We start from the raw sequence: 144,179 nt of genomic DNA, 5'->3' as shown, positions 1-144,179 counted from the left end.
GTATATTGCTAAATAAAGTATGTTCGAGGTGATAGATTCAGAGAACAAATGTAACCAAAATAAAAATAATAAAGTGATAATATGAATGAATGAAATAAATGGTAGGCTAAAGATTGAATTAAGAAATTGGAAATGACTAGATTAAGCATTAAAATGATAAAACAGGTATGAGAATCAATATTAAAAAATTAACTCCTAAAAATATCATGGTATTAATTACGAGTATAATATACCGATGATGGGATATTCGTACGGAACGAGAGAAATCGTAATTTCGAAAGAATTTCCTTAGGTTAGGAATTTCGATTAGGACTCCACCAGTATAATGGGAGGGTCCTAATTCGGAATTCTAATGTTTCCAATTTTAAATAAATGAGAATTATATATACTTAATCACCAATTAATAAAAATATATAAAAAATGAGAAATCAATGATAACAATAAAATTGTTAATCATAATAATAAAAAATGAATAAAATACATATGTATAAATAATAATAACTATGTATAGTCAAAATACGCGATTTAAAATATAAATAAACAAAGTATAGAAATGGTTGTATAAAAACAATAAATAAATGTGAAATATTTTGTTCATGATAAGTAAGCTCAAGGAAAAGTATTAAATAAGAAACGAACATCGAATTTACGAGTATGTCGTGTATCATTGTTACATTGTTAAATGTCTTGGCATATAGACATATTCTGTATACGGGTAGAATCCCGAGGATGGGACTTTTCGAAAAAGCTTGCGAATGTGAGTTTTTTCGGTAAATTCCCTAGGTGAAAAGGTATCCCCGAATCCCACCAGTACGATGGGAGGGTTCGGAGAGATATCTTTGATAAAAAGCTTTTGTCCACATTAAGATTTGCATTTATGAAAACACTGTTTTTTTTTTTACTCGCAAACGATTATCCCGATGATGGGATTTACCTTGTAAGCTTGCGAAGGCGAGTTTCTAAGGTATTTCTCTAGGTGGGAGAATACTCTCGGATCCCACCAGTATGATGGGCGGATTCGGAAAGTACGCTCAATAAAAGGTTTTCGTTTGGCATTATCTTGATTTTATGCCATACATTTCACGATTGCATCATGTATGCGCCAAACCCGTAAAATATTTTGACTTGATTAATGGAATAAAAGATAAATTAAATAAATAACAATTAAGGAAACATAAGAATAAAATTAATGTGTTAGGATAATATATGATTGAATGGTACCATTTGTGGAACTGGCGTCATGGGGGTGCTAACCCTTCCCTGTGCATAACCGTACTTCCAAACCCAACTCTAAGAGATACGTAGACCAATTTATCGTTCTTTCTACAAATCTAAAATTAATTTAGAATTTTATTGAGTAGAACAAAATAGGGTGGCCAATCACACCTAGAGAAAAAAGATTGGTGGCAACTCCCAATCCCTCCACGTCTAGCGGTCGGGTTCCTGAACCCGCACGTTACGATAGGAGCACAAATTCTTGTGGGATTTTGTTGAAAAGCACCTTCTTAAATCGTTCCAGTCTTGTGATTGTTAACATCTCAAATTCTGTGGACTAATTCAAACAAGAATGGCATGAAAAACCTTTATTCTTCTTATCATGCCTACAAAAGAAATATTGTATTTTAATACTACCATAAACATATATTGCACGTTCTGTAGTATTATGTCTACCTTTAATGGTATAATATCATTTTTGAAGCATTCTACCTTTAATTCAAAAGTCTTGATATATGCTGAGGGTTGAGATTAATGGTTAGTTTGATGTCCGAAATTGAATTGTAGATTTAAAGCTTCGTTAATTAAAGAGGAACATAATTTTACACTCTATCTACAATCCAACTTCTGATGGAGATGCGAGTGTGTACATTATTTTTCGTTTGTTTCAAAATCCAGCATACGATGCAATATCCAAGACCCACCGACAGGCAAACTAAAATTAAGATTACGTTTAGGCACATATAATTCTTGCATCAAGCTGAATTAAATCCTTGCAAAATCAAGAGACTTTTTGCCATCATGTGGATTTCCAAAAAAAGTTGTTCATGTAATCTGCAAGCAGAAATTCTCTATAATGAGCAATTCCATCTTTCTCGACCACTTGAGGAAGCGGTGCAATCTTTTCTGTTGGTTTTGGAATTGTAAATATTGGTATTGACACCCTTGATTTTGCACTTGTTGTACGAACTCTATGTTCTGCGCTTTTATACCTTCCATTGCTCAATATCTGTAAACAAAAAACTCACTGAATTAAAAACATGGTAACTATATTATATTTTGGTTTTGTTTTCTGATTTTTTTTCCTCATGATTTTTTCGTTCAAAGAAAAGGACTCTTAGTCAAAAATTTGATATGAACCTGTAACATATCGCCAACATTGATGACCAAAGCACCAGGAATAGGAGGGATCTCTACCCATTCTCCCTTCTTACCAATATCTGTATCTTCTGGAACATTTACATACAAACCACCTATCCCATCATGTAACAAGACAGTGAGAGTGCCCATATCAGAATGACGTCCTACACCAACTGTAAGCTCAGGATTAGGACATGTGGGATAGTAGTTCATATGGACAGTCTTCCTCCCAATAAGTGAATCAATTTTTGAGTCATCTAGTTCGACTCCGAGGTTTCGCATCAAAACATGAAGTAATTTCTTCACCATCTCAAGTGATGTCTTCAAATACTCAATTGCCACTTCCCTGAAAGGAGAATGAGGGTAAAATAATCAATTAATTGATTGTATAAACAAAAGAGTGGATTGGCTTTTGTCAACTATGTTATTTCCATGAATCTTTAATTAACGTTGGTTTATAAATGCAAAATGGAAAAAAATAATAATAAACAAAACAAAAGCCCAACGCATATATCACCTGCACTCTATGGGCCAATGTTCGAGAACTTCGGCGTCATTGGTGTATACCATGCTGATATAGTCTTTCCACTCCAATGCTTTCTCTTTCTCTGGCACAAAACTGGTCCCATACTTCACTAAGGAGGTTGGACTCACTTCTGTACGATAAACAGCCTTCCTTTCTGGGGGCAGTCCGAAGAATTTATGTGCGGTATCCTTAAGGGACTCTAGTAGATCAACAGGCACTCCATGGTTCACAACTTGGAAGAAGCCCAGAGTCTCAGCTGCTCTAACAATTTCCTTGGCCACTTCATCATGGTAAGGGCCATCTAGCCTCGACAAATCAATCGGCGGCTGCTCATGTTTGCTCGCGTTTTGCTTGTCTATTCGCTCTTTTGGTGGTTGCATGTAAGCCTGTGGCACCTTCGATAAGCCTAAGTCCACCATTCCTTTGACACCATTTCCATCTCGGACAACAAAGTTGAAAAGCGAGCTGCTATCATCAAAGCTAGGAGCCATTTGTGAGTAGAAAAGGCTATGCTTGTTGAATGTAGAGAGGGTTTCTTTAATGAAAACTGATGGGTGAATATACCAAATAAGAAGGGCGCAATATAAATAGTAGGGAAACGGTTGAGATCTCCTGATGATCTTAATTAATAATTACATGGTGATGACGTTGAGGAATTGATCTGAAATTTTTTCAGCAAGACAAGAAGCAGGGCGTTTGAACAAGGGAAGGCAAAACTTTTGCCTTTGATTATCTTTTATGCAAACATTACGAGAGATTGAACAACATTATAAAATCAAAGAATTGGACCTTCAGCTACCACAATCTAGAATGGTAACAGTAAATATTTTATATATTCACCAACCCTCATGACCAAGAGATCTTCAAGAAATAGAGAAGTATTGAAGTTATGTTCCGTTGATGCTTTTGCGACTAATTGTTTGTTATGTTCTTTTTGCCCCTTGAAGAATTTTTATATAAAGTAAAAATGAAACGTAAAGAGTAATATCATAATTCATTAAAATGTACCAAGAATTAAAATTTAATGCTAATTATAACTTTAATATTCTATAAAGAAATAGCATGGTGCATTTTGAAATCTTAAAAAGTTACATATTTTGTATGTAATATCAAAGAAGTAAGAATTTCTGGAATGCATATAAAAATAAATAAAAGATTTTTAGGATTATGCACAAACTATATAATATTTTATATGAAAATCACGTATCGAAGTCGAATTAAGGCCAAGAGCAAAAAGGTGAACAAAGCAAGAGCATATCTTTTGAGCATACAATAAAACGACACAAGATAAAACGTTTAAGACACCAAAGGCTAAAACAACACTCAGCACTGACGTACAGCCTAGGCTTAGATACAAAGCACACTAAACGACATTTGAAGCCTGCATTTTACTAAATTGAATTTAGTGAAGTTGAAACGGCATAGTTTTGCATCTTTTGGAAGTCTTCTTCCTGTTTCAAATGTTTGTTATTTCCTGCCATAGCTTTGTTTCTCTTGTTTTAACAAAGCTAATAATCATTCTTCAATACACCCATAATCATTTGCCTGGAAAACACCTAAACACAATCTCCAAAATGCAAACTTATCTTTATTTAATCCTTTAGCAAGGATATCAACTAATTGCTCATTTGTTGGACAATATTGCAACTCAACTTCCTTCTTTTTAACAGCATCTCTTGAGGCATGGTATTTAACCTTAATGTGCTTAGTTCGACCATGTTGCACAAGATTTTTTGCAATTGCAATGGCAGACTTGTTATCTATATTTAAAACTGTACTTTTCACTTGTTTGGATCCCAAGTCAAACAAAATCTTCCTTAGCCACTGAATGAGATTTGAAGCAGCAACAATGGCTACATATTCAACCTATATTGATAATTGAGCTACTACTACTTGCCTTTTTGAGTTCCAGGAGAAAACTCCACTCCCAAAATGAGAAGCAAAAACCTCCAATACTCTTTGAATATTCAATTGACCCTGCCCAGTCACTATCAGAATAATCTTGAAGATCCCAACTCTATGATTTGTAATATCTGAGACCAAACTTCAAAGTGCCTTTGATATATCTCAACACTCTTTTAGCAGCTTTAAAGTGCATTTTAGTAGGTGACTCCATGAATCTTGATAGTAAGCTAGTGGAGAACATTATATCTGGTCTTGTAGCAAACAAATATAATAAAGAGCCAATCATTCTCTTGTAGACAGAACCATTAGCCTTAATTGAACCATCACTTTTCCTAAGCTTATCTCTAGTAGATAGTGAAGTATGCATAGGCTTGCAAAGACTCCATTTTAAACTTCTTTAGAAATCCTTTGCATATTTTGACTAATGAATAAAAATCTAATCTGAACTTTGTTAAACTTCCATTCCAAGAGAGTATGTCATTAAGCCAAGATCAATCATCTCAAATACTTTCATCATCTGAGCCTTGAATTCCTCTAGATATTCAATATCAAGACCAATAATCAATAGGTCATCTACATATAAAGCAACAATCAACATTACTAAGTCATTAGAGCTTTTAACATATAAGGGAAGCTTAGTCAAGCTTCTATTAAACCCATGATTTCTAAAATCCTCATCAATCTTGTTATACTAAGCCCTTAGAGTCTGTTTGAGACCATATAAGGCTTTGATGAGTTTGCATACTTTGTTTTAAAAACCCTTTACTTCATATCCGTCAAGTTGTATGTAAATGTCCTCTGTTAAAACTCCATTTAAAAAATCTAACTTAACATCCAAATGAAATATCTTCTAGATTTCCCTAACTGACAAAACAACAAGTAATCTTATCATGTCATGCCTTGCTATAGGTACAAAGGTCTCTAAACAATCAATCCTATAACTCTGTGCATATCCCTTCACAATTAATCTGGCCTTATACTTGTTGATAGTGCCATCTAAATTTAACTTGGTCTTGTAAATCCATTTAACCCTAATGACATGTTGGTTGCTTAGTTTGTCAATTAAAGTAAAGGTTCCATTCTTCAACATCATGTTCATCTTAGCATCCATTGCAGCCTTCCAATTTGCATCTGCATTAGCATCAGTATAGTTGATTGGATCTGCAACAACAACATTGCATCTATTGTATATGTCATGAAGTGTCTTGGTGCCTTTAACTACTAAGTTTTCATTTTCAATATCAATAGATTCATTTTCATCAATTTGTAGTAGATTGTCACTAACATAAACCCTGTTTGTAGAACCATCAACTACATTACTTTTCTAATTCCATTTGTACCCCTCATCAAATTTAACATCCCTTCTTATGAAGAACTTCTTGGAGTCAATTTCATAAAGTCTGTAACCTTTGGAATGCTCACTATAACCAAGATGTATAGTCATAACTGACTTAGGATCAAGTTTGGTCCTTGTTTCATTAGGAACTTTGGCATTGCAAATGCAACTAAAGGTTTTCAAATGACTTACTAATGGTTTACGCTTGTACCAAAGTTCATAAGGTGTTTTAAAGGCTAAAGATCTGGTATAGGTCAAGTTCAATAGGTAGTTTGTAGTATTAACTACTTTTTCTTAAAATACCCTTGGTAGGTCATTTTCAAACAACAAGCACGTAGCCATCTCAACCAAGGTTCTGTTCTTCCTTTTTTAGACATCATTTTGTTGGGATGAGAAAGTCATGTAAGTTAATGTTTGACACCCAACTTTGTTCAAAATTCTTCAAATTCAACTGATATAAATTCTATGCCATTGTCACTTTTTAAAGTTTTTATACTCAACTCAACTTGATTTCTTGCTAAGGCTTTGAATTTTCTAAAATTATGCAAAGCTTTTGATTTTTGTTTTATAAAGAATGTCCAACAGTATCTTGTCAAATCAGCAATGAACAAGATGTAATACCTGTTATTATTCAATTATAGTGTTTTTATTATACCACAAATGTCAATGTGAGCAAGCACAAGTTTCTGAAAAGCCTTCGACTCTCTTTCTTTTAGAAATGATTTCCTACTTTGCTTACCATATTGACATACTTCACACAACTCATCAAGTTTCGTGATGGTAGGGAGTCCTTCTACAAACTTACCAGAAGACATTTTACTCGTCGAAGTATAGTTAACATGCCCCAACCTCGTACGCTAGATCTCATCTAAGTCATTTGCACTATAGTATGCATTCAACTCAACTTCCATCAAGTTCATAGGGTAGCATTTGTTTCTCCTTTTGACAGTTAACAATTCTACACCAGCAAGATCAAAAATAGTGCATTGTTTATCCTTAAACAATAGTGCATAATGATTATCATCAAGTTGGCCTACTCTAAGCAAATTCTGAGCAACATCAGGTACATAATGCCCATCGTTTATGAACTTGATACCAACAGTATCTACACTTACAATACCAATAACAAGTATCTTAAGGTAAATTCCATTTCCTATTTTTACTTTAGCTTTATAGTTTCTATCAAGTTTAGTAAATAAACTTTCATTACTTGTAAAGTGATTTGAGCACCCATTGTCTATCAGCCAAGTGTTCTTAGTTGTTGTATCACTCTCTATTGAGCCATGAACAACAATTATGCATATTCACTAACTTTTTCAACTACTACAACCTTACCTTCTACATCAGACTTCTTAACTTTACGTACCTTCTCCACATGGCCTAACTAGTTGCAGGCCTACACTTCACATTTGGCCTATACCAACTGTACTTGGAAGTATGGTTTTTCTTCTTCCAGCAAGGGCATGAAAGGTACTTTTCATTTTACTTCCCCCACTTTCGACCGCCAGATTTACTTCTTTTACCTTCAAGCTTCTTTAACCTTCCACCTTTAACTCCTAAGCCTTTGGTTTTGGCAACCAAAGCATTCTCCATAAAGTCTTCACACTTAAAGGCCTTTCTCTACTCTTGAACAAGCAGTACACTAATCAATTCATTCATAGAAATTCATGTTAAGCCCTTTAAATCTTTCAGAGATGAGATTTTAGCTTCAAATCTCTTTAGTAAACACACCAAGATCTTGTTGACCACTTTTCTTTCAGTCACTTCCTCTCCCAAGAGCCTTAGCTAATTCACCAACTTCATAACTTTGTCTATGTAGTCCTGGATACCTTTTTATTCTTCTTTCATCTTCAAGATTTCAAATTGCCTTGAGAGATTCAGTGCTTGCATTTGCCTAATCCGAACACTTCCTTCATATTCTTTTTGCAAACTGTCCCAAACTTGTTTAGAGTCATCATAATTCATAATCTTAGCAAAAATAGTATTTCAAACAACAAAATGCAGGGATGAAAGTGCCTTGTAGCATTTTGCTATTTCCTCACTATGCTATTTGATTTAAGCCAATGTGGGATTAGCATCCCTTTGCACATGAGGGTCCCCACCTACTCCAACTACATCCTAGAGATCGAAAGCCTTCAAATAGGCTCTCAACTACACTGCCTAGAACTGATAATTAGTACCTGAGAAAATCAGAAGTGCAAAAGTGTTGAAGCTTGCTTTTGCCATTGAAGCTAAGATCGATCCACAATTTGAAGAAGATTCAAGGTGAGAATCGAATCATAAGTCCCTCAAGAAGCTTTAGCTCTAATACCATGTTGTGATTTTGAAGAAATGATTTCCAAAAATCTTAAGAACTTGAATAACAAAGGAATTTTTGAAAGAGAGAAAAATGATGAATTAGTAAAAGAACTTAAAGGCTCAATCATCTCCGTTTCATATTCAGCTATTTTTTTTTTTTTTGCTCTGCCAAAGAAATTCATTAATAATATAAGAGTTACAAAAGGTTGGCATAAAGACATAGATACAACAACTGCAGCAATAGATGACAGAATCTGTTATTGGAATACGAAGGAAAAAAATAGACAGCACCTGTAAACATAAACTTAAGGCAGAAGAACAAAGTGCTAACAAGGAGTACAAAAATTTTTTTTTTTGAAACCCAAGTGAAACGCCTCAATGCAGTTTCCAAAAAATCAAACCTGATCAGCAAAGTGTGAAGTGGAATGGCAAAATAAGGGATAAACTGTCTGACAAGATCACCACCAAGTTGAGAATGAAGTGTCTTTGTCAGCTCCATGCCTTGCCAGAGAGTCAACAAAAGTATTACCTTCTCTAAAGATGTGTTTGAAGGACACTGTACCAAGTGAGACACATAAAGAATCGATCTCATTGAAAATGCTCCATTTATCCCATGGTCGGTGTTCGACAGAATTGACCCATGTGAGAGTGAGTCTTGAATCAGATTCAATAATAAGTGGGGAGGTCACATAGGGGGAGGCAGCGTAGAGGCGCAAAGCCTTTAAAATAGCCATCAACTCTACATAGTTGGAATTGCACAGTCCAAGGGACTGAAAAATAAACCCATAACAAAGCCATCCGAATTTCGGAGAACTCCTCCACAACCAGCAGGTCCTGATTTACCTCTGGCTGACCCATCAACGTTAAATTTGAATTCTCTTATGGGAGGCGGAACCCAGGAAATACCCACACGTTAGTGGAGCGGTGTCCTCCTTGTTATAGAAATACGTAATTCAGATCATCAACCTAAATCATCAATGGCAACCATGTCTTTGAATCTAGGAGTTAAAACCCAACAATCAAGAAATCGAAAAGGTCTAGGACCCCAATCAACAGTTTTAAAAGATAAAAGAATGGGACAATGGTCTGAAAATGAGCGCTTGAGACCTTTTTGACTCAATTCACAAAAACAGAACAACCATTCAGATGAAAGCAAAAACTGATCGAGGCGACTGTCCCAGAAGTGGTGCATCCCTGCCTCTCTTCAAGACATCTAACAGTATTGAAATCACCAGCGACACACCATGAAGAGAGGAGTTTATCCCTAAACGAAAGAATTTCCTCCCATAAAACACGTTTGTCATCTTCAGTGCAGGGAGAGTAGACATTAATAATAGCACACTAGAGGTTGTGAAAGAGCCATGAGCCAATATGGATGATGAAGTTCCCTCTAATGATCAACGAAGATTGAGAAAAAGATTTGGTGTCCCAAATAGATAAAATGCCCCCTGATCTTCTTGAAGCTGGACTAAAGGACTAGCCTACGTCATCATTACCCCACACACGTTCAATAAGTTTGTTCGAGATATCTGAAAGTTTTGTCTCCTGGATAAAAAGAAATTCAACATTGTTGAAGCAAATCACCCTTTGTATGGTGTTTAGTTTATGGGCGCGACCAAGTCCACGTGTGTTCCAAGAAAACATGTGCATGATTAGATAAGTGAGATAATATGAGGAGAGGCAAAAAAAAGTAGAAAGAATTCTGGATATTGAAGAAGCATAAAATTTCATATAGCCCCATAGGTGCTAGAGAAAATGCCTGAAAGAGGAAACTGCATTGGATTGAGAATATTCACACAAAAAACCAAAATAGCAAAGCAGTTGCTTAACCACAGTAATGAGTATAGTTAGTAAGTGTGAGTCTGTGCAAAAAGGACAACAGAAAGAAGGAGAAGCTGAGCATAACAAAAATGAAATAACATTTACAAAAGAGATTAATGAATAAAGATCGGTCACTGCTCACTATCTTAATGTGTTGAGTTCCTCCATTCTCTCCAAATTTCCCAATATTTCCTAGTCAGCGCATCGTGATGAATAACCTAGTTGTTTGCCGATGTCCCAAGTTTTCTCTGGTTCAATCATGATACTCGCATTCATGTTCTTGAAGTCACCATTAGATAAGGAAGCATTTGCGAACGAGCTTTCAGAATCATGGATGACGACACGCCTTTACTGGGGAATGGTAAAATTTTTCCTCTACTTGCCAGATTTTTTACCCCCTTTTCTACCTCTTATAATGGCACCTTTGATAACTCTAGAGATATCTTCTAGAAAAGTGACTTTTTTTGCTATTTTACGCAATGGAAATATTGCTACATGATCTTTTTCCTCAGAGTCACAACTAGCAAGATTTGGATTATGATTTTCTTCATCAAAACCATTAGGGCAATGATTGGAAGGTGAAGGTATAATGGGGGCAGAGGAAAAGCTACCTGTTGGAATGTTTGTGGCGTGGGTCAAGAGATTGGGAGATATAAGTCCATCCATTGAGTTTGGGATGGGGCTGCTATTTACAGAAGTCTATTGTTTTGGGAAAGGAGCAATTTGGTTCAATGGCTCATCTTGAATGGTTCCTTGGTTTTCTGCTTGGGTCGTGTCCATTAGGGTAGAATATGAAGTCCCATTAAAATTTGGGTTAGAGGAATAAGGTTGTGGGTTTTCAAGCTAGTGTCTTAGAGAAATTTGTTGGGGAATGTAGTCCATAGACTTTAAAGGTGTGTCCTGTTGGTTTAGTGAGTGATAATGAAAGCTTGGGCTGGGTTCCGTTCTTGGCCCAATTTACAAATAAGAGGAGGAATGCTCAAGCCATGTTGTTGTCGACGGAGAAAGTTCTGGAGAGAGATGGGTGATGCCGCTAGGGGCGGTGGGGGGTGCTGCTTCAGCTGAGATGGAGATCGAGGAGAAGCTTATTAATTCATCATCTTGTTGCCAACCTGGCCAACCTAGATAATCCATAATGCAATCGGGTGTAAATTCTCAAACATAAAAGCAGTAGATCCGGTTCCCCGACAGCAAGATTGACATGTTCATCGATTCTTTCAAATAATCCGGTGGTTATAAGCATGCTAGTAGGTTCAAAAGAGTTTAAAGAGGAGGTTTCCTCACCAAGGCATAAAAAGGAACCCCACAACCTACCAATGTTATTAAAGGTGGTTCTGCTCCAAGCATGTATAGAAACTCCAGAGATCGAGAGCCAATAGCGTCGTTCTTTTGTGGTGAGGCTTTCTGACCATTCTTTAATTTCATCGAACCATTCAGTTAACCAATCCCATTTATTGACCTTTGAGAGTTCAAAAGATTGGGTATTTGGGAAGGCGATAAGGAATTGGTATCCTAAAAGCCTTTTAATTTCATAACCTTTTGTTCATTTTTCCCTAATCAGCTTTGCAATTACCTCCAGCTCTTGATGCACTCTACATTTACCAACCACACAACAATCAAACCAGTGAAGAATTTCGTTCTCAATATGATCTGTACACAATTTGACAGAGTTAATTGGCGATAGAGGAGGGAGCATAACTTTCGATGGTGGTTGATGGCCCAAGAAAACTTGAAGATAAGATCTAGTAATCTCCTTTCTTGCTGAGGTTTTTGCAGCGTTTTGGTGATTAATTGTTGTCTGCACACGAGTATTCTGGTTCATAAAAGGTGATTGGGGTATAGGGATTTGGGTTTGGGTAAAGCTGTTTTGGTTTTTTAATGGTTGGGTTTGGGGATTCTTGTTTTGATTTTGGGGATTTCGGTTTCCATTTGGTCTTTGGATCTGGTTTTTTCTAGCTAAGTTAAGAGCTAATCTAAGGTTGAAGAACCAGGTACCATTTAAACTTTGAATAGTTCTTCTCACATCCTCCATTGTGAAGAACCAAACAAACCCATATTTCTTGTCATAGCTCGGTTGTCTTGGAGGAATTGAAACCTCGCAACCCTTCCATAGTGGTGGCAGATGGTTTTGAGCCATTGGGTTGTGATATGGAGAGGGAGATTTGCGATGTGTACCGTGGTGCCCTAATTTTGCAGACCGCCGTGTCTGAAAGCAGAGCCTCTGTTTTGCATCTTGAAAAAAGTGTTTTTAGATGTTCATATTCAGCTATTTATACCACCATTTGAAAATGAAAAACTAATTCGAGCTTAGATGTAGCCTAGGGAGAATAAAACTAAGAACAAGTGATCAACTAACTAGGCACATAAAACATGCATAGTATTTTGTGCAATACAACGGCTAACATAACAAAAAGAGAAAATAAACATGTGGCATATAACCTTACAAAGAAGAATGAAACAACACAAGATACAAACATTTAAGGCACCAAAGGCTAAAATGACACTCAAAACTAACGTATAGCCTAGGCTCAGACACAAAATACACTAAATGACATTTGAAGCCAGTGTTTTACTAAATTGAATTTAGTAAAGTAGAAACGACATAGTTTGGCACCTTTTGGCAGCTTTCTTCATTCTTCAAATGTTTGTTACTTCCTACCATAGCTCTGTTACTCCTGTTTTAATAGGCTAATGATCATTCTTCAAGAAGGGGTAAAGGGTGGTGGACTGTCTAAAGAAGGGTTGGGGGTGAAAAGAGGGAGAAGTGGTGTTAAAAAGAGGTAGGAAAAGGTTGGGAACGGTAGTGAAGAGGTGGGGGTCTAGCGTGGCAATGATGGAAAGAGAAATGTGGAAAAAGGGCTGGAGTAAAAAGATGATAATAGGTCTCAATCGATGCTTGACTTATACTAATCTACATGTTAGCTCTTTTAACTGCTAGGGTGTCAAACGGGTGCTGATGTAACGGTCTTGAGATTGTGCTACATTTACTAACAATGCTAATGGCATTTTTCTTTATAGGCAACAGGGCAATTGAAGATGAGCAACTGAGCTATTTTTTTTTTTTTTTTGGTAATAAGGATTTTGTGTCTACATTTGTGGTAAGGATCAGTGCCAACTAGTGGGTAAAGCCACCAAAACAAGGGTTTTAGGCTCCAAATTTGGAGAGGTCCATAATTTTATAATAATTATATAATAATTAATTATATTAAAAATATACAAAAATTAAGATAATTAATAAAATATCTACCTGTTCTCTTATGCTTAATAAATATCTCTTTTCTCTCACTTCAACACCCTTATTAATTCTCAACTATTCATCTCATTTCTCATTAAAAATATCTAAAAGTCAAGATAATTAAAAAAATGACATATTTTCTCACTTCCCTACCTAACAAATCTCAATTTTTAATCACTTCCCAATTCCCACAATACTATTAATTCTCCCAATCAACTAAGGAAAATATGTATTTAATGATCTCCAACAACTATTTTTTTCCTATATATAAAATCAATTATTTCTTTTTTCAATTTATAATATCCACTTATGAATTCTTCTTTCCTCATTTGCTCTTTCTTAATTTCAATAAAAAAACCTCATTTCAATATTTAACTTTAGGTCTTTAAGATTATTGAACCACCCTTGGTTGGGAATTTGGGATGCTGGTATTAACGGGGAACCTTTTGTGCAATATTGGCTGTTTAATCTCCACGTTCTCGGTTTACCAAAGTATGGCAAGTGTGTTTCTTGATAGCCTTTGCAGCAAGTTTAGGTCTAAGGGTTGATTGGCAGTAGTTATTTAGCTCTGTTCAGATTTCTCAATGAGCAGCTTTTTTTTTTTTTTTTCGTATGTCGTTGAGTTCATTAGGTCTTTTGAAAGAGTTGCTGCCAAAGTCTTGTTGAGCGGCAGGTGTTTTTTCTTTTTTTTGGCAATAATACTGGTTTCTTCCGCCCTTACCAGTCCTATCACTGTTAATAAAATTATTTTTCACAAAAAAAAAAAGATTAATGTATTTATACTATCAAATGTGTTCCTACTGCTCATATCTGAAGTATTAAGAAAAATAAGTAGTAAAAAGTTCTTGTGAAAGAAAAAAAAAACAACAGAAAACTGATCCTGGAAGGTATACAAGTCCATGAACCCTTATCTCAGCTTCAAAAAAGCACAGACTTTATAACAAATAGGCACTCTTCCTAACGCCAGCGCTCAGTGCTCCATTAACTTGTAGCACACACATATGACAAACCACACAGCAGCACAACCCTTTCAGCATTTTAGGGTACCAGTAACAGCAACAAAAAACCACCCAGACGTAAGACCATCAGAGTCGTAACCGCAGCAAGCTACGTAATCAGCATTAACACCACCACATGGGCAAACACACAAAGACACCACCAGTATATATAAACACAGAAACCCAAGCAGTATCATCACAAATAGTTTTCAAAAAGCAGCCAGAACCAACCGAAAAAAACACAAACCTTTTAATTTGAAAATTCGGTTCGCGTGCAAATGTGTTTTGAGTTTATTTAAATTTGCAATAAATTTGGCACTTCATTATTTGACTCAATAGTAGGTGTTTGTATCATCTGACTAAAATAGTTTATTTGAATTGTCTTTCACAAAGTAACATAAAAGAAAAGAGTTGAAATAAATCTGGCATTTATATTTGTTCCAAACATAAGAGTAAATATATAATAAGGGTGCGTTTTTGAGATTGGTGTACTATGTTTTTGTTCTTCATTTCTGTTCTTCCAGATGAGTGGGAATTCAGTTTATAGCTGGTTCATGTATTTCTTTTTTTTCCCTGAGCTTTCAATGAATTGCTCGTCTGTCACAAGTCTTTGTCTCCCATTGACTAAGGACTTTTGGCAGCATGCCTATATATTTTGGTTTATGAATATACATTTCTTGTCTTGCAAATAAAAATAATGAAAGTAATTCAATGACTCCAGTTAATGTGTAAACTGATCCAGCTCTATTTCTGTAGAAAGCAACAGATAATATAGTTTAACAAGGCACATTTTCTACAAACGAATGAAGTTTTGTATTTAAAATTCAAGTGACATAATGAACAAGTCATAAAAAAAAGATGGACGAAACTTGCCTAAGAGATTGTCAACTCCTTATAAGCAGTAACATCTAGGTCTAAAGTTTCCAGTTTTCCAAGGATATTAAATCTTACTTTTTAATATAAAAAAAATTAGAATTCGACTCTTTAAAACACTTAACATTAAATTAAATATTCAGGTATAATATACGTTAAATACTATAATTCAAGTTAATTAGGACACAGCATGCTGCACGTCAAGGATACATATTTCATTAAAAGATTGATTTCTTAAGAATAATAATATTTAAAATGAAATTCTCGATGTTATCATCCTTTGAATTTAATCTTCAAAAGCCAAAGTGTATGCTATGTGTACAGACGTGTAAGACGCCGCAAGATGGAAGCCACCAACTGTTCACTGTTCAGGTAATAATTATCAATTTAATTTATTTATATATTAATTTGGTTAATATCACCTTGGTAAATTTCACGTTTTTGGATAATACAATAAATTCAGTTTTTTATTTGAAACAATAAATGTTAACTGTAATAATCCTTTTTTTTCATTTTTATTATATATAATTATAATTTTAGTGTATGCTTTCCTTATTATATATATCAAAAAATAATTATATATATATATATATATAATCAAAATGGAGGTTGGACAAGGAGACCACTGATTATCTCGTTTTAAAAAAAATGAAATTTTGTTAATATCCTAATTTCCTAATTATTAAAATAAACATTTTTTTTATAAAGGGGAAATACTAAATAACCAATTACATCATTATAGGCCATGAAACTCCTAGCGTGTCTGATAAAAGACAAGAATTAACATAAGATAGTGGAAAATCAAAGATATGTAAACCAAGCTATAAGCTTTCATGGTCCGTGGCTATTCGATCAAAACACTGATTTGCTTCACGATGAACGTGAGTTAAAAAGCAATCCCATTCTTTTTGTAGTAAGTCCCTAATATGTCGGAGGAGATGAGCATTCGGATCTAAGATGGAATGTTAATAGTAATTTTGATAGTAATTTAATTTAATTTTTGTAGTAATACATAGAAATTAGTAAGTTTTATTTAATTATTTTAAATTAGTTACTTTAGGTGAGTCAATCTAATCTTGATTAATTTTATGCTTAATTTGGTGTTAATGTGATTAAGATAGGTTGTTATTGATTTATGTGTGCTTTTGTAGGTGTTTGATAAAAGAACAATTTTAATGGAAGAAGAAGAGCAATTTTAAGGTGTAGATCTCCACTGCATATGTTTCCATATTTTGATTATAACTCTCTCTATATAGCTCCAAATGAAGTGATTCTTAGACCACTGGAAAGATAAGAGAAAAAGATACAACTTTCATGTTTACCACTTTGCCCAGTTCGACATTGAAGGTTGTCAAAAATCATGTTGAAGTTGGAACACTGCAGCAATCCTAGAACAATTATGATTTCTGCTATTTAAATGGTCAAGGCCGCAGCTTTGGAGGAAGTAGGCCGTAGTCCACGTAATCTGATGAGGAAATTCTAATTGATATTGATTTCTTTCTTCATCCAACTTGGCCTAATTTCAAAATCCTATAAAAACAACCTTTGGGATGACTTTTAGGAGAGAATGAGACACTAGATTAACAGTTGAGAGTCAAGCCACAAAGTCATTAAAGCTACGAAGATTTTGAAGGATTCAAGGAGATTTGGATATCAAGAATACAATTCTTGAGTTTTTCTATCTTTTTTATTCTCTTATTCTCTTAGTTTTTTTTTTTTAATGTTTAAATTTTATTTGATGATGATGTGTGACTTGATAGGGAATTAAATTTTTTATCTAAGATTATGATTGAACACAATATGTAGTCTGATTTATTTATCTCTCTTTTGTTTATGTTTGATGGATTTAAGTTGTTTATTTTATTCTGTTCTTAATACTTTTAATTGCCTAATCACCAATTAGATTAAATTAGAAACTTAGGTTAAACCTTGACGAAGGAGATTTAAATAGACCTAGAATAAAATAACGTATGATTGAACACACTTAGTTGCATAGGTGATTTGATTTGCATATAGGGTAGACATTCACCGATAAGCCATACGTAGCCTAAATTAGAGCATGAACTTAATGAATCTTTCTTCAATTTAATTTGCATAAATATATAGTAAATTAATTGGGAGAGGTATTTTTATGAGAAACTCGACAGAAACTTGTAAATAATTTAGGACTCTAGGTTAACAACTTAATCCATTAAACTAAGTTAAAAGAGAAAGGAAAAATCAGATGAAGTATTGAAGGACATCATAATCTTAGGTCTGGTAGTTAAGTGAGTTTTATAAAACAAATTTACTATTTAATTTTAGTTTCAGTTTATTAGTTTTAATTTTTCTTTTTAATAATTTTAAATTTAATCGTTTGGCTAAAATTAAGGTGTTACAATTTTAGTAGTTAGCAATTAGGAATTAATTCAATTCTCTGTGGAAACAAATTTTATTTATTATTATATTACTTGTTAACGATACGTGCACTTGAGTAAGAAATCAATAACAGCACGCCTACCAGACAAACCGACTTATGTTCACTCCACCCCACAAGACTAGTATTCATTTATACTCCCTACTAGCTAAGAGTCTGGACAATGTGCACAATGACTAGCATTATCATCACCAATAACGAACTTTCTAACTTAAGTGGCTCCTCTAAATAATAGAACAGAAATCGTTTAACGGATATACTCACCTATTCAAATATCATACAATGTCCTTAACAGAAATTCCTTTCTTATGAAGTGTCAATCCTTGTACTAAGGTATTGTTTCATATAGATATCCTCAATAAGATATCCAATTGAAAAAGCTTATTTAACATCAAGATGCCATATTTCCCATCCCTCTCTAGTTGCTATGGCAATAAGCAACCTGATAGTGTCATGCCTTTCTACTGGTGCAAAGGTCTCCCAATAGTCAATTCCATAAATTTGAAAGTATCCCTTCACCACAAGCCTAGCCTTGAACTTGTTGACAAATCCATCAACATTAAGCTTAGTTTTGTGGATCCATTTCACACCAATGATGCGTTAGTCTAATGGTTTATCAACTAGTATCTAGATTCCATTCTTTTCGATCATTTCCATTTCTTGTTTCATAGCTTTCAACCATCTAGTGTCCTTTGCAACTTTATTGAAGCTTGTAGGTTCAATAATAGCTACATTGCACCTTGCATATATGTTTTGCAAGGACCTGGTACCCCTAACAGCAAGACTTTCATCTTCAATGTCTTCTTCATGATCAACTTTACTCTAGACTTCATTTTGAATCAAATTCATGCTACATAAACTCTCAACAACTGATTTCTCCCAATTCACCTTGAATGTTCATCAAACTTTGTATCTCTACTAATGAAAATCATTTTAGTTTCAACATTATACAACTTGTAGCCTTTAGAGATATCATTGTAACTAATATGAATGGTTAAAACACCTTTTTCATCAAGCTTAGTCATTTTCTTATTTGGAATCTTTGCATAACAGATGCAACCAAAGACTATTAGATGTGAAACAAATGATTTGTAGCCAAATCAAGCCTCAAATGGTTTCCTGCTTGCAAGTGACCTTCTCTTAGTCAAGTTTAACAAGTAATTAGTTGTATTTATAGCTTCTACCCAAAAAGATTTTTGCAGGTTCTTTTGAAAGAGTAAGCACCTTGCCACCTCCATCAGTGTTTTGTTCTTCCTCTTAGACACTCCATTTTGCTTTAGCCTATAAGTAATAGTGAGCTGATGAGCTATACCAAGCTTTGACAGATAACTTTCAAAATCTTTTGCAATGTATTCCTTTCCATTATCACTCCTAAGTGTCATGATGGTTAATTTGCAACCAAGTTTCTAAACTTAACAAAGCCTTTCAAAGCTTTTGTCTTGAGTTTGAAAAAGTGAATCCAATAGTACTTGGTCAAATCGTCAATGAAAATAAGATAATACCTACTACCACCAAGTAAAGGAGTTTTCATTGGAGCTTCAAAATCAGTATGAATGAGTTGTAGTTTCTTTGTAACTTTCCACTTCCTTTCCTTTGGGAATGGAAGCCTGCTTTGCTTACCATAGTAACATGTATTTGTTAGGATTTGACCTCATACTCAAACATAAAATTAATCAATAAATTAAAAGTATAGAATAGCAAAAAAATAAGATATACATTTAATTAAAGAAACAGTCAAATCCCTCAAATATCAAATGTTTGTGTTTTTTCATGCAATTTTCATATTAGCTCATAAGTTCAAGTATTACATACCTTACTCTAGATATCGTAATCAAGAGCCAATTAAATCCAAAAGGCTTGTGGTGAAGCAAGAAACTCAAAAAAGAATAAGAAAATATGAAATCCTACGACCAAAATCTTTGCTTCTTCACTTCAGGATTTGTCAAATCTTCAACGACCCAAATGTTTGGCCTTTAACAGTAATTCACATAGTGACTAAATAAAACCTTCTCAAAGGTAAGATTTTTTTATTTGTCTTAGCAAGTTTTGTTTTCAAAAAATACCAAAAGACAAAAAATCCTAATCGAACCCTATTTTTGTCAAACAAAGAAAACTTATTTTTTTTCTTTTCTTTTTTTTATGAATCAGCTAAGAAATGGCTTAATGCTTAGAGTTTTAGTTGGCTAACATAACATATTTTTATAACCAAACTAAGTTGTAACCTTAGGTACAACATTTTTATTTTTATTCGATTAAGTCCTTTTTAACTTAATTAATTTTTGCACTTTATTTTGGTCCATTTCAATTAAGTCCAATTTAATTAATTGTCCTTATTTAATCTCAATCATGTCAGTTAATTTGTGTGACCCATTAGGCTTCTAACATGTTGGCAATATATATATATATATATATCATAATCAAATATCAATTTAATAACTGATTTACATTTATAAATCGTGAGCAGTATCTAGCAACATGTCATGACCACTCAAATGTTAGAGAGTCAAGTAAAGAATTTGACAAAGCCCTTTACTGATAAATCTCTCAATGCAATACGGTCATTTCATCAAATATCTAGGATATGTCAAAAAGCATAGTTTAATGTCTACTTATGACATTTCATATTAGTTCTCATAATTCATGACTAACCTTATGAATTTAGGAAACTAACTTCTCTCAAATTCATCATGCTTTGGCCAAAGACTTTATACAAGTTAATCTAAAATTGAGAACAAGTGAGGTACATCCCTTCATATCACTTAGGGCGATGAATCCTCTCTTGACAACTCATCCACCTTCGCATGCCTACAGCACACCCAAAACACCTTGTTTAGGCATCTAGTCACCTCTAGACCCATAGGGGTGAAGTCAAAGTATGTGATTCCCCATACAAGATGACCTAGTGTGTCAAGTCCAAGGACTAGTTGTACGACTATCACATGAGAACATATTCCATATACATTTGAACAAAATACCAAATAAAGTTCTCATAGTGAGTCATATTTAGTGAACTTGTTTCTATCAAGCACCCACATGCCATCCTCAAGTATCCTATATATTTCAATCTATGAGATCAATTACTTACTTTCCAAGTAAAGAAACTTAACATGTACCAATCTTTAAGCATTGTCAATGCCCTGTCTTGACAATAAAATGACCGAAAACTATTTTAGGAACATGGTTTTGATGTATAGAGATTTCATAATTGTAACAACTTAGCAATTCTCTTGCAAGGCCTTTATGTTCCATGCGCTTCATCCAATTAATATTTAATAACTCCTTATTATTGTACTAACATGAAGGAAAACCTCTATCACATATAATTATGCAATTAAGTATGCATTAAATGACAATATATATTCCTTGATCAATCCAATTGGCTCAAGGGCATTTACCAACAGTATCACAACCTGACTTAGGCTTTGCAAGTTTAGGTAAGCCTTCAACAAGTTTTCGTGATGCCATTTTCTACAAAGAATTGTAGTTGACAAGCCTCAATCTCTTGTGCCATAGTTCAAAATCAACTACAACACTGAAATAAGCCTTGTGATCAGTAGCTTCCAATCAATTGGATAGCATTTGTTCTTCATTTCAACTGTTAGTACTTCATCTTCCTTTGGATGAAATATTGTGCAATATCTGTCCTTGAACAAAAAGGCATAATGACTTTCAGTGAGTTGTCCAACACTAAGCAAGTTCTAGTTAGCTTCTAGTACAAAATAAACATTAGAAATGAACTTGTTACCTAACTGAGATTCCACTAAAACTATCCCAATCCCCAAAATCTTTAAAAAAACTCCATTTTCAATCTCAACCCTTACCCTAAAGCTTCTATCAAGTGTGGTAAACCGACTCTCATCACTAGTCATGTGGTTTGAACAACCACTATCAAACAACCACAAACTTTTCCTAATTGATTCAACACTTTCTTTGACGATAGATAGCAACTCATCAGAGGCCTCAATATGCTTAGTGATAATTCTATTTTATACAATTATTTTACTCTAATTTTGTTATTAAATATTAGCTAAGTCCTTAATTTTCAATTATAATTTACTTATTTTTAGTTGTTTTTATAATTAGGTTACTTTTAAGTTAATTATTTTAATTTTATGTTATTCCTTTTAATTTGTTTATGATTTATTAGTTTTTATATTTCTTTTGTAGGATTAAAACTGATTGGGCTTAATTTTGGAAAGTAAGATGTTAAAAGACCCAGAATCTGCTTGCATATGCTTCAGTATTTTAGCCATATCTCGAGCTACAGAACTTCAAATGATGCGATTCTTGGACCAGTGGAAAACTAAGAGACAGAGATACAACTTTTATGAAGATCACTTTGCCCAGTTCTGCTTTGAATATAGAGATAATCGCATCGGAAAATAGCTAGACTTACTGTGCCGAAAATGAAAATTTGTAAAGATTGACAATTGAATTTTGGGCCTCTTATTATACTTTTAAGCCCAATTAAACCCTAGGTCAGCTTAAGAAACTTTAGGTTAAGTTTATTAGTATAAATAGGATATGTTTAACAACATTAGAAAAAAACCTTTGGGAGATTCAAGAAACTAGAAGTCGAGGCTGAAACTTGGAAATCAAGACGGCAAATATTGTTTTATTTTATTCTTTAGCTTTTATCGTTCTTGATACTTTCAATGGTTGAATTTTATACAATGTTATTTTATTTTGCGATTATGAGTAGCTAAATTTCTTTTTCTAGGATTGCAATTGAACTCACATGTAGTCTAAGTTTTTAATCTCTGTCTTACTTATTTTCAATGGGATTTGAATTGTTTATTCCAATTTGTTCTTAATGCTTTTAATTGCTTGGCCACCAATTAAATTGATCTAGGAACCTAAACAAACTTGGGAAAGGGAGTTTAGTGTAGACTAAAATTGAGATAGCATATGATCATATTAATTGATTTGGGTATAGGATAAGGATATACCTATAGGCCATATGTAGCCAGATTAGAGCCTAAACTTAATGAGTCTGTTTTAATTTCAATTCACATAGGGATATAGTGTTTTGATTAAAATAAATATTTTTATAAGGCGAGTCGGGAGACCCTTATAAATAATTGAGGACTCTAGGTTAGTAATTCAACCCATTAAAATAAGTTAAGAAAGAGAGGTAAGATTTAGATGAAGTGTGAGGGATATTGTAATCCTAGGCTTGTTTGATTTGATATTTTCTCAAGTTATTATTTTGATTTTTCTTGTTGATTTTAATTTTAGTTAATTAATTAATTTTGATTATTTGGATAAGATTAAATTATTCTAATTTTAGTACTTAGTAAAGTTTTCGATCAATTTCCTGTGGGATCGATACCCTACTTGCTAATATACTATATATTCGATACGTATACTTGCGTAGTAGGATTTTAACGGACAAGTTTTTTGCGTCGTTGCCGAGTAATTGTTTCTAGACTTTTTACTAATACTAATGCCAAAGCAATTGGTCTTACTTCAAATTTTATTTTTCTTGTTTTAATTTTAGATTTTGTTTGCTTGCAGATATCTTTGGTCATTGTATGCAAAGATGTCAAACCCTGTTCTATAAAATAATTACAACGTCATTTACCTGCTCAATAGAATGTTTGCATATTTAGGAAGTTTGAGGAATCGTTAAAAGACGATATTGCACTTAATGGTATTATTAAGTCGATTAAGCCTCGAACTAGTTCAAATAGGAATTTTAAGGTAAAATTAAGAGTTTCACAGTTCAAGGATGACTCAAAATGGTAATTCGGAGTTCGAGAATCAATTTGGAGTCAAACCGAAATTTTTACTATTCAGAGGTAAAATGATCATTTGCCACTTGGGGACAAAATGAGAATTTTTGGAAAAGATGTTTTGGCCCCATTTGATTTATTAGAATATGATTTGAGTATTGGAGTATGATTTGAGATTTAGAAGTGAAAAATTTTAAATTTCGGTATAATTTGGAGTATAGGGGTGAAATGGTAATTTTACCACCCCGAGGGCAAATCGGTAAATTTTCACCCTTGACACTTGTCAAGACCAAGGGATTTTATTCATCATGGAAATGGATAAACATGAGAAATGTGTGGTGGAGAATTAAAGAATTAAAAGTCAAATATTTAAAATTTGAACCAATAAGGAAATGCCATGTGTCATGCTTTTATTATTTTATTGTTTCTTTATAAAAAGGCATAAAAATCAGCCCATTTCTCCCATAGTGATCAGCCAAACCAGAAGAGAAGAGAAACCAAGGAAGAACAAACCCTAGGTGGGAAAAATCAAAGAGAAAGTGTTGGAATTCAAGGATTTGATCCAGCAAAGGTAAAATTTCTTTGATTTTGCTAGTGATTTACCTTACCCATGCATTTTCCCTTAATTTTCATGGTTAAATTACATGTTTTCATGATGAATTCATGGTTGGTCAAAATGGGTATGGAGAGAGAATGATCTTGGATTGGTTTGATTTTTAGGTATGTTAGTGTTTTTAGGTGATTAATGATGTGTAGCATGAAAACAAGTGAAGAAAACCATCAAAGGTTTGGTGCCCATCAATAGCCGAATTCTCTAAGTGAATAATGAGGAAGAATGGGATGTTATTCTAGGTGATTTGATTAAAAAATAATAGTTTTTGGTGTAGCAATTAATGAATTATGTAGAGAAAATTAAGTAGAAAAAATCACGGAGTTAGTGTACCATTGTTGGCCGAAAGTTCCAAGAAGAAAAGTGAAGATAAATTTGCCTAATTGTGTGTTAATTAGTTGTGCTTGGTGAATTGAGGGATTGGAAAAGAAATGGAGCAAGTTGGAGTGAAATTGGACGTATTGGCCAATTTATCGGATGAAAAATCGACTTAGACCAATACCGGGTCTAGATGGCTACCCGTGCATTTTTCATTTCATATCATGCATATATATCGAGCCTGAAATAGCTTATGACTGTTAGACACAATTTAATTGGAATATGTTTCATGGCTTATGGCTAGGTGGTGAGCCATTGGATACGGGTAAAGGACTGTACCCGTGGATTGAAAATAGGAGTATTTCTACTCCTAATACTGTGAGTGGACAATTTATCGTCTTAAATATCTAGAGTAATTATACTTGTTTGATGCTTTTATTGAATGGTGAGTTTAAATTATAAAATATTATGTTTTCCAATTAAAATGGTTTTTAATAAAAATGAGATTCATACTGGTTTTGAAATCAAATATTGTTTTGGAAAAATTGAGTATATGGAGATTGTGTTGAAATTTATGATTTTATATGTTATTGAAATTAGGGCTTATGACACTATGGTAGCATGATGGCTAAATTTTTGAGGTTGGCATGAAATATATGAACAGTTTTGGATTGGTCTTAGCAGACTGGATTAAATTTTATTCCCCATATTATGCTACTGGAAATTTTATGGGTCTGGTGGTATATTAAACGGTTACTGCAGTGGTGGGGGTTTCCGTGGACTGCCTATGAGAGGGGTACGATAACCCAATTATATAATTACTTCCGGGGGGAGATGTTGGATGAAGTATCTCCTGAGGTAAGATTTGAGTGCACCTCACGGTCGGGCCACCACGTGAGAGTGAGACTCAGCCAACACCAAGGAACGGCTATGTGTCAGATGTGAAAACATGTTTATGGGTATGGGATATTTAACAGCCTTGGCGGTCTCAGTGGGATACCTTGACGAAGGTACCAGCGAGAATGATTCTGGCAGGGTCCAAGTTTAAGACATTCATAAGCCAAGGAAATTTTGATGAAAAGAAATTGTTTGGTATAGATTGAAACGAATTTTGCATTATGAACATTATTGAGATATAATGTTTTTATATTGTCTCCATCTACTCAGCTTTAGATGCTTTTGATGGTAATTGTTTACTCACTGGGATTATGTAATCATAATCTCACCCCTCTTTCTATCCATTTTTCAGGCTCAGGACAGTTTGTTGATAGTTGATTAAGACGAGAATTAATCTCGAAGTTTCATCCTAAAAAGTAAGGGTTCGTAGCCCTACACCTTCTTGGTCAATTGGGAGTACACGTGTCACTGTAAAAATAATTTTATACTTCAGTTATCTTATTTAAAGTATGTATGAACATATTTATCTTTTACACCATGTTTTTGGTGGGTTTCATTATTTTCGAAGAAAAATGACTAAAACAACCCTGTGAGACAGAAATAAATTTTCATTGTTTTTGGATGGGAAAATGGTCCATATCGTTTCAAAACATGATTTTAGTTACTGTCGATCACAGGAGAGGTAAGAAAATTGATACGAAAGCCTTGCGAGGTTTCGGTCAGCATTCGGGGTAAAGAATGTCTGACGAGACTTCGCGACGGTTGTCATGGGCTCGATGGGAGTTTCGGGTCGTGACAAAAGAAGAGAGAACTTGAATCTTATTCCTTTTGAGATAGAAAGAACTTTTAGAAGACATCGAAGGGAGAATTTGCAAGTTGCAGCTTTAAATCAGACAATGGCTGAGGATAACAATAATAATGGAAATAATGCCATTAATCTAGATCCCGAAGAAAATAAAGCATTGCGAGATTATGCAATTCCTCTATTGCAAGGTTTGCACCAAAGCATTAGGAGACCTTCCATCAATGCAAATAATTTCGAAATTAAACTAGCTTACATTCAGATGATCCAATCTTCGGTCCAGTTTGGTGGATTACCCAGTGATGATCCTAATGCTCATTTAGTTAATTTCTTGGAGATTTGTGATACTTTTAAATACAATGGAGTAACTGATGATGCTATTAGGTTGAGACTGTTTCCATTCTCTTTGAGGGATAAAGCAAAAAGCTGGCTTAATTCATTGTCTAATGGGTCTATCACTACATGGGAGGACTTGGCTCAAAAGCTTCTCGCAAAGTTCTTTCCGCCTGCAAAGACTGCAAAGTTGAGGAACGACATCACCTCATTCACACAATTTGATGGTGAGTCCTTGTATGAAACTTGGGAGAGGTTTAAAGAACTACTGTGAAGATGTCCACATCATGGGATTCTTGATTGGTTGCAAGTTCAGACATTCTACAATGGGTTGGTTGGGTCAATTAAAACCACAATTAATGCTGCTGGTGGTGGGGCATTGTTGAGTAAGAATGCTGCAGATGCTTATAATTTGTTGGAAGAGATGGCTTCAAATAATTGTCAATGGCCTTCAGAAAGGTCGGGTTCGAGAAAAGCTATTGGAACCTATGAGATTGATGCAATTAGCAACTTAGCTACACAAGTGGCTGCACTATCCAAGAAATTTGACACATTGAGAGTTCATGCAATTCAAAATTCATTTGTAGTTTGTGAGATGTGTGGAGATGGCCATTCAAGTGATCAATGTTCATACAATTCTGCATCAGTCCAATTTGTGGGGAACTTCAACAAGCAACAGAATAACCCATACTCTAATACTTACAATCCTGGTTGGAGAAACCACCCCAACTTTTCATGGAACAATAATACAAGGCCTTCCAAGTCAAACCCCAACGTGCCTCCTGATTTTCAACAACAATCTAGACCACCAATTCCTGAAAAGAAGTCCCAAGTGGAAGAACTTATCTTGCAATATATGTCCAAGACTGATGCCATAATTCAGAGCTATGGAGCCTCCTTGAGAAATCTTGAGACCCAAATGGGACAGCTTGCAAACTCCATCAACAGTAGACCCCAAGGTGCCTTACCAAGTGATACACAAGTCAATCCCAAAGGTAAAGAACATTGTAATGCAGTTACACTAATGAGTGGAAAAGAAGTCGGAGAGGTGAATGAAAAATCAATTGAATCTTCAAAGGAGCATATAGATGATGACAAGGCAATTATTGAGAAAGAAGTTGAAGAGGAAAAGACAGATAATGGGCAAGCTAAAAATCAAGGGAATTTTGAAGCAAATTATCCTCCACCACCGTTCTCACAAAGGTTGAAAAAACAAAAGCTTGATAAACAGTTTGAGAAATTCCTCAATGTCTTCAAGAAACTCCACATAAACATTCCTTTTGCTGAAGCTTTGGAAAACATGCCAAGTTATGTCAAATTCCTGAAAGACATCTTAACTAAAAAGAGGAGACTGGAAGATTTTGAAACAGTGGCACTTAATGAGGAATGCAGCGCAATAATTCAGAACAAGCTTCCACTAAAACTTAAAGATCTAGGGAGTTTTTCTATACCTTGTGCTATTGGTAGATTTAAATTTACTAAAGCTTTATGTGATTTGGGTGCAGGTGTTTCAATCATGCCTTTATCAATTGCTGAGAAAATTGGACTTAATGAAATACAACCTACCACAGTTTCTTTGCAATTAGCAAATAAAACAATCAGGTATCCTGTTGGGATTATTGAGGATGTATTGGTTAAAGTTGGGCATCTTTACATTCCGATGGACTTCATTGTGCTTGAGATGGAAGAAGATCAAGAAATTCCTTTAATCTGGGGATGACCATTCTTGGCTACCGCAAGCGTAATCATTGATGTGAGGGAAGGCAAGATAACTTTTAAAATTGGAGAAGAGGTAATTGAGTTTAATATTTTCAATGCAAATAAACATCCTAGCTCTACAAATTGTTGCTATAGAGTGGAGCTAATTGATAAAGGAAAAGGTGAACCTAATTCTCCACCTATAAGTGAGCAAGCACCAATCTTTGAGTTTAAGCCACCACCTCCACCTGTGAGAGCTGAGTAATCACCAACGAAGCATCCTCCACCACCATCTAATTGTCCTTTCGAGATTGGACAACAAGTAATGCTGCTTTCTAGATCATATTTCAAGCTTTTTCCATGGAAACGCAAAGAAAGATGGTGGGGTCCTTTCAAAGTAGTAAAGGCTTATTCTTGTGGAATAATTGAGATTTATAGTGAGGATACAGGAACAACCATGGTTAATGGGATAAGCCTTAGACCATATTCCAAGGATGAAGAACTAAAAAAGGGGCATTATAGTCAAGCTAGTGACTATAAACAAGCGCTTCTTGGGAGGCAACCCAAGTTTCTAAACTTTACTTATTTTAACCTTTATTTTATTTAATGTTTTTTGTTTAGTTAGAATTTATTTCTATTGATTTACTAATTTTTTTTATGTTCCATTTTGCAGGTAATTGGTAAAAAAAAAAAAAGGGTCAGAGTCACGGCCCTCAAAGGGAGAGCCGCGACCTTGAAATGAAGAAAACAAGGCACATGAAACAAAATGTTTCAGCGCTGCGACCCTCAAAGGGAGAGCTGTGGCGCTCAACCTTGAAAGCCACGGCGCTCAACCCTGAAAGCCGTCGCGCTCGAACCTGAAGTGTAAAGCTTCTGGTGAAAAAGATTTTGAGCGTTACGGCTAACCCTTTGAATTTTTTTTTTATATTTTCTTTTTCTTTTTCTTTTCTTCTTTTGTCACTCTTTTTCTTCTTCGACTACCATCCCTACTCCTATTATTCCTCTTCCTGCCAATCTCTTGCTTTCCTCTATCTTCTGTCTTTCACTCCAAATTTTTGCATTTTCTTTCTACTTGGATTTTTATTTTATTTTATTTTATTTTATTTTGAAATCCTGCACTCCTAAAGTAAGTACTCATTCAAACACTTGGTTTTCAATTACTTTGTGTAAAGAAAGGATGAGGTTGGTGTTAATGGCAAACTTTATAATTTTTGAACCTTCAATGAATCAATTGTGCATGTTTGTTAATGAGTTTTTCAGACTTCCTCATGATTAATGCTTAGAGTGCCGAAAATTTTGAATATTAGTGCCAATTTCTTGTTACCCATATAATGGATTCATGAACTTTTCATTCGCTACATATCTAATTGATGAATGCTTTGTTGCTGAGAGTTGATGATGGGTGGTGGCCATGCGGAGGACATGTAGACTGCAGCTTCAGAGTAGGGGAATATTCTTGTCCTTTTTCTTTTATTTTCTTTTATCACATTGAGGACAATGTTCATTCTAAGTTTTGGGGAGTAGTTTAGAATTTTGTTAGTTTATTTACATGTTTTATTTGTGATTTGCATGTTTTGTTGTGTTGAAAAAAAAATTGAGATAGTTATATCTTATTCTTGATTGTCCCAATCCTAGGATGATATTTTAATTATCTTTTGATTCTTTGCTTTTGGGAAGCATATAGTTATGATTTAATTTTATGTGATATTCTTGTGTTAGCTTTATTTTAGAATGTGACTTCCAATAAATTGAGCACTATACTCTTTTACTTAGAATGTATGTGTGATTTAGAGAAATTTTATATTGATGAAAAAGTATAGTGGAGTCAAGAATTCTAGAATTTGTTAGATTCTCTCTCGAGGCGAAATCTTAGATAACACTTAGGATAGCAAGTAATTTAGGCCATCTTTGGATCGTTTGAGCCTTTTTGAGCCTACCTTGTTATATTTATCCTTAGTCACACTTTTTGAGCCTAATTTACCTTTTCTTTGTAATTACACAGTTATATTAGCCTTGGCCTGTTTATTTAATTTCAGCAATTTGAACCTCTCACCCTCTAAGTATGTTAATCGTTCTAAAGAATGATTTGAGCTTAAAGATAAATTGAGGGAGAAAGGTGTGAAAAAAAAAAAACACAAAAAGTGAAGGTTGTTAGTAAAATTACCCCTAGTCTATAATTGTCAAAAATAAGTTTGGGGGTTGAAAAAAAAAAAAGAGAAAAGAAAAGAAATAAAGTGTGTTGTACAAAGGAAAGTTTACTTCAAGTTTGGGGGTGCTTTACAAAAAAAAAAAATTTTTTTGAGCTCTTTATATGATCTAGATTGATTAAGTGCTTAGGGTGAATTTGAGCCTAAGTATATCCTTTATCATACCTTGACCCTAACCTTACATTACAAGCTTGATAAAGACCTATTGATCCTTGAATAAGTGTTAATCTACATTAGTGGAGAGAGAGATGAAAAGCAAACCTATGGGATCCTAGTACTAATCTATGCTTAGAGTTGACATAAAGCTAATCCGAATTGCATGATATTCTTCGTAAGAGAGTATTCACACACACACAAGAAGTTCATGCGAAAAATAAGTTTTCACTTGAATTGATGCATGAAATTAAGGATTAGCTATAAGTTACCTTAAGTTGGAATTGGAGTTAATTTCTGAGGAAAATTTGAGAAATCATGATTCGGTATTTCTATCTTTCATTTAAGGATTTTTTGGATGTTTCAGTTTTCTTTTTGTGATTTTCTTTTGCTCGAGGACTAGCAAAATCTTAAGTTTGGGGGTGTGATAATTCTATTTTATAGAATTATTTTACTCTAATTTTGTTATTAAATATTAGCTAAGTCCTTAATTTTCAATTATAATTTACTTATTTTTAGTTGTTTTTATAATTAGGTTACTTGTAAGTTAGTTATTTTAATTTTATGTTATTCCTTTTAATTTGGTTATGATTTATTAGTTTTTATATTTCTTTTGTAGGATTAAAAGTTATTGGGTTTAATTTTGGAAAGTAAGATGTTAAAAGATTCAAAATCTGCTTGCATATACTTCAGTATTTTAGCCATATCTCGAGCTACAGAACTTCAAATGATGCGATTCTTGGACCAGTGGAAAACTAAGAGACAGAGATACAACTTTTATGAAGATTACTTTGCCCAGTTCTGCTTCGAAGATAGAGAAAATCGCATCGGAAAATAGCTAAACTTACTGTACCGGAAATGAAAATTTGTGAAGATTGACAATTGAATTTTAGGCCTCTTATTATACTTTTAAGCCCAATTAAACCCTAGGTCAGCTTAAGGAACTTTAGGTTAAGTTTATTAGTATAAATAGGATATGTTTAACAACATTAAAAAAAAAACCTTTGGGAGATTCAAGAAACTAGAAGTTGAGGCTGAAACTTGAAGATCAATACGGCAAATATTATTTTTTTTTATTCCTTAGCTTTTATCGTTCTTGATTCTTTCAATGGTTAAATTTTATACAATGTTATTTTATTTTGCGATTATGATTAGCTAAATTTTTTTTTCTAGAATTGCAATTGAACTCACATGTAGTCTAAGTTTTTAATCTCTATCTTACTTATTTTCAATGGGATTTGAATTGTTTATTTCAATTTGTTCTTAATGCTTTTAATTGCTTGGCCACCAATTAAATTGATCTAAGAACCTAAACAAACTTGGGGAAGGGAGTTTAGTGTAGACTAAAATTGAGATAGCATATAATCATATTAATTGATTTGCGTATAGGATAGGGATATACCTATAAGCCATATATAGTCAGATTAGAACCTGAACTTAATGAGTCTGTTTTAATTTCAATTCACATAGGAATATAGTGTTTTGATTAAAATAAATATTTTTATAGGACAAGTCGGGAGATCCTTATAAATAATTGAGGATTCTAGGTTAGTAATTTAACCCATTAAAATAAGTTAAGAAAGAGAGGTAAGATTTAGATGAAGTGTGAGGGATATTGTAATTCTAGGCTTGTTTGATTTGATATTTTCTCAAGTTATTATTTTGATTTTTCTTGTTGATTTTAATTTTAGTTAATTAGTTTTAGTTAATTAATTAATTTTGATTATTTGGATAAGATTAAATTGTTCTAATTTTATTACTTAGTAAAGTTTTAGATCAATTCCCTGTGAGATCGATACCCTGCTTGCTAATATACTATCTATTCGATACGTATACTTGCGTAGTAGGATTTTAACTGACACTTAGCAACTGCAGTCTTCTCATTAGTGTTTGAACCCTTGTTCTTACAGTGTTTAAACCCTTGTTCTTACACACTCTTTCCACATATCCTAGCTAGTTATAAGATTTACATTTCACATTGGGCCTATATCAACAAAATTTAGCACAATGAGTGCTCTTTTTGCAATGGGGACAGGGTTGATACTTATGTTTCTAGTTCCCATTCTTACCATCACTAGGTTTCTTATCTTTTCCTTTTCTATCTGACTCATTTTCTTAGAGATATTGCTTCCAATTTTCATATTCTTGGTTTTAGCAACCAAGGCACTATCACCATAATCTTCTCGCCTTAAGGCTCTTCTCAACTCCTAAGCTTCCAAGGCATTTATAAGTTCACTTAAAGTAAGCTTAGAGATATCTTTTGAATCCTCAAAGGGGGGATATCTTGGCCTCAAACTTCTCTAGTAAACTAACCAGAACCTTATTCACTATCGTTTTCTTAGTCATTTCCTCCCCAAGCAACGTAAGCTAATTCACAAGCTTTATAGTCTTTCCAGAAAAATCTGTAATATTTTCATCATCTCTCATTCTAAGCATTTCAAATTGCTTTTGAAAGTTTAAAGCCTGCATATGCCTAGTCCTCTCACTGTCGTGAAACTCATCTTTCAAAAGATCCCAAACTTCCTTTGGACCATCACACTGAATGATTCTAGCAAAGACTACATCAGATACAGCAAAGTGTTAGCAAGATAGGACCTTGTACCTTTTAGCAACATCTTCACTATGTTGTTTAATTTAAGCCAAAGTGAAGTTAGCGTGCCTCATCACTAGAAGGTCATCTCTTACTTCCACTATCTCTTAAAGATCAAAAGCTCCTAGGTAAGCTTTCATTTTCACAACCTAGAAAGCGTAGTTCTCCTCATTAAAGATTTGAGGAGCTGATGAACTGAACCTTGCAGAAGCCATGAATAAACAAGAGAAAAAACATTGCAAACAAGTAGTGAAGAACAAGAATAAAATCAGTCCCCTTATTGATTTGCTCTGATCCCATGTTGAATTAAAGGAAGAGTTGGGGAAGATGAGAGCGAAAATGAGGAAAAACAGAAAAGTAGTGCAGTGCACCGTTTTACTAAAGCAACAGCATTTAAATAGTCTGTTTACAAGAGAGAGAAGAATAAAAGGAAAACCAATGGAGATATAACGCCTGGCCATTCAATCGGTTACGAGAAAATAACACCGATTTCAGCACCAAGCATTCAAGCAGCCAATAACAATGAGACACATGTTGGTGGCCGGAATTTAACAACCAAAGAAAGAGAAAATTCTAACAACCAACAGTAAAAATAAAAACAGCCACCGACAACATGAAAAATGCACCTTTTTTATCTAAAAGGGCCAACATGTTGTTTTTGATCGGAAAAGGTTACAGAAAGAAAAAAAAAAGCGACGACTAGCATTTGTTCTTGTTTGTCACGAGGCAAACTCTATTGCAGATCGCGTATCTAGCTAGTAATCTTTTGGAAAACAGTTAGCCAGTCATCCCATTCCAACACAGGGACCACTGTCAAAATATTTGGTCGTCACCAGGATGCATATTTCATGTTTGTCCAACTCCATTTCTTCAATAAGGGCCTAGATAGACTAGTTCATCCACTCTTGATGAATTGTCGTGTTGTTGTCTCAGCCGGGCAGATTTGAGTTTTAGTTTTTATATTTGGAACCTTGCTTTAGACCTGCCATGGGCCGAGGTATTTGCCCAAATCCCTAAGCTTGAATTTTTCTTTATGTGTTAAAAACTTGATTGCAGTTCAATTGTTCAAATAATCATTTGGTTACGGCTACACTAAGTTCCTTAGTGTATTATATTTATTTTATTTCTATTTTTATATATATTTATATACGTAAATCTCAAATTCAATTTAATTCTTTTTTTTTTTTGGTGGTGGGGGTTCCATACTACTGCTATGGGCCAACCGCAATTTAAAGCTCAATGATAATTACAAGATTTGGGATAGAAAATAAAGTAAAAATTTTTATATATACTTTTTGTCGTCATTGACTACATAATTAAAAGCACCAAAAAGACATGCTAAAATCAAGAGTAGGACAAAATTTTCTGCATCAACATCAAGCAGAGTTTATTTGTGCAAAGTCAAGGGATTTCTTGCCATCATGTGCATTTGCAAAGAAGTTTTTCATATAGTCTCCAAATACCAACTCTCTATAACGAGCCACCCTTTCTTTTTCTACAAGTTGAGGAAGTGGTGCAATTTTTGCACTTGGTTTTGGAGTTGTAAATATCGGTATTGACACTCTGGATTTGGTGCTTGTGGTACGAACTCTATGCTCTGCACTTTTGTACTTTCCATTGCTTGATATCTGAAGAAAAAAAGACATTGAAAAGTTAGTAACTTTTTTATTAAAATAAAATATTAAGAATCTTAGTCAGAGACTTTGACACGAACCTGTAAGGTATCACCAATATTGATGACCAAAGCACCAGGGAGAGGTGGTATTTCTACCCACTCTGCTTTCTTTTCAATATCATCAATCTCTTCAGTAACTTTCACATATAAACCACCAATTCCATCTTGAAGTAAAATTGTAAGAGTACCCATATCAGAATGGCGTCCAACACCAACTGTGAGGTCTGGATTAGGACATATCGGATAAAAATTCATATTAACCATTTTCATGCCGACGAGTGCATCAATTTTTGAGTCATCCAGTTGCACTCCAAGATTTTCAGTCAAAACTTCAAGCAATTTCCTCACCATGTTCATTGATGTCTTCAAGTACTCAAGTGCAACTTCTCTGAAAAGAGAGAAAAGTGTCACAGAATCGAAACTGATGGTAATATACGATGTTATTTATGAAGATGACCAACGAAAATGGATATTTCAGATTGGTTTAGAATTGGAAAGACATGGGTAAAGGAATGTGAAAAAAAAGATATGTAGCACATCTCACCTGCACTCTTCAGGCCATTGTGCAAGAGCTTCGGCATCATTGGTATATATCATGCTAATATAATCCTTCCACTCCAATGCTTTCTCCTTCTCTGGGACAAAGCTCGTCCCATACTTCACTAACGGGCTCGGACTCACTTCTTTGCGATAAACAGCCTTCTTTACCGATGGCTGACCAAAGAAGTTATGCGCCGCATCCTTGAGCGACTCCAGCAAATCAACAGGCACGCCATGGTTCACAAGTTGGAAGAAGCCAAGAGTTTCGTCAGCTGTAACAATTTCCTTGACCACTTGGTCATGGTCAGGTCCATTTAGCCTTGAGAAATCAATCGGTGCCTGCTCATGTCTGGTTGCCTTTTTCTTGTCTATTCTCTCCTTCGGTGGTTGAATGTAAGGTTCTGGCACCTTTGATAAGCCTAGATCGACCATTCCTTTAACTCCATTTCCTTCTCGGACGACGAAGTTAAAAAGGCAGCTGCCATCATCTAAACTTGGGGCCATTTTTGTGTAAGCTAAAAAGTGGCACAACTTTCTTTCGTATGTGAATTGAGTCGATGAAAATTGATAGTGCAAGAACCAAAGGGGAAGGTGGCTATATATACTAGATAGACGCTTGAAAATTTCGCAATCTTCAAACTTCAATAGATAGCGGAAGTGGAAAACTACCGGCTGCGTTTGACTGCTTCCGCCCTTGAAGGAGATGTAAAGAACATGAAATATTTGAGTAGCAAACGGGGAAATGTTTGGCTTTTGGCTTGAATGTCAATGTCTTGTCATTTATGGCTTGTTCGGTTCCCCCGGGACGGATCCAAGAGGAGCCTGGGCCATGGCTATCTTTGCTTTACTATCGCTACCTCTTGATTAACCATTTTAATTTTTTTATAATCCAAACATTTAATTCATTGATTGGTACATGATTTCTTCTTTAAAAAGTAAGATTTAAACCCTCTTCTCCCAATTAAAAAAAACAAACCACTTTAATTTTTTTTTTTTTTTGGACTTTTACTTGACCCCTCTTGGCCATTTTCTAATTCTTTGTTTAATGTTTTTCATGATTAAAAAGTAAATTACCAGAGTATTTGATTACCGAATTATAATGAATTATCAATTTAATTATTGAAGAAATATAAATTCACAAATAAATATTTTGATTTTTACTTCATTGAACAAACTGCATTCTTGTTAATCAAACGAGTGAAGTGACAAAAAAAAAACAGTTAATAAAAGTTTAAAACGTGACACATTTTTATTAATTATTTTTTTAGTTTTCAGTGTAAAGCATTTAATCAAAGTAAAACTTGAGTACCTGTTTTTAAACTTTAAGTACCAAACCCAATGTTTAATCATAAGTAGGGTGTCAAATATATCCTTTAACAATACCCAATAAAATAATTTCAAAGTGAATAATTTTTATTTAAAAAATATTAAAATAATAATTTAATTGCATTGAAAGTATGCCTTTCCTAATCTAAATGGTATGATATGTCGATTTGGTAACTTTTGGTTCGTTGGTGCCGACCTCCCCTTTCTCACCTTAATATCCCCTCATATGATCTTTAGACACTAGAGGAACAGGATAGACTTAAAGTGGCTCAAGTGGTGGAAAAATTCATGAATGTTATTAGTCAGCCCAATTAAATTAATTAAATGCCTCTATAATTGAGTGAAAATGAACGAAATACCAGACTCCTAGCAAGTGGGCCCGATTTTCTCCAATCTTTTTCTCTATATACAATATTGATTGATGACTAAATGCAAACGTAACTGCACATAGTGTCGAATTTCAAATTTCATATTAAAATTCCAACTTTGGAATTTTAATATGAACATGGACGATTTCTGAAAAAAAAAAAGTTACTTATGATTAGGCTCAGCCCATGGACATGAATTTGCCCTCTAAACGTAAGTGAAAAATGTTAATCAGACAAGTTCACATTTGGTTGAAGATTTATAAAATTTTTTTTAAAAAAAAAGAAAGGCAACAAAACAGATAGTTTTTGCATCAAAGAAATGTGATTATGCCAACAAAGGACATGTAAACATCATTAACAACTTGGTAAAATGAAATACGTATGCCCCACTAAAGGCTAGAAAATGTGCAAAAGTTAGCACAAGGTCACGAACAAAAGAAAAAGGTTTGCATATTCGTGGAAGAAGCAGGGCATCTAATTTTGGTAGATTTTCCCAATTTTTTTCCTTTGCAAACAGGAAAATTAAGCACAAAAAAAAAAAAAAAAGGAAAATCTCCTCTTGTCGGAATTTCTTTCCTGCCTGATCAAGTCTAATTGGGTCCAATCAAGGAAATTGGTAAAATGACACATTTTGAGAAAGAGGAAAGAAAGAGGACGAAGAAATATTAGTTTTTTCCAATTTGTTGAGCTAAGGGGGCAGAATCAGGCTCTTCCACACTCTAACCCCAGTGACAAGCCCTGGAAAAAAATTGGTATAAATGCAAATATGAAGGTAAAGAGACTCAAAGACTGATTTCTAGACTTAAACCACCCAAAGCGTCAAATGCTTTACGCTTTTTCAATTCTTGAATGTCTCATTGTCAATTGTTCCAACTTGAAATCTCGTTTTTCCCATTACCAATAACAATTAGAAAAGTTGCCTTTATAAATGTTTAAATGTTAAAACATTACCACTAACAACAACTATATCAATAGAGTTTGAGGAATTGGCTCGGAAGAGAGTGGAAGTGCCAGAGGAAGGGTGTTAAGGCAAAGGGAACGCAATCTTTGTTCACCTGTCTTTTTTATTATTATTATTATTATTCTTTTACTTGCTTACGCAAACATTACAAGAGGCTAAGCAACATATAAACCAACCAGGACATGAGGACAGTTGAAGGGATAAGTCGGGCTGCTTTGGATCATCTCAATTTCGAGTCATCAGCACATGTTTGAAATTTCAAATTAAAGAGAGAATTTATGTCCTGTCACAGACACATGCTTGGCTTTCCAAAAGACAGAATTTCTGTCTGGGGTTACATTCATAATTGGAATAACATTCATAATGGGAATAGTAAAATAAATTCATTTGCACGAAAAGACGAGACATTTTATGTGGCCAAAAAAGTTCTCTCAACATTAACCACTAAATCTCAAATTTAAGTTTCGAGTTTAATATGTGGTTTTTTATATAATATTTAAAAAAATTTTAAATTAATCAGTATTCTGTTATTTCATTCAATCAAATCTTTATATTTTTATTTTAAGTCAAATAAGTCATTATAACTAATAATATACTAATTGTTATTTGTCAAAGCATCACTTGTCATTTTATATTATACGACGCTAACATGATATACCAATATGTCATAATAGATGATGATATAATATGTTGATATGACATTATGATATTATTATGTGACATTTTTTTACTTTTCACATTAGCACCATGTGATATAAAATGAAAAATGATATTTTGATTAATAATAATTAGTCAATTATTAGTTATAAAAGTTTATTTAACCTAAAATAAATTCTTCAATTCTAGATCTTCTTATCTTACATTCAGACATCCATACGTTTGTATTAACCTAGGCAAACTGGCCAAGGAAGCAAGCGGAGGCAACTTTGTAGAGCTCAAATAATAAGATGAATGCTTCAATTATTGGCATATGAGTTGTAACGACCCCTCATTAGTCGCTACCGACGTCTGAGACTTCCAAAAAATTTTCGCTAAGTCCTGAACAAGCCTCATTTAAAACTCCCGCTAGATTCATTAAATACATATAATCACATGCGTAAGTGAATATAAAAATTAAACTACTGTCTACTCCATTCAAAATAATAACAATACACGTTTATGAGTTGACAACATTTTTCAACATCTAGCAATTTTGTTCCGACACAACCCTAAACAGCGGAGCGACTCGGAGTAGGGTTAGGAGATGCCTTTACCTACTTTGCAGTGGACCGTATGCACCGATGGTTACATATTAGACTAATCTCTATCTGCAAAAAGGGAAAATAAGAGAGGTGTGAGTCTCATAGACTCAGTGATCATCATCGACCCCATGAGTAGGCGAGGAGGGGAAATAACCATAAAGGTGGAATGTTTATAAACCCAAGAATAAATGTAGAAAATACATTCCATAAAACTGAGAGATTTTGTCTTTATACCTTGCAATTTTTAAAAATAATAATTCTCAAGTAAACATATATGAAAACAGTTGTATATAAGGTATTAGAAAATCTTTCAATCCCGACATTCAGTCAACATTTAAATTCAATGACAAATGAAAAATAAAAAGTCTCAAATATAAAAAGGTGAAATAATTAATCACCAACGAATATGTAAATTCCACTTGCCATTAAATAAAAATTTTCAACTGTTAAAGTCATGTATAATGTAATAAAAATCCACAAGTGAGCATCATCCTCGGGTAGGTTTAATATAGCCCTTTGGCTTACTCTTTCAGATATCATCACCTACTCGTGGGAACTACCCATGCCATCATATGAATCAGGGCTTCAAGTCCCCCTTTACCTACTCGTGAGAACTATCCACACCACCCAATATCAATCGGGGCTTCAAGTCCCCTTTTACCTACTCGTAGGAACTATCCACGTCATCCAATATAAATCGGAGCTTTAGGTCCCCCTTTTAAATCAAATATCAATAATCGATAATTACAACTTTGTGCACAAAGACCACACTTGACCTGGTGTGGTAACAAACCCTACCCAGCATATCTCAATCGCGTTCAAATGAAAAATCATTGCCATTTAATGCATTGTAAAACATAATAGTTTGTAAACAATATAATCATAAATCAATGTTGTGTATATTTTATCTCAAAGCATGGTATATTTACCAAATCAGCATGCTAAGTAAAATAGATAATTTATCATCAAATTCCATGAATCAATACAAAAGGCCATTGGCCTAAACATCACACAAACTTGCAAGGTATGATTTTAAAGTGAAAAGAAGGTTTGTTTCTCTGTATTTAAAAGCATGTAGATATATATATTTATATATATTACGAAAAAAAAATAAATTTTAAAATCCTTGTCACAAACACAAACAACCTAAGGCTTTCTATCAACTCATGTTGTCCACAATTCGTCAACTATCAAGTGTAATATATATATAATATGCTATAGGAATATAGTTTTAAAATTTAGCACACACTCACCTCACAATAGCGGGACACTACTTCGTTATTATTTCGCACGTGTACTTAGCTTGAAATGCCCCATACTTTGATATGGTGATAAATAAGTTGGTCGGATGCGAATTGAGGCATAATAAGGAACTTTGGGAACCAAAGAGACAAGATAAAATTTTTAAAATAAAATAATATTAAAATATTAATATTTAGTCGGATGTCGAAATCAGTCATGAAGAAGGATCATATGGTTGATCCAAGTAGGGGAGAAGATGTCAAGCCTAACTCTATAAAATACTTGTCATGACATACATGTGATTAATAGCATGTTTGCATGCTAGAAGAGTCCCGAAAAATTTACAAAAAAGTCAGTATTGTACCTAGAGATACAACAAAGTTGATTTAAGCCTCGAACTAGATCAAATAGAGATTTTAGGATGAAATTGAAAATTTTACCATCAATGAATGACTTAAAATGGTGATTCGAAGTTCGCAAATTAATTTGGAGTCAAATCAGAATTTTCACTACCTAGGGGTAAAATGGTAATTTTGGCCACCTGAGGATAAAATTGGAATATTGAAAGAAGTTTTTGATCAAGATTGATCACATTTGACTCATTGGAGTATAATTTGAGGTCGATAAGTGAAAAAGTTACAATTTCGTTATTTTTGGAGCATAAGGGCAAAATGGTAATTTTGCCACCCCATGGGCAAAATAGTAATTTTCCACCATCAAGACACTTGTCCAGCACATGGTCTTCCCTTATTCTCATTTTGACCTTTGACTAATCATGTGGTGGAGATAAAAGGTTTAAAATTTTTAAAGTTTTAAAAATGGACCAATGGAAATATGCCACATGTCAAGTAAGGATATTTTATTATTTTCTATAAAAATCAGCCCATATTTATCCCATTCTTTTTCTCCATATTCGGCCAAGACAAAAGGAAAGAAAGGAAAAACAAGAACAAAACGTAGGTGGAGGATTTCAAGAGAAAAAGTGAGGAAAATCAAGGAAAACAAGTTAAAAAGGTAGGATTTTTCAATTTAAACTTGAAATCTATTTTCCTTAAGCATTTCTCCTTATTTTCCATAGTTAAATTACATGTTTTCATGGTGAATTCATGGCTGGTCAAAATAGGTATAGAGAGAGAAAGATGTTGGATTGATTTGATTTTCAGTTATGTTAGTGTTTTTAGTTAGTTTAGCATATTTAAAAACAAAATAACAAGAAAAGAATTCATTTTCCCCCATCACCATCATTGGCCAAATTTTCTAGGGAGGATATTGTGGCTGAAATTGATAATATTTCATGATATTTGGGTGATATTTGATGTTTGGTGAGACTAGAAATTAAATGGGAAATTTTGGTGTGAAAATCTAAATTTTTACCTAATGTATAGACATGTGTGATTATTGATCCGGGACTGATAAATTGAATCTCATTCACAGTCACTGAGGTAATTTAAGTAAAATTGAAATGTAGAAAGTGAGAAGAATTGATTTGGAGTTAAATTAGAGACTTTAACCGATTAGGTCGAGTATAGTGTGACTTAGGTCGAATATCACATTTAAGTGATTAATCAGACATATTGCATCCCATCGCATGCATTCATTTGGATTTAGAGAGCCTGAAATAGTTTATGATAAATTGACACAATTTATTGAAATTCATGTCACGTATGATGTATAGGTGGTGAGCCCTCTAACAAGGGTAAAGAGATTGTACCCGAAGACCGGGAATAGGAGTATATCGAACTCCTAGTACTATGAGTAACCGTACCATCATTTTAATTATCTAAAGTATGTTTTTAATCGGTTTTGGTGAAATTTATGAAAATGAGTTTAAATGGTAAATTTTTGTGTTTTACAAACAGAATGTGTTTACATGAAAAGATTTTATAAATTGTCTTGAAATTGAATAACGATTTTGAAAATAGAGTAATTAGAGACCACCGGTATGTTGTAAATTTATGATTGAAAATTGATGGCTTATGTTATATTGTTATTGTGTTGGCATGACTGGCTAGACTGTGTTTTATGAATTGTATGAATTATTTTATTTTACCCTTACAGGCTGGGTAGTAAAATATTAGCCCTGTCATACTGTCAAAATTTTATTGTATGGTGGGTTTAACTTGCTACAGTAGGCGGATTCTGTGGACCAGCCTATTGGAGGGGCACGGAATCCGAATATATATATATATATGTACCTCGGTCGGAGAGGCACGTAGGGTATCTCCTGAGATATGGACAGAGTTCACGTCACACCGAATCACCTCGTGATGATGAACTCCACTAACGCTAAGGAATGGTTGTGTTTTCAAATTAAAAATATGTTTTACGTGTATACGAAATTTTAATAGCCTTGGCGGACTCAAGTGTACGCCTCTGATCAAGGTGTCATCGAGTACTATTTGATGGCATGAGCCAAATGTTTATGGAAGTCATAAGCCTTAATGAGAAATTAAATGAAATACAATCGTTTGCATGGGTTGGGATAAATTTTCAAATTGTGAAATACTTAAAAATGATGGAATATTTTGATTATCTCCTTTTACTCGGCTTTAGCTGATTTAAATTATGTTTGTTTACTCACTGAGATTTTATAATCTCACCACCCTCAATTCCACCCATTTCAGGCTTAGAGTAGGCTGTAGACAGCTGATTCTATCGAGGGCTTCTATTGGACTTGCGTCCTCCGAACTGTAGGTTCACCGTTTTCCTCACTTCTAGTCATTCGTGGGCCCGCTTGATATTATAAATTAAATTAAATTAATTTAAATGCATTGGTTTACTGTATCACAGTATGAATGAAATTATTTTTCTTTTATGTTACAAAAAGTATTTACGTATAACTCTAAAATTATTGTTTATAAGAAAGTAAAATATTTTATTGAATATTTTGTTTTATCTTCTCATTATATTTAAATAATTAAAATTTTATTTTAAATAAAGGTTTTAGGTGCTTAAACTTATTTTTGATTGTGAATTATGCGATTAGTACTTGCTTACTAAATTTTAAACTTGTTTCAAAATTTTTCAGTGAAAAATGACCAAAACACCCCTATAGGACGAAAACTTTTATTTTATCTATTTTAAGTTGAAAATAGCTCAAAATCCTTTGGAACATAATATTTGGCAACGGTTACTCACTAGGGAAAATGAGAAACTGATATTAAGCCTTACGGAGTTCCAATTGGCATTTCGAGAGATGAGTGCCCATCGGGACACCGCGGCAGTTGTCACGGGCTCGAGGAGAGTTCCGGGTCGTGACATAGCTATTCTCTCTTCTTTTTCTTTTCTGTTTTTCCTTTTTTTTTTCCTTTCTCCCCTTGCTACCGGTCTTCCTTCAAGCCGGCACTTCTCTTTCTTTTCTTCTTTCTCTTTTTCACTCTTCTTTTCTCTTTTTCCTCTTTCTCCTCTGGCACCATCGTTGCTCCTTCTTTGTTCTTCTTTTTCTTCCATCTTTCCTCCCTATCCTTCTTATCCTCGACGTCGCTGCTCCCTCTTTCTTTTTTCTTCTTTTTCTCTTTCTTTTTCTTCTCCTCGAGACGTCGCTCCCCCTCTCTCCTTTTTCTTTCCTTTCTCTTTGCTCTCACTCGGGTCCCCACTCTCTTTCTTCTCTTTCTTTTTCTCTTTCTTCTTTTCTTTCTTTTTCTTTTTCTCTTTTTTTTTTCTTCCTTTTTTGCGGGCTTGACTTTTCTTCTTCTCTCTTCTTTCTTCCTTCTCCCTTTTTGGTCGCCCCCTCCTTTTCTTCTTCTTTTCTTTTCTTCTTTCTTTTCTCTTCTCTTTTGTCTTTTTTCGTCTCTTTTTCTCTTCACATGCCAACCCCTACTTACTTTTTCTCTCTCTTTTTTTTTTTATGAGATGAGCATTACATGAGTCTTGAATTGTCTTCATGCAAAACATATAACTTTATAGAGCTCAAACAATAAGATGAATGCTTCAATTATTGGCATATGAGTCTTGAATAGTCTTCATGCAAAACATATAATCAAGTACCTTATAATCGAATTTGGAATAGGTTTAAGTAGTAATTTTACTACCCAAACCCATTTTATTGATGTTTGGATTTGAACTTGTATAAGGATGAGAAATACTCCACATTTTTACCAACTTTGCAAATAATTTATTTTGATGGAAATTGACAGATATATTATGATATATGATTGTTAGTCAAATTGTTAATGTGATGTCATTAATATATTTAAATTAAAAAACTATTAGATTATAATTAGTTATTTTTTAATTAGTTATGTTTAAATAATATGAATATCATATCATATTATAAGGAATATAATTATTATTGTTATATATATACTTTTAATATAAACATATTTGCTTTCTATGTTATATTTTACAAAAATTATAACTTACAAAATTATTAGTTATAATATATATATATATATACCTTTGTTTACGTAAACTCATAATAATATATATACCTAAAAGAGGCTATGAGATTAAAATAATTTGACAACTTATTTTTTTAATTTCATGTAATTAAAGATAAATTTATAGAGTTAATTAAATTAATTCATAAAAGTATGATCATTGATCAATTTGTAAGGTCTTTTAATTTGTATATATTTTATATATTGTGTTAATTTATAAAGAATATAATTACTATTATATATATACTTTTAATATAAACATATTTACTTTCTATTTTGTGTTAACATTACAAAAATTATAACTTATAAAATTATTAATTATAAATATATATAAATTTGTATACATAAACTTGTAATATATATATATATATATATATATATATATATACCTTAAAAGAGGTTGTGAGATTAGAATATAATTATTGTTTGTTTACTTTTACAAATTTAGATTAAACAATTATTGTTGTAAACTTATAATTTTATTGTTTGTTTGCTTTTATAAATTTAATTATTAGTGAATTATATAAAATATGGATGTGAATTGTGAAATATAATTTAATTGTATATAGATACGGGTTTGGATTTGGGTTTGAATAATTGGATACTCATGAAGAGTTAAACATAATCAAATTTTTAAATGGATTTGGATAATTATCGAGTAGTGGATATGCATTAGGATTCAAGTTAGAATAGTAAATTTAAAAAAATCTGGGTAGTTATAGGATTTGGGTACTCTAAAACTTAATAGGATTCAGATTCGGAAACTTCAAAATTAACAAGTAAGGATAAGCCAAACCAATCTAGACCAATTATCCACCCAAACCAAATGCGATTTGGCTAAAACGGTTTAGTCTAATTGGTCTATTGGATCAATTGGTCCAAAATGTTTGGTCCAATTGATTTTTTGATCGACTCTCGGTTTTAAAATTTTTGGACCAATCCACCCAAAAAATTAAACTAATCTTTTTATACTTTTATATATATATATATATATATATATATATATATATATTAAGAAGAATTGAGAGTAAACTTAATTAATAAGATACTTAAAATATATTAGGGTATTATACGTACATATACAAATTATAATAATAGTTATTTAATATTAGTTATATATATTTATTTATTTATAAATCTATATTAATATGAAATTACAAGTTAAATATTTTAAATGATATATATGTTAATATTATGTCTATGATAATAAATATCCTACATATTAATATATTATAATTATTACACTTTAGTAATGTTGCGTAATATAAAATATAATGAATATATATAATTGTATAAATATATTATATATACACATATTTAATTTATACATAAACATTACTATAATTTATAATAAACTTTATATATATGATTACACTTAATAACTTTATTAGTTATCATGTTAGATTTTATAATATATTATTTATAATTAGTTATTATTTATAAAAACTTTGATCTAAAATATTTTAACATATTATTTGTATCATTAATTTTATATATATAATAAAGTAATATATTATATATATACATATATTTAATTTATACATAAGCATTACTATAACTTATAATAAATTTTATTTATATGATTACACTTAATAAGTTTATTAGCCATCACCTTAGATTTTATAGCATATACTTTATAATTAGTTATTATTTGTACAAACTTCGATATAAAACATTTTAACATATAAATTATATCATTAATTTCGTATATATATATATATAATTATAAATGAAGTTTATAAATTTTAATATTATAATTTATAAAAAAAAAAGTAATAAAATTTTGGTCCATTGGTCTAAAATTGAATCAACCAAACCAATTTTATACTCGCTCAGTTTGATCTTCTTTTATATTTAGTCGGTTTTTTAAAATTGATTGGTTTATTTGGTAGGTATGATGGACAAAACCATCTAATCCGCTCATTTGCTCACCCTTATTAACAAATACCTTACCCGTTAACATTTCTACTCCTATCATGAAGCGAACAAACAATGTCCACTACATGGGAATCAAATATCCGAGGGAAGCAAAGAAGGCAAAGTTCGTGGACTAATCGGCTCGAGCTCAAAAGGTAGTTTATATATGATAGAGCGCTTCAGCATTTCTCATTTGTCATTAAGATCTAATTATCTGCATAACGAGACAGAAGAAAGAGAGACGGGGTGGCATGTCCCTGGCTCCCTGCCATTTTTTATGTAGTTCATGCATATGTAACCCTCAATTGTTTCTATACTGCATCATGTATTTTAGCTCAAACCAGATGGAGAACCATTGATACATATTTTATTGTTAAAAAAAATAAAAATATAAAAATTTGATTGAATATAATAGAAGAATAAGAATTTATTTATATTTTTTTATTAGTTCAGAAATTTTTTTTAATACTATGTGTTTTGTTTACTTAATTGATTTATTAATATCCATTATTCTATATATATTATGTTTTATTATAATTATAATTTTACTAATACACATGTAGTTTCATGAAAAAAATAATAATAGGATGGATTTATAATGTGAGCAGAAATTTAAAAGACAGTAACAATAGTAATCAACACCTAAACAAGATAAAAACAGCCAACAAGCACAATAAGGGGAAAAACATGAAGGTCGAGCAGCCCTTTGGCGTTGGAGTTACTACGAAGCTGAAAACATCAAATCCTTAACAATATTGAATTTCGCTAAGGTGTCAGCAAAAGAATTATTCTCCCTTACAGTGTGAATAAAAGTGACACTATCTAATGTCATGCATCAACACATTAATATCATTGAATATAATCCATTTGTTCCAAGGCCAGTGATTGGTGCTATGAACTCAAGAGATTGCAACCTTAGAGTAAGGGGTGAGCAAATTGGTAGATTGAATGATTTGATCTATCATATTTAAAAATCAAATAGATCAAACAGTTTTAAAAATCAAATAGATCAAACAGTTTTAAAAAATTAACCAAAATTGACCAACAAACTGACCAAATATAGAATTGGTTTAGTTGGTTTGGTTTTGGATCAATTGATCAAAATTTCATCACTTTTTTAACAAATTATAATATTAAACTTTATAAACTTTATCCATAATTATAATATATACAAATTATGCATAAATTAAATATAGGTATATAAAATATATTACTTTGTTACATATATAAAATTAATGACACAACTTATATGTTATAATTTTTTAATTTTTATATCAAAGTTTGTATAAATAATTACTAATTATAAACAATATGTTATAAAAATTAAAGCAACAACTAAACAATTTTTAAATGTATTCATATAAATAAAGTCTGTCATAAGTTATAGTAATATTTATGTATAAATTAAATATATATATATATATATTTAATATATTACTTTATTATGTATATATGAAATTAACAATAAACTTATATGTTATAATGTTTTATATCAAAGTTTGTATAAGTACTAACTAATTATAAATAATATGTGATTAAAACTAAGGTGATAATTAATAAAGTTATTAAGTGTATTCATATAAATAAAATTTATTTTAAGTTATAATAATACTTATGTATAAATTAAATATATATAATATTTATATAATTTTATATATATATTCATAACATTTTATATTATGAAACATTATTAAAGTGTAATAATTATAACATATTAATATGTAGGATATTTACTATCATATATTATAATATTAACATATAAGTTATATTATTTAGAATATATAACTTGTAATTTTATATTAATACAGATTTATAAATAATAAATAAATAAAACTAAAATTAAATTACTATTGTTATGATTTATATACGTGTATATAATAAACTAATATATTTTAAATATATTATTAATTAAGTTTACTATCAATTCTTCTTAATATATATAAAAAATATTATATATATTAATATATATAAGTATATTATAAAAAATTAATTTGGTTTTTTGGGTGAATTGGTTTAAAAATTTTAAAATCGAGAACCGACCAAAAAATCAATTAAACCAAATATTTTGGACCAATTGATCCAATAGACCAATTAGACCGAACCGTTTTATCCAAATCGTATTTGATTTTGGTGGATAATTTGTTTGGTTTGGTTTTGCTTACCCCTACTTAGAGTTGTAGTCAATAACTAGCTGTTTAGTCGCTGCAAAGGATGATGATGCCAATAATTTTAAGGCATATCTAATCACCATTATTTTCTACTAGTCGGAATCATGAATTTCGAGTGGATCAAAGAAAATCCCAATAACGTAACCTGTGTCTCTAGGTACACCATCATAATCAGTGAAGTCAGATTTACCCCTAACAGAGCCATCCATATTAAATTTATATTTTCTTTTCATAAGAGAGTGCCAGTGACACATTGAGTCTCAAATAAAAAGGAAAGTGTCCAATACTCCTATGCTATGTCTCCATCTACCACTCAGTCTCATCTATGGAATCCAACTTCTTGCATCAACGCATTAATATCATTGAATATGATCCATTTGTTCCAAGGCCAGTGGTTGGTGCTAGGAACTCAAGAGAGAGCAACCTTAGAGTCGTAGTCAATAACTAGCCGTTTAGTCCCTGCAAAGGATGATGATGCAAATAATGTTAAGGCATACCTAATCGCCATTATATTCGACTAGTCGGAATCATGAATTTCAAGTGGATCAAAGAAAATCCCAATAATATAACGTGTGTCGACACCACCATAATTAGCGAGGTCAAATCTACCCCTAATTAACAGAGCCATCCACATTAAATTTATAGTTTCTTTCCATACGTGAGTACCGTAACACATTAAAGTTTCAAATAAAAAGGGGAGTGTCTAATACTCCTATGCTATGCCTCCATCTACCACTCAATCTCAGCTATGGAATGCAACTTCTTGCAAGACCGAATCCAGAAAATCAAGCCTATCCTAACGAGAAAGGAAATTTTCATACCATCCCAAAGTTTATCATTAAAGACAGATTCATTCCTTATATATGATATTGGAAATAGATTTCGAACACCCTAATGGGTCTTCTTCAGCTCGTTATAGCTTTCAAAACTAAGTCTAAAATTGAAAATTTTCAAAACTTAAATAATTAAATTGATAATTTTCTTAAACTAATCCAAAAATGGTATAAGTAAGTGAATCCAAGGTAGAGCACATATAGGCTTCCCATCTTTTTAAATAATCATCCTCGTATCTAATTTAGAATAAGATTCTCATGACATCACAAAATTATTTAAAATATCAGCCATTAATTTTATGTCCATTATTATTTAATCGTGGACGAAGATCGTAATCCGTAATTAGACCTTATCCATATATATAAGCGATGCAATGATGAATAAAGTATTGAAATGTAATAAATAAAATAAAAATCAAATCCGGGGCTTTTTCACGTGTAAGTATCTGAGATTTCAGTGGTGTCAGTCTGTCATTTTTGGCATTACACACAACAAATGAGACAACATACACGGGGTTGAGGTAAGCAGTCCGATTACATAAAAGGCACAAAAGAAAGCATCTATAGGCAAAGCTGTTCTTAATTATTACAATCAGAATTTGACATTGAAATTAAACAGTAATATTACCCGTTGAAGACAGTCGTCTCAATAGTCTTGCTGGGCTAGTTCACAGGTGCATCATACTTGCTGAAAAGCCTGTAGGAAGAGATCAGTGACAGCACCACATAGCAAGCTACTACAACGAATGTGATGATTACTGATGTTGTGGCTTTATGACAGAAACTGGCAAATGTCCCACAAGCTGCACTCCAGGTGACAGCTGCATCTCCTTTGTTTGTCAGGTAGAGCACCTCCGTTGACACAGCACCGGCAGCCAAAATTATGTATGTTAGAATCTGAATCAAAAATACATATATATTAAATTTGTGATGATGATGCTCTACCCTTATCAGTAACTGACCAGACATATGGTGTAGAATAGTTTACTTGACCTGATCTAGGAGGAAGAGTGTCCAAGCTCGAGGCATTGTGGAAGGACGAGGCATGGCTGCAATGATAGCTGAAAGAAGGGAATAGCCTGCACATATGCCATTTGCATGCACCAGATACCTGCAAGGTGTAAACCAGTTAATGATTGATGCCAAAATTAAGGAATTATGTTACAATGCCGGTTTTCTGTTTTGTTTTAGTATGCTGGAAAACCCAACTGTAGCTTTTGTTTCTACTTAAGCTGTTTTATTCTTTAAGGTGAAACTGGAATTGGAAACTCAGACTTACTCATTTAAAATAAAAAAATGAAATAAATTACTACAGAAATTTAGTTATAAAGCATTGTTGGTGTATAACTTTCAATTTTTTTTAACTTTTAACATCCTATAATTAAGTTTCCATAAGTTGTTGTCTGAAGAATTTTAACACAGTTATCAGAGAGGTAAAATCAATAGTTTCGTCCATCATCCATCCCTATTCACCAATTATAAGTTTGGCTTAATGGTTTAATCCTAAAATTTGAATTGTCTCTTTCTACTTCTGTTTTATTGTATAAAAAAAATTAAAAAAACAAAACGCATATTTGATTGTTATTGGGGTGCACTCAAGGCTTTTAGTTAGCTCTGTATGAGTGGTAATGTTTCACCAGTTACTTGATAAAATTCTGGAACATATATATCCTTAGTGAGGGAACGTGCGTGGTGAAACCTAATTTGATTTCATTAGTTTCTTAGATTCAGATCATATCTGATATAAAAAAAAAGGTTGATCAACTAGTGAATAAGGAAGTGTAGGAATAGAACACCTGAAAGCTCCAAGATCTGAGTAGGAAACAGAACCAAATTCATTGGACTGAGAATTCTTGAGCATGACAACAAGTGCAGCAATACATAAAGCCATTGGCACCAAACGCAGCATGGTCTCGGTAGTTCGCATGCCGGTATTTGCCTCTTCATTTTCATATCTCGACGACCCCATCAAAGCCATTGGAGACCTAGAAGCAGCAGCTCCACCACCGACACCATTACCCTTTTCAGTACCCTTCTCCATATCCTCCTTGCCTGATTCTTTCTTCTCCTAATTTTTCTTCTTCTTCAATTCTTTCTTAGCTGTGGGAATTATGTATACGGTAGTGCTTTAAAACTTATTAATGGGTTTAGGTAAGGTAGCTGGTGAAAACATTGAATGCCCATTGAAGGCATGCGGCCACACTTTCCCAAGTACATCGGAGAGCCAGCATTCTCAGTCACATGGTTGGTGTTATTATCAATTCGGCTTATGCTTATCTCTCGTAGCCCACCCAAAAATGGTAATTAATGGATAATCTCGTTTACCTTTTCCGTAAGTGTCGATTATCATGTATCAAATCAACAATCCATTCCAATGTCTTCTAATTTCTCAAGGTCTTATCAAATAATGAATTGCTCATATCTATCTTATTTCAAACTAGCATTGAGCCATTGACCCATCTCAATGATAGAAACTTCGTTGTAACTGTGGTCATGCTCTCACAGTGGAGCCTACTCAACCATCACATATAAATGTGAAATATAAATCATTTATTAGGATATAGACAACGACTAATTAAGACTAATCCTCTATAGTTAATGATACCTTCATTTTAATTGTTCTTAAGAAAACAATAACGATTTGAATTGTCAAATTCTAATTTCAGAATACTCTAATAAGATTTTACGAAATAAAGATAATAAATTTTAATGTGTAGTGATAAAACTAATGCCATCAATTACTTTTAGAACTTCAAGAACAATTTAATAACCTTTAAAGTCAAAATGTACGGATTGCTTTTCTGTCAAACCCTATGTTATTAGGTTAATATTTCACTACTAAATTTTTTACCAAATTCATCTCCCAAATCTAATTCATACTTTCGAAGGTAACTATTTAAGAATAATTAATTTCTTAGTATTTTCATTGACTACATTAATTTTATTACATCCATCTTACAAATCAATAATATCACTAATTAAGAAATATAAAAAAAAATAAATGAAATAAACACATTGAATTATTGTCAAATACTTAAATTGGGATCTGAGTCAAGAATAAAAGTTTTATGTCCCTCCTCTTTGTCTCTTTTCTTGCCTCATACATACATTTCTGTCACGTCTAAAAGTTCAAAAACTATTTTTTTTGCTAAATATAGCGTTGTTAATTTTTTGTTAATGGTCTAAATGTTGCTATTAAATTTTATCATAAAAAACCCATTTCCAAAAAGAAAAAGGGGAACGTTTTCTAGGGACGAGAGACTGAGATGGGAAAGGAAGGACCAATGGTAGAATGTTAGAAAAGTCGTGCAAAGGAGGACTAATGGTTGTAATTAATGTTTGAAAGAATGGGGGTGTGAGTAGTCAAGCCTGTCTCAATGGGTAGGTTTGAAATGTTATGAGATAATATAAATGTGAAGTGGGTCAGAAAATGAAGATAAAACACAGCATGGGTGGGTGGAATGAGAGGGGAAACATCACTAGAATTTAATAGTTTAAAATCATTAATAAAAAGAAAACATAAAGTTTATGTTACATATCTATAAGTTACATTTAATTTTTGAGTTTACTTCAATCCTAAATTGACTATATTAACCATCTTATTTGAGAATATAATAATCGAAATTAATCGAATCAAGCTTTGCATCAACTCCATTTGACTCCATTACAACCTTACTTTTATTGGTAAGTATCAGTAGGTTAAGACTATTATATTAGTTGCTCGAAATTAAATTTGCCCTAGTACTTCAGTTGGGTATTGTTTCGCCCCATAGAACTTAATGCTATATTATCCAGAAAATAATGTAAAGGCGCTATCACATGGCACTGGCACTGCTATCTATGGGGAGCGTTCTCGGGCCTGGGCGAGGTCTTGAAGGGTTAGCCTGGCTTATAAGCTCTATTTTTACTATTAATATAATAACAGGTATTTTATACTATTATTTTAACATTTTTTATATTTTTTAAATAAATTTAAATAGAGAATATATTTGATGCGTTGTCACTTGTCATCAATTTAATACTATGCGAATGGCACCTTATTAATAAATCCGCTAGGTACCATCAAATGTAAACTCCAAATATAAATCCTACTTATTTATTAGAGTAATGACCTGGGTTTAAGATTTTAATCCAAGGTCAGATAGGCAAAATTGTAGGCCTGAAAGGCAGCCCGTCCCAGGACCACGGAAAGTATTATTGTTACCAGTGAGCCTAATCAATGAGTAATGTGCTCTTATATTGCTTTAATTCAAAGGTAAAACATCCATGCCAACAGACACTTTATAGTTCATGGATTGTGCCAAGGTTCCAGTGTCAATGGTGATTTGCTAATGTTTATATCTCTTCTTACTCCATTGAAAGCTGTTTGGAAGATTGCTTAAGATGAAGTCATCTGTCTAAGATTGAACTCCTTTTTTTGGTGTTCTTTGTACTTACAATTTGCCTTTAACTTTTAGTTGTTTGTTTTGAACTCAAGAGTCTGGTGTCGAAGTTGTAACTACAAGCAAGTCCCATCCCAGTTCAATTAAAATTGTCCGTACAAGCTCCTTTGCATCATTTCCATTCTTTTAGTATGGTTGATTGGTTCCATTAAGGTTTCTGGAAGTCAGTTTGGGCGGAGGAGATTGACATAGGAGAACAAACCACTGCTCCTGGCAATCATTTGATTGGTTTTAACTTAATGAAGTCGATTCCAACAAGGTTTTCAGAGGTTAAGTGTTCATTTTTGGCCTCAATTGATTGTATTAGATCTAGATACTCCAGATTTACCATCCTCAACATCCATGCTAGAACAGGATGCTAAGTTCTCCTAGCCAGCTGCATCCATGGATTTTAACCAATTCCCTGCTTAGACCACTCAGATGAGGACCATAATTCAATCAAGGTTCCAAGCCACAAGTAAATGAGAAGCAGAAATCAAAATGGTTTTTTAGACATTAACTCTGCTCGGATCCGCCAATCAATCTCCTCTAGTAACCCAAAATCCAGCAAAAAATGGCTATGCAAACATCCACTTCTAACTTGAAAGTACCTTTCAGCAAAATTTGATGACTGACCATTGAAGAAATTTCCATCACATTCCTTCTATCTCTGTTTAAGCAGAGCATCAGGTTTCTACCAAATGCTTCTAAAGATGGATCAAAGTCCTGGTCCATATAATTTTTCCGGCTGCCATATCTTTCACCACCACCACACCAGATTCCTCATTAGTTACTCAATGGGGAATCAACCTCACCGTTTCAATTCCATGAGCATAAGCACGATTGGGAAAAGAAAGAACAATAATATATTCCGAAAGTAAGTAGAATTAGAAAAAAAAAAAAATCTCAGTTCATCACACTCTTCTGTATGACTTGTTACTCATGATATGGGACTCTTTGCTCCATTGCAATGCTCACGTTACAAAAACTCTTCTGTAAGAATTGATACTCATGTTACATAACTCTTCACTTTATCCCATCATATTCGTGCCATAGTTCCTGAACACTTTAATTACATATGAGTATCACACTTAATAGATCCTCAAACTTCACAGTATAAAAGTGTTGCCTAAAACATGACATATTCAGATACTTACCTGAGTCTGACATCTGATCCAAAATTTATGTAACATGGTACATAAAATGCTTTTTGTTCACTTGCGTATCTACTTTCACTTTGTCTTTCCTAATTAAATCTGAGAGTAGAATTTCCCTACTTCATTCTTAAATATAGTTCATTAAACTGAGCAAAAAAAAATATATAGTTCATTAAGCATCCTTCTTTCAAGTAAGTTTGTACAGATTAACTCTTCATAATATTAAAATAACTCCATTTCCCAGAACCCAAAAGCACCCTCAGTTTCTCCCAAAAGAAACAGTTTAATATTAGGACAAATTTCATACAATTGACATTACATAATAACCAAAACAAAAAGGTTCCAAATCAAATTCTCATAAAAAAAAATGAAAATTTAAACTTATACAGCAAGTTGAATATCACCCAAATCAAGCTGAGCAGCAATCTCCTCCAACTGCTTCTTAACACTCATATCAATCAATTTTGACCCTGAATTGCCATACCTGATAGTAAACCCAGCTACCAAACTTGGGTCAATCGCGGTTTTAATCCTAACATTCTTAGCACCAGTCAGCTTCTGCACCTGTTTAGCAATCTGTGCCAAATGCTGAGACTCCAAGGGCACCACTGAACTCACCACGGCCAATTCCGTATCCGTCAGCTTATTGAAAACCGACTCGAACTCTTTCACAATTTCCTTAATAATGTCAATCCTCTTGGCATCCACCAGGATGTTTAAAAAGTTTGCAGTGTGAGGCTGAAGCCCGGAAGACTTGACTATATCATCCAAAACCTGACGTTTTTTGATAGCGTCGATGGTGGGGTTGGCGAAGAAGTCGATGACTTGAGGGTCAGAGAAGATTTTCTCGACTTGTTCAATGTCGGAGCTGGTGGAGTCCAGGGTGTTGTTGGACTTAGCCACATCGGCTAAAGCTAAAGCGTAGCTGGAAGCGGCTGTGGCTGACATTTTGGCGCCACCCTGGAGAGGGCGGGTGGTCGAGAGTTTGAGGGAAGGGAAGGTGGCTGAGAAGGAGAGGTTGAGAGAAGGGAGGGCTCTGGGAAGTTGGGAAGAAGGGAGGAGCTTGGATTGAAGAGAGATTGAAGTTTGCTGGAAAGAAGCCATTGGTAGTCAGGAAGTTTGGGTTTGCTTCGCCTTGGTCCCCCGCAGGAATTTTGGGTGGGTGAGAATTGTTGTGGTCAAGAGCAAAATTAGAGAAGGAAAGCAGATTGTGGGAATAATGGGGTTATCTTGGGTTGGAGAAGGAGGGCCACTTATTGGATTGTGGGAGATAAAAGGGACTCCACAAAATTTTAGCAGCCTATCAATTGATAAAAGGGGCAGAATAGACTGGGTTTAATTTCAAGAGGGACTCTAGAAGTCAAAGCAAGACAAAATAAGAAATATGAAAAACTAATAATTCAGTTCAGTCTCAATTTTTATGACTTTTATTTTATTCTTGTTATTCTTCTTATTTGTTTCCTAACTATTTTAATAAAGTGGAAGCTAATTTATGTAACAAAATTATTTTTGAGAATTTTTTAAATATTATATTTTTCCTGGACCCCAAACCCACTATTGGGAGCCCAATCATTGGGCTTGGCCCCCAAACCCAATTGGGAATAGCACTGCACCATATAACTCAAACATATGGGCTTACCCAACCCCTTTAAAGACTATTTTTGGGCTTAAAAGTGCCCACTTGAAAACACATGAGAACGAAATGTACCCAAAAAAAAAAAAAAAAAAAAGAATCCCATGCAAATGAAGGGGAAAGTGTTATTTAATAAGTATTTTTGAAGAATCCCATTTTTGAGAGGAATGTGAAATGAATTGAGCTTAGTTAATACTAAGCCTATGCCAAGCTCCATCCCCATCGAATTCCATTTTTCATAATTTAGTTCAACAGTAAAACCAAATTGTTAGATTTTCTAATAAAATCAAACTGTAGATTTTACATTATTTTTTTATTTTATCAAAATTAGACTAAAATAATTTGATTTTGATAAAGAGCTAATATTATAGTTTATAATATGATTTAATAAAGTGGATTAGACTCCAATTTATATGTGAGCTTAAAAGTGTAAGTATGTGTAGGAAATCTTAAATCGTAGAACTAATTATTCATTATATAATTGAGACCAGAAAAAAAATATTCACTATATAAATAAGGTTAGATCTCTTCTCTTGTCTACCCAAAAAATATTAATATTCTCATCCATTGGAAAGTTAACAGAAAAAGAAGAGGAAGATCTCAGTGCATTGAATCTTACTAGTTAAACTGATCATATTTCATTATTAAATCATGTATCAAAAATCCAGTATGCTATTGTTTTTTAAATTTCTATTATAGTAGATCGTAAAATTTATTAATTAGTATTAGAGCAACCATGGTTACGATTTGAAATCTTGAAAAATCATATATTAAGTACATAAATCATGACTACATGGTAAGTTATTACATGGTTTTTAAATTTGTGTAATTACATTATTAAAATTCATAATTCCATAATGAATAGTGTAGTTAAATTCGGGGGATGCTTAATTGATGATATATTATCAATTACATGATTGCTAGGTCAAATTACATCAATGTAATTTAACAAAAATCGTGCTTGAGAAGCTGAGTTTTTCAAGGATTGTGGGTTTTAATTATTTTAAATTAAGAACAACTTGATTTTATGTAATTTTCATCAAATTATCTTGAGATTATTGTTTTTTGATGAGTTAAAATTGTTATTGAGACCATAAAGGCTTATTAAACTCGTTGATCATCAAATTAAGAGCTGTCAATTTTAGATATTATATCTGTGGGAATGGGTTTTTGGATTTGGCTTGAATTTATATAAAACATACCAAAATTGATTCATTTTAATTTGATTAACATAAGGATTTTGTTGCCTTTAAAAAAAAAAAACCATAAGACTTGTGTTCCTCTTAATACAAGGGTTAGATTCGTATAAAGCTTATAACTCGATTTCGCTTGTAGAGAGAGAAATCAAAACTTAAAGTTTCACGTCTAAAATTTAAAACTCAATTCATGATTGGATTAACTTTGATATTTTATATATCTTAGTTTGAATTTATCTCTATAAAATTAGTTTTTATATGCTATAGAGATAAAATATAAGTTTTTATTGCAAAAAAAAAAACATAAGAGTTTAAAGAATCAAATTTTTAAAAAACTAAAACTAGTCAATAATGGGTATGAAACATGAAATCATTATAGAGAATTAACTTTGATATATGTTGCTTTAAAGGATTTTAATGTATGGGTATCATAAGAAAGATATTTTAATCCAGCTTTAACAGAGAAGTTCAAATCAGATTTGACCATTCTCATTCACTCTCTTATTCTTACATATTTGTGCTATTTTTCTAATTTTTAATGAATGTTTGGTATTAATTAATTATGTGTACTTAATTGATTATTCTAGATATTTTGGTAAGATATTTTTGGAATGAATGTGGTTGAAAGATTATATGCATACTATTTAATTTAATGATAAAATAAATTCTTCTTAGATATTTGTGTATTTTATATATTATTGAAATAAAATTATAGATTACAAATTAATAACTAAAACCTTACCTTAAAAAGTAGATCCTTCCCTTATAAAGTAGGTATCTCTTTTGAGACATAATACCCCGTGCTCATTACTTTAATTGAAAAAAACATCATACCATGAATGATAATTTCGCCCTAATGATGTGGAAGTTGGGGATTGCAGTATGCAAAAGCCACATAAAAATTTGCTCCACAAGGTTGTGGCCTGCCATGGACAGCCAAGTTTAAACACAGGAACTACGTTTACTATATTTGAACTCCAAAGTTTACATCACATCCCCAAGCACAGCCAAGTGCTCTATCTTTAAATGCAGGGAAAAGCATTCACCTCCCACAACACAAAACAAATACCAGGCACAACTAAGTGCCCCTTTATTTCAAAACATAAAACATGATAAAAAGAAACAGTCTACTGTTACTCAATTCCAAAGATTTTCTTTAACTGCAAAACAAAACCATAGACCTTTTCTTGGTCAGGAAGAGACTTGGACACACTCTCCTTTTGCAGGCACCTCTGAGCCCATGCAATCAGCTTGGGACACTCTGCCTCAATGCTGAAGTTGCCACACTTCTCATAAGCAAGGAACCAGCTATAGAATGGAACAAGGACAACATCTACATAACCAAGATTTTCTCCCCCAAAGTAAGGCTTGTCTCCAAGCTCTCCTTCCAACAGCTTAAGGCACTCAATGAATTCTTTCTTCCCTGTCTCCTGTTCTTCTCCCTTGGTTGTCCATATTTTCCTCCCAAGTTCGTATATCTGCATTTCATTAAACAATAATTTAGGCTTAACAGGTTCTAATTATTGAGCAAAATGACAAAAACTCAAAACAAAACAAACTCATAGAGCCATAAAAGTAATGGCTAATCACAATTATTAATGGGATGATTGGGCAATTGAAGACTAAAGCGTTTAATGAGACAAACCGTGCTGACGATTTCAACAAGAAACAACAAGAATTGGAATAAACAAGTGGAAATATATATATATATATTATCAGGTGAGAATTAGTCATGAAGCCTAGGTTCCTAGAAAGTCACTATCTCAACATTTTTATTCTTCCTCAACAAGGAACCTACAATGAAATGATTCTAAACAACAAAATATCAACATAATAATAGTGTTAATTTTTAAAAGCAACAACTCAAGCTAGGCCTAGTGATTGTTACAATCCTCGGAAGGATGAAGATCTAAGATCGAAATCCCCACTCCCCTTTACCTCTCATATGTACCAAAAACAAGTAAAAAATCAAAGTAAACGATTGCTCTAGTCTCCATTGTGAATTGGGGGTAACCAAAACCAAATGCAATCTTTATAAGAGCAGTAATCGTAGCTATCATCATCATCAACTAGACCTAGAGTAAGATTTGACAAGTTACGTAAGCCCAATTTGAATGTTAGCATAAAAGTTGGTGATCCAATCACTATTATTTAGAGATATATCAAAATAATCGACTTATCTCTGCATGAGCATAATTGAATTTAAACCAATGACATCAAATTTTTTAAATTGACTAAAACTAACCAAAGTAGCTTGAAACTTGGCTTGATTTTACTTCTAATTATCAAAATTACCCAAACAAGGGAAAGGGAAAAAAAATAACAACTAAAACACAGAGAATGTCAAATCAAATCGGCCCATAGATCAAAGTTATCATACCAGCACCAGCAGTCAACAATCTTATAAAACCAAGAACAGTGCTTACAGATTAGACAGTTAAAAAGAAACAAAGAAACAAGCCCCCCGAAATTCAAAGTCTGTCAGACCAAATCAAGGAAACTTCCTGCCAAAAAGAAGTAAAAAGAAAGAGAAGAAAGTACCTTCTTGTCAACAAAATCAGCCCAGAACCTAGCGATAGCTCTTTGGTAAGGATCAGAAGGGAGCAAAGGAGCTTGATCATGCCAAACCTCATCAATGTACTGAACCTGGATGAGTGACTCACAGACAGGCTTGCCATTATGGATAAGAACAGGGATTTTCTTGTGAACAGGATTCATCTGAAGAAGCAAAGCACTCTTGTTCCTCAAATCCTCTTCCCTGTACTCATGTTTTATCCCTTTCTCAGCCAAAGCAATCCTCACTCTCATCCCAAATGGACTTGGCCAGAAATCCAACAAAACCAACTCGTCTGCCATACTGAAACAAAGATTGAACTCAACTGAGACTAAAGAAGCCCTGGTTTGGTTTTTGCTTTGAGATGTCTGAAACTGAAGGGTTTATCAGAGTATATTTATAGACGAAAAGGTTGAGAGTTGTTGGGTCTTTCCGTAACTTTCCTGACAAATCTGGAAATTAACTCCCCAAAACAAATATCTCGAAAATTCAGAATTATTGTTTTTTTTGTTAAAGTTTTTACTTTATTATCTCTCGACCATTAAGGCCTTCTGTCTTTCTTTATACTAAAGGGGCCTATGCCAATGCCACCGCTTACGTCACTGGGTCCACTCATTTCTTCCTCTTTAAATTGTCACTGACCCAAAAGTCAACAGAGGAGGCTGCTGCAACGCATTTGCTTGCGTCATCTAGCATAGACATTTTCGCCAATATAAAAGTTTTCCCTCGTTTCACGTACGAGAGTTGTCTTTTGTTTTGTTTTGTTTTCCTCCTGAATAATTAGTACTAGAGTGGTGTTTCGTTTACCGTGGGTGTTGAATTTTTTATTAAAAATATTTTTAAATTATATAATATTATAAATAATAATAATAACAATTAAAGAGAAATAATTTTAAATTTAAAAATATTATTAATAATACTTATAATAATAAATTAAAGATAATTATTTTTTTAAATATTTTCTCATCTCTTATTAAGTAAAATTTTTTATTTAAATAAATTTTTTTAAAAAAATTTTGATTTTTTATATCTTAATATGTCTAATGTTGATATAATCATATTTTGTTAATTATATGATTCGGGAAATCAAATTCATATTGAGAAAACATAATATTTTAAAAGTAATTATTGATAAGTTACATAATTCATACAATAAAATTATTAAAATAAAATAATTTTTTTTGAAAGTCAAAATAAAATGAATATTAATGATACTTATTAAAATTTTTTTAGTTTTAATGATGAAATTTTCCAAATGATCTATCATTTTAATTAATATTTTTTATCTTATGTTTTTATAATTATTTAAAATTAATTCACCTTGTAATTTTTATCATGTTTCATTAAAAATTAAAAATTTGTTTCACTTCAAATTCGGATGAAATTCACAAATATCAATCTAAATATTTTATTTTATAAAAAATATATATTTCTCAATTCATGGAGGCCCTGTTAACTTTAATTTTCGATGAACCAAAACATCATCACTGAATGAGAGGAAAAATCCCTTATGAAGCTAAAGAAAAAAACTCTCTTGTTGATAATCTTAAATGCAACCGGTCCCTCAAAAAATATCTTAAAATTCTTTCTAAATCAATCATTCTAAATTAGCCACATGCCAATAAAAGAAGCCACAAAACCGTGGCCAAGTTTGGAAGCCGCCTTGGGTCCACCTTTTATATTATGTTATAGATGTTACAGACTACTTTTACTTTCTTATTGGATTCCCCAATGCAGGCGAGAGAATCCCACGGAATAAACAGCAAGATAACCACATAGAACCAAATCATATTGGACCACACAAGAGAACATAAGCATGGCGCTGTTGTTGGTTCCAACTTTACCTCTTGCAAAGCTCGAGAGTTGATGTCTCAAATTGTATTGTTAAATAAAAGAAATAAATAAGCATATATGTACGTAAGTATGTATGTATATTTTATTTTATTTTTTATTTTTATTTGATTTTTATGAAAACTTAAAAAAAGGTTTCAACTTATTATAATTCTAATTTTTTATACATTAATGTTTTCCGATTTTTAACATTAAAAGATACAACATTTAAAATTGAAATACAAAAGTGTTAAAAAAATGGACAAATTTATAATTTGGGAGCATTCAAAAGGAAAAATAAACAAAAAAATTGGACAAAAGGAGTACTATTATGAAATATAAACTGAAAAAACAATTATGAAAAAAAAATATTAATAAAGTAAGATAGATCTTATTCAATTGTGTATTTACAAATAAAATGAGGTGTCTATTTATAGGTTAATAACCTCTTAAATTTTAATTTTAATCCAATTTAATTTATAATCAAATCTAGATATACATAATTAAATCTAAAAGTGTGTCTCGTCTGTTGCCCTATTTGACTTGGTTTGAATTTCTTACGTCATAACATAATGAGCATTCACACATATTCATATTACTTCACCTTGAATGTCCATTGTACTAAGAATATCTCTCGTTAAAATTTTATTAGGAAAAAAATTCATGAGAAAAAATTCAAATGAAAGAAAAAAAATACATAATTCGTTTCAAGAATACGCTTTTGAAATATTACCTCATTAAAAACCTTACCAAAAAAACCCAATGGGAAAAATCTTGATAAAGGGAAAAAGTATAGTACATATTTTATTTCAATGATAACTGCATTATTGAAGATATTTAAAACGATGCATTTCACTGTTTTATACTAACTTTTCAAACGTTATAGTACGAAAGGCTTTAGTGAATAAATCTGCTAAATTGTCACTTGAATAAATTTGTTGAACACTAATATTACCTTTTTTTTGGAGATCATGAATGATGATGAATTTTGGCTAAATATGTTTTGTTTCATTGCATTTAATGTATCCTTCCTTTAATCGAGCTATGTAAGTGGTATTATCCTTATATAACGTTGTTAGTGAACTCAATGGATGTGCTTTATCCATATAAAACCATTTTAACACTTTTACTATATAATTCGATTAATGGATAAAAATTCCATTTGTAAAGTGTTCAATTTGAAAACTCAAACAAAACTTTGTTTTTCTAAAATCTTTCATCTCAAATTCTTTCTTTAAGTAACCCACAACTTTTATTAACTTCTTAGGAGTCCTAATAATATTCAAGTTATCAATATAAACAACAATTATAACAAATTCATATTCAAATCTTCTTATAAAACATATAGGCATATAGGATCATTTTTATAGCCTTCTTTTAACAAATATTCACTAAGACAATTATACCACATGCATTTAGATTATTTTAATTCATATACAAATTTATTTAATTTGATCGAATAAATTTCTCAAAAATTGTATACGTACTTCAAGCAACTTAAATCTTTCAACAATTTTTATATAGATATCGATATCAAATAAGTCATATAAATAGGTTGTAGCTACATTTATCAAATGCATTTCAATTCTTTCATATATTGCCAAGCTAACTAAATATAGAAATATAATTGCATCCACCACAATAGAATATATCTCTTCTTAATCAATATCAAGTATTTGGGTAAAACCTTGTGTTGGTCACAAATAAATGTGCTAGAGAGGGGTGAATAACACTTTTGGTTCTTACTAAACTTGAGTTCGAATTGGGGCAAATTGAAGGTCAATGATGAAAAATTTGAAGCAAGATGAAAGAACGACTTAAGAAAAAATGAAAATGAAAAATAAAACAGAAGAGACAATACTCAAAGATTTATAATGGTTCGATCAAAAACCTACAACCACTACCTTGATTGTTCAACCAAGGATTTTTCAAACCAAATCACTAAAAATAGTGGAATTTCCAAACTTCCACCAAGCTTTTACAATGGCTTTTCACAGGCTCAGCCACAACCTTTAACAATGATTTTTCACGGGATCAACCAAAACCCAAAATAGTTTTTCAAAGGCTCAACCATAACCTTTAACAATGGTTTTTCACAAGATCAATCAAAACATAATACTAACTTTTCTAAAGCTAAGTTAGAACCTACCACAACAACCAAGCTAACCTAAGCTTGATCAACCCCTTAAAGTGCCTTGCACACTCTAAGTAATCAAGAAATGAAGAAAAGATGAAGTACAATTGATCACCTAGCTGATCTAAGATGTACAAAGCTAAGCTCAAACACTTTTTCAAAGGATAGGAATGAAATAGAAATATGAGAAATTGTTCATCAATGCTTAAATTTGTTAATCCGATTGGATTTTCATGTACATATATAGAAAATATCTTCTCATGAAAATTGAAATGTTCAAATGCTAATTTAGGAACAATTCTTGAAATATATTTTACGTTTGTGCTCAAATGATTATTTCAAAATTGATTTCTTGATTATGCATACTTATTCGATTAGAATGAACTCATTGAACTTAATGAAAATATTTTTGGTTCATCTACTATATTGGTCAAAACACTTGATTATATGATTTTTCTTTATGCTTGACCTTAAGGTTTGAAGTCTAAAACTTGACTTGAGCTATGCATTTGAACATGAATGTAATTGTCAAGTTTGATCATGGCATATATTGTGAGTTGACATAGTTGAAATTTATTTTGAATATTCATTTAAATGTTAACTATGTCTTCATTGAGCCTTAACGTTTACATGATCTAAAGATTTTGTGTGCATCCAACTTTAGCTTATAGGTCACCATAAACAACTTAACATGTCAAATAAAATATGGCTTATAGCTTTAGTTAGCAATGAATGCCTAATGTGCTTTGATTAAATATCTTTTTCTTGAATCTTGATCATTGGTATTCATTGATGATTGAATGTTCACTTTGAATATATTCATGAGTTGAGTACTTTACTTTCAATATTCTATAACAATTGATATCACTCATGAGTCATGAATTATTGAGAACTTGCATGTACTTTGAACTTCAATGGTTATATATTTTTTCAATAGGTATATGTCTATATTGAACTCATGCCTGCATTTTGATGAACAAAATTTGAATCATGATTAAGGAAGATAGCCATGTTATTTCTTATAATCATGTTTGTGCTTATTTGATCATAACTTTCATACATGATTGCAATAAATGCAAAATGCTTTAGTCATGCTTCATTAATAATGATATGCATTTTGTGAAAGTTCTCTTTAAATTGACAATTTCATATATAATTTGAAAAATACATCTTGCAATGCTTGCTTTAAAATGACTTGAATGAATGACCGCTTGAAATTGATTTGGAAGAATACTTGTTAAAAATGCTTAATAATGATATTTTTTCTCTTTAATTTGCTATTTTTAGGAAATTTCTTGGAAATGCTTGATTAATACTACTTGGTTGATTGATATTGAGAATAAATAATGAATGCTTGATGATGATTGATAATACTTGATGATAATTGAGAATAATACTTGAAGACTAATGATACCTTAGACATGTCTAGGAACTACTTTGCAAACACTTCTTGAAAATATAAGTATTTGATGCATATGTTGAACATTTATTCAAATACTCATACTCTTTTAGCTCCATGAATACTTGAGTATTACGAAAATAAATTGAATATCCATTTGAATGCTCATTTATTCTAGGCTCATGATTTCTCTCGTAATGTTTGATCGATTAAGGATCTCTAACAATTTTTCTTGAGCTTATGATTTCTTAAGGGGGAGTCAATCATTGTCATTGATATCGTAAGGAATTAAAATTAAATCATTTCAAATGCAAATTATGCTCATAGTTTTGTCATATAAAAAAGGGAGAGATTGTTAGCTTTAAAATTATTATAGTTTTTATTATGACAAAATGATTAAATTTGCTTGAACATTATTTGAGTAATCTTTGACAATTTCTTGAAATGATTTAACTCTCATACATTTGTTCTTACATAGACACAAGTTTGACTCTTGAAGTTATTGAACTATATCTATAAGCTTGTATGACTTAAGTATATGAGTGCTTATGATTCTTATTTATTAAAGTCTGATTTAAAGATTAAAGAAAAATCTAGATGCACTCATTAAAGGAGAGTTTTGAATATCTATTTTAATGATGGCCAAAAAGGAAAGAAGGAAGACTAAGTTAAATAAAGTTAAATAGATTTTCATGTTTAATTTATGTGTGTGATGCTCAGTTTTGGTTTTGTTGAATATTATGTAAAGAAAACTAGATGCATTGACTAAAGGGGAGCAACTCATTACAGACAAAGATTTGAAGTATTCATATTGAACATAGACATTGCACTCTTAATCTAAGAGTGTTTTGTCATCATAAAAAATAAAAGATAGAGAATTTTGACTCCATTAGTTTTTGATGATAATAAAACATTCACATTCATTTATGTCTAATATCTCTACTTGAGTGTGCAGGACAAAAATTGTATGCCAAAAATAAATTAATCATTCAAAGGCTCATATAAAAAATCATATGAACAAGAAGCTACAATTGATCGACAAAACAGAAGCCTCTTAGTTGGATAATGAAGGGTATTAGTCAGCTAAAATTCAAATTAGAAGTTGGCGGGCTCAAGAGCATTGAAAGACAAAGAAGACTTAGTCGACCAAGAACTAAGTTAGTGGACTAAAAGCCTACTGCCAGAAATCTGGACTTCAAGACAGAAACAACTTAATCGACTAAGAAGGAAGTTAGTCGACTAAGTGCTCATTGCTAGAAACTGGGATCAAAAGACAAAAACGACTTAGCCGACTAAGAGCGCAGTTAGTCAACTAAGATCATTCTGTTAGAAAACTTGAATTGAGCACTAGAAGACAAAATAACAGCTAGAAATGGCTAGTTTTTGTCTTCAACTGTCAAAATTGATTTTACAAGTATTTAAAATCTCTCCAACAGTAAAAAACAAGAGAGAGAAGTTGTCCAAAGTGATTTTGAGCTTAGAATACCAAAAACCTTCTATTGTCACTTATATTTCACTCCTATCCTATAGACAACTCTACCCTATCATAGTTTGATACAAGGTTAGCTCATGACAAATGGCCTTTCATGCCACATTAATGGCAAACATTTTTTATATTTTTTTATTCTATCCACTTTTGTCTTTTCCTTATATCTCTTCATTACTTGTCTATTTCTAGTGGGTAAAAGTATTCATCCATTTCTGATAGATAAAGTTATCTATTCATTTTTGGTTGGTAAAGTTATTCATCCACCTTTGGTAGGTAAAGATATCCATCCACCTTTGGCGAGTAAAGGTATCCATGTACCTCTTGAAGGTAAAAGTATTAATCCATTTCTAGTGGTTAAATGTATTATTATAATAGTGATTAATGTTGCATTCACTTCAGGGAATGGATGAAGTTTTTATATTCTATTTTGACTTAGTTTTTAACTTGAGTTGAACTCAAATTGGCAAAATAAGTTGATTTAATTACAACTTTCATAATTTACAAATACCTATTCTTTTAGACTTATTCAACCATTACCCATTTTACTTTTTATTTAAGGGTAAAAGACACTGACTCCCTCAACTTTTAATTATAATTACACACAGGCCTCTTAATTTTCAAATGGACACTGCGCCCCAAATGTGTAAACAATGTTAATATCTAAACGTGAAATATCTAAAATGTCTTTCTTTTTTTCAACTCTTTTCCTTTCTCTCTAACCGGTTGGTGGCACTCCCTTACGTCGGCCAACCACCCCACGATCGAATCTGTTTATGGAATGCCAGATTTTGTTCGATCTTCCCAAGGGAGTGCAAGATTTGGCCGCACACCCTAAATCTCAAGCTCCCTTAGGGAGCATTGTCGGCCGTGTAGTGGCCAATCGCGAGGTGGCTGGTTGAGAGCTTTTTTTTTTTTTTTGGTAAAATACCCTTACCTCTTTAAGTGTTGATCAAAATCACACAAAAGTCCATTAGTTTTTATTGATTTTTGTATTTAACTTTACATGATTTGTAGATACTTACACTTAGTTTTGATCAATGAATAGAAATTTGTCAAATTGTTAGTTGTTGAATTTGATAATTTACTACGCAAAATCATATTTTATTAAATTCTAATATTTTAGTTTATGCTAATGAGAAATGAGTAGTAATATTTAATCGGTTTTTGCATAAATAAGTCATGAAAAAATATTTTAAAATGTAAAAAATTATCTCACAAGACTCAATTTTTGGGCAACAATAACATAATTTTACTAATGATGGTACTCAATAATTTTTTAAGTAAAGTCATGTTGAATTTGATTTAACTATTCTCTTAATAAATATTGGATTGAGAAATTTTTTTAATTATAACACCACTCAAAAAAATTTTGGATCCACCTTTGCTACCACGTCATCACATTAGTGTCACATGGCACTACCACGTCATCATAAAAGTGCCACGTTACTAAAAGCGCTATGTCAAGGCTAACATCATCACTTTTAACAGTAAAATTGGATGTCGTTAAAGGAATAGACGAAATTAGAGTAATTCTCAAAATCAAATAACTAAAATATTTCGATTTTGAGTATAGAGATTAAATTAGACAAAATGCATAAATATAAAAACTTGGTGAGTATTTTGATCATTTTTTGTTCTTTATATTGCATTAAAAATAATCAAACATCCCCATTATTCACCCAAAAAAAATCATCATTTCCATAAAAATAAAAATAAAAACATTCCAAGTAAAAATACCCTAACTAAAGCTTTAGAAAGGAAAATATTTTAATAATTAAAGTATGAGATTTTGTTTAAAAATTCTAAATTCAAATCTTAGAAGAGAGTAAGATTTGCGAGATTGAATTATCCTATGGTTTAAGTTCAAGCCATAAAAAGCAGAAAGAAAAAGAACGAAAAAAAAAGGCAGGCCATGCGGGCGAGAGAATCCCACAGAAGAACAAGAAGATATCCAAAAAGGACCAAATCAAATTCGACTACACAAGAGAACATAGCTTGGAGCTGTTGTTGGTTCCAACTTTAGCTCTTGGCTCTTGCAAAGCTCAAGAGTTGATGTCTCAATTGAATTGGTATTTGTTAAATAAAATAAACAAATATATATATTTTTTATTTGATTTTTACGAAAACTAAAAAAAAATTTAACTTATTATAATAATTTGTTATAAATTAATGTATTGTGATTTTAATATTAAAAAGTAAAAATTTTAGAATTGAAGTATAAACGTGTTAAGAGTTAAAAAATGGAAAATATATAATTTGGGAGCATTAAAAAAAGGAAAAATAATAAAAAAATTCGACAAAAGGAGTTACTTCTTTTTATATCTTATAGTATTATTTTAAATTTAAATTAATCTTCTTATAGATGAATCTAAGTCTAACAATTAACGTATAAATATATTAAATGCTTAGGAAAAACTTTATTAAAAAATGGCATGATATCTGACCTAATTTTGATTGAAACGAATAAAATTTGAGAGATAACTTCCAAGTTGTGACCTAACCTCAATTAATTATTTGATATCTTCCGATTTAGATTGACCAATTCAAAAACAAGGGTGAACAGCTAGTGAAAAATCACTATAATTATAATTTGATAATTTAATTGTTTTCACTGTTGTTTGGTTTATTGTTATCGGGACACCTTAAAAAATGCTTTTAAGGTTTGACATATTACTTCATTGCAGGGTGAATAGAGATGGGAGTAAGATTTGGCTGATTTTAATATAAAAATTAAAATATTTACTAAATATTTGTAACATACATTGGTGTAATTATCTCTTAATTGGATTAACTTAGAACAGTTGAAACTTAGGCTTGAAGAAAGATTACAAGTCAAAAAGGAAGTGACAGAACATGAGGCGCTGGCAAGCTTCTAGTTGTAAGCTTCTAATGTAAATCTTAATTATAATGATTCTCACTTACAAAGGGTATTATACTAATTTTAATTTTATATTTTCCATATAAGCTTATTTATTGTTGTTTTAAATATATAAATCATAACTTAAATAATTATTCAAATAATAGAAAAATTGCCATTCCAAGGGTTTTTGGTATTCGGTAACTTGTTTTACATAATTGCTTGTTAAGGGTTTTGTAGTTCTAAAAGTATTTTTTATATATCATTGAGTTAAAGTGAATTTATATTTAATAATATTATCAATATATATATATATATTATACACTATTACTTAATCACATAAAGTATCATCTTATAACTGTATTATAATAAAAATTCAAAAAAATTAAAATATATACTCTTAATTTATTTTTAAAAATTTTAAAACTATTTATTAATGAAATGACAACATTTGATTAAAAATTAATGTATAAAATTTATATATTAATAACACATCATATATAAATCTATAAATGAATATGTGACATGTGACTAAATCTGTTATAAAATTTTTAAATTACGTTGTTTATGTATTAAATAATAATTTTGTAAATTAAAACTAAGGACTTTATACAGAAAGATCGTTTACAGCTCCTTTCACGTTACAATTATTTGCCTTGACCTTAAAGGCAATTCAAAGTTTGCTGCAAAGTTCTTTTGAAAAATAAAGGAAGAAGATACTTTTGACAGGAGTAATTTGCGGTGATGCAGACAATCATAACAATTTAGAGATATCACTTTTGAAATTTCATAGTATCCACCCCACCATATGAAGTATTCTATGTTTTGAATTATTAGTCTTAACGTTTTGTCTCATAAAAAGAAAAACTTTTGAATCGGTGTAAACTCTTAAATGCCAAAAATCACTTTAGTACACAATTGATATAAAATTCTTGATTTCTTTATAAGATTATGACATCTTCCATTAGCTACCCTTTAAGAGCTTTTTTTCGATGGAAGATTTATGACTTTACCAGTTAAGAGCATATCCCTTTGATGTGCGATTTACATGGTTCCACACTAAGACTGTGATGTATTCTCTCACTTAACAAGGACCCACTGTCTTCAATGACACATCACTAGTAATCAAAGTTAGCTCTGATACCAAGTGTCATGGTTCACACTATCCCCTATCAGAGGTGAGCATCAGTCAGTTTCGGTCAGTTTCAAGAGAAACCAAAACCACCAAAACTGATTTTCCTTATGACCGACCAAGACCGACCAGTCATAAGGAAAGATTGGCCAACCGAAACAAACCTCGGTTTTCGTCGATTGGAAGGTGGATTGGACTTAACTTGAGCTTGGGCTTAAATGGCCCAAAAATGTTAAAATCATGAAAAAATTTGTATTAGGTTTGGGCTTAAATTTGTGTCAAGTCCATTTCTATAATTGAAATCAAACTCATATTGTTTAAATAAGTAATCCAACCCATATGATTTATTTTTAATTATATAATTAAACACTATATAATTTTTTTAATAAAAATCAATAAACACGATATTATTTATTTATAAGAATGTCCAATCAATAACTTATTTTTTAAAAAGAAGCAATTAATATCATATATTAAATTGGCTAACAAGAATATTAAATAAAATGGAAAAGATTAGGGAAAAAGATTTTCATAAATTATACATAATATGCAATGCAATTTAGTAATTTATGCAATACAATTACTTTAAATCTGAAAAATAGAATATAAATTAATAAATTGTACACACTGCAAATTCATAAAAGTTAGAAGTTACACAACCAAAAGTGAGACAACATAAATTACTAAAATTCAAAACATAGATTTGATGGACCTCGGAGGCTCGAACCTCTAACTCCAATGCAGCAATTTTTCAAAACATGTTCCTAAAAATATTAAAATATAAAATAATTAGTATAAAAGATTATGTTAAGATAATCTAAATAAATTATTAATGTAAATCTGCATAACACTTATGAATAATATTACCTGAAAAGTGAAAATAGTCTATAGGAATAACATGTTACACAAAGTCAGAGTCAAAGTTAGATCCAGCCTCAATCACACGTATGGCTTCTAATGTAATCTTTGTTAAATCTAAAAAATAAAATAACAAATATGGTAAAATTTTTAAACAAAGAACTAAAGAGACAAAGAAATGAATTGAGAAAAAAAGATACTATATTATGGTAAATTAAACAAAGAACTAAAAAACAAAGAAATAATTACCAAAATAAAGTTTATCGAGCTCGTCCAAATCATCCTCAAGCTGCTCCGGATCACCACGTGCTTTGCCATATAACCAATCTTGAGCACAAATAAGTGCTTGCACGATCTTAGGAGTCAAAGAACTCCTATATGCATCAAGCACACGTCCACTGGTACTAAAAGCATATTTTGAAGCAATTGTTGATATGGGAACCACCAATACATCACGAGCAATAACAGCAAATATAGGAAACCTATACTGATTGAGTTTCCACCACATGAAAACATCAAAGTCAATATCTTCACTAGCATCATCATCCAACGGCTCAGATAAATTTTTTTCCAATTCCAATTGCTGCTCCTCTAAGCCACTGTTTAACCAATGCCTTTTAAAAGTGCCCAATCTCTCCTTAGTAGTTATTAAGGCCTTGCCACTTGAAATAATAGCAACCATGTCCACCTTCACCACCAGTGACTTGTCTCATTGACATTTGAGACTCTTGACCACTTTCACTAACATGACATTGAGGTTGGGGTTGCAACATATTCTTATAACATTGAAACACCTCATCCATTGTTTTTCTCACCAAAGAAAACATCAACAAAGCTTGCTCGAGAGAATACATATCATGCAAAGTAAATTCAACATAAGCAAGCTTTTTTCTCTGATCAAGAATCGAGGCAATGTACAACATCAAATTCATTTTTTCCACATTCTCCTAATACTTGTCAAATTTAGCTTTCATTCTCATTGCCATAGACTTCAAATTGACATCATCACTTACTTGCCAGTCAATCAAAGTGCCATATATATAAAAAATAAAATCAAGAAAAAAAATTAACAGTGACATAAGATGTACCTGAAACATTCATAGTCATATCATAAAACTCTTTCAAAAAAGAGAAATCCTTTTAACAGTTGCCTAATCGTTATCATTAGCCACCCTACCTCCATTCCTCAATAGTTCACTTCTGTAACTGTTAACACAATATTCAAATAATGCAAAAGCCTTTTCAAATTTCACAGCTATATCTAACATCAAAAAAGTAGAATTCCATCTGGTACACACATCCAAACTCAATAAACACTTACTATCTACTCTTGTACTAGAAGCACACTCCTTAAACGTGGTTAATTTAGAAAGAGATTGTTTAATATATCTCACTGCTGATCTAACACAAGCAATTGAATCATTGATATCCTTTAACCCCTCAATCACAATAAGATTAACAATATGTGCAATGCATCTCATATTAAAAAATTTACCTCTTAAAATACTAGTTCTAGCAACATTAATTTTTTTCTTTAAATGTCCTATTGTAACATCATTGGAACTAGCATTATCAATAGTAATAGAAAAAATCTTTTGAATCCCCCAATGTACCAAACATCTATCAGTTGCCTTCCTAATAGCCTGACCTTTGTGACTAGTAATGGGATAAAAAGTTCAAAATCTTTTTTTGCAACTTCCAATCTTTATCAATAAAATGAGTTGTCAGATACAAATAATTAATTTTTTGTACTAAAGTCCATGTGTCTGTGGTGAGACATATTTTACTAAAACATGATCTCAAAAATTTTTTCATATGAGTTTTTTCATCAGCATAAACCTTATAACAATCCCTAGCAACAATCCATCATGATGATATATGAAATCTAAGACATGCTTCATTCTTGTGTTTCCTATACCTTTTCGCTTCAACAAATTTAAAAAGCAACTCATCTATAATGATCATCTCAACTAAACTCCTCCTAATTGCATCCTGATCAAACTTTCAACTACCCAATGACCCATCTCTTCTTGATGAAAAAACTAATTTCATTTGATTACTCTCCTCACTAGCACAGAGTATTTTCAACTTTGGATAAACCTTAATATAATTATTTAAAGAAGATGTTCCATTTTTTTTGTATCAGCATATAAAATCTTATCACAATGATTACATCTAGCCTTATGTTTACCTTTTTCAACAACAAATTTTGTGAAGTGATCCCACACAAGCGATGACGTCTTTGATGGTTCCTTTTGCTTCTGCGGTTTAGAGCTTATTGCTTCACTTCTTGCATTGCCTTTGATTGCACTTGCATCAACTTGAGGTGTAGATGTTGAATCATTGGTTGCCAAATTTATATTGTCCTTAATTTCATTTGACATCTACAAAAAAAAAATCATCATATAAGTAAATTTGGTATGCTAAAGTGAAGAAGAATAATAGTATTATGCATAAACAAAAAAAAAGTAAAAAATATATTGAAAAAATGTATATTTCATTATTAATATTAATATTGTAAGTATTAATCATGAAGATTAAAAATGCCTTTCTATGTTCTAACCTAAACCATGTCATTTCTAATTTGTCATACTTTAATGGAGCATAATATGAATGATTTAAATCCTTAAACATTTTCTAAATTAATTTTGATTTATGAATATGGAAAACAAAAAATTTAATATAATGGTTGATATCCCATTTTTGTTTTTGGATTAATATCTTCAATTTGTTCTTTGATTGATGTGCCCTTCATATGACTCATGTCTCATTTCTATTATAAGAGGTTGAACATGTGATTTTTGGGTCGTATTAATTTAACAAAAAAATTGACTCTTATACACATGTTAATTTTTGGATACATAGAACTTAACTTAATGAGGATGTAACATGAAATTATTTGTCAAAACCTAAACATTTCTATGATTTATTGATTAAGTTTTTTTTTGGAACTTGCAAATAAAACAAATTTTCTTGGGAAAAAAAAAATCAATGCAAGCATCAATTTAGTCATTGATAGTATGTTATGAATTAAATTTGGTCAATGATAGTATGTTATGAATTATATAAAAACTTAAACATGAATAAAAATTTTTATTTTTATGATCTTAATTAATAAAATACAAAAATAATAGTTACTTAAGAGTTTAAAAAGGAATAATAATATAAAATCCAAATTTATTTCTAAATTTTAACTTTATATTTCTTTACATAAAGATATTAAAAAAATGTATATTTCATTATCCAAAAATCAGGTTCAATTTTCTCTAATTCATGTTGTAAGTATTAATGTAAAAAATATTTAATAAAGAAAATTAATTGAATAACTAAAATTCAGGTTCAATTTTCTCTAATTCATGTTGTAAGTATTAATGTAAAAAATATTTAATAAAGAAAATAAACTAAATAACTAAAAATCAAGTTCAATATTCTCTAATTCATGTTGTAATAATAGACATGAGACAAGAATCAATTTTCTCTAAATAAGCTAGACTGTTGGAGGCTGGAGCACAACCGAGAGATCGGGACAGGGAAGACCATCTTTCATTGTTCAGTCATTAGTGTTCACAATTCACATACACAAAAACGAAAATCACAACAAGAGCCCCACAAATCACAAAACCCATGAAAATACAAAAATTTGAAGCTGTCAACTACTCAATTCTTCAACATTGAATATATCTTGAGGCTTGAACAAAAGGAAGATGACAGCAAGTCAGCAACTGCAAGAGACGATCGGCGATTGGTGAGGAGGATGGCAACGATAGCAAGGGGTCGGCGACAGCAATTGATGAGGACCAAGGAAGAAGCCAAAAAGGTTTTTAGGGTTTTAAAAGGGAAAAAAAAAAAAAAGGACTGATTTGATGAGTGAATACAAAAATCGAGGAAGGGAAAAAAAGTTAAAAGAAGACAAAAAGAGCTTAAATAGGTTAAAAATGAAATTTCACCCCTCCCCCTCAGTTTTTCTATTGGCTCGGGTGGGGAGGAAGTGTGATGGGCAACCGAACCGTGAAGCACTCAAAACTGACGATTAAAACCGACCTTCGAAACCAACACCAAATAACCGAGCCGACTGTGACCACCGACATCGGTTCCAAATGATTGCACTATTGCAACCGACCGGTGCTCTCTGCTATCCTTATGAGATATTATCCGCCTTTGATCCGTTGGACACACGATTTTATCCCAAAGAAAAGCGTCTCACAAATTAAAACTACTGTGAACCCTTACCTGCTTACCTTTACTTCTTACACTTCTTGCATCCATCATTTGATCTCATTTGCTCTTACATTTCATTCCTCAAATACCCAAGCTGGAACTCTCCATTCTCAAATAGTTAGGTTTCAACTTTGAATAGTTTAATCCTACTTAGCATTTTAGTTCAATAACATAAGAAATAGTTTTTACAAAGATAATTCATTATTTAAAAATTATATACTTCATAAAAAGGCTCAGATCCTCCGATTTTATACAGTGATTTGCTATTACTCGTTATTAATATTGCACATGATACACCAAAGCCACTAAAGCTAATATTATTTCAGTTTTCTCAATCCCAAGTGTCTCATCTCTGCTTTGCAACTGCAAGCTTAGTACTGTTTCCTACTTGGGTTTCAGTTTCAGGGAAGCACTGCAAAATAACCATAGTTAAGATGAAGTCCGTGAAAATAATTGTATATAACATTAGATGCAACCTGGTATTATAAGAAAAAGCTTACCTATTGATACAGTAACGCTTTCCTGTAGGTCGAGGTCCATCATCAAAGACATGGCCAAGATGAGCATCGCAAGTAGCACAAAGAACTTCTTGACGAGGCATAAAAATCATTGACAGATCTAATTTAGACTTCACATTGTTTCCTATAGGCTGATAATATGATGGCCAGCCAGTTCCACTATCAAATTTAGTCGATGATCTGGAGGACAGGATCATGGTTGCTAAGGGTTTCAAATATTGTAAAATTGAATTGATTTTGATCCTCACAAACTCCTAACAAAACCAGAGGACTTACTCAAAAAGAGGCGTGTCACAACATATGCAATGATAAGTTCCAGGGGTTTTTGTGTTCCAGTATTCCCTGCCCATAGAAAAAACGAAAACAGAACAAATTAGGAGTAGAAGGGGGGATGATTATATCAATAGCTGTCAGTTCGGTACAGATAAGGACAAAAAACAATCATGTGATGCCCGCCAAGTATTTTAGCACCTTCAGTCTAAATGATTCCCATGTCTGGTACTAAGTGTGTATAATGCAGGCTCATTAGAATGTGACTTGGCAGGATTTAAGGCCATCCAGACATTGCATCTACCATCCCAGCAGCTTTTTGAGCGATAACAAAAGAGATAAGATATAATGACCCATACACCAATAATCAATTAGCAACATGATCTTTAAAACTGAAAAAAGAAAGACGTGGCTAGATGCACAAATGGAATAAGAGAATTGCCAAAAGCACTAACAAGCCTTTCTGTTGACTACATAAGAGCTAGTCATCCTTGTTAGCTACAAAAATACACAAATGATGTTGGGTGGTATGTCTGCAGCATGCAATAGATTCGGAGCTCAAGCAGATATTTTACTGCCTGAATTGATCAATCACATGAAATAAGTGTTCCAATCCAGGCGGGTTACCAGTCCAAATGGGTTTCACATGCCATCCAAATGCTTATATGTAGTGTTTAGTAAGATGGTGCTCTGCACTGTTCTGTAGCTAACAAACCAGCCTATCTGTTTAGCAAATCGATTAATACATCAGTTATTCAACCAAACTGCACAAGGGTTTTAAAGTTTAGATGCCAAATTGAACAATATTGAGTTCAGATGCCACATACAATGACCATATGTTCAAGGTCATTTACATCTCTATTTATAACAAACCCCCTTGTAGATCTTCACTACCATCTATACTATATGTTCTATTTATATGTAGTCAAACTTCCTCAATTGCTTTCCAAAAGTATGAAGCATTATTGACACAGAAACAGCTTAATAACCAAGTCAGCTCAACTACATACAATTTAAACTTCACATTGAGAAGAAGTGAAATTTGGAAACAAACTCTCTAGGCACCAATTAATTTGCACCACAAGTAGGAAAAATGCTCATGTGCGTGTCTTTCCACAATTTACTAGTGTTCACCACCCACTTTGTAGGGAGAGAAGAACATCATTAAAAGATTTAAGTCATTCATCAAAAAATTATATAGGACACCTGCATAGGTGGGACAACTAAATAAAATGTTTAGAAGACCAAGAAACAGCTGTCAATAGATTAGTACTAAGAGGAAACCTCAGAAGCTCAGAAAAGAAAATATGCAAAGACCATAATCTGTCAGATTAGCAAAAATTTTTTAGAAATTGTTCAGACCATTATGTTACAAAGAAAAAAGCTTTTTCAGAAGTTGAACCTGGAAAAGCAGTGCTGATTCTATCCATAGAACATACCCAGTGAAAGCTCTCTCTGTCCCTTTTTGTCGAGTAATGTAAAATTGTTCCGGTGTAAGCATCTTCTTCCATTCTTCATCACTTACAGAAACATAGTCAACTGCACTGGGCTCTGCACAGGACAGACAATCAACATCTAATAGCCCTAACCCAATTCAGATTTTTAGTAATAAAAGAAAAATTACAATGCAGGGTTGACAAGAAACAAATAAGAACATCCATTCATCCAAATAAGTCCCAGAAAAGGTGATTTAAAATTATATCAGTTGTTCAAAGTAGAAACAGAAGAGAGATAAGACAGCAAGTAGGATTTTATGTACAAAGCTGATGACAACATATATAAACTTTACCAAATACTGTGTCTTGAAAAATGGTGGAGTTTGAAAAACTAACTTATGCTCTAACAATCTCTGCTTTACTGTGTATCATAATAAGTCAGATAGGTGGGCCTAGGCCTCAAGTTCCACAAAATCCAAGAAGGAAAAAATGATGCTTTGATAAACCTCAAAATTTTAGTACTATTAGAAAAAAAAAAAAAACAACAGCTCTACCACCTCGGTTTCAGGATGAACCGTAATAGGTCTATTGGAGCAGGCCGAGGCCTAAAGTTCAACTTAAACCAAGGAAAAGAAGATGCTTTGTTAAATTTTTCCTTGTAAGAAATTATGAAATTCAATTACTATTATGCATTACAGTTATTCATACAGTTCACAAATTCAAAAGTATTATCAAATAACAAAAGTAGTATAAAAACAATAACAACTGAATATGATATAGACCACAATAAGCAAGACCAGTTCTTATAGCTTTTCCTATAGAAAAATTTCTCAATGTGTTAAAACCGCTCCTTTTTATCATGAAGTCCATTGAAATTCCATGTCCCTCAGCATATGTCTATTTAGTTTCTTCTTTTGATCTCTTGAATTTAGTCCTACGAAAGAAGGTCAGCTCATATGGCAGAAAAAGTTTATTTTAGCTTAAAACCTAGGATGAGTATGCCCAAAACAGGCAATCCTAATCTTTTCGAGCTTAAGTTTTCTTCATTCAATAAATCTAACCAATCTAAATCAATCTTCCAGTAAACAAAAATTACATTGCAAGAAGACAGTACATTAAGAATTCTTTTCATTCCTGAACAGCTTTGACAATACCAGGTTCTTTATATTCCAACCCAACAAGTGCGTACTGGAGGGCATGACCAAGATCACATCAACCAAAATACTGAAATGTGTTTATCTACAGCACTGTAACCGAAGATGAGATCAATATCACTTCTTATGGGAGGCTCCGAGACAAATAAAACATTGTGCCCAGGCATAAAATTGTTCAGTTCAAGTTGATATTGAACCAGCATACATCTGCTCTGTGGTTAGCACTTCAACACAAATTACAAATCCTATACAGATTGATCCAAATTTTGCCGAGCTCAACCTGTCTTCTCTCAAAAGCTGTAAAACCACAGAATATTTCTTTTTTAACAGTGTTTGATACAATATTGTGGAAAGAATGTCTTTAAATAGGAAGTTTTAAGAGGTATGTTTTGACTTGGCAACACAAAGTTGACTGATTATGTTCTCAATGCAAAAGCAATGCTAGTATCAGGATCTCAGAGGACCATGTTTGCCCTGCTGTTTACCAAATATGGCTAGATGACATTAGCAAAATCTTCTTCATTTCTGTTCCTTTCTACACATGTCATAATTAGCTAAGTGGACGCACTCCACTGTTCTTGCTTAACCCCATTGTATCAAAAGACTAGCAAAGAGGTGTAACACACTCCCACATCTGTACCATTACCTGATACGTATCACATTCCTGGTAATAATAATCCAGCCTCTTCCTGTCACGGCGAAGATTGTTTCAAGGAAAAGAAGCACACACTTTGAACTTCACTGTTCTGCTTTCTCACTACTATATCTTTCCAGCTAAACAACAAAAAAACATTCCCGATTCCCAAGACCTCCCGAGGCATCAACCCCCACACTCCCCTTAGTACTAAAAGCAATACACTGCACAGCCGGAACCAAAGATGATCAACAGATGCAGCCACACCTAATGCTCATTTATGGAACATGCACACCAAGCAAAGGTGATAGAAATCCTTGACATCAGCCAGGGATACTTCGAATTAAAAATTATCAGTGATACATAATTTTTCACCTATAGATGGAAGGCAGACTCGACCAAAAGAAGCATATCGTTATAGAACTCATAGAGGAATGAACTTAATCTAACTTACTATCTCACAAGAATCAATTCAAAAAATTTACGATCATATCCAAATAAAAGAAAATACCTCTAACGTTGTCGGGTCTCTGAGAAGAAGCAAAAGAACCCATTGATCGAACTGAGAAGGAAACTTGTCTGAGTTTCTTAAGGACACCAAAAGCCTCGTATTTGACCCTGAAACTGAATTGGGTTTGCCAAGGAATATATGTTCCTATGCTTAAACTGTTTATGGCCATACTGCTGAACAACTCATAACACAAATTCTCAAACAGTCAAATTGTTGACGTTCCCCATTTTTATATTAAATAATGATGACATAAACAAATTATATTTGGAATCTGAACCTTTCAACAAAGGAAGATGATGGATTTTTGTGGCTTGATTTTGAATGGGAAATGAGATTGCACCGAATGGTCGAAAGTTTTAGTCATAATCAGGACACGTGGCTGCCTGTGATGGAAGAGTTGCAAGAAGAGGTTCTGGACTCTCCACGTTCATAACTCGTCCAACTTAAAAGTGTACACGGGCCGGGTTATCCATTGGGCCAGCAGGCTTGGCTCAATTTCGATCGGCATTTATATGATTTTTTTATTTAAATATGGTCCGACCCAATTAGATTATTCTATTAATAATTAATATTTTTATTTAAGTTTATTTTAAAATTAAAATCGTTGTCTTATAATTTTAATAGTAAAAGATATATGGATGGACCATAAGGATCGAATTTATTTGTTAAGATAAATTTCACTTACACTCTTTATGATTTCAACTTTTTTCACATGATTATATATATTATACTATAAATTATAGATTATAGATTAAATATCTCAAAATTATAAATATATACACACACTACTATCAACGTTACGTGACTTAAATGATTGTTGTTTTCAAGTCAAAGTAACTCACAAATCCCTGCATTATAGTACTTTTTTTTTCAATTTAATTTCTCTACTTAGAATTAGTTAATGCAGTTCATGCACCCACATTATATACAATTAAGTCCTTTTACCTAACTCTATCTAAATTCACCGTTAGTGATGTTGATATGGTGCTAATCTGTTGGGCAAAATTTTTTTTTACCGCATCAGTTTCTCTATGCCACATCATAGGAATTAAATTATACAAAATTGCAAAATGAATAAATTAAATTGAACAAAACTCTATAATACATGGATTATATTAAACAAAACTTTATAATACATGGACTAAATTTAACAAAACTCTATAATATCAAGAGTAAATTGATTACTTTTACAATTTTACATCATTCATCATTCATATCTAGTAGGAAGTTATTGGTGAGAAGAACACTATTTGCATTGTGTTCACAATATTATTGCCTTACTTTTACCATTAAAACACTTATTTTGTTGCTTTTGTCACAGGAAATTGCATAACAGAAGCAAACCAGTAGATCGAATTCATCAATTGCTGATTTGCCAACACAAGGAAGCATAAAAAATGCCCGATGATCCATTGTGTGGTTATATCAGGATATTGTAGGTTGTTAATCTGTTGTTGTTTTGCTGTGTGGTTTGAATTGTTGCTACAATTTGGTCTTACACTTGTTTTTGTAACTAGCTAATGAAATGTTATTATTTTGACATCAAAATGTCAAGTGATCAATTGTTCTCTTCTTATTTTGTAACTGATCTAGAGAATAGGCAATGGTAGTAGTGTGAATACAGTAAAGATGCTGCAAAAATTTTGACTCAGCTCAATTCATCCAAGTAATTTTGGGGTATATGTATGTTTTGATCATAAGCATATACATGAAAATTATGGCTCAATATTTTTTTATATTGATCTAGAGGTGGATCATTGGTTCTTTCTATTAATAAATTCCTTTTGTAACTATACTTGATTTTTTTTTTTGTAATTAAGTAGTGTAATTAGTTCGTACACTTTTATAAAAATGGAAAGTTAATATAATAATGTCATTTTAGTATATACTTTTTCTTGAATTGCATAAATAGATCAATCAAATAAAAGATTTTCATACACTTTATATTTAAGTAAAAATTACATTTAATTATAATGTTTTAACATTTTCATACACTTCTTACTCTCGTTTTAGCTTATAGAACGACCAACATTCTCATATGTAATGCTAAACAAAAAAAAAATGTAAAAGTATTCAATTTAGTTTTTATATCATAGAAATTTATTTAATTTAATTCTTATATTATAAAATTTTATTTAATTTAATTCTTATATTATAAAATTTTATTTATTTTAATTCTTATATTTTATATAATTTGATTCCTATAATACGACACAAAGAAACTAACCTGAAAAAAAAAATTTCTTAATTTTTTGATCCAACCAGCATCACTAACATCGATTTGGACACTTGTATGAACTGTGGAGTCCCTTCCTAATCTTTGCGAGTCGCACGTGGTACAAGCTGTCGTCCAAGCAGAGCCAAAGTCCTTGTGTGTCTCTGTGATGGAATGGACTTCAATCCCGCTTTCACATTGAGAGCACCAAAGGAAAAAGAGAAAGTCTTTCAACTTTTATAGCAAACACTGAAAGATGAAAGGAGTCACATTTTCACCTTCAAACAACTACAGTTGCTACTCCAAAATCCAAACCGATCAAACACCCCGACCCATCAAAAGCTTAACCCAATTTCAATTCCCATTATTCAACAACAAAAACCAAAACCAATCAAGCAAAAACCAACCACTTCTCTCATTTTCCGTAAACTCAATCAAAAACACCCAGACCCCAATAACCCAACCGCCACCCTTAGTCGTAGTTGGCTCAGCCAATGCAGATATCTATGTGGAAATCGACAGATTACCCATAGAAGGAGAGACAATATCAGCCAAAAATGGCCAAACTCTTGCAGGGGGCAAAGGAGCCAACCAGGCGACGTGTGGAGCCAAACTTTCTTACCCGACATATTTTGTAGGACAAGTAGGCGATGATGCACATGGGAAATTGATAACTGAGGCATTGGGAAATGGTGGGGTCCATTTGGAGTATTTGAAGAGTTTGGGTGGTGGTGTGCCTACCGGTCATGCTGTGGTGATGTTGCAGTCTGATGGGCAGAATTCTATTATCATTGTTGGTGGTGCTAATATGAGTTGTTGGCCTGACAAATTGTCTGACCAGGATTTGGATGTGGTTAAGAAGGCTGGCATTGTTTTGCTTCAGAGGGAAATTCCTGATTCTGTCAATATTCAAGTTGCTATGGTTAGGAGCCTTTTCCTCATATCTGATGTGCTTATGTGTCTTTTCTTTTACTATGAACTTTTTTATAGTAAAATGATATTATTTATGGATGCCAAACAGAATTCATAAGTTAATGGACTTATAGAATGTGAACTTTGTTAACTAAATTAGAACCCCTATGAATGATATGAGAATTTGGAAAAAGAAAGACGTTTATAAGGCCTAGAGAGATACACTGTGTGTGTGTGTGTGTGTGCAATTTACCATTATGAGATTTTTATAATTTCTAAGGAACTATAGCAAGTTTCTGCAATTATAAAACTATACAAAGTTTCATCTTGTTAGCATCTTGATGTTTAGTTTTACATCATGTACTAGTTTATTGCAGTATCTATTTTTACCACTTAACATCCTACATTGTTATGGTAAAGTGGTAATATGTTCTTTCAAATATTAGGCCAAGGTTACTGTTTTCTGATGTTAAAGATGTGTTTATATCTGGTCAAAAGCAGTATTCAAATTGAGGTAATCATATACCACGGTGGTGCCAGTTTTGCTAAATTAAAATTTACAGTAACCTTTGTGCCCGTTTTCATTTAGCTTTATGCCTTAGGTTAAGTGCAACACTTTGAAGAATGTAGAAGTCATTTAATGATTCTTAACTTCAGGTTGCAAATTGATTACTCCGCATTAAATGGTCTCTATTTGCTACCCAGGACATTTCTAATGTATCAGAAGGACATAGAAATCACTAAAGACTTTCTGTTAGCAAGCCTCTGGGAGTGGATCTTATTAACTAGATATAAAACAAGAGTTTAGAAGTAGGACCTAATTTGTCTTGCAGTTTTAAGCTTGTTAAATACAATACTTGTAAGCTGTGTACTATTTATTTTTTTTCGTACTTAGTGCTTGTTTGGCTTGGCTTTTTTTCAGCTTATCTACGTCTTAAAAGCAAAAGTCAGGCCAAACATATATTTTGAAAAGCTCTTAAGTTTTTATTTTAAAGAATAAAATTTTGAAAAAAAGAGCTTCAAGAAAAGCTCTTGTGAGGAGCTTTTTCTTCTCTTCTTTTAAAAATGCAAGAGAATTTTTATTTTTGTTTCAAAAATATCCTTATCTGTTAAAATAATTACGATATTACCCTCTCGAAAAAAGAAATACCCTTTACGTTAATTTTAACCAAAATTATAACTTATAAAAAGAAATTTACTAAACAACTTTAGCTTAATTTTAAAAACTATTATTTTTCATAAGAGCTTCATAATAGCTTTTAAACTAGAAAAAAGCCAGGCCAAACAGGCTCTTAAAATCATTTTCTTAGAATCTGCATGATGAATTTGTGCAATGAGGATCTTCTACATTGTTCTCTCAGAGCTTGGAGTTCTTGTCTTTCCCTATGCCTTAGAGAGTGCTCTAGCTAAGCTTTGATGCTTGAATGTCTCAGTCATATTGAAAATGTTTTGAGGCATATAATTTTGATATGCCCGTCCACGTGGTTGCATGTAATAATGCAATAGAAGTAACTGTGAATAGATTTATAGATCCAAATTGCACTTAAAATGTTTACTTTGCATATTGAAATCTAAAGTTAGATAGCATAAGTATGGCTCCACCTTGACATATCTATTCTAGCCTGTCTGAGTGTCTTCAGGCTTAGAAGGTAGATTGTTTTCTTGGTAGACCTAGGAAGCCTTATTTTCAACCGAGCAATGAAGGCTCCCTTGTTGGCTGCTAGGCTTCAACTACTATATAGCATAGAGCTTACTCCACCTCAACATATCTGTTCTAGTTTATATGGGTTTCTTTGCAGCTTACTTTGAAAGTAGATTGTTTCGGATAGACCTAGGATGAATTCTTTTGTCTTTTTGCAATACAAGCAACAGTTAGGTTTACCTGCATAAATAGCCAGATCTCAAATAAATTGCTACTCATGAAATTTCTCCTATATTTGAACTTTTGGCAGCCATCAAAATGTTATAAGATTGTTGTCTGCTTGATGAACTTGATTCTGCCTCCTGGGCTACATTTTGACAAATTGTATTGGCTTGTGTAGGTGTGCACATGTGTGAACATCTTCATCAAAATGTTCATTAATGAAAAAAAAAAAAATTCCCTTGAGGGATGCTTTTGAACTAATTCAAGCTTTTCATAAGTTAACATCCATCTATTTATGATTGACTTATTCAATCCTTGAAGATGACTCGGGTACTCTAAAATAATAATGGAGAAAGGCTTCCCTGAAACCTAAAGGTGCTGAGTTTACAGTAGATTGATTACTTGTGCTAATAGCATTCCTTTTGACATCGTAGACTGTTTCCTTATGGTGAAGTCTTCCATATGACGAATATGGGCAACGTGATCTTTTAAGGCCTCAACCACAAGGTTGTAGAGAAGTAAGGAAATGTTGCTTCTAGAGGTGTTCTTTGAACACTTCTGTATCATCTTTTAGCTGCTCAGAACTAGAAGAAGAGGGTTTAAGAGAAACTAATACATAGTGAAGGGAAAAACAGACAAACTAACAAGGAAACTGATATTCAATGTGGCATTGGAAACAATATTACTTTCTCAGAACTTGTATGTCTCATCAGTTCAAGTTTAAATACGAGTCAAAATACAAACTGTAATTTAAACAATAAGTACTGAGATGGAGAGGAAACAATGGATTATGCAAACCACATAAGACAAGTTTGAGATCCCTTTGGAAAATCAGGGATGTTAGTATCTTATGTTTTAAGTTGTATGGGTGCTTTTTTATTTTAGTATGGTATTAAGGATGCATTTTTAGGTTCTTAATGGCAAAATGGTGGCCTGTATTAAATATCTAGTTGCTGGAATTCTGAGACAGCAACTTCAATAGTAGTCTTTATTTTTAGAGAAAAGACATTGGGGATTGTTGTGGTTATTAGGACATAGTTGAGTATTTGTGGACTAGGGTTCTCTCGTTAGAAGAGCAAAGTGATCTGGTTGCAAAAAGAAGTTGACCTCCATGCTACTTGTGCGGAGTATTCTCAATTCAAAGTAAAACAGATAATTCTTGTATTGTGACTGGTGCATTAATAGCGTGGTTAGATGAAGTTTATCCTCTGCAGAAGCCAAAAGCTAAGTCATGGGTTTTCCATGGACAGTGAAGTCCTTTTGGTCTAGTGGAAGGTGACCTTGGTAGTTGATAGGTGATTAGTTTAATAATTTCTCAGTTCAATTTTATCCAAGGGTACTCTACTATTCTTGCTTTGCTGAAAGGACTTTATTCTGCCAGTGTTTACTCTCCCTCTCTCTCTTGCTAGTTTATCTTTTATATTTTTTATCTTTTTATAATTTTTTTCCATAATTTTTCAGGCCGCAAGGAGTGCAGGTGTTACCGTAATTATGGATGCTGGTGGAATGGATGCACCATTGCCCCAAGAACTGTTGAATTTTGTTGATATCTTGAGCCCAAATGAATCTGAACTTGGTCGATTGACCGGATTGCCTACTGAAAGTTTTGAGCAGATTAGTCAAGCAGCTGCAAAATGTCACAAAATGGTGAGTTTGGCACACCTAAAAAAGCCCTCAGTATGGCATTTGTTTAACCCAGAATATATGTTGTGACCTGAAGTTCTTAAATAGGGTGTTAGACATCTTTTAGAAATATAACTTATAAATAATTGTTACAACCATTCAGAAGTGACAACAATTGTGATAATAGGGTAAAATTATTATGGGCTTATTTAATTGAAGGATTTATTTCCTGAGAGAGCAGTGTGCCATTCTGTGTCTGTAAACTATCCAAATAATAAAGCAATAAGTATATCATGTTACTGTGTTTCATTATTGCATGTGTAGTTATATCTCTGCTCTTCCATGGCAAATTCTGTCTTTATGTGTAATGCTCTATATAGTTCAGAGGAGCAATCCTTCTCGTAGACTAGTAGTACTTGAAACATGTGCTCTAGCATGCTGAACTCCCACACACATGCTAAAGAAATAGACATTGGACTAGGTTCTTTGAATTGGGATCTTATAATGTCTCATTGACAGGATGCACATTTGAAGCTCTCCATCAGTAGTGAAATCTTTTCATGTAGCAAGATATATAGGGGCCTGTTTTTTTTCTTCTTTGACCATATCTTTTATTAACTATAATAATTGGCCTTCTGTGGCAACAAGCTTTTTTTGGCAGTTATATGACTCTGTAGGCAGATGCCAAGAATTTTCTGAAAGTTAAATTGAATACCTTTCAGGGTGTTAAGCAAGTTCTTGTGAAACTTGGGGCCATGGGATCTGCTTTACTTGTAGAAGGTGAGGAGCCAATCAGACAGCCTATCATTCCAGCTGCAAAAGTTCTAGATACAACAGGAGCTGGTGATACTTTTACTGCATCTTTCGCAGTGGCCCTGGTAGAGGGGAAGTCCAAAGAGCAATGCTTGAGATTTGCTGGTATTCCTAGCAGTCTTCTCTCTCTCTCTCTCTCAGTTTCTTATACTCATTTAGTCATTGATTTCTAAAACATGACCTTGCTTTTATTAACTTTATGAGGATTTGGTCCTAAACATGGTACAATGGCATAATATAAATATATTGTGTATATTTAATTATTTATTTTTAATGCAACATATATCCTCACATATATTTTGATTTTTAACAATTTCGCAGCAGCAGCAGCCTCTCTTTGTGTTCAAGTGAAGGGAGCCATTCCTAGTATGCCTGACAGGAAATCTGTTTTGAAGCTTCTTCAGTCTGTATGAATTTATTCTTGTTTCCATGATGGTTGGGTGCTATGTTCCTCTATGCATATAAATAAAGCATCAGATTTCATTTTGGTTTACTGGATATCAGAGTTTTACAAATTAGATGTCAGAGAAAAGTATGAAATCTGTAAGAAAAAAGGCTGTGCCAGAGTCAAAATAAGGAGAAATGATTATGTTGCACACTATGTTGTTGGTAGTTTCATTTTCAAGCTTCTGCTTCCTAACTTCCAAGTAAAGCCTCTTACCTGAAGATGGAAACTGGTTCAAATATAATCTGGATTATCGGATGGAACTGAATAGACAGCCTGAGGTTTGTGCAATGTTAGCTTCTTTGATTGACTTCTACACATCTTTTTCACCAAGCCTTAGAGAACAGACAGAGAGAGCCTTGTTTCCCCTGTGGAAATGTTATGATCCGAATAAAAATAAATGACAGGAGTTGTAATAAAAATAAACTTAAATGGCAATTTTATACCAGACTTGACCTTTAGATAGCTCTATTTTCTAGTATATGCACGAGGATAAGATACAAGCTTTGCATTCAAAGGCCGGCACTGGTGAAAACAACTGACAAGAAAAGGATTACAAATCAAGCTTTTGATGGACAATTACAAGAGAGTAGAGACCACAACTGGCATTGGTCCCTATTTTTCCGTACGACGTGTTGATGAGGTTAAGAGTTTCAGCCACAGTATTCTGGTCCCTTCAACGCTCAGCGGTACCTAGATGTCTAGAATCAAAACCGCAGAGTCCCCGGCAGTGATGTGTGACCATATCCAGCACTTGTTAATTTGTACTTATCAGTACATCCCCTGCAGTAGAATTTTTAAATAATTCACAAACGGACTTAGAGTTGTCAATTTATCAAACGAGAACTAAAAAATTACTACAATAAGGTTGGAACCTATTGTTTTTATATAATTAGGGAACATCCATTTCAAAAGTACTAAGTTATATTTCTTCTAAGCTTTTAAATGCTATCAAAATCAAGTACAGAGTTTCATTGCTAAGCCATGCATGCAATTGGACGTAAAGATATTTTATTAAGAATTGTTCCCAAGTTTATGGTCCCCTGCGCCAAAAGTCATGTTTTGTGGTGTGGTGTGGCTGGCCTGGGTTCCTCAGCTCTTTCCTCGAAGGTATGGACAGGTCCGGTCCGGTCCCTTTCACACGGGCAAACCAATCTCTTACAATCTTTTGCAATTAATGCTACAAGTAGTTTGAATGTTCAATTTTTGATTGACAATTGACATTCCCTGTAAGGAATTTGTTTAGGAGGAGGCTGGCAGCAAACAGAGCATAAATTTGAGGTAAAAAAAAATGAACCATGAGAGAATAACTTAATTTAGTGTCAAATGAACTCAATTTACGTGCTTATGTAGGCTTATTTCATCATTTTATTACTAGCTAGGCTATGCAGAAGAAATCGAGATGTTATACACAGTGAGACATATGAACTCTTCAAAGAATGGCTGCCCCTTGAAACAGAAATCCCATTGTGATTGAGCGTCAATGTTTTTATAAAATGGCATATGCGACCACATGCCAACCGACCTAATGAAAGCTTCGTTTCCCTTATCTCAACTCTCTTAACTTTACCCCAACCCCTCCTACTATAAATTCAATGGCTCTATTGCATATGGAGCAGTGAACCAATCTCCTTTTCCCATCCTTTCTCTTCATCTTTTATGACCCTTTACGAGGCTTCCTCTTCATGCTTTTTTTCTCTATCTTGCTCTTCCAATCTTATCAATCTTCAGCCAATTAACTTGTTGGTATTTTTGCCTGTTCGATGGAAGAAACAATGGCTAAGTTCCAGAACCTTGGAAGGTTCACCACCGAAGTTGCCCCACCTCAGCTTATCTCAGTTGCCAAGCCTCCATTGAGAAAAATGCTGGCTACAATAGCTGAGGAAGAAAAAGAATTCAGGGATGATGAAGTTACAGGACCAGCAGGCAGACCTACAATTCGGCTGTCAAGGAAATTCGAGAGGTCAATTTTATTCCTCATCACCAAGCCAATTTAATGGCCAAACCAAACAGCCTCCTTTTTTTAGTAATGGTTGTTTTAAGTAAATAATGGCCCGGGCTAGAGGCTAATTAACCTGAATAATTGTAGATTAGGAGAAACAACTATGTTGCCATGTACAGCATTGTGTTGTTTTGGCCTTGTTTAGATTTTTTTCTCTCCAACTTTTTTGCCCCGCAGATGAGTCAGTGTCTAGTTTGTCTCAACTCAAGTACGAAGTACTGGTGTACCATCAATAAAGCTTTCCTTCCTTCTTGTTTTTGTGGATTTATTTCTGCATTTACAGTTTAAGGTTTAAAGTTTCCCACATTTTAGCACTGCCCTTTGTAAAATAAAAAAGAAAGATCCTTTTGCTTCTCCATTTATCACCCTTGCAATCACCACTTAATGTGATTGGACACCTTTAATACAAGAAGGAGCTGGTTTATTTGAATATTTTGGTATAATACATAAGCCTTTCTCATATATTTTAACAAGTGTTTATTGAAATGCAACAAAACAATAGACCGCCATATAAAGGCCTGAAGGTCTTGTAAAGGAAAAAGGGTAAACCACCTCATTTGCCCTCACATTTCTTCTTAAGCTCCATAAGGAAGCAATACATTTTGCATTGGTCAGGCAGAGATTTGGACACACTCTCCCTTTCCATGCATCTTTTAGCCCATGCAACCAGCTTTGGGCACTCTGTTATGATGCTCAAGTTCCCACAGGTCTCCAGTGCATAGAACCAACTGTAGAAGGGAATCAGTGATACATCCGTAAACCCAAACTTCTCACCTCCGAAATAAGGCTTGTCTCCAAGCTCTCCTTCCAGCAGCTGGAAGCAACCAATTAGCCCTTTCTTTGCAGCTTCTTGGACCTCGCCTGTTGCTCCCCAAACTAACTTCCCCGTCGGATATATCTGCATATATTGCATATTCAATGTTAAAACTTCTAAACTAAACTAGTTACAAGAAATAAAAGAAAAAAAGTTTTTGTCCTAATAAGTTATTAATGATAAGATAGTTAAGAAAGGTCTACTATCATATTAAAATATAAACTTCTAGTCAGTTCGGTAAAGCTGATCAAGTGGTAAGGATGAGATGGGATTGCTCAACTAACAAAGCTTGAACTTAAATTAGATAGAAGACCTAAAAACTAATAGTTGGAGCAGCAGTTAAGCTTGTAACCTTTTTGTCAACAAAGTCAGCCCAGAAACTGGCATTGGCTCTGTCATAAGGATGAGAAGGGAGCAGAGGAGACCTGTCTCTCCAAACCTCATCGATGTATTGAACTATGATGAGGGATTCACAAACAGGTCTCCCCTTGTGGATCAACACAGGGATTTGCTTGTGAACAGGATTCATCTTCAAAAGTAGAGAACTTTTGTTGCTTAGATCCTCTGCTCTTGATTCATAATCAATTCCCTTCTCTGCCAATGCAATTCTCACCCTCATTGCAAAAGGGCTTGACCAAAAATCCAATAGTATTATATCATCTTCCACTGTTTTTTGTTTGCTGTGTTTTCTGTGTTGTGGCAAAATAAGTGAATGTTACTTATCTTATATAAAGCAAACGAGACAATGAGTGAATGTTGTAGAATTCTCCTTCGGTACATTTCCGGGGCTTTCTTGGGCTTCTGTTAGTGTTAGCAGAACTTGCGTCGGATCACACAAACTCTCGCTTAACTGTGTTCATCCTTATCCTCTAACAAGTTTTGAAGATATGAGTTTTGGGACTTTGATTTACATCAAGACTTTGCTAGTCAAGCCACATATCAGTCCATGTTGTCACCAAGGGTCCACGCCTCAATCTGATACACTTCAATTTTCATTTTTTTTATATTCACGGCTTTCTATTTTCTGTTCTATTAGACAGTATCGTTGGACAAGTTGTTCTTTTTTTCCTTCTTCTGAACCTTTCAAAATAAGGTTAACACTTGGCTGCCCATTCTTTCCAAGAAGATTGACCCGATTAAAATGGTTGGACCTGAACATTTGGGCTAGGGCAGGTCTCCCACTTTGAAACCTGGAATGAAAATCATAGTTACAAGATGGAATAATCTTCTTCCCCAACTGAGTAATTCCCTGGAAAGCTAGTTCAACAAAGAAAGGTTCAAATTACCGAACGCCTGTGTCATAATCTTATTTTCATATTTACATAACGAAGTTTCTTTAATCATCCACATCCTTTATCACACCCCATGGCAACCCTTAGCAAAACTGGGGGATTAACAGCAAATGTGATCCAATATTACAGCTTTATCATCATTCTATCATAATGAAATTACCAAATCCCAATCAAATGACAAGGACGATATAATAGAGTTCTATTCACTCTAAAGTCATGATTCTTCTTCAGTTTGGCCATAGACAATATAAGAAAATTAAAAAAAAAAAATTTAAAAATGCTCAAAGCTACTACAGTAGTCATAATGTCAAAATAGTTGAATACAAATCTCCTTATACAATTGCAAAATGATAAAACCCTCTATTTGCACCTTACTTACAATCCATAATACTACCATTGTGGAATCATTAGCTCAAGCTCCAGGGTATCTAAAATACAGAGAATTGGCAATCTCCTCGGCTCAACTAAGCCTAACAATCAAGAAACAGATTTCACATTTTCTGAGATACAAACAAGCATGATTCATGTGCAGCTATTTTCCTTGGAAAGCTAATTAATTAGACACTACAGAAGTCAAAAATGGATAATTCAGTGTCATAGAGATTTTTGATCCTGCTGTCATGCTCGCAAAGGGGCAAGCTGGCACAAATTCCTTTTCTCACAGAGAAAAGAAAGGCCATAGGTAGTGCATTGTATCTCATTGACATAGCTTGGAATGCCTTTGACATGATACCATCACTTTTCCCTAAAGAACTAAATGAACAAGGTAGAAGTTTGATAAAAAAGCGAGAAAACTGATAGAAAGGAAGAAAAATTTAGATAACCTTATATTTCATATTGCCAAAAACTAATCTACAAATACAAATGACAGTTGAAATTAAATACCAGCAATAGCTCAACTTGTGACCATGATAGACATCTCTAATTTTTACATAAAATTAGTGAATAAGCCAAGATGTCTTAAGACTAAAGAGTAATAACATTATGCTCAAGATTTTAATTGAATTTTCACACCATTCACTCTAATACTTAAAAGAAGTTGAAGAGAACATATAAATCACTGAATGTATTCTCTTTGGGTGCATTGGCAACAAATTCATTTATCTATTCAGACCTCAGACCTCAGACCAAGTAAAACAGCTGCAATTTCATAGCAGTTGTGCAAATTCAGACACAGTCCAAAACCAAACATCTCAAATTTTGTTTATAGGACAGAACTACAAAGAGCACATACACAGATACAGAGTAGAATATTATTAATTCAGCCAAATAAACTAGCTCAAGGTACTGAACTACGGATCATAATCAAGCTTAACAGGATAGGTAGTCTACAATAGTCCAGGCCTTTATATTTATTTAATAATAATAATGAAAAAAAGAAGGTAAAAGACCTTAGATTAAAATACTCATTCAAATTTATAATGCTTGTCAACAGCCACAGAAACTTCCCAAGTGCAACTCATTCCTTTAGGGAACTCAACCAAGTCACCAGCACCAATCTCCACAAACTCCTTGCCTCCATCAGGGTACACCTTCACTTTACCGTCTAACAGATAACATGTCTCTTTGGCATCATATGTCCAAGGAAATTTACTAGGAGGACAACCCCACCTGTAAAATCCAAACACAATTAAGATATTCTCTCAATCTCAGAGAGCTTGGGTCATGAAGTTTACAATCTTTAGATTTCAGGTCATCATGCCTAGGTATCAATCTAACTTAACGTCGGATGAGAGAGCTTGAATCACCCAAAAAAAAAAGACCCATAAGTAAAAAATAGTAGTAGAAAAAAATATACTGAGGTTTTACATACTTGGGCCACTGGCGAACGCCAAGCTGAGAAAGTTTGGATTCTGGAGGGTTCTTTTCCACCTTGATTCCCAGTACCTCAATATTCATGCTTTCTGCTCTTACCTTGGCGGCCAAAGGATAACGCAAGGATGACTGTTTGGGCGTGGCGTGGCTTCTCAGTAACAACAAACTTGAGCCCCCACAAGCAAAAGCACACGCCATTTTTCACAATTTTTTTTCTTAGTTAATCAGTCTATTTTCAGAATATGGAGGACAGGAAGAGAGGCCCAAGGTGCAATTTCATTTCATTTTTGTTTTCTTTGTATTGCAGCCATATGGGACATGGGCCGTTCTTGCCTCATCCTTTCCAAGCCAATTCCTCTTTGCCGTTTGGCGTTTCGACATCTATTGTAATAATTTATTTCCTTCAAACAGGTCCATAAAAATATTACACTACCATATGTTTTTATTCAATTTGGTGATTAGTTTTTGTTTATAATATGAAATCTTGAATTAAGTTTTATTGATTTTATTTTAGTTTTTTATTTAATGATTTTAATGGAAAATGTTACTAATAATTGGGGGGAAATTATCCTAATGATCATTCTTCGGAATGAAAGAGAGCAGAATAACCATTGCCAAACCCCTCCCTTTGCAATGACTAATCAAGGTGTGTGTAACAATAAACTAAAAAAAGTTATTAAACAAAAATATCTTTAATCAATTTTAAAAATTACTATCTTATGATTTCACATTTTTTTCATCTCTACCCATCTACCTCTGCTCGCTAAATTTTTTTTCTTCACCACCAAAGGGACGGTGAAGGGACGGTGGCAGCAGCGGGGGTGCCACCACGGCCGGGATTGGTCAGAGGAATCTACTATTGTGCAGACATTCAAAAGCATCAACTTGAAATATAAAGTTAAAGTATCGCAGGGAGGCAGCCAAGACATCTCAAATATGAGCACAAAGGCAAGGCATAGCTAAATCTTTTAAATGTCAACATGCTCAACAGTACATGAAAAGAATCTCGGCTTCAAGCACCAAGAATTTCAGTAATTTGTTCTTTAAAATCAAAGGAATGTAATATCCTTCTGGAGCTGCCTTTCTACACCTATTAATAGATATCCACACACACACAAATATATATGAATGAAAGAAATATTTTACGTATATAACTAGAATGTCATGATTATATAGTCATGTTGGAGTACATGACAGTACACAGATACAAGTATAAACTGCTATAGAAATAAACTTGGAACCAGAACAAATGCACCAATCATCAGTCATTCATGTAACTAGGCAAAATTTATATTGTTACATTCATTTTTTAAACTCTATTGATGATCAATGAGGCCAACTGTAACAAAGGTTTCTTGTAGGAATGCAAAGACTAGACTAGACTAGACCATGTTTTGACTAACTGCCATCACTCGTATAAACCTAAAGGCTCAATCTTATGGGTGCAGACTGAGTAGTGGCTATAAAAGCATGGCATTATACATTGATAACACAAGCGTTCAATCAGAACAGAGCTAGTGGAGTAAAAAGAAAAAATGGCACTTTCATGAAAGGATCAGCTGAAACAAGTGTAGGTAAACAGTCGTCAGAGGTAAAAAAATGAAAAAACTGGCACAAACCATTGTCCCCAACAAGAAAGATAGTAATGTATAGTCAAGCTTCAGAAACCACCATGCTAAAAAGCAATACAGCCACGACAAAACACGAGAACTCCAAACTAATGTAGATCTTTCCAAGAAAATAGATTATGGAAAACTACAACGCAAATTTCATCTGAAGTAAATGGATAAATAGCCAACAAAAACAGTTTCTGCAGATTACTTACCATCAGACACCCACTGGATCACCGGTATAACAGAAAAATCACTATTATTTCTAATCCCTTAATCCAACTCTATAACATCAGATAAAACCAGAATGAGACATGCACACCACAGAAAAGAAAATAAAATAAAAAGTGCAGGGCACAAAAGTCAAAACTTTCCAAGTTTTACTTTTAATTGAGTCCAAACGCAAGTAGAGCACTAAACTATCCCTCAACCAAATATGGGTGCAATAAGCCTAAGGAGAGGAAAGATTTTTATACACTAAGGAGCTCAATGAAAGTTTTAAACAATGAACCTAGGCTTTTGATGATAAGCTCCTTTGGTCTTCCAATTCAATCGTGAATCAAAATTTCTGCATTTGCTAAATACTGACTAGTTAATTAACACTGATATTTCCTCCAATTGCCTTTCACACTAACAACTTGTGAACAAGGTAGCAACATAAAAAATTAGCAAAACAGAAGGCATCCAGGCAATTCATACGGAGGGAAAAATCTCCAAGATGATCTATAATTCAAACATTAAGCAAATCCAAACATAGCAAATTGCAATTAACAGCATGCTATTACGCAGATATAATAAGCAGTTACTCTCTATGCAAGAGATTAATATAATCCAAGTTAACCAAAATTAAATGCTACACATAAGTCTCAATTGAACAAAAACAAAAACAAACTCCCAATAACCACAGATATAACATTTCTTTAAAATGCTCAAAAAATTAACTACTTATACCAGCACCCTATTTGTCTTCAGACTTGTAAAATTCCAACAACATCTTAGCCTCCTCCTTGATCAACTCAGAACGTTGTAAAAACAGCTCCAACTCTGCAATTTGCAATTTCCTCCACTTCTCTTCCAAAGCTGCTCTCTTTTCTGCCCCAATTATCTCCAATCCGTTCTTTAAAATTTTTTCTTCCATACCAGCAAGACCAATGCTCTTATCAAAGAAACTAGCTACACTCTTAGACTTCTTATCAAGATCCATTGGCTCCACGTTCTTCTCCGGTGAAAAAATTTCTGGTTTCACTACAGGCAAAGCTTTAGTGTTTCCCTTAGTTTTCCCGTTTGACTTCACAGCAGAAGACTCAGTTTTTCCACTGATCCCTTCTTTACCCCATATTTTCTTCGACAAGTCAAAGGCCTTCTGCTCATGGACTTTAGAAAAAGTCTTATCCTCGCCTTTCTTTCCTTTAACAGCATTGTTTTCAAATTTTTTTCTTAACCTCCTAATTTTATCCATCAACTGAGCTTTGGTAACATCAATATGAATTGATTTCTTCACAAAATCATAAAATGCGTTCATATCAGCACAAGGATCAGCCCCTTTTTTAGCATAATAATCCAACATACCTTTTAACACAGCAATTTCATCATCTTCACTAAACAGCCGCTGGAAGAGCTGTTTCTTTGCATCTTCTCCAGTCTTCTTCACCTCCTCAACAACAGCGACCTCGGTTACTTCTTCCCCAGCTTTTTTCTTGGCCCGTTTCACATCCTTGGGTTCTTGCTCTGAGTCGCTGGGCCGCTTAGTTGAAGAAGCTTTAATCGGTGAAGCCAATGGTTTGGATCTAGGTTTTTTGGTGTTTGAAGCTTCTTCCATAGGTTTTGTTGCAATAGGCTTGGGAGTTTGGCTGTCGGTGTCGGATTCAGACTCGGAATCCGTGTCAGAGTCATCAGATTCATCACCAGGGGTTGCAGCGGTGGCAATATCAGGCTTTTTAGGAGGTTGAGTTTTCTGGTTTTGTGAGGTAGTTTGGGTTTTTGGCTCTTCCTCCTCTTCTTCAGATGAAGACCCTTCTTCTTCCTCAGAGGAAGTCTCCTCTTTTTCTTCTTCAGATGAAGAAGCAGTGGGTGGATCTTCAATGGGGTTTGAACGCTTTCGTGCCATCGATATTCAAACAGAGAAGAGATTAAAAAAGTGTTAGGGTTTTGGTGGGTTTGATGTTTTTATAGAGAAGAGCTGTCAAGCTGGAAATTCCGAAGCCTGTGACTTCACCTTTCACTGATATTTAAACGTATAAAAGGAAAGGAATCCATCCACCCGACTCGTCCAACCCTAAATTTTTAAAAGAGTAAAAACAAAACCTTATGAGTGGGCTTCATGGAGCTGGATCTTGGGACACCAACCAAGTTTTAGCCCATTAAGTACTCTAGCTAATAATTTTAATACTAAGTTAAATAAGATTTTTTTATGTAAGTAAAATAAGAAAATTAATAGTCCTATTAACTTATAAAGAATCTTTAATTGAAATGGTTCAATGAAATTTAATTTTATAAAAAAATAATCCTTTAATTCAAAATTTTTCATTAATCATAATGTTGAAAAGATGAAATTTAAGAAGATAGTAGTAATATTTAAGAAGTTAAGTTTATTAATCTAATCCCCTTTGTCTATTTCAAATATTAATTGTTCATTTCTTTTTTCACTTAAGGTTACTAATATTTAATATATTTTATTTCGTTATAAATTTAAATTGAAGAATGGATAGATGTTATGTAAATGATTAAATAAGCAATAATATTAATAAATGCATCATACAATATTTTAATTTTAAAGTATCACATATTCATTTTTATCAAGTGTGAAGTGGTTGTTACCTTAGAGGTCTAAAGTTGAATCTCTAACTCTCTCTTGTATCTTTCTATACGTATCCCAAAACAGAAAAAATATTATCAAAGTGCAATGGGTTAATTTCTCTACCCACATGTAATTCATTAGAGAGAAAAAGGAATACATATGATGGATCTTGGACTGAGTTTGTATTATAATTTATGACTAACTAAGTCTCTACTCTTCTATTGTACCCTAAACTCTTGAAGTACTCTTTTGTTTAATTAAGGGATTTAAGTAGTTTTCATATAAATAAGAGTTCAATTAAATAAACTAATACATTAAAATTTAATTGATTCATACCATAGAAAGGATAAGGAGTTGGCAGAAAATTTAGAAAAAATATAAAAACTTTTCATTATTTTAACCTAGATTTATAATCCGCCTAAATATATGACAAGTTGACATGCATGTGGAGGCATAGCATGTAGCAACATGCTAGCCCAAGGCTGCATCATGGCAGGAAAGCTTGGCCAGCCACTGACACACTATGAAGACTGAACACAGCTACTTTGCTGCCTCCAATAGCATAACTGCAGACAAATAAGCCAGCTGCCAGCCGTTGCTGTAGGTAGAAAATTTGGTTTGCTTATGTCCTAGGTCGCAATTTGACGCAGAAACATGATTGTCAACTGATATATATATATATATTTCTTTATTTTTTTATTGTATGTTTTTAATTAATGTACTTCTTCCCCCTAAAGGATAAAGATAATTATTTACATACACATACATGCATGCATTGTTTCTTTCATGTGCAAAGGCTTGATTTCTCTAGCCATAAATAAGTAATATTAAGAAATTGTCTTTGCCTGTAAAATGTCATGTAATCCACGAAGCAAAGCGGCCCATATAAATGGATTTGACAATTTCCCAAGCTTGTTTAGCATGCATTAAAATGCACTAGCTAGTTCTGCATGACTACAACATTATGGCTAGTCGGCTACCGTCCACCTCTCGAGGTTGTCACTCAGGCGGAGTAGGTCAACTATTTATCGATAACAAGAACCAAAATCCAAGGTGTCCCGATGCAAATCTCCTTTTGATTTATACAACTGCTTCAGAAACCGTGATTGGGTCACTTTAAGAGACTTAGACACACGCTCTCGATCTTTCTGCATAAATGTCTTTCCCCAGTCCACCGCCTTTGGGCACTCTTCCATTCCATAATGTTAAGATTCCCAGGTGTCTCGAATGCATGGAAAAAATGCTGTAGAAAGGAATAAGAACTATATGCACAGGGTTCAAGGTTTTGCCTCCAAGCTCTACTTCCAATGTCTTGAAGCTCTCCTCTCAATGAGATATTTTTCTTTGCTGCCTCCTAATTGGTTTCACCTTTTGGCGCCCACAACATCCCCAACAGCGTAAATCTGCAATTAACACCCCTTGTTTTGTCATTAAGGATGAAAGAAAGACTAAACTAAGTCAGGTTTGGTTAATGTTTTTTTGAACAAAAAAATAAAAATCTTAACTATCTATCTATATACAAAACATGAAATAAGTTTAAGTGACCTTTTTTTCCATATAATCATCCCGGAACGCTCTCTCATACTGATCCCAAGGCAGCAAATGAGATTTGTCATTATATTCTAAACTTCATCAATGTAGTAAATAATGAGGAATGATTGGCAAATGGGTCTACCCTTAGGATCAAAACAAGGATTTCCTTATGAACAGGGTTTATCTTCAGAAGCAATGGGCTTTTGTTTCTCAAATCTTCTTCCCTTGACTCAAACTCGACTGCTTTCGCTTCCAATAGAACCACGTCGTTTGCCATATATAATTTTAACAATTTTCAGCTGTTTTTTCAATAGAGTATAATGATAGCAGTTAGCTGATTCTCTGGCGAGTTGCTTGATGGTAAAGAGTTTGTCGCATAAGCCTGGCATACGTTATTTGACCAAGTCAAGGGGCTGGTTACCGCTTTTAAACTGAAGAATATAGAAGCTGAGTTTTCCAGGTAAATTAATGGAAGCAGTAGCTTAATAAAACAGAGAAGAAGATGAAGCAAAGAGACATTCGAAGCAGTAGAATAAGATATTTGGCCAAAAAACAAAGTTTTCATTTCTCATATTTATATTATGACAATTCAAACGTTTCCTAACGAACCTGATCAAATAATAAATTTCATACTGACCAATAAATAGCTCAACAGTAAAATGAAACAGACAAACCATGACTATTAAGCCTTGAAATAGAAAATGAAAAGTAGACTAAAACAACACCATAAGATGCGTATAAGACTCAAGTAAACTAAGCCAAACAACATTAGTAACATCGTTTGGATACAACAAACTTAAAAGAACAAAAGAATAAAACGACACGTTTTGAAGCTCAACCTATCCAGTCAAGAAACGCCATCATTTCGCTCCAAGTGCCTTTCTTCACCTTCAAAGCTAAAGCTTGTCGCTACTTCTTCAAACACCTTTATTACCATATTGTAAATTACCTTTCAACACAACCCCATAATTCTCAATCTGGTGAACACCAAGACACGATCTCAAATATTCAAATCTCTCCTTTCCCAAACTCTTAGTAAATATATCAGCAAGCTGATCACTGGTTGAACAATAAACCAGTTTAATCTCACCTTCCTTTACAGCATTTCGAAGAACATGGTACTTAACTCTGATATGTTTTGTTTTACCATGTTGAACAGGGTTCTTAGCTATTGTAATTACTGATAAGTTGTCAACATTAATCAGAGTTTTCTTGTCTTACTTGAAACCCAGCTCATCCAGTAGCTTCCTCAACCATAGAGCATGGTTGGTAGCAGCTGCACAAGAAATGTAGTCTACCTTAGCTATTGACTAAGCTACAACTTGCTAGATTTTGGAACTCCAGGCAACAGCACTTTCAAAAGAAAAAACAAAAACCTCTTGTGCTTTTAGAATCATCCAAACAACTAGCCCAATCACTATCTAAAAAACCTATCAGCTAACTGCTCTCCTGCTTCATGTACACCAGTCCATAATCCACAGTTCCTTTAACATACCTTAGGACCGTTTTAGCTGCTACAAAGTGTTTCTGAAGGATTTTGCATGAACCTTGACAGCAAACATGTTGCAAACATTACATCAACCCTTGTGGTTGCTAAGTATAGTAAAAAACCAAGGATGCTTTTACATAATTGCCCAGTTGCCTTACCAGCACCATCATCTGTACTGAACTGGGCACCAATGCACAATGGGGTATTCACTACCATGCACATACTCATATTGAACCTTCTTAGCAGATCCTTGGCATATTTACCTTGATGCATAATGACTTTATCAGTTGCTGGCACCACTTCCATGCCAAGAAAATAGGTAATCACTCCTTAATCAGTCATTTCAAACTCTTTCTTCATCTAAGATTTAAACTCAGACAAATATTTGTTGGTGTATTTTCAAAATTAAAGGTTATGTCACATAATGAAAAACTATCTTAGTTCAAAGGTTATGTCACATAAAGTGACATAGAGTGACTATTGGATTATAGGTAGGTTTTCATGTGAATGGTTATGTATCTTGGTAAAATGACATCCAAAATTTATGAGACAAATTGAAAAAATATCATAGCTCAAAAGTTTAAATATAAAAAGTTATTGTTTCAAATTATAACTTAAAGTTTATATTTTATGGAATGAATAGTTATCCTTTCATAAAATGATTATTGAAATAATACTTTTATCCAAAAGTTGTGTTTGGCAAAATGTAAATATATCTTTTAGACAAAATGATGCCTTAATGAAAGGGTTGTGTCCTTGAAGAAGAGACATTTGCAAGCCTATATAAAAGGCTTGTTGCTAACCATTTTGATATATCAAATCAAAAACAAAACAAGAGTAGAAAAATTAAGAGCAAGAAAAGTGTTGTGTTCTATTAACATAAACACTTAAGTTTCATCAACTACAAAAGCGTCTAAATTCCTTATAATCTACTTGCTGCAGAAGCAAGCTCTAAGACCGAACAACTTTGCAAATCCTCGGGTGTATCTAGCAGTTTACTCTCGTAAAGTGCAATATGAAGTTAGACGTTGGCTTCATTGTATCTAAGGCTATTCGCATTATTTTCATTTGCATACCGAATAGTTAGGGCAAAATAAATCTTAAATATAACGTCTATTGAAAGGCTCACCTTGAAGCCACTTTTGCCTATTCTTAAATTCCATCTAAACCCCATTTGCACCAACAATATTTACCTTATAGACTAGTAATCAATAAATCATCCACATATAATGCTGCTATAAGTACCACAGTACAATTTTCATACTTCACATACAAGGTGGCTTCATTTATGCTCCTCTAGAACCCTTGGTTCTTGAAATAGTCATCAATTCAGGTATATTAGGCTCTTGGAGCCTGTTTTAGGCCATACATAGCCTTGACAAGTTTGCACACTTTCTTGTCTGAACCCTTCTGAACATATCCCTCAAGCTACTCAATGTATATATCTTCAATTAGAATGCAATTAAGAAAAGCTAACTTGACATCAAGATGATAAATTCTCCATCCCTCCCTTAATGACAAAGCAATAAGCATTCTTATTGTGTCATGTTTGGCAACTGGAGTAAAAGTCTCCACATAATCAACCCCATAGAGTTGAGCATAACCTTTAACCATCAATCGAGCTTTATACTTATTTACAGAGCCATCAAGATTGAGTTTGGTTCTGTAAATCCACTTAACTCTAATAATATTCTTGTCAACAGGCTTGCAACAAGATCCAAGTCTTATTCTTGCTGATTATCTTCATTTCATTATCCATAGCTGACTTCCAATGACCTTCTAAATGAGCTTCTTTGAAATTTGCAAGTTCAATTAAGGTTACATTGCATCAACTATGTATATCTACTAAACTCCTAATGCCTTTGACAACTTTACTTTCATCCTCCAAGTCAGAGTCATCATCCAAATCATTATGCTTTACCACATTATCATATACAGTAGTGAAATCAAACTAATCCGCAAGGTATTAGGCCAATTCCAACTTTGACCTTCATCAAACATCACATCCCTACTCACGAACACCTTTTTTAACTCAAGATCATATAACCTGTAGCCTTTTGAGACTTCATTATAACCAACCAAGACTACTGCCACAAATTTAAGATCAAACTTAGTCTTCTAAACATCTGATACTTTAGCATAACAGGTACAGCCAAAGGTTTTCAGATGTGAAACACTTGGTTTATGATCAAACCACAGTTCATAAGGGGTTTTTGTTGTCCAGAACTCTAGTATAAGCTTTATTTAGAAAATAATTAGCTGTATTTACAACTTTTACCCAAAATACCCTTGGCATCTTCATCTAGTACAATAAGCATCTTATCATCTCAACTAAAGTTCTATTCATTCTCTCAGCTTTTCCATTCTGCTTAGGCTTATATGATATAGTTAGCTGATGCTGGATTCCCAAAGACTCAAGGTACTACTCAAACTCAGCAGATGTATACTCCTTGCCATTGTTAGTTCTCAAAGTTCTTACACTCTGACCTGAGAAATTCTCAGCAGCTACCTTAAACTTCCTAAAGTAGCTCAATGCTTCAGATTTCTACTTCAAGAAAAATATCCAGTAATACTTTGTATAATCATCAATAAGATGATATAATACCTGCTTCCACTGAGTGAAGCAATCTTCATTAGACCACTAAGGTCTGTATCCACCAATTCAAGCTTCTTGGTAGCCTTCCATCTTCTTTTTTTAGGAAATGGTTTCCTTGTCTGCTTTCTAAATTGACAAGCTTGACATAGCTTATCTGGTTTTGAAATACTAGGCAAGCCATCCACTAGGTTTCTTAAGGACATAAGTGAAATACCCCATACTTTGATATGGTGATAAATAAAGCTTATCAGATGCTAATTGAGGCATAATAAGGTATTTTAGGTACTAAGGAGACAAGATAAAATTTTTAGAATAAAATAATATTTTATAAATATTATTAAAATATTAATATTTAACCGGATGTCGAAATTAGTCATGAAGAATGATCATATGGTTGATCCAAGTGGGGGAGAAGAAATACAAGTGAATTTTTGAAGAAATGAGTGACAAAAGTGAAATACACGTGTTTTGTTAAGTCAAACTAACACGGATAAGTAAATATTTAAATATTATGGTAATACCGCGTTGAGGTGTAATTTTTATATTTCGATGGTGCACGCACCGAGAAAGAAAGTTAGATGAAAATTGAAATGTTTAGACACATAAAAAAGGATCAAAATTGAAATATAAAGATTAAAGGATATGTAGTGGAATTAATGAGAGAAATAAAATGAACATATACTAAAGTAATAATAGTATATAAAAAAAATATTAGAAGACCAACATGGGCAGCCGCCTATGTGGTCAATAAAAGAGTCAAAGACTCTTTACTTGGTAAAATAAAAGGGAGATAGGCCATGTGGAGCAAAAAGTGAAGGAAGAAAAAAAATTTGTGATGTGGCCGACCATGTTGGAACAATGTGGAAGTTTGTGGAACATTCAAGAAAAAATAATATATATATATATATGTAATTGAGTAAGCTAAGTAAAGAAGACAAAGAAGAAGAGAGGTCGGTTGAGGGAGAGTAAAAGAGAATAAAAAAAGAAACGGAGAGAAAGAAAAACAAAAAGAAAACCGTGCGTGAGAAAGAAAAATAAAAGGAAAAGAGAGCTGAGTTGAGGGGCTGTTTTTGCTACCATTCAAGAAGGAAAAGAGAGTCATTTAAGGGCTGATTTTGGAGGCTGAAAAGTGCAGCTTTGCTGCTGATTTTGGAGGCCAAAAAGTGCAGATTTTTACAGCAAAATTTGAAGATTTTAAGATGCTGTTTTGGTGATTAATTGTTGTCGTTTTAGTTGTAAATTTTTAGAGGGAAAGGTTCAGCTTAGCTGCTAAAATTTTAAGGAAAAATAAAGCAGCATAGCTGCTGAAAAACTGAAGGACAAAAGGGAAGAAAGTGTGGCCGGTGGTGAGAGGGAGAGAGAGGAAGATAGTGGGACGGGTTGAGCATGTGAAAAGAAAAAAAAGAAAGATAACAAGGGCTGCTGGACGGTGGAGGAAAGAAAAGAAAAGAAAAGAAAATAACAAGAAAGGAAAATGGGCATGGCCCAACAAGCAAGAAAAATGGACATGGTCCAATAAAGGAAGAATGGGCATGGTCCAATTAAAAAGAAATGGGAGAAGTCCATGAATAAGAGTCCAAAAACAACAAAGGAAGAAAAATTCAAAAGAAAAGGAAGGTGGAGATTTGGGCCAACCTAGCTTAATTGGGTAAAATTTCTTTACTCTTCACCATGACTTATTTTGAAATTGGACTATATAGAGGCTAGCTTATTTTATTTAATTATGCATTAATTAGTTAGTGATATGAAGTAAATTTAAGTTGCTTAGAAGGTTGAAATAGACACTTAATACCATAAATAAGTTACCGGTGTTAATAATCTAAAGAATTATGTGAACGAAGGATGAAATCAATTATAGTAAAAATGTATTAAGATGTGAATTAGGTGAGTGAAATTATGATAGAATGAGAGAAAGAAAAGTAGAATTGATACACTAAATGTATTGAATTTAAATGGTTGCTAGGAAAGCATGTTGAACGAAGTAGGTGACGGGCAATTAGGAATAATTGCATGCGTATACGAATCAATAGCGACGTAGAAATCTCGCTATTATGAGGTGAGTAACCTTACCATCATTTTAATATTTAAAGTATGTTTTTAATCAGTTTTGGTGAAATTTTATGAAAAATAAGTTTAAATGGTAAATCTTTGTGTTTTACAAACAAAATGTGTTTACATGAAAAGATTTTATAAATTGTCTTGAAATTGAATAATGATTTTGAAAAACAGAGTAATTGGAAACCATTTATTGTGTTGTAAAATTTATGATTTGAATCAAATGGCTTATGACAATATTTGCATGAATTGTTGAATAAATATTTGTGTTGAAATATATGAAATATGTATTTAGCCTTGAAAGGCTGTGAATTACAATAATTGTCATATCATGTTATTGAATTTTATTGATTTGTGGGATAATTATTAGCTTACTACAGTAGGCGAGTTCCGTGGACCAGCCTATAAGAAGGGCACGATAACCCCGTTTATATGTGCTCACCTCGGTTGTAGAGCCGCGTAGGGTAGCTCCTGAGGTGATATTTGAGTTCACTTCACGCCGAACCACCACGTGATGGTGAACTCAGCCAACGCCAAGGAACGGCTATGATATCCAACGAAAAATGTGTTTTATGTGAAATGTGAATTTTTAACAGCCTTGGCGGGCTCAAGTGTACGCCTCTGATCAAGGTGTCATCGAGTACTATTTGATGGCATGAGCCAAATGTTTATGAAAGTCATAAGCCTTAATGAGAAATTAAATGAAATACAACCGTTTGCATGGGTTGGGATAAATTTTCAAATTGTGAAATACTTAAAAATGATGAGATATTTTAATTGTCTCCTTTTACTCGGCTTTAGCTGATTTAAATGATGTTTGTTTACTTATTGAGATTTTATAATCTCACCACCCTCCTTTCCACCCATTTCAGGCTCCGAGTAGGCTATAGATAGCTGATTCCATTGAGGGCTTCTATTGGATTAACGTCCTCCACACTGTAGGTTCACAGTTTTCTTTATTCTAGTTATTTGTGGGACCACTTGATATTGTAAATTTAAATTAATTTAAATACTCTAGTGTATTACGTTACAGTATGAATGAATTTATTTTATTTTTACGTTTCAAAAAGTATTTACGTATAACTCTAAAATTACTGTTTATAAAAAAATAAATATTTTATTGAAATTTTGTTTTATCTTCTTAATATATTCAAATAATTATAATTTCATTTTAAATAAAGATTTTAGATGCTTAAACTTATTTTTTATTGTGAATTATGTGATTAGTACTTGCTTACTAAATTTTTAATTGGTTTCAAAATTTTTCAGTGAAAAATGATCAAAATGCCCTTGGAGATGAAAACTTTTATTTTATCTGTTTTAAGTTGGAAATAGCTCAAAATCTTTTGAAACATAATATTTAGCAACGGTTACTCACTGGGGGAAATGAGAAACTGATATTAAGCCTTGTGGGGTTTTGGTTGGCATTCCGAGAAATGAGTGCCCATCGAGGCACCGCAACGGTTGTCACGGGCTCGAGGAGAGTTTCGGGTTGTGATAATAAGTGTCAATGTATTGTAGTTAACATGGCCAATTCTTTTATGCCATACTTTAAACATATCCAACTCATTGTATAAAGCCAAGTGAGCAGCATTGGCCAAATTCAAAGGATAGCAATTGTTCTTCATAGCAACTATAAACAGCTCATTATCTTGAGAATCAAACACTTTGCAACCATCATCTTTAAATAGAATAGTATAATGTTCCCTAGCCAATTGTCCCACACTCAACAGATTATGATCAGCATCAGGAACATGATGCACACTTGTAATACTTGTATTACTTGAAGCTATCTTAATATTAATAGTACATACTCCTAAAATGTCCAGATAATTCCCATCTCCTATCTTTACTTTTGTCTTAAAGCTTGTGTCAAGAGTAGTGAAAAGAGATTTGTTACCTATCAAATGATGTGAACAAGAATTGTCCAGTAACCAAACATTGGTTTTGCTAGAATTCTTACCAATTGTTGCCATAAACAAAACCTCATTAGTGTCTCCTTCTACTTGTTCAACAACAGCAGCTTTTTTAGATATTTTAGAACGATTTTTATAGACCTTTTCAACATGACCTTGTTGATTACAAGCCTTACATCGTACATTAGGCCTAAACAAATAGTATTTCTCCATGTGATTGGTTTTCTTACGATATTGACATGGTGGAAATTCTTTCTTCTGATCTCTCTGTCGAGTATCTCTATTCTTTCTACCTTTGTTTTTCTTATCAGCTGAACTACCCTTGAAGCTATTACCACTCATCTTCACATTCTTAGTTTTAGCTACAAAGGCAAAATCTGCTGGACTTCTCTACCTAAATTCTCTCCTCTGTTTAAGACCCTATAGTGTATTAACTAGTTCATTTGGTGTTACCTGAGCAAGATCTATAGAATCCTCTAATGGAGAAACCTTAGAATCATATTTTTCAGGCAAACTAACCAACATTTTGCTCACTAATCTTTCTTCTATTATCTCCCTCCCTAGTAACCTCAATTGGTTCACTAGTCCCATCATTTTTTCAGAAAATTCTTTTTTGTTTTCATTGTCCTCCATTCTAAGCATTTCAAATTTCTGAATAAAATTAAATACCTAAATCTGCCTAATTCTTTCACTTCTAAAATACTCATCACTCAAGTAATCCCAAACTTGCTTAGGAGTTCTTAAATGCATAACTCTAGTAAATATTTCATCAGATAAAGCTGAATGAAGGCATGACAAAGTTTTGTACCTTTTGGATTTGTCCTCCTCAAATTGCCTAATCGAGCAATGGTCAGATTAGGTCTTATCTGAACAGGCTCTTCATCAGATTCCACAACTTCCCAAAGAGTGAAAGCCCTGAGGTACAACTCTATTTTCACACACCAAAAAGAGTAATTTTCTCTAGTAAATCTTGGAAGAGCAGATGAGTTAAAGCCTGAAGTCATGATGAAGTTGAACTACAGTCCCTTAAGATCACATATAGTGCTTTGATACTAATTGAAGAAAATAGAAACTGAGTTTTCCAGGTAAATTAATGGAAGCAGTAGCTTAATAAAACAGAGAAGAAGATGAAGCAAAATGAAATTCGAAGCAGTAGAATAAGATATTTGGCCAAAAAGCAAAGTTTTCATTTCTCATTCTAGTATTTATATTCTGACAATTCAAACGTTTCCTAATGAACCGGATCGAATAACAAATTTCACACTAACTAATGAATAGCTCAGCGGTAAAATGAAACAAACAAACAAACCATGGCTATTAAGCTTTGAAACAGAAAATGGAAAGTAGATTAAAATGACACCATAAGATGCGCATAAGACTAAAGTAAACTAAGCCAAACGACATGAGCAACATTGTTTTGGATACAACAGACTTAAAAAATTAAAAGAATAAAACGACACGTTTTGAAAGCTTAGCCTATCCAGTCAAGAAACACCATTGTTTTGTTTCGCTCCAAGTGCCTTTCTTCACTTTCAAAGTTGAAGCTTCCCGCCTGCTCTTCGAACACCTTCATTACCAAATTGTGACTTACCTTTCAACATAAACTCTTGGATTGTTTCGTTTAAAAGGGGGAGGCATACAAATTTCCTTGTCCTTTCTTCTGTCGGCAAGACCACATGCAATTGATCTTTACGTATAACATACATAAAAGAAGATAATTTCTACTATTTCCTAACTCAAAAATTTTCACTATCCTTATGATTCGAGCCTGAAATTACTAAATTGGGAAAATCAAACAATATTAACGTTCAATATCAACAAAAAAGTTACAAGAAACTTGTGAATAAAAAGTATTAATAAAAGCATTTTCTTTTCTCCTTTCACCAATCTCAATTCCATTCTTCAACATTTCCATCCTAGTAAGCAAAACCTTTTTCTTTGTTCAAACTTATGAAACAGAGGATGTGTGGGAGCCTAGACTCTTTCCTACTGCTGAATCATCAAAGACATGAAAGCAGGTTAAATAGTCTCTGTACTTGTGTATTTTCATTAATTTAATTTTTATATTTAAAATTTGATCAATTTAATCTCTCGATTTTAAATATTAAATCAATTTAGAGATGATGACATCAATGTTGACGTGGTAAATTTGCTAACCTTATAGCTTCATGAAATCAATGTCTCTCAATCAAACCCAACATCTTTTTGAGCCCTAGAGCTGCTTCGTAGGTCTTGAATTTGTCAAATAAAGACTCTTTTTCCATGCATCTGTTTGCCCATGCCACAAGCCTAGGGCACTCAGCTTCCATTCTGAAGTTTCCGAGGGCCTCGAATGAATGGAAAAGGCTGGAGAATGCAATCAGATCTAAGTCTACAAAGCTAAAGGTGTCGCCCCCGAAAGACGGCTTCTCTCCAAGCTCTTTTTCCAATGTTTTGAAGCTTTCTACCAATTCCTTCGCTGCCTTCTTGGCTTCATCACTTGTTGATGTCCATAACTTGCTTCCAATAGGGAAAATCTGTGTTCATAATCCCTTCTTAGTCATAAAATCATCCAAAAATAATGCTAATGAGACCTAAAAAGAAAAAGACCAGTATTTTAAAACCATAATTTAAGAAATTTAACCCCAAGATAATTAAATGTCATTTTTCTGAAGAGATAAATTTAACTCATTTCAAATCGTAGGATTTCTTTTTATAGTTTAATCAATAAATGAAGGATATATAGTTTACCTTTTGGTCAATATAATTAGCCCAAAACCTGGCATGAGCTCTCTGGTAATGATCAGAAGGCAGCAATGGGGCATCGTGATTCCAAACCTTATCAATGTATTCAACTATGATGAGTGATTCACATATGGGTCTTTCCTTGTGAATCAAAACTGGGACTTTCTTATGAATGGGGTTCATCTTTAGAAGCAGTCCGCTCTTGCTGTTGAATACATCCTCTTCCTCTGTCTCAAATTCCACTCCCTTCTCTGCCAAGGCTATCCTCTTACTCTTGTGGCATAAGGGCCAGGCTGAAAGTTCAGGAGAACAACTTGATCTGCCATTTCTAAGCAACCAAAATTAAGCCTCTTAGCTATTTGTGATGGTATTTGGAGATCTTTTTGTTGCAACGTTAAGGCAAAGGGAAATGCGTCTTATTTATAGCTAATTCCAATGGCAGCTTTTGGTTGTCAAGGTCTAGGATTGAGGCAGCCGCCATACAGCTTGAGATTTTCTTTTTATATCGTTTTCAGAAGGGACATTTGGTTGGTCAAATGTTCTGTTCCTATTCATGCATCCAGTGTCTTGAAAACAAATCAAAACACAATATCGCGCAACAAGAAAAAGAAGAAGAAAACTTTGCGAATTCAACGGGGATCGTGCTTTGTACTTTTGTATGGCCAGTTGAACTAAACAAAAGTTAGAGGAATTCAATTCTATTGTGGAGACTCAGCAATGCCGTCAACTTGGAATCATTGCTTATCATCTGAAGATGGGACTTCTATTATTGTTTTGGTATTACCTAAAAGTCTAGAAATCTTAATAAATAAATATGTTTAAATTGAATTTATTATCAAACATCACTAATAGACCAAAAAAATAATATAAACTTGACTATAAACATAGACTAAACCACCTCAATTATGTGATCAATTTGTTTTCGTCTTAAGCCTTAACCCACATAATGTAAAGAATTGATTTTCATGTACTTTTTTTACGTTCAAAATGCCTATATACTTTGGGTAACAAATTGATAGCTATATAATAATTATAATTATAAGCTCAAAACGTGTATTAATTAATGAACATTTATTCAAGATTTTTAAAAAAATTATTGAAATTACATATATTAAATTAATTCAATCATTAATCCCATCAATGCTAACTCAAATTGCTATGACGTAATCTATACCCATAATTAAAACTTTAGTTTGTTCACATTCAAATAACTGTAAAGGCTTTTGAATTAATTCACATATATATTTGAGATCATATTTCACCCTTTCCATTGCTGATCATCATTATTTTTTTTATTGTTGTGAATGACTCTACCAAATTTACAAAGACTTAATTTCTTAATGAGGTCCAAATCTGATGTTTTCGCTATAATCCTTTCTTTCTATAATATGATTTGTAATCAGTTCAATGAATCAATGAAGATCAAAAAGTCGAATAATGGACTTGAGTTCAATATAATAGAATTTTATTCTTTAAAAGAAATGATGCACACTTATTGATAATAGCTAGATCCATTCTATTTCAATCTTCATTATCTCTAAGGCTTTAGGGAGCTTCTGTTCAATCTTCACACGCATTATCAACAAAATTTCTACTCCAACACTAGAAAACAAGATTCCATATGAACTGTTTTTTTCACAAACTCCCAACCTACACACACCTTGAAGTATTTGGTTCCTTGTGTTTTGTATCAACGTTTTCTCACAATAGACAAAAATTTTTATTGAATATCCCATTGATTACTACTAGAAATTAACAAAAGATATAGTTCATGGACAAAAGTAAGCAACCTTATCCATTAAAGGATGCTATTGTCTACTGACAATTGGCAGGAAAGTTGCTTTATTTGACTTTCAGAGGACCTGATATCTCATATGCAATTCAGCCACTTTCCAAATTCATGGATAAACTAAGCAACCTTCACTTACAAGTTGCTCCTAGTGTACTGAGATACCTAAAGGGAGCACCAGGATAAGGAATCCTCATGTCCTCAAAATCTAGTTTACAAGTACAAGCCTATAGTGATAATGACTAGGTAAGGTGTTATGATTTAAGAAGGTTTGTCATTGACTTTAGAGTTTATCTCGATCAATCGCTAATTAGTTGAAAATTCAATAAACAAAATGTAATTGTTAGAAGTTCTACAGAAGCTGAATACAGATAAATGGCAACTACATGCTGTGAAGTAAAATTTTTATTATCTTGGGGTCGTCGAGTTATAGGGGACAGGGGTGATGTAAAATTTTACTAGTTGGTGGATCAAAATGTAGAATAGAGTATGTAGAGTTGCAGGCTCTTTGTTAGAAGTTTGATTTGGTTGGGCTTTATTTGACAAGGGCAGAACTTAGGTGAGATTCCTTAGACCTTTATATAAGTTGTGGCTATTCACAACATGAATGAATGAATCTAATCATACAAAAAACAAGCACAACCGGCATTCAGCTTTCCTTGATCGTTTCTTTTTTTCTCGAGAATATCCGATAGCAAGTAAAATTTTATTTCTCAAGTAATAACAACGAAATGAATAGCTTGCAATCTCAAAGGGAGAACAAACATAAGAAAACAAATTATAAAATCAAATAAAAAGTTTTACACATGCTTCACGCATGGCATAACCCTTGTTATTATTGAACTATAGCTTCATGAAATCAATTCTCTCAATCAGAACCCGACATCTTTTTGAGCCCTAGAACTGCTTCATGGGTCTTGAATTTGTCAAACAAAGACTTAGAGACACTCTCCCTTTCCATGCATCTGTTTGCCCATGCCACAAGCCTAGGGCACTCAGCTTCCATGCTGAAGTTTCCAAGGGTCTCAAATGAATGGAAAAAGCTGGAGAATGCAATCAGAGCAAAGTCTACAAAGCTAAAGGTGTCACCCCCGAAATATGGCTTCTCTCCAAGCTCTTCTTCCAATGTTTTCAAGTTTTCTACCAGTTCCTTTGCTGCCTTCTTGGCTTCATCACTTGCTGATGTCCATAACTTGCTTCCAATTGCGAAAATCTGCGTACACAATCCCATCTTAATCATAAAATCATCCAAAAATAATACTAACGAGACTTAAAAAAAAAAAAAGCCTAGTATTCTCAAACGATAATTTAACAAATTTAACCCCAAGATAATTAAATGTCATTTTTCTCAAGAGATGAATTTATTACTCATCTGAAGTCGTAGGATCTGTTTTTATAGTTTGCTTAATAAAGAAAGGATGTATAGTTTAACTTTTGGTCGATATAATTAGCCCAAAACCTGGCATGAGCTCTCTGGTAATGATCAGAAGGCAGCAACGGGGAATCGTGATTCCAAACCTAATCAATGTATTCAAGTAAGATGAGTGATTCACATATGGGTCTTTCCTTGTGAATCAAAACCGGGACTTTCTTATGAATGGGGTTCACCTTGAGAAGCGGCTGGCTCTTGCTGTTGAACAAATCCTCGTCCTTTGTCTCATATTCTACTCCCTTCTCTGCCAGAGCTATATATCCTCACTCTTGTGGCATAAGGGCTAGGCTGAAAATTCAGGAGAACAACTTGGTCTGCCATTGCTAAGCAACCTAATTAAGCTTCTTCTTTCTTTGTGATGGTATTTGTAGAGTTCCTTTTTTGGTGCAATGTCAAGGCAAAGGGAAATGCGTCCTATCTATAGCTAATTCTCATGGAAGCCTTCGTTCGTCAAGATCTAGGATGGAGGCAACCGACGTACGGTTTTAATAAAAGCCAAGATTTCTTTTTTTGTTTTAGTTTTCAGAAACGACATTTGGTTGGCCAAATGCCGCATGTTCTGATTCCTACAGTCAATGTCTAGAAAGATAATCAATATTGTAAACAAAGTTTGAGGAATCCAATTTTATTGGCTAAGACTTAGCAGTTTGTCAACATGTAAGCATTGCTTATCATCTAACAGTAGGATGAATGAACAGGGGGACAGTGGGATTAATTCTATTATGTAATTGTTTTGGTATTTCCTAAAAATTATCTAGAAATTTTAATATTAAATAAGAAGGTTTAAAAATTGAAGATAATTTTTTCCATCACTAATAGACCAAAAATATAATTCAAACGTGACTATAAACATTGACCAAACCACCTCAATTTGTTTTGGCCTTAAGTCTTAATCCATATAATTGAACGCTAATCTATCCCTTAATTATTGAGCTCTAACTAGAATGAAAATCAATGAGTGCAAAGGTCAGTTTTCACTCTTGTTCCAAACAAATAGGCAAACGCAATAACAGAATCATAGCATTTAAAGTGAAGACTGATAAGAAAATGGAAAACTCCATAATACTTACAACCATCCTGCACGGGGTATTTAACTCGTTTCATAGAAATACGTACACAGGGCATTAACTATATCATCTGACCACATTTTGATGGCTAAATTGTAATGCTTCCATAAAATCAAGAATTTTGTTTTTTTCCAAAGAAGATATCGTACAAAATGAATAAGATTCCTCACTTCTCTGCCAGAAAAACCAACTTCAAGGCCTCCAAGATCAAAACTTAAGGCTATATATATAAATATAGATCAACTCAGCCCTTTCATCTTAAAATCATTCAATAGGGCATTTACCATCACCATGTTGCAGTCTTCCACCATTGCCGGAAGTTGCTCAATGAGACGGGAACATCCACCCAAAGATATGCTTTCACTAAAACACCAATTAGTATTACAGATTATACACCACGATATTCCCAGCAACAAGACTGCAAAAAGCATTGCCAAGAATGGACCTTATTAGCCAAGACGTCTCGTCCATGATCGACCAGAACCTAGAATAACTGAATCTTGAGGAGGATTGAAAAGTTATTTGCTTCAATACTGGCCAAGTTTCTCAAGGACCCAGAGTCTCTCGTTTTGTTTGGGTAAAAGATTGGAGACGTCTGATAAACTCCTCCTTCAGTGACTCTGGTATTTGTGGAATAAAAGTTGGCTTTGCATCTGCAATCAACTTCTTCCTGCATACAAGTAGTAGTAGTAGTAGTGAAGACATGAATCAAAATTTCCCATTTTCAAAATGTAACAACACTGATACAGTAATAAGAGGAGGGGAATTGTTGGGTAGCAAAGTAGAATATCAAATTCAAAAAATATATGAGTTTTCGATACTGCATCTAGCAAAGGAAATAAAAGGCCTTCTTTTAATGATTTAACAAAATAAATGCAGATGCCCTCAGGAGAGTACTCAAAAGGAAAAATAACACAAACTTACTGTAAATATAAGCAGGGGGGGGGGGGGGGGGGGGGGGGGGGGGGGGGGGGGGGGGGGGGGGGGGGGGGGGGGAGGGTCCCACAGTTATGAGAAATTTTTAAAATTTTTTATATGTTATATATTTTTAATGACTTTCTTAAAATAATTTTTTATTACATAATTAATACAAATAAAAAATAATAAAATGACCTTATCATCGGGTTATGATCTTCTAAAAATTTTAAAATATTTTATTCGCTAAGTATATTCCTCCAACCGTCAGTCAGTATATTTCCAGTTATCATATAAATTCTAACCTACTATGCTATGCCTATCAAATTTAAAAAAACAAAAACAAGTCTACTAACCTAAACCCACTAAGTCTTAATATAAATCTAAGCTTATCAGAACATATTATATCTTAACAGTCCAGCTTAATAGCCTATCAGAACATATTATATCTCAACAATTCAACCAAATAGCCCAATATATTAATTAGCAATTCAAGAAACAATAAAAAATAAAAAGAGAGCTTTCTCAAAACGCTACATATTTCATATAGAATGTACAAAATAAAAAAAATACATTTGAGTTTAAAAAATTATTTTCTCTTTCACTCTTGCACATAAAGAGTAAGAAAGACTTCTTCTATAATTTCATTCGATTATATATATATGACACCGTCATTACTATTAATATGCATTTTTTTGTATGTTCAATGTCTTTTCAATTTTATCTAATCTTTTAAATGATAACGAATTGAATTATATATAAAATTCTCTTTTACTGATAGGTGTCTCTTTCTGTTTGACCTCCCCTTTAAAAATGCTCTAGCTCCGCCCCTGATTATAAGGGACACACAAATGGAACTCCTCAATTAAAGGGAATGAATGCAAATGCACACACATAGCATCCTTTGTCAAAACCAACATTACATCTGAAATTGCCCAATCACCCTAAACAAACACATTCTGAAGAATGCCTGCATCCTATTTGCAGACAAGTAAAGTTAAATATTAAAGCTCACTGGAAAAAGGATGCCAATGACATGCCAGTTGGTTGTTAAGACCCAATATTAACCCCAAAAGCATAAAAGCCTATAAATATGAGGTCCGAGCATAGCTAGTTCCACACAGCAGCACTTCTCTCTCTCTCTTTCTATGTGTCTGGGCCTGCACATGTGTGTGTCAGGGATTTATGGCTTGTACCCATAGATACTCTGACAGGTTACTTTTTGGGCATCTCCTCCTCCCTATTCCTTTCTGCCTTTCTTTCTAAGTTTCTTATGGCTTCCTCCCCTTCCCTCTGTTTTTTTCTTGATCTCTACTGTCTCCCGCTTTCCCCGTCCTCACTCTGCATTTAATTATCTTGAAACCAAAACTAAATGCTCACATAAGACAACAACTTCTGTCCCACATCACCAATTGCATACTTCGCACAATTCACCTCCCTGCCATGCTCATCATGCATTGTGTTTCCAATTATCCGATTCCCTTTCCAGCCACTACACCTGAGCTCCTTAAGAATTGAATACTCCTCCTTAAAGAGTTTTTACTTCTCAAACCCTCTGCCATTCTATCACACATCATTCTTGCAAAACTGGAACTCACCCGAACTAAATATTAAAAGAAAAAAAGGGAATGCACATATTAACAATCTGTTTAGTTTTAATTCCGATCAATAGTTAATAAATATAGGTGAAAAAAAAAACCTTTAAATTCAATGTAATTGCTAATTCGAAAAAGGTCTAATTAGGCATTTTGCTTGAATTGGATATATTGGGGTTTCAAAAACAGCGGCCGAAAGCACTTTTTGACTGAAAAGCTAGTATGGGCAGAAAACTCTGAATCCAATCAGCATTGTATTTGTGGTCCAAACCAGGATTTGGGAACCTAAATCCAAAGCCAAATCAGCCCAAGGTTGTTAAAATGAAAAAACCCCTTGCCTTTCTCTGTAAGTATGTTTCTGCAGCGAAGTTTGTCAAACCTACCAACAATTTAGAGCAATTTCGATAAAAATCTATAGAGAATCAAATGCAAGCTCCATCAAAGTGCCTAAATTCCTAAAGAAAATCATGCATATTTGAAGCGAACATAGAATAAAATTATGCATACATAGGCATGTTACATAACAGTTTAAGAAAGGCTTACTCTAAATCCTTGCCACTCAGGGTGCTTCCAATCTCCAGTGCGCACAACTTCTTCCTCGAATACATGAAACTGTAAACATTATCATACCAGCCACACGATCGCAAAACTGAAGAAGCTTCTTTTTCCAACCTGGTAAATATTGCATCAAATTGAAAATGTGCCAAAATAATAGAGTTGTTAAGTGAATAAAAAAGCAACTTTTGACAAGTTAAACACGACCATGAATAGCTTAACTGTAAAGAAATCCTATGTAACTAGAAAGTATTGAGCCACTGGGGGAATCAATTTTCTAAAACTTGGATATTGTCAGATGCGGTACAACATAAACAAGCAAAGATAACTATTTTGATATATGTATCAATAAAGCATTTAATCAGACTAACAAGCATTTGATGATAATCCAACTAATTGAGAAACTAGTTCACAAAAGTGACATGCTCATCTATGCAAGTTAACGACAGCAGGGAAGGGGGAGCAGAGGACACCTACTTGACAAGCGACTTGTAATACAGATTGTAAAAAATATGGCGTGATTAAATCCATAACACTTAAACCAGCAAGCCATACCCTAGTTCTAACTAATTAATCTCACAATTTAGAAAGATTTCAGCCATGAATAAATATAAAAAAACAATGATATTAAAAGAAAGACAACCTCATAATTACAATCAACTAACATGAAGCACCTAGAGAGTAATCAGCATATATTATACCACAAAAGGCATCTCTAAAGAAATAGGGATAGAATGTAGCATACATTTCTTTCATATTTTCAACTTCTGCACGAGATTGAGCATCTTGGGACAGCAAAATGCAGGAATTTCCCATCAGCTGGGAGAAATCAGAGGAGTCTTTTGATTTTCTCTTTGACCCTGAGTTAACACCGGTGTCTGTTGGTTTTGTCATTGGACCTGACTTATAGAAAGAGTCTTCTGATTTTCTATTTGGTCCTGAAATATCACAAGAGGGTTCTGATTTTCTCTTTGGCCCTGAGAAATTACATGAATCGTCTGATTTTCTCTTTAGCGCTGAGATAACACAGGAATCTTCTGATTTTTGCTTTGGCCCTGTGGTATCACAAGAATCTTCTGATTTTCTCTTTGGCCCTGAAATATCACAAGAGTTTTCTGACTTTTTCCTTCGCCCTGAGTTATCACAGGCATCAACAAGAGCAGTATTAACCTGCCCTCTGATTGCCATGCTCCTAGTACCATTAGCTACAAAAGGATCTGGTTTTATAGAATTTCCATTTGCCAATGCAAGGGGTTGGCTTTTTTCACCACCAACAGCATCAACTTTTCTGCTCTTGTCTATACTGTTTCTGTTCATCAATGAAAACATATCTTTCTCATTCTTCTCCATATGAATTGAATCCTTTGAAACTCCATTCACAGTTATGTTCTGAGTCTTATAAGAGTCAACTTTTCCATTATTTGTAACAGGTAGCTTTTTCGAACCAGGTTTTTCAGAAATATTGAATTTCACACGTGGGCTTGAAGACAGCTTTACAACCTTATCCTTCGGTGAAGATTGTTCAACACCAAGTTTTGCTTGGACCGGTTTCAAAGGAATAGCTTTTACGATTTTGGATGCCTCGCTTCCATAAGAATCCCTTGGTTTAACTCCATTGGAAGAAAACGTGGTACTGAAAGACCCTGGCCTTTGGTTAGCACGAGAAAAGAACAGAATATAAACCTTCTCTGACAAAACGTTCTGCAGGGTTGAAAGTGAGACAAAGGCATCATTGCAGCAATACCACTTGCCCATTGCATCCTTTACAAACAGTGAACTAATGTCAGCAACTATTCAATATTGCTGCATTACAGCATACATATAAAGTTGAAGAAACAGGATAGCATAAGCACCTTAATATATGCATAATAGTGCCCAGATTCTGGTGAGTATCCTGAGTGGACAATAGTACCAAATAGGTTATACTCTGGTTGTGCATCCTGCATTAAAAGTAACAAGAAAATTATAAAAATCAGAATATAGGGATATATTGCATAGAACAAGTAGAAGCCATTACTTGGTACAGGATAACAAAGAAAAAGTTTCTGACTGTATCACATTCTATTGGGTAGAAACATGCAGATATAACTCAAACAAATCATGCCTCCTTGTCAATCACTACCATTCACTTTCCTTCATCTAACGTAAGGGCAATAAACTTACACGACATTGCTAACCAACCAAGGAAATGAGTGAAGTATATAGAATATTTATTAGAAGAAGCACTAACCACTAAAACATGCCTGTTATCTATAGCAAAGTCCAAGGCTATTTTTTCCATTCACCAAGTATACACAGATATTTGAGACATTCAAGCACTCATAATGATCCTAGAAATGCCAAACTATAAATACTGCTAGCAAGCACATTAAGATGCTATAATATTTCCCAATTATTAGGTCACATAGCTAGTCTACATAAGCAAATATGAAGGTCATAAGAAATTAATGCTAATATGACATCTACAGCACTCTCACAGCAGCAAGCCAGTAACTTGATTCAGCTTGATAAGATTATTCAGCTTGTGCTAGTCTGCTGCTCCATCTTCCTTTACTGTTATGCTCATCTAAGCTTTCTAATTGGTTATCTTCTTTCAGTCAGCAGAAACCCACCCCCATCCTCCAAAACTTTGAATTCCATATCATCCCATCCTCACTTTCCCTCCATTGTCACCATAACTATCACTAGTCATCTAAACATCCGTGCAAATATTTACAGCTTCAATCCTAGTGAAAGTAGAAAGACGACAACAAAGGGTGATGTAATGACAGAGTAATGCATGGGCAAAAAACAGGTACATGTCTGTTTTACTTTTAATTGCACAAACAAGTATATGCCTGCTTTGCTTTTGATTGCATAGATTAGGGTAGAAGTTGACAAAGCAAGCTAGAATGGCCAAGAGAGTTAAAATGTTATGGTATGAATAAAGACAACAACAACAAACAACAAAGTGCGATGTCCAAAGTTCTACTTACATCTGATGCTTTTAATTCTAAGAATAAAAGTTTGAATCATTAGACAACTGTTCAGGTATATTGCATGAAACAACTTGCAGTGGAAAAATGTTTATTATTATAGGAAGCTAAACAGGAATATTGCCAATAACATACTACAAACAAATCTTTTAGAAAGTTTTTGGCAATGATACTACACAAAATCTCCATTGAGGAGCATTTGGAAAGCAGTGGTTCCTAGCAAACTCTTCTTCCCGTTTTGCCAGCAGCATTATCTCATATTGTTACTTTCGAAACCAGCTTATATAAACAGAAAATCTTATTAGATGCTGCTTTTGTCGAGAGTAAAGGCTGATCACCTCTTACTACGTTGTTCACTAACTAAATAAATCAGTGCTCAATTACTAGAAAAAAGCACAGTACTATTGTTCTTTTGGCACATGTCAGTGTTAAATGAGAGATGCATAAAACAGTGATAGAATTGCTAGAGTTAGTGAGGCTTTTGAGGTAAAGGCCCATGCATTGCCGATAGAAGAATCGAGCCACTATGCTGGCTTTGATGTTTGCACTTCTATTTGGACTATGGAGATAAAATCTTACATCAATTATCATTCATTTTCCTAGTTTTCCTCCATGTGAGCTTTAGTTTCTCTAGATCATTTTTGAAACTCGTTAAAGTATGATTTTTCAGTGTCAGTTCGTTTTATTATTTCTTCAACCTCCTCTTTTTCTATTTCTGTAGGGTCTTATCTAGTACACCCCCTTTACACATCGTGCCCCACTGAGGCACTCTTTACAAGCCTTACTATTTATTGAAAGAGAGCATTAGTCTCTAACACTATATTTAAGAATCTTTTCCCATAAAATAAACGGCATATTCTCATTATAGACTAACGGCACAACACCCATTAAAGTTTCGTCTTAACTAGAGAGAATCCTTCATCATTCTTTCTAGCCCTTGGTGAGTTCTACGAACAGCGCAATTGTAATTAGCAAACTTTAAAATGGTATTTGTTGCACTTCTATAAACCCAAGCTTCCTGAGGCAAGCAGTGAAATGCCTCCTTGATCCAAAAGGATTTTGAAGATTCTCTCCCTTCACATTGTATTATAGGCCATCCCGATTAAATTAAACTCTATAATCCACCTTTTTTTTCTATATCAAAAGTGATCCTATCAAGAAGCAGACTTGACATCTGGTCCCTAGATGACCAAAACTGGCAAGAAGAACAGCAAGAGCTTGATAATAGTTTAGTCCATTAAAAGTTAGCAATGACACTTTTAGTTTTCAACTTTACTGCTAATTCCACCGCAAATCGTTCAAAGGGAAAAAAAATCATGGAGTTAAAGAGCTGTAGTGTAACAAGAATTACTTTTACACAACCCCATCATGATAATAAAACTATTTAAATAAAGAAAATGACACAAATTTATGTATTGGAAGATTAGACCTCATTGTCCCAGCTTTGTACATTATTTCTTAGGAATTCATTTATATCATCATATGCAGTGATATTATTAGCTAACTTGTAACTCCTATAATATCATTACCATTCGCCAAGTTAAACTACAATTCTAGAATTCATAAAATGTTACAACTATAACTCGTACCAACAAACAAACGTATTTGTTGAGTTAGCAACTTAACACACCTGGCTTGCTTTGCACATGAAGCTTGAAAGAACCAGAACTTCTTCAAATGAAATGAGCCTATCAATCTTCCCACCAAGTATTCCCTCAAATCTCTGCCACAACGATCCAACAATCACTCCTTTACCCCAAAACCAATAAAACAACTAACTAAGCAACTAGAATGTGGAATTGGAAACCAAGATTAACAATTTAAAGAAAGACCCATAACCTACCTTCAATTGAATAACAAGGATATTTGGTGCTTGACGTATAGACAATTGCTTCCTCGCTGCCACCAATTTCTTACAACTAAACAACCGTAAGTTTCTCATTCACAAACAACAAAAAAAAAAAAAAAAAAAACAAAACAAAACAAAAACCAAAGTGTTTAATCAGACTCAAGTAGGTTGTTGCTTTTTGTCTCTTGCTTTATGCCATTTGTTTTTCTCTTCCTAAAAAATCGATATAAAGGGGAAACAATAATAAAATACGAAATCATAATAGATTAAAAGTGAACCAATGACTACCATATAACACCAACTCTAACATAATTATGTCATAGAAAAAAGTTAAAACCATACATTTTGTTCCCTAGAAAACTACATTACTATTTTTTAAATTCTTCCTTTGCATTTTCTCTTCTTAAAAGTAAAAGCATGTAAGAAAAGCAACATCAAATCCCAGTAACTAAACAAAATCAGGCTCCGTTGATTAATCCTTTTGCTACTTGCTTCTTGCTTTTTCTTTTTTTTTTTTCCTTTTTTTTCGCGGGGGTGTTTAAAGGGTAAAAACAAAAAATAGGAACTTCAATTATAATTGAAAAAAATGCCAATTCTAAATATTCTTCAAAAATATTATTTGTTTTTATTCAATCTTAAAAGCAAAAACAAGTCGCAAAAGCAAACAACACGATAACTTAACAGATTATAATTTAATTACGTTGAAATGTGAACTTACTTGTCACACTTGTACTTATTATTTCCATCCAAAATCTCAGGCTGAAAAAACTTATGCATGGCTTCTTTAAGTGAAGCACTGTTCAAAACATCAAGGCTAATATCCATAATCTCATCAATTTTATTTGACTCCCCACCACACCCCAAACACTTCACCTGACTTTGCAAAGCACCCCCAAAGATCTGCTTAACTACGGTATTGCCATTCATCGCTTCTCCTCCTCCTTCGTCATCCCTTCCCTTTCGCCGTAACTTCTTTAAGCGCAGACAAGTGTTATGGCAAGCATCGATTACGTACCGCAAGAACTCGTGCGCGTCTTCTTGTCGGCCGCACCGGAAGTTCTCGGCGAAGATTTTAATGCAGCTTTGGATCTTGGAGGGCGCGTCAAGGGTGAGATCGAGGGTTAAGGAGCGTGTAATCCAGTCTTCGAGGATACAGAAGGGGCAGTCGCGGGGTTTCTTGGAGGCGGAGGCGTCGCAGAAGGATGAGTGTTGGGAGCGGAGGCAGAAATTGGCGAGCGGTGGAGTATAGGTGAGGCACTGGAGAACGCTGTTAAGGTAACAAGAGTTGCCGAGGTTTCTTAAGCCTAAGGGAGGGCCTTTCTTGCGTTTTTCACTGAGTAGACTCGGCTGCCAAGTCATTTGCAACTCGACAAATCCCATCAACAGTGGTGGTCCTCCTTCGCCGATCTCTCATCGGACGGCCACACGCACCGCCGCAATCGCATCTCCTTTCTAATTTTTGAGGAAAATTTGCCCTCAAAATAAAATTTTCCCTTCCCCCTTTGCGAGAGCCTTTCAGAGTGAGAAAAATCTAGCCAGGGTTCGTTGCTTCATTTTTTAAAATTATTTTTTAAATGTTTTTCCTCAATTATTTGATCGTCTGAACTCTGACAAGTCTTGGTCTACGACGCAACGGGCTTCTCTTTTTTTTGTAAGGGCCCGCTGTTTTGTTTTTCTAAAGAAATTTGAATGGGCTTTTGGTAAAAAAATAAATTACAGAAAAGAATAAATATAAGATAAATATAATGTTAAGAAATTTAATTTCGATGGATTAAATAATAATCTTGATCCAATTTAATTTATATTTAAATTTAGATATATATAATTAAATATAAAAATTTAAATTATATTATATTTTTATATTTAGGTTATTTAATTTATCTGGTTGCCTAACTTGATGTAAAATTTTAGACTGTGGTATAATAGATATTCATATGTATACATATTAAGAATAATATCATATAAATTTGAAGGGTAAGGGAGAGAAAATGAAAGTTAGAAAAAATATTTAAAGGTAAAATTATACACAAAATGGTTAATTTTGGTTCCTTGAATATCTTTCTTTTGTTTTTCTCTCAATTATACAAAAATTGAACATAATAGTTTTTTAATTTGAATTTTTCAGTTGATACATTTTTGTTTTGTATTTCTGATACTATATAAGTTTATTCTAAACATAATATTTTAAAAACTTTATGAACTATATATAGAAAATTCAAACAAGTTCTTCTTTTCTTATTGCATTCAATTTCTTTTTTTTGTTTTAAGTTAAACAAGTTATTATTACTAACAATTAACTAATTTATATTAATTAAAAATATTATTTATGATTTTATATTCACACAACGTTAAAATAATGTTGACATAAAAAATAAAAAGATTTATATTTGATGCATTGTTAGGCCATCAAAATGTGACACTTCATTAATAAGGTAAAATTAAATTCATTAAAAATTTAAAACTTGTTATGAAAAATAACTTAAAAGAATAAATAAAGATAACTGAAAGAACAATAAAGAGAAGAAAGAAAGTATTTAGGGGAATAAAAGAGATCTTATTGAAGTGTGTTTACAAATAAACTGAAAAGGCCTATTTATAGGCAAATAACCCCCTTATCTTGATAGAATTTACAAGATGAAGATAACACTTAGAGATTAGATGGATTAAATCCTAATCCAATTTAATTTACATCAAATCTAGATATAGATAGAATAAATGGTTATTTACAAAAATATCCATAACACTCTCCCTTAAATATCCATTATATTAAAAATATGCCTCGTTAAATCCTTATAAGGAAAAAAAAAAAACCTCATGGGAAAAAAATCTGAGTGAAGGAAAAAGAATACATAATTCTTTTTAAGAATACGCTTATGAAATATTACCCTATTAAAAATCTTATCAAGAAAAACCTAATGAGAAAAACCTTGATGAAGGAAAAGAGTACAGTGCGTATGTTCCTCCCCTTGACAACTGCATTATTTAAGATTTTTAAAACGGCGCATCCCAATCTTTTGTACCAACTTTTCGAATATTGTAGTAGGAAGGGCTTTAGTAAACAAATCTGCTAGATTGTCACTTGAACGAATTTGTTGAACACTAATATCACCTTTTTCTTGAAGGTCATGAGTGAAGAAGAATTTTGGTGAAATATGTTTTGTTCGATTGCCTTTAATGTATCCTTCCTTTAACTGTACTATGCAAGTAGTATTATCATCGTATAATGTTGTTAGAATTTCTTTTTTGGTTGATAAATCACACATTTCTCGAATATATTGAGTTACAAATTTTAATCAGACACATTCATGACTTGCCTCATGAATTGCTAAAATTTCTGCATGGTTAGAAGAAGTAGCAACTATAGTTTGCTTTACAGAACGCCATGAAATAGTCGTACCTCTATATGTGAATAAATAACTTGTTTGAGATCGAGTTTTATGTGGATCTGATAAATATCCTGCATCTGCATAACCAATTAAATCTGATTTTAATGCATTTGAATAATATAAGCCCATATCCATTGTTCCTCGAAGATATTGAAGTATATGTTTAATTCCATTCCAATGTCTTCGAGTTGGAGAATAACTATATCTTGCTAATAAATTCACAGCAAATGAAATATCAGGTCGTGTATTGCTAGCAAGATATATTAATGCTCCAATTGCACTAAGACACAGTACTTTAGGACCAAGAAGTTTTTCATTATCCTCACGAGATCGGAAATGGTCTTTTTTCACATCTAATGATCTTACAACTATTGGTGAACTCAATGGATGTGCTTTGTCTATATAAAATTGTTTTAGCACTTTCACTTCATAATTAGATTGATGGACAAAAATTCCATTTGTTAAGTGTTCAATCTAAAGACCAAAACAAAACTTTGTTTTTCCAAGGTCTTTCATCTCAAATTATTTTTTTAAATAATCCACGGCTTTTGATAACTCTTCAGGAGTTTCAATAATGTTTAGATCATCAACATAAACAGCAATTATCACAAATTCATATCTGAATCTTTTTATAAAAACACATGGGCACATTAAATCATTTTTATAGCCTTCTTTTGACAAATATTCACTAAGGCGATTATACCACATGCGTCCGAATTGTTTTAATCCGTATAAATATTTATTTAATTTAATCGAATAAATCTTCCAAGATTTTAAATTTTGTGCTTCAGGAACCTTAAATCCTTTAGGGATTTTCATATAGATATCATTATCAAGTGAGCCGTATAAATAGGCTGTAACTACATCCATCAAACGCATTTCAAGCTTTTCATGTATTGCCAGACTAATTAAATATAGAAATGTAATTGCATCCATCACAGGAGAATATGTCTTTTCATAATCAATATCAAGCTTTTAGGTAAAACCTTGTGCGAAAAGTTGTGCTTTATATCTCACAATCTCATCTTTCTCATTTCGATTCCACACAAATACCCATTTATATCTCATTGGTTTTACACCATTTGACATACGGATTACAGGTCCAAAAACTTTACGTTTTGCAAGTGAATTTAATTCTACTTTGATTGTGTCTTTCCACATTGGCCAATCATTTCTATATCTACATTCTTCAATAGATAAAGGCTCAAGATCCTCATTTTCTTTCATAATATTGAGCGCTACATTATATGCAAAAATATCATCGACATTTATTTCATTTTGGTTCCATCTTTTTCTCGTCATGACATAATTTATTGAGATATCTTTATTTTCACTTATTTCAAGTACCTGAATTTCTTTTGAAATTATGTCAAGGGTCTCTTCTGGAGTTTTTGTTTCTTCTTCTTGACCATCTTGAATATTTGCTCCTTTTCTTTTTCGAGGATTTTTATCTTTGGAACTGCTTGGTCTTCCACACTTTATGGCGTGTCTTAGACTCATTAGCAACAACAGATTGTCCTACATCAATTCTGATTAGAGCATTTGTAGCTGGTATATGAGATTTAGTTACTCTTTGTAGGTTAGTAAATGCGTCTGGTAACTGATTTACTATATTTTGTAAATTAATTATCTTTTAAATTTCTTGTTCACATTGATTTGTGCGAAGATCAAAACTAGATAATGATAATGTATTACAAGATATTTTCTTTTTCAGCTGCTTATTTTCTCCCTCTAATATTGGAAAAATTGTTTCATCAAAATGACAATCAACAAACCTTGCAGTGAATAAATTTCTTGTTGAGGGTTCTAGATATTTAATTATAGATGGATATTCATATCCAACATATATTCCTAACCTCCTTTGAGGACCCATCTTTATGCGTTGTGGTGGAGCAATTAGAACATATACCGCACATCCAAAAATTCTTAGATGGGAAATATTTGGTTCCTGACCATAAACTAATTGTATAGGAGAGAATTTATGATAACTTATTGGCCTGATGTGTACAAGTGCTGCTGCATGCAAAATGGCATGTCCCTAAGCAGAAATTGGGAGTTTGGATTTCATAAGTAATGGCCTTACAATTAGTTTAAGGCGTTTGATAAACGATTCTGCTAGACCATTTTGTGTATGAACATGGCTAACAGATTGTTCAACATTCATTCCAATAGACATGCAATATCCATTAAAAGCTTGAGACGTAAATTCACCAGCATTGTCAAGGCGAATTGTCTTGATTGCATAATTAGAAAAATGTGCTCGCAAACGAATTATTTGTGCAAGTAATCTTGCAAATGCCAAATTGCGAGTTGATAACAAGCACACATGTGACCATCTTGTTGATGCATCAATTAAAACCATAAAATATCTTAATGGTCCACATGATGGATGTATGGGTCCACATATATCACCCTAAATACGTTCCAAAAACATAGGGGATTCAATCCCAACTTTTGTTGGTGATGGTCTTATAATTAATTTATCTTGAGAGCATACAGCACATGAGAATTCATTAGATTGAAAAATCTTTTGGTTTTTCAATGGATGACCATATAAATTTTCAATAATTTTTCGCATCATTATTGATCCAGAATGGCCTAACCGATCATGCCAAACATTAAAATTACCAGTAAACTTCTGGTTTACATAAGTTTCAATCATTTTAATTTTTGTGTAGTACATTTCAAAGGACAAAGCTATTAATTTTTTCAATACACATTTTTTACCCAATATAATAGATGTAATATAAAGATATTCAGTGTTTTTTTTCATTTGTTGTCTCAATATGATATCCACTCAAACGAATATCTTTAAAACTTAATAAGTTTCTTTGAGACCGTGTAGAAAATAATGCATCTTTTATTATGAACTTTGTTCCTCCAAGTAGTGAAATATTGACTCTTCCAAAGCCTTCAATTAATCTTGTACTACCAGATATTGTATTGACATTAGCTTATTCCATTGTCAAGTGGGAAAAAATATTTCTTGTCTTTAAATATAGTGTGCGTTGTAGCACTATCTATTAGACAAATATCTTCATCATTGATCGTGAATCTAACCAGATGAATATCCATATTTTCTTCAAGAAAATAAAATATATATAGTAAGAAACTTATATAATAGAACATTAAATATAAACTGTGTTATTAAAATACAAAAAAAAATCTTCCTAATAGATATATTAAAACACATTAACTTCTTAATAGAATTATACTAAACATACCAAGTTTCTAATAGAGTTGTACTTGTCGTAACGTGCGAGTCCGGGAACTCGACCGCCAGACGCGGGCGAAAATTAAATCGTTTAAGAGTCGCCACCAATCTTTTTTATCTAAGGTGTGATTGGTCACCTATTAATCTGATTCTAATCGACGAAGTTCTAAATTAATTTTAGGTTCGTCGAAAGAACGAGAACTGGTCCACATTTTTAGAGATGGGTTCGGGAGTGCGGTTATGCACGGAGAAGGGTTAGCACCTCCGTGGCGCCCGTTCCACGAATGGTACCATTTAATATTAAGTTATCTTAATATAGCCTACTTTTAATTTAATCCCTACTTATTAATTAAATTTTTATTAAATTGACTGACTGAGAGTTTTTATTTGATTTTACGTATGCACATGATGCAAGCGTAAAATGATGTCATGACTTGTTTATTTTAAATAATGGAGTCGGTAATCTTTTATTGGAAAATCATTCGAAGACCATCCCAACACTTTGGTGAAGTCTAGAAATTTTTCTCACCTAGAGATATCTCCGGAAGAACTAGTCTCTACAAACTCCTCGGGAAAATTCCATCATCGGGATTCCCGCACCATTTATAAGATAAATGTGACGTGCTATGACAGGATAAAATGTTGTCTACATGCACGCGTTTATTGAATTAGGTGGTTCATAATTCACCCAACTATGTATTTAAATTTATCACCTTATTTATATATTTATTTTGTCATTTTTTTCATGAATTATTTATTTATTTTTTTATTATTATTATTTTTTGTTTTTTTTTATTTAGATCCATATCTTTTAATTAACATTGTTGATTAGCGTTTAACTTGATTATATAACTTATAAAATAAACAATTAATTAATTTTTTCAAATGATTAAATTAACTTTATTTAGTAATATTTATTTAAGCTAATTAACTAATTTAAGTTTGGATGCAACATTATGTAAATTTATTTTTTTTAACAATGACTATTTGACTTAATGGGTATTGGAGTTTAGAGTTCGGATTTATCCCGACGTTTCGGTGAAAATCCGTCTCAAACTTCGCACCCAAAAAAAATCCACTTAAAAGAGGCAACTTTTTGCCTTTCTTAAATGGAATTTCTCAAACAATCATCTCATTTTTTTTATAGTTTTTTATATTTGTATCATGTCGTTGTTTTTTATTTTTATTTTTTGTTTATATATATATATATTATATTTACAAGTATCTAAATATGAATATTGATCCCAATTATATATATATATATACTATTACAACCATTGTCATCTTTTTAGTATTTTTTTTTATATTTTTTCGAATATTTGTTTATATCTATTTTTTATCAAATATTTACACATATTTACATTTACCACTTTATATTTTGTTGTTATTTTTCTACTTTGAAATATCACATAATCTCTACATAATATATTTTTTATCTTAATTAAATTATCATTATGCTCCTAATAATATGTCTTTAACATAAATAATTAAGCCACCACAATGAATAAAAATAAAAAATATTAAAGTAAAAAGGCATGCAAGTTAGATCTTACCTTGTGTAGGTTTAGATTAGCTCAAAAAGGACAAAACTATGTGGGCCAAGGCAAGCCACCAAAGGTACAACAATATACAAAAATTTCTCCAAACAATACTGTGAGGAGCCCCCCACCTCCTTTCTCCTTTTTCTTTTTTCTTTTTTCTTTCTTTCTTTCCTTTCCTTTCTCTTTCTTCTTTCTTTCTTTCTTTCTCTCCTAGCCACTCCCCCCATTTTTCTCTCTTTCTTTTTCTTTTCTCTTTCTTCTCATTTCTTTCCCCCGCTGCCCTCTCCTTTCTTTTTCCTCTTTCTTTCTTCCTCCTTCTCTTTCTCTTCTTTCTCCCTGCCGGCGTCGCACTCTTCTCCTCTTCTCTCTCCATCTTCTTTTTTTTTTTCTTTTTGCTCTGTTTTTTTTTTTTTATGTTTGATTGTGGTTTTTGTTTTGGGTTAATCGTTGTGTTTTTGTTGTTTGAGTGTTTTTTGTTTTTTTGGTGGATGGATCTTTTTCTATTGTGGCTAAGGTAGCTTGTTGCTGGTAGATTTTTTTGATCTGTGGTTCTTCCCTTTTTTGGTTTTGCAGGTTTCTTTTTAACAGCTGGGTTGTCCAAAAATTTGGACAACCCGGCAATGGGGTTCTGGCACCAATGAGTTAGTGGCCAAAGCCCCATCACGCATGGTGGTTGGGGAAGGGATGGCTGGGCGTACACCTAGCCATACCTCTCTTCTTTTTTTTCTTTTTTATTATTTTCTTTATTTATATTTTTTTATATTTTATTTTATTTTATTTTAATTTTAATTTTTTATTTATTTTTTAGGTGTCTACAGTTGCCCCTCTTTGTACATTCTTGAGAATCAAGAATAGTGCAAAGACGTAAATACCGCATTTGACTTATCTCGAAGCCTGTTGATTTAATCAATTTGATCTAGGCTCGACTTATCTCAAAATAAGTTCGATTGAAATTTCTAGACTTGATCTAAGTTTGACCCATATTAGAACAAATTCAATTAAAATTCCTAGACTTAATCTAAGCTCGACCTATCTCACAACAGGTTCGATTTAAACAAAATTAAAATTCCTAGATTTAATCTAGGCTCAACTTATCTCACAACAGGTTTGATTTAAAATTGAAATTTCTAGACTTAATCTAGGCTCGGCCTATCTCAAAACAGGTTCGATTTAAACAAAATTGAAATTCCTAAACTTAATTTAGGCTCAACCTATCTCAGAACAGGTTCGATTTAAACAATTAAAATTTCTAGACTTAATCTAGGCTTGACTTATCTCACAACAGGTTCGATTTAAACAAAATTGAAATTCTTAAACTAAATTTAGGCTCGACCTAACAGGTTTGATTTAAACAAAATTAAAATTCTTAGACTTAATCTTGGCTCGACCTATCTCACAACAGGTTTGATTTAAACAAAATTAAAATTCCTAGACTTAATCTAGGCTCGACCTATCTCACAACAGGTTCGATTTAAACAATTGAAATTTCTAGACTTAATCTAGGCTCGACCTATCTCACAACAGGTTCGATTTAAACAAAATTAAAATTCCTAGACTTAATCTAAGTTCGACTTATCTCACAACAGGTTCGATTTAAACAATTGAAATTTTTAGACTTAATCTAGGCTCGACCTATCTCACAACAGGTTCGATTTAAAACAAAATTGAAATTCTTAAACTAAATTTAAGCTCGACCTATCTCATAACAGGTTTGATTTAAACAAAATTAAAATTTCTAGACTTGATCTAGGCTCGACCTATCTCACAACAGGTTCGATTTAAACAATATTAAAATTTCTAAACTTAATCTAGGCTCGACCTATCTCACAACAGGTTCGATTTAATTCTTTAATGCTAACTTAATTGGATTAACATGAAATGAAAAACTCAAATCCTTCCATCAAAGTTTTACAATCTCAACACTTTAGGTCGAGTGACTTTATACCTTCGACGTTTGGGACATGAATTAATTTTGATTCTTGTCGAATGCATGGCTAGGCATGTATGCATGATTGACATGATAGAATGATTTTCATGTTTGTGATTCATTAAGGTTCCAAGACACTTCTCTTGTTTCATCCGATTTTTCACTGCAACTTTCGATCTTCTTTGCCTATTTTCTTTCCTCCTGGAGAATTCAGGTAACTCCAGATTTTCCCTAAGTACCATCTCTTTTGACATCTGACTTTGCCTTAGGTTCAAGGCTCTACCATTCTCTTTTTTCATCATTAAGTCTTTTGCTAAACAATGAGTGTAATTTCTTGCTTAATTAGTTTATTTCTTTTACCAATCATCATTCATTTCTATGACAATCACTATGTGAATCATGGGATGGTAAATAACGAAAGGGTTAAAATAAAGAGGCGAAAGAGAATTTCATATATGAGAAATCAAATAATTCAAGGCAAAAAGAATTTACAGGGCAAACATTATATCTTTAAGTAATGAACACTCAGACCACTAAGAGAAAACAATCTAATATTCGACTTCAAGAATTGTCCTTGTTTGATGCTTTGAGCAAATCTGTAGGTTGCAGACTCCCTAGCTTCCCCTATTTTGTGAAATTGTGGAGCTCCATTCATGGTGTATTTCTACCTCAATCTTGTGTTCTCTTTAGGCTGACATCTTCAAATTCCATTCTAACTTCCTGCTTTTCGACCTCAAGCCGCCCTTTTCGGGTTTTCAGCATGAGCCTCCTCCTTTAGGTACGAGCTACCCTTTTCGGGTTTTTAGCACGAACCCCTTCCAATTTTTTTTAAGCATAGTATTTCTTCATCGCATCCGCATTTATCTGATTAGGCAGATCTCCCCCATCCATGTCAGCCAAAATTAAAGCTCTTCCTGAAAAAGCCTTTTTTACCACATATGGCCCTTCCCAATTCGGCATCCACTTTCCCCGAAAATCAGTTTGATTAGGGAGTATTCTCTTTAGAACTAACTCTCATTCTCGAAATTGCTTAGGACGAACTTTTTTCTCGTATGCTCGCATCATCCTTCGTTGGTACATCTGGCCATGACAAAGAGCCGTAAGCCTTTTCTCCTCAATCAGATTTAACTGTTCGTAGCGGGAGTGGACCCACTCAGCATCTTCCAATTTTGTTTCCATCAACACCCTCAATGATGGGATTTCTACTTCAACAGGTAGAACTGCTTCTGTATCGTACACTAATGAGTACGAAGTTACCTAGGTGGAGGTACGCACAGAAGTTCGATATGCATGCAAGGCAAAAGGAAGTTTCTCATGCCAGTCTTTATAAACTTCAGTCATCTTTTCGACAATCTTTTTGATGTTTTTGTTGGCTACCTCTACCGCTCGTTCATCTTCGGACGGTAAGTTGTCGAGTTATGATGCTTGATCTTGAATTTAGTGCAAACATCCTTCACTATCACACTATTCAAATTGCTTGCATTATCAGTAATGATCCTTTCTAGAAGCCCATATCGACATATGATCTCCTTTTGGATGAACTTGCACACCACTTTTTGTGTCACGTTGGCATAAGAAGCTGCTTCTACCCATTTTGTGAAATAATCAATGGCCACCAATATGAATCGATGTCCATTAAAGGCTTTCGGCGTAATAAACCCAATCACATCCATTCCCCACATTGAAAATGGCCAAAGTGCATTGAAAACGTGCAACGGGGCTGGTGGAGCATGGATTCTATCAGCGTAAACTTGACACTTGTGGCATTTTCGAACAAAGTTTATGCAGTCTGTTTCCAATGTCAACCAATAATAACTAGCTCTCATAATTTGTCTAGCCAACATATGGCCATTAGCATGAGCTCCACAAGTTCCTTCGTGGACTTCTTTCATTATTTTGTTGGCTTCCGTAACATCCACACATCTCAAGAGTACTTGATCTCGACTCCTTTTGTAGAGCACTTCTCCACTAAGGAAGAAACTCATTGCTAATCTTCTAAGAGTTCGATTGTCATTGTCTGTGGCATTCTCAGGATATGCTTAGTGCTTGATGTATTGCATGATTTCATGATACCACGGCTTACCATCAACCTCTTCCTCAACATTCAAGCAGTGTGTAGAGACTTCACGGACTTCTAAATCAAAAGGGCGTACATCAGCCGCTTCTTTTATTTTGAACATTGCTGCGAGGGTGGCCAAAGCATCAGCAATCTGATTCTCTTCTCGAGGCAAATGGTTGAAGCTGATTTCTTTGAACTGTTTGCTTAATTCTGTAACCAGCTTTTTATATGGAACTAGTTTAGAATCTCTAGTTTCCCATTCACCTCTCATTTGACATATCACCAAAGCCGAATCTCCGTACACATCTATCATGTCAGCTTTCATCTCGATTGCTGCTTGTAATCCCATTACCAACGCTTCATACTCTGCCATATTATTAGCACAATTGAAATTCAATCTCGTTGTGGCTGGATAATACTTTCCATTTGGAGAAATCAACACTGCCCCAATTACATGCCCCAAAGCATTGGATGCTCCATCAAAATACATCTTCCATGGATTAAGTTCATTGGGACCATCATTTTCTATGTGCAAGACGACCATCAAATCTTCATCTGGAAAATCGAAACTTACAGATTCATAATCCTCATTAGCTCAATCTGCAAGGAAATCAACGATGGCACTCCCTTGGATTGATTTTTGGAACACATACACAATATCATACTCAGACAATAGCACTTGCCATCGAGCTATTCTTCCAGACAGGCAAGGTTTTTCAAAAATATACTTGATGGGATCTAATTTTGCCACCAACCATGTTGTGTGATACAACATGTATTGTTGGAGCCTCTAGGCGGTCCATGCTAGCGCACAACACATCTTTTCGAGCGCAGAATATTTGGACTCATACTCCGTGAATTTCTTGCTCAAGTAATATACAACCTGTTCTTTTTTTCCAGTTTCATCATGTTGTCCTAATACACATCCCATAGAATTCCTGTTCACAGTCAAATACAAAATAAGAGGTTTTCCAACCGTCAGTGGCACCGACATCGGTGGATTTGTGAGATATTTTTTGATTTTATCAAAGGCTATTTGACATTCTTCATTCCACTCTCCTGGGTCTCATTTTCGAAGCAGCTTGAAGATTGGATCGCATTTGCAGGTGAGCTGGGATATAAATCGAGCAATGTAATTCAACCTCCCAAAAAATCCTCTCACTTCTTTTTAGGTTTTGGGAGGTGGTAGCTCTTGAATAGCTCGTATTTTATCCGAGTCCACTTCAATTCCTTTTTCACTTACTATGAACCTCAACAATTTCCCAGAAGTTACACAAAAAGTGCATTTTGCAGGATTCAACTTGAGTTGAAACTTTCGCAATCTCTCGAAGAGTTTCTTGAGATTGACAATATGATCCCTTTCTGTATGAGATTTTGCAATCATGTCATCCACATATACCTCTATCTCTTTATGCATCATATCGTGGAACAAAACTACCATTGCCCTTTGGTAGGTGGTGCCTGCATTCTTCAATCCAAATGGCATTACTTTGTAACAAAACGTTCCCCACATGGTTACGAACGTTGTTTTTTCCATATCTTCAGGTGCCATCTTAATCTGATTGTAACCAGAAAAGCCATCCATGAATGAGAACAAAGCATGTTTTGCTCTGTTGTCCACAAGAGTATCAATATGTGGTAAAGGGAAGCTATCCTTCGAACTCGCTCTGTTCAAATCCCTATAATCGACGCACATTTGAACTGTTCCATCCTTCTTAGGAACTGGAACTATATTAGCCACCCATTCAGGATACTTAGCCACCTCTAAGAATCTAGCATCAAATTGCTTTTTTACTTCTTCTTTAATCTTCAGCAACATTTCTGGCTTCATCATTCTCAACTTTTGTTTAATAGGCTTGCAGTCTGATCTCAAAGGCAACTTGTGGACAACAATGTCAATATTAAGACTTGACATGTCCTGATATGACCAAGCAAACACGTCCACATATTCACAGAGCAGTTTTTCTAGCTTCTGCCGTTCATCAGATGACAGCGAGGTGCCAATCTTAACCTCTTTCTTCTCTTCCCCATTTTCGAGGTTAATCATTTCTGTGAGTTCCTGATGAGGTAAAATCTCCTTTTCCTCCTGTTCCAATATTCTCGACAAATCAGGGGGTAAGCCATAATCATCCACCTCCTCTTCATTTTTCAATTCATCAACGTTCAGAATCATCTCAAAATCGATATTCAAATCGTTGTCTAGATTGTCTTCGTGTTCATTATTTAAAGACCTGCAAACAGGTAAAGTTGGACGCGTGTATGGGTAAGTAATTATTGGCTAAAAGAATAGGTGAAAGGAAATATGCAAAAAAATTGATGAATTATGAAACACATTATGCACTGTCATTTATTTGAATGATAAAGGTAACAGAAAGCCCTACTTAAACAAGAAATTACTCTTAACACCCTTGGGATAGGCATTTAGATAAAATTGTTCATTACATTTTTGAAAACTTAAAGATGATGGGCAATTCCGTGGCTATCCAATTGCTTAGCTCCTCTCTTAGCAGTACTGGATACACCATAGGGACCTTCTCGTTAGGTTCTTCATCTTTGATCATATGGATTAATAGCTCATCAAACATCCGTAGAACCTGATTGACCTTTGTTGGTGCTTCGGGATGAATGAAACCTGCAGAGCGAAAAGTCTCATATAAGTGTGGGATTATCTGTTCCCCAAATTCTTCTTCATTTCCCTCAAGTTGAGCCATCCTTTTAATCTTCTTTCGAGTTGCCAGTTTCCTTCTCTCTTCTTTGGTAGGCTTGTACCCAAAACCAAACCTTTCTTCATTCTTTATTGAAGTCAGAAGACGGTTAATTCCTTGTAAATTTTTTCCTAACCCCAAACCGGCACGGCATCCTTTACCCACTGTCTGTTTAACCCTCATTTTAGTTGCTATTGACAAACGAGGAGTCGGTATCACTTCTCTTTCCCCCACATAAGTAGCATTAACAAATTCAAAAGATCTGAAAGAGCATTCTGGGACTTCTTCTGTTGCCTCTACATAGGGAGCAGATGATGGTTGAATAGCCAGTATGTCTTCCTCCGCAGATACACTTATCAGTTGGCCCTCAGCTATGAATTTAACTTTTTGATGAAGGGAATATGGTATGGCTCCCGCCATATGAATCCATGGACGCCCTAACAAGCAATTGTATGACGGGGCAATGTCCATGACTTGAAATTGGACCTAAAAAATGCAAGGCCAATTTTTATCGGTAGTTCAATGTCCCCTACCACCTCCCTTGTGGTCCCGTCGAAGGCCCTTACAACCATGCGACTGGTTCTCATATAAGACACATCTACTGGCAACTTGGTTAAAGTAGAGCGAGGCATGACATTTAATGCTGAACCATTGTCGACCAAGACCCTAGGTACGGCATGGTCCTTGCATTTGATGGTAATATGCAGAGCTTTGTTACTTCCTCGACCACCCGATGGGATTTCTTCATCATTAAAGGCAATGAAGTTCCCCACTATAATGTTCCCCACAATGTGATCTAACTTTTCCACTAATATATCTTGTGACACATAAGCTTGGTTTAAGACTTTAAGCAGTGCGTTCCTGTGTGCTTCCAAATTCAAAAGCAAGGACAACAGTGAGATGCGAGCATGCATTTTGGTTAATTGTTCTACCACACTGTATTCACTGTGTTTGATAAACTTAAGAAATTCACCCGCTTCTTTCTCGGTAATAGGATTTTTGACCTCATTGTTCGGAGCAACTACAGATTCGACAACTTGATCCTTGAAAAAGGTATCTGCTTTCTTCAGGCCTCCCTCTCCCTGTGCAGGTTTCCCTTTTCTAACTCTTTCCGCTATCTCAGGGGAATAACATCGCCCACTTCGCGTTATACCCCCCACACCAGTTAGATCTTCAAAAGATGTTTGGGGGGCGAATGAAGCTGTGCCCAAAATATTACACTCATAATTCCATGGGACAGCCTTATCTCTCTTGTAAGGGAACGGGCTGGGAACTTCGATGGTAATACCACTTTTGATCATGGTAGGGGATGTATCATTCATAGGGCTCTTGTTTTCTTCATAGAAGATGGTGAGAGGTTTAGGTTTGTTCACCCCGAATGAACTTGATGCCACTTCAGGTGGGGTGTCTCCATTTATGGTTCTGACCAAATTCTCTTTGGCTTCTTCATAAAACTCAATTACCGATGAATCCATCAATTCTTGCAACTTACAACGAAAGCTATCACAATTTTGAATGGAATGCCCAATTACCCCTGTATGAAATTTGCAAGAATAAGCGAGATCATGCCTCAATTCCTTTGTGTCAATTGATTCTGGAGTGATGGTATTTATCTTGGACAACACCTCAAACACTTTATCCATTCGCGTTTGAATCTCATCAATACTTTTTTTCACCCTTCGCATCATCTCTTCATGTATGGCATTCACTGTCGGTCTTCCATGATTAGGTAAAGGATTCCCATAAACACTTGAACTGTCTTTTTTGACAAAATTTAAAAGTCCTGCTTTAATGAGCACTTGGACTTTATGTTTTAAAGCAGTACAATTCTCAATGGAGTGCCCTTGAATTCTAAAATGGTAATCACAATGTGCATTCCGGTCATACCATTTCGGGAAAGGTGGTTGGAGTGGTTCTAAAGGGGTTCGAGCAAAGAGTCAATTTTCTATGAGTTATGGCAGCAATGTAGTGTAAGGGACTGGAATAAGATCAAACTTTGATTTTTCTAGGATAGTTTTAGGTCCTCTTTGACTATGACCAGAATTATTGGTTGAAGCTACCAGTCTTGCTGGTGGAGTTTGTGGAAGAACATTGGTCTGAAACGTTGGTTGCGGGGCAGGTTGGTACACATATGGGTTTTGTGTGATGTTGCCTATGTTCGGATAGAAGGGTTGGTATGGGGGGTACGGGTAATATGGGTTAAAGTTGTGGGCTTGTTGGCTGTCGTGATCGACTGCTTGCACATCCCCTTCTTTTTTCTTGGGCGCATTCCCTTTCTTTGAGCTGACAACTTCATGCCCTTCAAATTTTCTACTTTTGATAGCTCCTTCTATTATTTCTCCTGATAAGACCAAATCTGTAAAGTTTTTCGTGGCATTGCCGATCTAGCGCTCATAGAATGGAGCTCGGAGTGTGTTTATGAACAACACAGTCATCTCTTTATCAGTGAGACGTGGCTGAACTTGCGCTGCTGTATCTCTCCACCTTTGGGCATATTCCTTGAAGTTCTCGCTTTGCTTCTTTTTCATAGTCTACAATGACAACCGATCAGGAGCTAATTCAGCCACATGCTTGTATTGGGCTATGAAGGCTCTTGCTAAGTCTTTCCAAGTCTTAATACGATTTTGATCTAGCTGTACGTACCACCAAGCAGTTGACCCAGTCAAGCTGTCTTGGAAAAAATGGATCAGTAACTTATCATCGTGAGACTGTGCAGCCATCTTCCAACAATACATGGTAATATGTGCCATAGGACACTTTGTTCCATCATATTTTTCAAATTTCGGAACCTTGAACTTGGCAGGGATCAATACATCCGGCACTAAGCATAGCTCGGTTGCGTCCATGGTACCAAACCTATCGACTCCTTCGATAGCACGAAGACGCTCTTCCAACAAATCGTACTTTTTTTGGTCTTTTTCATTTTCTCCTATTTGTAACGAGTCTTTTCTTAGTTTCTCTTGCTCTTTTGGATCGTCTAAATCTGGGACGTGTATTGGTTCAGCAGGATTTATCCCAGAATATGGCCCAAATTGCCCATGAGTCAGTTGATGGCCCATCGGGGGTGGTGCATTGTAATAAATGGATGGCATCACTTGAGGGTGGACCCTTAGAGCGGTTTGGGCATGTGGTGGAGTGAACCCTAGGGGATAGGGTGGATCATCCCTTTGGTTTCCACTGTCTTGAGCTGGTGGGTTTTCTGACAGAGTTGGCTCTTCAATCATTCTTTTTCCTTTACTGAAACTTATCATCAATTCCATCATCTTTGCTAACTGTTCTCTCATTTCTTCTTGAGCTCTTTCCATTCTGTCCATTCGCTCTCTTTGTTCTTCTTCCATGACCCTTGCTCGCTGACGCGTATTATGAACACGTTGATCACTTGGCTTAGGTGGTCGAGCTATTTTGGAACCTTATTGTAATCATAAACATGAATTAGATGCATATTCGATGCATGAATGAACCCATTATCTTTATTTTTATATGACAATACTTATTGTCATGAAATCATGATTTATGCATGTATGAATGATTATGTACTAAAAGTATTCGTCACATGACACCCAACAACAAAGTCATCCATTGCATAAGATATTTGTCTTTGATTACAACTCATGAGTCATCTAGAAATATTCACCAATCTTATTATAATGGCTATACACCTCATCTAAATACTTAATCAATTGTTGCTCTTATTTTCCAACTGGAAAGACCTAGCTCCTCAATATGTCCGTTTTCCAAGCCATGCTTCCCGCCTTGTAAGCCACCTCCCTCATTTGCCAAACCAAGTAATCCATCTGGTCATGTTTCTCTGTATAAACTTGTTTGTAAAATTCACCCTACTCTTGAATTCTGGTGCCCTGTTGCTTGATGCGTTCATATTCCTGTTGATAAGTCGTCATGACCCCTTCGAGCTCTTCATACTCCTGTCTTAATAATTGGATGGACTCTTGTTGGAATCGCACTTGACTTCTTAGTCCATCATTGTGTGCTTAAAGTTCATTGCCTCGATTTTCTCTCACTTGTATTTCCCTTTGAAGTTCACTGGTTGTGGCAGAAAACTTACCATTCAGGCTCTCATACTTCCCTTCTATTTTTCGGACCTTCTTTCTTTGTTCAATTACTTCTCTTTTCATTTTCTCACACTCTTTTTAGAGGTCTTCATACCGTTGCTTCCAACTGGCATTTTCAACTTCGAACTTTTTTCAAGCCAACACACTCTCGAGCAAAGCCTCTCGTGGTTCTGGATCAACTGGGCCACGTAGTGCATCTTCTTTCGGATATACCACATCCTTAACTCGTTGGTCATGCCATATCTGATATTCGGTAGTCACTTCATCGGTGTACCTCCCTTGATCAACTCGGCTGGTTTTCTTCCAAGCTTGCTCAATCTCCTCAATCCTTTTCAAAAAACCCGGCTCTCCATAAGCAAACTCCAAAGTATTAAGTCGGTGTGTCATCGGCACAAACTGCTCTGACCCAAATTGTCTTCTCACCATAATTGGGGCGTAACTGATTGCTCCCCATGGCCCCATTAACGGTACCAAAGGTTCATTTCCACATTTGTACAAGACCGGGTGATGCGGCATCCACAGAGCTCTCCATGTTACTTCCACACTCATGAGTTCCCGAAGTCTAAAGATCCATTGCTCCTTAGTCCTATTTTCTGGCCATTCACTCTCACAAAATTCTCTGATAGGGGCGGTTTGCGGATGAAATGGCTTTTTGAACTTATCGACCTTGCATTCAAAGTGACTTACTATCCAGATGGAAAGAAGCTGTGCACATCCCACAAATCGTCCTTCCCCTTTTCTTCGACAGTAATTCAATGATCTGAAAGTTTCCGCTAGAATAGAGGGTGAAGGATTGGCCTTGTTGATGACTTGCTCGAAAAAGTTTATAATTCCGACCTCTATATGTCCCAAGACTTTGGGAAAGATCATTAGCCCGTAAATTCCCAAGGCCATCACAAATTGTCCTTGCTCGGTGTCCCGATGCTTCATGATATAGCTACGTAGAAAACTCCATGGGATACACTCATTGTCCCCTTTTTTCCTTAGGTTCTGATCAACTTCCGCTGGGGTAATACCCATTATCTTGGCTAACTTTTGCTTGTGTCCGGTCTTTTGTCCTCTCCAATATATCTTGTCCGGATTATCAAGATCGATTTGTAGGAAAGCCGAGTACTCTTCGATTGTGGGGACCATATCCACCTTATTGAACACGAAGCATCTATACGACGGATCCCAAAATTGCACAATGGCCTTCAACAACTGTTCATCTATCTGGACCTTAAGGAGTCGAGCTATGTGGCCATATTTCCTATCGAAATTTGCCCGAGTGGTAGCCCCCCACTTATCCCATATGTTGAGCAAATTGGTGAAGTCGTTCTGTTTAACATCAAGGTGGACCCTATCAGGTAGTGATGAGAAGTGATCCTTTGACAAGCAATCCCCTTCACTTTGTTGGGCACTCGCCATATGTTGAGTCACTTCATAAAT

At 33.6% G+C, this 144,179-nt stretch overlaps 11 protein-coding genes, 1 non-coding gene and 4 pseudogenes across 15 annotated transcripts; 2 read left to right on the top strand and 14 right to left on the bottom strand.

The window, feature by feature from the left end:
• Window positions 1-1,980: 1,980 nt before the first annotated feature.
• Window positions 1,981-3,375, bottom strand: LOC18594551 (scopoletin 8-hydroxylase-like). The gene is given in 4 exon segments (XM_018124118.2): window positions 1,981-2,034; window positions 2,036-2,224; window positions 2,356-2,701; window positions 2,873-3,375. Coding segments are annotated over 4 exon segments (1,089 nt in total). The 5' UTR covers window positions 3,373-3,375.
• Window positions 3,376-26,099: 22,724 nt separating this feature from the next.
• Window positions 26,100-28,421, top strand: LOC148761659 (uncharacterized; annotated as a pseudogene).
• LOC148761660 (small nucleolar RNA R71) lies at window positions 26,646-26,752 on the bottom strand. The gene has a single exon (XR_016027655.1). It is a non-coding gene; the product is annotated as a small nucleolar RNA R71 (small nucleolar RNA).
• A 6,016-nt stretch (window positions 28,422-34,437) lies between the features above and the next one.
• On the bottom strand, window positions 34,438-35,848 carry LOC18594550 (scopoletin 8-hydroxylase-like). Its single transcript, XM_018124120.2, has 3 exons — window positions 35,326-35,848; window positions 34,821-35,169; window positions 34,438-34,734 (listed from the first exon to the last, which is right to left on the bottom strand). Exons 1-3 carry the CDS (start codon window positions 35,823-35,825, stop codon window positions 34,483-34,485), a joined length of 1,101 nt encoding a protein of 366 aa, XP_017979609.2. The 5' UTR covers window positions 35,826-35,848; the 3' UTR covers window positions 34,438-34,482.
• Window positions 35,849-49,108: 13,260 nt separating this feature from the next.
• LOC18594549 (CASP-like protein F16) lies at window positions 49,109-52,022 on the bottom strand. 2 transcript variants are annotated; one of them, XM_018125252.2, is made up of 4 exons: window positions 51,553-52,022; window positions 50,750-50,867; window positions 50,385-50,653; window positions 49,109-49,382 (listed from the first exon to the last, which is right to left on the bottom strand). In XM_018125252.2, exons 1-3 carry the CDS (start codon window positions 51,795-51,797, stop codon window positions 50,420-50,422), a joined length of 597 nt encoding a protein of 198 aa, XP_017980741.2. In that variant the 5' UTR covers window positions 51,798-52,022; the 3' UTR covers window positions 49,109-49,382; window positions 50,385-50,419. The 2 variants fall into 2 exon arrangements, with proteins under 2 accessions (XP_017980741.2, XP_007022201.3); XM_007022139.3 differs by lacking the exon at window positions 49,109-49,382 and having other exon boundaries at window positions 50,215-50,653.
• A 3,575-nt stretch (window positions 52,023-55,597) lies between these two features.
• ATPD (F-type H+-transporting ATPase subunit delta) lies at window positions 55,598-56,582 on the bottom strand. Its single transcript, XM_007022138.3, has one exon. The coding sequence runs from the start codon at window positions 56,436-56,438 to the stop codon at window positions 55,716-55,718; it is 723 nt and encodes a 240-aa protein (XP_007022200.3). The 5' UTR covers window positions 56,439-56,582; the 3' UTR covers window positions 55,598-55,715.
• A 2,522-nt stretch (window positions 56,583-59,104) lies between these two features.
• Window positions 59,105-61,241, bottom strand: LOC18594547 (putative glutathione S-transferase). Its single transcript, XM_007022137.3, has 2 exons — window positions 60,705-61,241; window positions 59,105-59,641 (listed from the first exon to the last, which is right to left on the bottom strand). Exons 1-2 carry the CDS (start codon window positions 61,017-61,019, stop codon window positions 59,297-59,299), a joined length of 660 nt encoding a protein of 219 aa, XP_007022199.3. The 5' UTR covers window positions 61,020-61,241; the 3' UTR covers window positions 59,105-59,296.
• Window positions 61,242-76,816: 15,575 nt separating this feature from the next.
• On the bottom strand, window positions 76,817-81,469 carry MSRB1 (methionine sulfoxide reductase B 1). The gene is made up of 5 exons (XM_018125191.2): window positions 81,158-81,469; window positions 78,862-78,973; window positions 77,429-77,494; window positions 77,135-77,332; window positions 76,817-77,046 (listed from the first exon to the last, which is right to left on the bottom strand). The coding sequence occupies exons 1-5, from the start codon at window positions 81,324-81,326 to the stop codon at window positions 77,019-77,021; spliced, it is 573 nt and encodes a 190-aa protein (XP_017980680.2). The 5' UTR covers window positions 81,327-81,469; the 3' UTR covers window positions 76,817-77,018.
• A 2,017-nt stretch (window positions 81,470-83,486) lies between these two features.
• LOC18594545 (pfkB-like carbohydrate kinase family protein) lies at window positions 83,487-89,077 on the top strand. The gene is made up of 4 exons (XM_018124033.2): window positions 83,487-84,294; window positions 87,610-87,795; window positions 88,494-88,689; window positions 88,906-89,077. Exons 1-4 carry the CDS (start codon window positions 83,629-83,631, stop codon window positions 88,995-88,997), a joined length of 1,140 nt encoding a protein of 379 aa, XP_017979522.2. The 5' UTR covers window positions 83,487-83,628; the 3' UTR covers window positions 88,998-89,077.
• A 2,353-nt stretch (window positions 89,078-91,430) lies between these two features.
• Window positions 91,431-92,571, bottom strand: LOC18594542 (putative glutathione S-transferase parC). Its single transcript, XM_007022131.3, has 2 exons — window positions 92,198-92,571; window positions 91,431-91,929 (listed from the first exon to the last, which is right to left on the bottom strand). Exons 1-2 carry the CDS (start codon window positions 92,462-92,464, stop codon window positions 91,585-91,587), a joined length of 612 nt encoding a protein of 203 aa, XP_007022193.3. The 5' UTR covers window positions 92,465-92,571; the 3' UTR covers window positions 91,431-91,584.
• A 1,747-nt stretch (window positions 92,572-94,318) lies between these two features.
• On the bottom strand, window positions 94,319-95,235 carry LOC18594541 (uncharacterized). The gene is made up of 2 exons (XM_018124773.2): window positions 94,951-95,235; window positions 94,319-94,748 (listed from the first exon to the last, which is right to left on the bottom strand). Exons 1-2 carry the CDS (start codon window positions 95,148-95,150, stop codon window positions 94,544-94,546), a joined length of 405 nt encoding a protein of 134 aa, XP_017980262.2. The 5' UTR covers window positions 95,151-95,235; the 3' UTR covers window positions 94,319-94,543.
• A 2,088-nt stretch (window positions 95,236-97,323) lies between these two features.
• Window positions 97,324-98,793, bottom strand: LOC18594540 (GLABROUS1 enhancer-binding protein-like). The gene has a single exon (XM_007022129.3). The coding sequence runs from the start codon at window positions 98,667-98,669 to the stop codon at window positions 97,521-97,523; it is 1,149 nt and encodes a 382-aa protein (XP_007022191.2). The 5' UTR covers window positions 98,670-98,793; the 3' UTR covers window positions 97,324-97,520.
• Window positions 98,794-111,066: 12,273 nt separating this feature from the next.
• On the bottom strand, window positions 111,067-112,031 carry LOC18594539 (glutathione S-transferase 3-like; annotated as a pseudogene). Its single transcript, XR_016027497.1, has 2 exons — window positions 111,679-112,031; window positions 111,067-111,464 (listed from the first exon to the last, which is right to left on the bottom strand). The product of XR_016027497.1 is annotated as a glutathione S-transferase 3-like (transcript).
• Window positions 112,032-114,198: 2,167 nt separating this feature from the next.
• Window positions 114,199-115,214, bottom strand: LOC18594538 (putative glutathione S-transferase; annotated as a pseudogene).
• A 675-nt stretch (window positions 115,215-115,889) lies between these two features.
• UBP25 (ubiquitin-specific protease 25) lies at window positions 115,890-125,420 on the bottom strand. 2 transcript variants are annotated; one of them, XM_088808265.1, is made up of 7 exons: window positions 124,568-125,420; window positions 123,844-123,899; window positions 123,631-123,749; window positions 120,879-120,965; window positions 119,771-120,786; window positions 119,014-119,142; window positions 115,890-116,630 (listed from the first exon to the last, which is right to left on the bottom strand). In XM_088808265.1, the coding sequence occupies exons 1-7, from the start codon at window positions 125,227-125,229 to the stop codon at window positions 116,507-116,509; spliced, it is 2,193 nt and encodes a 730-aa protein (XP_088664391.1). In that variant the 5' UTR covers window positions 125,230-125,420; the 3' UTR covers window positions 115,890-116,506. The 2 variants fall into 2 exon arrangements, with proteins under 2 accessions (XP_088664391.1, XP_007022188.3); XM_007022126.3 differs by having other exon boundaries at window positions 123,631-123,723; window positions 123,844-123,919; window positions 124,568-125,419.
• Window positions 125,421-134,745: 9,325 nt separating this feature from the next.
• On the bottom strand, window positions 134,746-143,885 carry LOC148761658 (uncharacterized; annotated as a pseudogene).
• Window positions 143,886-144,179: the final 294 nt, after the last annotated feature.

This window comes from Theobroma cacao, chromosome 7, assembly GCF_053813885.1.
Source record: "Theobroma cacao isolate CCN51 chromosome 7, ASM5381388v1, whole genome shotgun sequence".
Taxonomy (NCBI): domain Eukaryota; kingdom Viridiplantae; phylum Streptophyta; class Magnoliopsida; order Malvales; family Malvaceae; genus Theobroma; species Theobroma cacao.
This window is presented reverse-complemented; position numbering and strand designations above follow the sequence as displayed.

Bases quoted from the DNA above. Each gene is read 5' to 3' on its own strand.
- ATPD (XM_007022138.3), bottom strand. From the start codon at position 56,438: ATGGCTTCTTTCCAGCAAACTTCAATCTCTCTTCAATCCAAGCTCCTC.
- LOC18594540 (XM_007022129.3), bottom strand. From the start codon at position 98,669: ATGGCACGAAAGCGTTCAAACCCCATTGAAGATCCACCCACTGCTTCT.
- LOC18594541 (XM_018124773.2), bottom strand. From the start codon at position 95,150: ATGGCGTGTGCTTTTGCTTGTGGGGGCTCAAGTTTGTTGTTACTGAGA. The intron at 94,749-94,950 runs GTATGTAAAACC...TGGATTTTACAG, and splicing joins GGCGTTCGCCAGTGGCCCAA to GTGGGGTTGTCCTCCTAGTA.
- MSRB1 (XM_018125191.2), bottom strand. From the start codon at position 81,326: ATGGCCATAAACAGTTTAAGCATAGGAACATATATTCCTTGGCAAACC. The intron at 77,495-78,861 runs GTATGTTCTATG...TTCTATGGGCAG, and splicing joins ACAGAGAGAGCTTTCACTGG to GGAATACTGGAACACAAAAA. The intron at 77,333-77,428 runs GTAAGTCCTCTG...CCTGTCCTCCAG, and splicing joins TGTGACACGCCTCTTTTTGA to ATCATCGACTAAATTTGATA.
- LOC18594549 (XM_018125252.2), bottom strand. From the start codon at position 51,797: ATGGAGAAGGGTACTGAAAAGGGTAATGGTGTCGGTGGTGGAGCTGCT. The intron at 50,868-51,552 runs GTGTTCTATTCC...TACACCTTGCAG, and splicing joins TCAGATCTTGGAGCTTTCAG to GTATCTGGTGCATGCAAATG. The intron at 50,654-50,749 runs GTCAAGTAAACT...TTTTTGATTCAG, and splicing joins CACTCTTCCTCCTAGATCAG to ATTCTAACATACATAATTTT.
- LOC18594550 (XM_018124120.2), bottom strand. From the start codon at position 35,825: ATGGCCCCAAGTTTAGATGATGGCAGCTGCCTTTTTAACTTCGTCGTC. The intron at 35,170-35,325 runs GTGAGATGTGCT...CTCTCTTTTCAG, and splicing joins CAATGGCCTGAAGAGTGCAG to AGAAGTTGCACTTGAGTACT. The intron at 34,735-34,820 runs GTTCGTGTCAAA...TTTTTTCTTCAG, and splicing joins ATATTGGTGATACCTTACAG to ATATCAAGCAATGGAAAGTA.
- LOC18594542 (XM_007022131.3), bottom strand. From the start codon at position 92,464: ATGAGGGTGAGAATTGCATTGGCAGAGAAGGGAATTGATTATGAATCA. The intron at 91,930-92,197 runs GTTACAAGCTTA...CAATATATGCAG, and splicing joins CTGACTTTGTTGACAAAAAG to ATATATCCGACGGGGAAGTT.
- LOC18594547 (XM_007022137.3), bottom strand. From the start codon at position 61,019: ATGGCAGACGAGTTGGTTTTGTTGGATTTCTGGCCAAGTCCATTTGGG. The intron at 59,642-60,704 runs GTACTTTCTTCT...AATGAAATGCAG, and splicing joins CTGATTTTGTTGACAAGAAG to ATATACGAACTTGGGAGGAA.
- LOC18594545 (XM_018124033.2), top strand. From the start codon at position 83,629: ATGAAAGGAGTCACATTTTCACCTTCAAACAACTACAGTTGCTACTCC. The intron at 84,295-87,609 runs GTTAGGAGCCTT...ATAATTTTTCAG, and splicing joins TCAATATTCAAGTTGCTATG to GCCGCAAGGAGTGCAGGTGT. The intron at 88,690-88,905 runs GTATTCCTAGCA...ACAATTTCGCAG, and splicing joins GCAATGCTTGAGATTTGCTG to CAGCAGCAGCCTCTCTTTGT.
- UBP25 (XM_088808265.1), bottom strand. From the start codon at position 125,229: ATGGGATTTGTCGAGTTGCAAATGACTTGGCAGCCGAGTCTACTCAGT. The intron at 123,900-124,567 runs GTAAGTTCACAT...AATTGGTGGCAG, and splicing joins AATAAGTACAAGTGTGACAA to CGAGGAAGCAATTGTCTATA. The intron at 120,787-120,878 runs GTGCTTATGCTA...CTGTTTGTAAAG, and splicing joins ACTATTATGCATATATTAAG to GATGCAATGGGCAAGTGGTA.